The 119,455-nt window shown below is 33.2% G+C and overlaps 6 protein-coding genes across 11 annotated transcripts; 1 reads left to right on the top strand and 5 right to left on the bottom strand.

Annotated features, from left to right (window-relative positions):
• Window positions 1-1,023: 1,023 nt before the first annotated feature.
• On the bottom strand, window positions 1,024-15,148 carry LOC108456700 (paired amphipathic helix protein Sin3-like 2). Of its 4 annotated transcripts, none has more exons than XR_008270894.1 (24): window positions 14,786-15,143; window positions 14,611-14,686; window positions 13,867-14,091; window positions 13,595-13,775; window positions 13,411-13,509; window positions 13,131-13,304; window positions 12,754-13,027; window positions 12,372-12,508; window positions 12,213-12,288; window positions 12,100-12,129; window positions 11,562-11,725; window positions 11,323-11,477; window positions 10,546-10,673; window positions 10,181-10,435; window positions 9,446-10,072; window positions 9,212-9,303; window positions 7,456-8,079; window positions 7,263-7,363; window positions 7,036-7,174; window positions 6,810-6,962; window positions 2,643-2,806; window positions 1,984-2,095; window positions 1,675-1,785; window positions 1,024-1,567 (listed from the first exon to the last, which is right to left on the bottom strand). XR_008270894.1 is itself a non-coding variant. In XM_017755302.2 (24 exons), exons 2-23 carry the CDS (start codon window positions 14,682-14,684, stop codon window positions 1,704-1,706), a joined length of 4,107 nt encoding a protein of 1,368 aa, XP_017610791.2. In that variant the 5' UTR covers window positions 14,685-14,686; window positions 14,786-15,134; the 3' UTR covers window positions 1,024-1,567; window positions 1,675-1,703. The 4 variants fall into 4 exon arrangements, 2 of the variants coding, with proteins under 2 accessions (XP_017610791.2, XP_052875083.1); XM_017755302.2 differs by having other exon boundaries at window positions 1,675-1,826; window positions 14,786-15,134; XR_008270895.1 differs by lacking the exons at window positions 1,024-1,567; window positions 1,675-1,785 and adding exons at window positions 1,806-1,826; window positions 2,264-2,321 and having other exon boundaries at window positions 14,786-15,148.
• Window positions 15,149-31,614: 16,466 nt separating this feature from the next.
• Window positions 31,615-33,213, bottom strand: LOC108456517 (paired amphipathic helix protein Sin3-like 2). The gene is made up of 5 exons (XM_017755075.2): window positions 32,980-33,213; window positions 32,484-32,648; window positions 32,053-32,236; window positions 31,910-31,975; window positions 31,615-31,820 (listed from the first exon to the last, which is right to left on the bottom strand). Exons 1-5 carry the CDS (start codon window positions 33,066-33,068, stop codon window positions 31,764-31,766), a joined length of 561 nt encoding a protein of 186 aa, XP_017610564.1. The 5' UTR covers window positions 33,069-33,213; the 3' UTR covers window positions 31,615-31,763.
• Window positions 33,214-41,435: 8,222 nt separating this feature from the next.
• LOC108456526 (paired amphipathic helix protein Sin3-like 2) lies at window positions 41,436-43,020 on the top strand. Of its 2 annotated transcripts, XM_017755082.2 has the most exons (6): window positions 41,436-41,650; window positions 41,761-41,776; window positions 42,013-42,204; window positions 42,284-42,443; window positions 42,519-42,608; window positions 42,847-43,020. In XM_017755082.2, the coding sequence occupies exons 2-6, from the start codon at window positions 41,763-41,765 to the stop codon at window positions 42,916-42,918; spliced, it is 528 nt and encodes a 175-aa protein (XP_017610571.1). In that variant the 5' UTR covers window positions 41,436-41,650; window positions 41,761-41,762; the 3' UTR covers window positions 42,919-43,020. The 2 variants fall into 2 exon arrangements, with proteins under 2 accessions (XP_017610571.1, XP_052875084.1); XM_053019124.1 differs by lacking the exon at window positions 41,436-41,650 and having other exon boundaries at window positions 41,653-41,776.
• Window positions 43,021-58,233: 15,213 nt separating this feature from the next.
• Window positions 58,234-59,965, bottom strand: LOC108456560 (paired amphipathic helix protein Sin3-like 2). Its single transcript, XM_017755105.2, has 6 exons — window positions 59,757-59,965; window positions 59,629-59,653; window positions 59,111-59,269; window positions 58,765-58,945; window positions 58,605-58,694; window positions 58,234-58,497 (listed from the first exon to the last, which is right to left on the bottom strand). Coding segments are annotated over exons 1-6 (522 nt in total). The 5' UTR covers window positions 59,758-59,965; the 3' UTR covers window positions 58,234-58,431.
• Window positions 59,966-81,100: 21,135 nt separating this feature from the next.
• On the bottom strand, window positions 81,101-82,444 carry LOC128280532 (paired amphipathic helix protein Sin3-like 2). 2 transcript variants are annotated; one of them, XM_053018706.1, is made up of 4 exons: window positions 82,079-82,444; window positions 81,820-82,000; window positions 81,684-81,730; window positions 81,101-81,397 (listed from the first exon to the last, which is right to left on the bottom strand). In XM_053018706.1, the coding sequence occupies exons 1-4, from the start codon at window positions 82,252-82,254 to the stop codon at window positions 81,346-81,348; spliced, it is 456 nt and encodes a 151-aa protein (XP_052874666.1). In that variant the 5' UTR covers window positions 82,255-82,444; the 3' UTR covers window positions 81,101-81,345. The 2 variants fall into 2 exon arrangements, with proteins under 2 accessions (XP_052874666.1, XP_052874665.1); XM_053018705.1 differs by lacking the exon at window positions 81,101-81,397 and having other exon boundaries at window positions 81,550-81,730.
• A 2,310-nt stretch (window positions 82,445-84,754) lies between these two features.
• Window positions 84,755-89,187, bottom strand: LOC108455625 (ABC transporter B family member 15-like). Its single transcript, XM_017754165.2, has 7 exons — window positions 88,948-89,187; window positions 88,721-88,775; window positions 88,457-88,635; window positions 87,916-88,373; window positions 87,274-87,814; window positions 86,287-87,180; window positions 84,755-86,194 (listed from the first exon to the last, which is right to left on the bottom strand). The coding sequence occupies exons 1-7, from the start codon at window positions 89,185-89,187 to the stop codon at window positions 84,827-84,829; spliced, it is 3,735 nt and encodes a 1,244-aa protein (XP_017609654.1). The 3' UTR covers window positions 84,755-84,826.
• Window positions 89,188-119,455: the final 30,268 nt, after the last annotated feature.

The following is a 119,455-nucleotide window of genomic DNA, read 5'->3' as shown; positions in this document are numbered from 1 at the left end:
TTTCCCTCGCAGTGTTAAATAATATGACTTTAATTTATTATAATAATTTATTTTAAATCCTATATTTACTTTTTATTATATACTTTTATTATTATTATTTTAGTAAGTTAAGAGAAATTGGCAAAGGCTGTAAGGCCTTGTATCAATGTCATTTTTTAAGATTTTATTTGTCTTCACTTATATTATGGTGTGTAAATGAATTATTAACAAAAGAACTTAAAAGGATACAATAGAGTCTAATATTATTTACGTTTTGTATTGTCAAAAATAGTTTACTGGTGGAATATAGTAAGAATATTGATTTTTATTAAAAAATTTACAGTAATTTTTATAGAATAATATAGGAATAAAAAAATGGTGGGAGAACAAAAGAAAGATTTGATGTGTTTATTTTGTGTTAGACAAATGAAAGTTTGCTTTTATTTGTAAAAGTTTTCATGTTTCTTTGTAGAAATACAACTATCTAAATGGATAGTAATATTTTTAACAATGAATCATGATTATTCAATAAATTCATTGTTAATAATAAAATAATATAATTTTTAAATTTAAAAGACATAATTCATCACTATGAAAAGTAATAATTCAAGTAAATTTTCATTTGCAACTATTACAATATATAGAAAATATTTCAACATAATCTTTACATTAACCTCAATGATTAAAATAAGAAATTGTAATTTCTAAGTGATGGGTAAGAGGAGAAAAGATATTAAAGAAAAGTAGTGTTAGTGAATCTTGTCAAATTAGGTTTTTGTTCTTTTAACTTTTGCCATTAATTAACACTAGCGTTTCTTTTGGCCAAATATCACAAATTTCTATATATAAAATATAATTTTATTTTATTTTTATATTTTATAAATCAATAAAAATTACGACTATACATATGAAACATTGTTTTTGAGAATATACATATTAAACATTTCGCCCTCACCTTTCAAATAAAATATATGATGTAAAGTTGATAATAATTCTACGTAAAACAAATGAAATATAATTACATGCATAACTGACAACATTGCATTATAAAATTTAAAATAACTAAAATTTTATTAAAATATTCAAAAGAATCGATAGTAGTAATACAAAAGCAATATAAGCATCAGTATCTATTTTTGGATTTCTTATTGCTTCGCCATGTCAAACAAAATCTTATTCCGAATTGAGAATTAAACCCAATTAATTGATACAATCACTCACAAGGATAATATTTGGTTCTCAACATTTCCTCTTATGTCCTTTGCATGCATTGTAATTACTCAGGTAGCTTCACTATGAACTAGATATGCAAATTGGAAGGAGCTAGTAAGCCTGTGGGTAAAAGCATTTAACACGTTTGGAACAATGATACTTTTTTTTCTTTTTTTTTTTTAACCTTTTTCCTTTTCTTTACAAATTATCATGCAAATTGCAAATCCTATTTACAGGATAATTGGTCAGATCCTGCTCATATCATCTTACAAATATGCTACATTTCCTAATAGTTCGTCCTTTCTTCAGTCCGAGCATCGACCATGTTTGAACATACACGAAACATGTCGTTTTCGAAAGCCTTTTGGGTTGGGTTCTGCCAGAAAGCCATGAAGTGGATAAATTAAGTTATCCTTGAAAATTGTCATAAACAAGTAATTTTAAGGGGTTGTGAAGATGGAAAGATCACAATGTTGTATGTACCTTTCGTGCCGCTGAGAGAGAATGCTAAATTATTGTGAAGTGGATAAAAATCTAAGGAACCGTTGTATTCTTGCCTGATTATTGTGTGATCTGCGCCGTGATGAATTTCTTCTACGAAAGAAGAAATCTTCAGTGTCCAATACATAAGATATCTGACAAACAATTACACAGATCATGAATGAAAAAAACCCAAGGTACTCGGTACATGCAAAGGCATTTTCTTAGTGATAAAGCATGAACCGTGCTTCCGTAGTCCGATGAAAGAAGGGAAGACAAAAGATTAAACCCAATGTTATAACAGCATGATACCTTGTATGAGTTGCAATCTATCTTGTTCTCTAAACCGTTAACCAGTTCAACACCTTCCATGGCCATGCAAGTAGCATCAAATTCATCTAGATTTGCGTAGTTCTTCTTGTTTCTGCAAACATCAATAAAGAAAACCCGATTAGCACTAGTCCATGTTGCTCCAATGTTCCATAATTCTTTGATAGACTCATGTCCAACACCTATATCCTCTAAGGATCATCCAATTAGATAGAAAAACAAAGAAAAAAGAAAATGCTATACACCCGTGTCAGACACATACTCGTATCTAACACTCACACCCAAGTCCAAGTAACATAGGATTTGAATACTTCTTGTTTCTGCAATATCAGTAAAGAAAAAAAAGCTTATTAGCACTAGTATATGTTGCTCTAACACTTCATTTTTCTTGAATACTCATGAGCAGATAAGGAGATGGGATATGATCCACTAAAGATCCTCCAATTAGAAGGTTTTTTTTTTTTTTTAAGATTCAATATATCAGCGTAGGGCACATTCTCATATCTGATACTCATCAGAATTTGAGCAACATAGGAAGGAGTAACATATTCCAAATCTTTCTTTGCAACAATCATCTATAATACCACATAAGAGGCTAGTAGAACCTAGCATCTACATGCTACATTTTTATCCGTTATTACCTCTTTAGTATGATGCCATGTGGTTCCTCCTTTCCGGGAAAGACTGACAGAAAGTCATTGTGCAAAATGGCTGAAAAATTAGGTTCCATGGAAACAGCAAATGCTTCGGGCTTTTCAATAACATTGTCCATCAGCTGAATAGACAAACGAGATGGCGAAGATGACTGCAAAAAAGGAAGCCAAAGTGTACATATGTTGAAATATGTGAAACCCATAAATTTTGGGATATATTTTAAAGTTATTTAGGTAGATAAATCTTAGAATAAATCATTTCAGATATTCTAGGAATCCCAATTAGAATAAGAGAATTATTTTCCTTATCTTTTAGTAGTTTATTAGAATCCCAATTAGGTTATGACTCTTTTTTCTATTTAAATTCAGTTGTTTAGTTAATAGAAGACAGAACAGTTTTATTAAATGCTCTCTTAAAAACTTTCATGGCATCTGAGCTAGGTTATCTCTAGCAGCATTATGGTTAAAACAGCCTTTATTGGAGATAAGAAATCCAGCAATTAAACAGAGGAAGAAAGTTTTACCGTTGAAACAACTAATAAAAATTATAAGGGCCAAAGTTCTCTAGAAGGGTCTCCATTTACTAAGGAACAACTAGAGTATCTACACAAGCTTTTTCAATCACCACAATTTTGGATGAATTCTTATCTTCCTAACTCATCCAAGAATCCTTCTTCCTCCTTCGCCTAATCAAGTACTGATTTTTCTGTTTTTTTCAATGCCAAGCCTTGTAAAACAAACACGTGGATCATTGATTCTGGAGCTAGTAATCACATTACTAGTAGTCATTTTCTTTTTTCAACTTACACACCTTGTGCAGGAAACAAAAAAATCAAAGTAGCAGATGGGTCGTTCTCGGCAATAGCCAGGAAAGGCACTGTTAAAATTTCGCCTTCCTTGGTTTTACATGTGCCAAATCTAGCTTGTAATCTAATATCAGTCAGTAAATTATCACAGTCCTCAAGTTGTCATGTTATATTTGACTCTTCTATGTGTAAATTTCAAGACAATCTCAGGAGGATGATTGGCAATGCTGAAGAAACTAGTGGAATTTATTTTTTTTTATGACGACCATCTAAGTCAACCAACAACTACTTTATGTTTAAATTTTGCTTCTAGTTTTGATATGGTTATGATTTGGCATTATAGACTTGGATATTCTAATTTTTACTATTTAAGATATTTGTTTACCTGATCTATTTAAAAATAAAAGTCCTTCATATCACTGTGAATTTTGTGAATTGGCTAAACATCACCGGTCATTCTTCCCACCTCAAAAATATAAAGCTTCTAAACCTTTTTCGTTAATTCATAGTGATATTTGGGAACCTTTGAGAATCTCAATTTCTTCAAGAAAACGTTGGTTTGTGACATTTATTGATGATCATACTTGCATTTGTTGGGTGTTTTTATTAAAAAATAAGTCTGAAGTTAAAAATGTGTTTTAGTCTATTTATGCTATGGTGAAAACACAATTTGGTGTGAGAATAGAAGTACTTCGGAGTGACAATGGTGGGGAATTTTTTAGTCACCAATTAGGTGTTTTATTAACCAAATGTTGATTTGTGACATTTATTGATGATCATACTCACATTTGCTGGGTGTTTTTATTAAAAAATAAGTCTGAAGTTAAAAATGTGTTTTAGTCTATTTATGCTATGGTGAAAACACAATTTGGTGTGAGAATAGAAGTACTTCGGAGTGACAACGGTGGGGAATTTTTTAGTAACCAATTAGGTGCTTCTAATAAAAAAGGGTTACAAATGTTACGATCCAATTGCTAGGAAGATTATTGTTACCATGGATGTCACATTTGTTGAAACACAATCTTACTTTGATTCTAGTCTTCAAGGAGGGAATTTTAGTAAGAAAGATTCTATAATTGATCAAGAAAACACTAGGAATATACAAAATAGGGATTCTAATAATGGAGAAGGAGAATTTATGATTAACACAGAAATTAATGATGTTAATGTTGTTAATGAAAAGGAGTACGAAGGTGTAGAGTCTGATCACGAGAATAAAGAACAAACAAATGAGTTAATTGTTTACTCAAGAAGAAATCGAAATCAAGAAAGTAGAATCCACCAGATTCATCACCATAAATCCGACTCGCAAGATCTTGTCAAAAATCTAGGTAAAGCTCATAATTCAACTAATGAATTTTCTGATTTAGATATTCCAATTGCTAAAAAAAAATGTGTTAGAAATATTGTCAAATATCTCATCTCTTTGTGTCCTATAAAGCCTTGTCTTCGACATTCTCAACCTTTGTTCATGTGTTGATCTGTGAAAATACCCAAAAATGTGAAAGATGCTCTACAAGTTCCTGAGTGGAAAGAGGCTATTTTAGAGGAGATGCGCGCTTTTGAAAAAATAGGTACATGAGAAACAGTGGAATTACCTGTAGGGAAAAAAACTGTGGGCTGTAAATGGGTGTTCACAACCAAATTCAAACTGGATCTTTAGATAGATACAAAGCCCAACTGGTGGCTAAAGGGTACACTCAAACATACGGGATAGATTATCTTGAAACATTTGCTCCAGTAGCCAAATTAAATTCTGTTAAGAGTTCTTTTATCAATTGTTGTTAATCTTGATTGGGAATGCTTTCCTAAATGGGAAACTTGAAGAAGTTTACATAGATCCTCCTCCAGGTTTTGAAGAAAAATTTGGAACTCGAGTATATAAGCTCAGGAAATCTTTGTATGGTCTAAAACAATCTCCTCGAGCTTGGTTTGAACGATTCCCTCAAGTTGTTAAAAAAATGGGTTATTTACAAGGGCAAGCTGATCACGCAATGTTCTATCGACACTCACAAAGAGGTAGAATAACAGTTATTATAGTTTATGTCGATGATATCATTCTTACAAGAGATGATATGGATGAACTAAAGCGTCTCAAGTAGCATCTAGCATTGGAGTTTGAGATCAAAGACTTTTGTCCTTTGAAATACTTTTTTGGAATGGAAGTTGCTCGATCAAAGAAGAGTCTTGTGGCCTCTTAGAAAAAATATGTGATTGATCTTTTAATGGGATAAGTGGTTGCCGCCCAACTGACACAACAATTGATCCAAATGTAAAATTCAGAAATAAAGGTCGATTAGTTGATAAATGGCAGCACCAAAGATTAGTCAATAAATTAATTTACTAATCACATACAAGGCCAAACAGCTTTTGCAGTGAGCTTAGTGAGTCAATTTATACACTCCCCAATGGAAGAACATGAAGAAGCAGTGTTTCGGATTCCGAGATACTTGAAGAGTTCACTTGGAAAGGACTTATTCTTCAAGAAATCCGAACAAAGGGGAATCGAACCTTATATAGATACAGACTGGGCAAGCTCAACAACAGATAGAAGATCTACATTAAGATACAGTACATTTGTTTGGGAAAACCTTGTGACTTGGCGAAGCAAAAAAAAAATGTTGTAGGAAGAAATAGTGCAGAGGCTAAGTTTAAATCAATGGCTTAAGGAATTTGTGAAAAAATGTGGTTAAAAAGAATTATGGAAGAGCTGAGGAAACCAATAACTTCACCAGTGAAGTTGTACTCTGATAGCAAAGCTGCCATTAATATTGCTCACAACCCAGTCCAGCATGACAGAACTAAACATGTTGATATTGATACATTTTATCAAGGAGAAGATTGACGAAGGCCAAGTATGCATGCCGTTTGTTCTTTCAAAATAACAAATTGCTGACATACTCACCAAAGGACTCTCTAAGACAAGCTTTGATTTTCTTGTAAGCAAGTTGGGCATGATTAATATATATGCACCAACTTGAGGGAAGGTGTTGAAATATGTGAAACTCATATATTTTGGGATATATTTTAAAGTTATTTAAGTAGATAAATCTGAATAAATCATTTGAAATATTCTAAGAATATTTTATTTTATCTTTTAGTAGTTTATTAGAATAAGGAATTATTTTCCTTATCTTTTAGTAGTTTATTAGAATTAAAGAATTATTTTCCCAATTAGATTATAACTCTTTTCTCTATTTAAATCCAGTTGTTTAGTTAATAAAAGACAGAACAGTTTTATTAAATGCTCTCTTGAAAACTTTAAACATACGTAGGGCATTCATGTTCCTTATTCAATTCATTTCTTTTTCCGAAAAAGGGGTGTAAGAGAGGAACATGTAAAACTTACGCATTTCAGTCTATATATATTCTCCTCATGGAGAAGGACACGTGCATTCTCGTAATAAACTGAATCCATTGTCTTCCAATGTTTCCGGGATTTTTCATATTCATACAATTGAAGAAGCTTATTATCCATCTCATCCGCTGCAACAACTTGAAGCTGCAATGAAAATATCTTGAATGATTGAATGAAAAACAAGGAAGAATGTTGGAAGACCGTTGAAGAAGCAAACCTGTTTAACCAATTTATATATCAACTTGTCCAATGTGAATAACACATATGACTGGTTTCCTATTATAGCTCGGCATTCATCCTCAAACTTTGTATTATCGGTTGATCCATTGAGCAGACTGTACAATGCACTCATAAATCTGGGTACCAAAGAGATGAAATTTTCTGAATTAGAATGCATTAAACCCTTCAAATTGTTCAGCAGAGTTATATAGATAAGTAAATCACCTGGCATATAAATCTGAAGAACTAGTGTCTTTCAAATGTTTCCATTTTATTTCACCACCGGCTAAATTTGTTTTTGCAGAAAGTATTCTTTGGTATAGGATCTAATGAAAATCAAAGAATAAAGAATACTTACTAAAATGTAGAAAGAACAAAAAAGAAGAAATAACTAAAAAGATTTAGAAATCTAACGTACTTGATGAAGTCTGAAAAGAACATAGAAATCGTCATTTGCATAAAAAACCCAAGAATTGTATTTCTCATCTTCAGGTAAAGCTGGTGGTACGTGCTTTGAAAGAGGCTTCACTGTAAAAAGAAAACGTTCCGGGAATGACAAGGAGGTCCCATCTCCTCCCACATGTGCATCAGCAATTCCTTCGGCTTCACCTTCACTCTCAGCCTTACCATCAACTTCATCACGTTCGACCTCTTCCTCCTCTTCATGTTCTTCATGGGAGCATTCATCACCAGCAGACTCACTGCCCGATGCATCATCACCAGCCTCCGAGGCATTTTCACTATCCTCATCATCAGCATCCGCATCATTTTCTCCACCAGCATCCACGGAATGCAAATCTTTCCCATTTCCAGATCGGTGTTGTCTGCTTTCAACACCATGCTTTGCCTTCAGCACTACCTTTGGACCAGCATCACCGTAGGCAACAAAATTATCCTCCTCAAAATCACCATTAGGTGATAATTCACCTTCTTCTTTTTCGACTTTGGAGGGACCAGCAGATTCTTCGTGATATCTGCTAGCATTAGAGCCATCTGTAGGCGTTCCATTTACTATTAAAGCATGTTTTGCTACAGTGACACCCTGAATCACCAAGCAAATTTGAATAATAAGCATATTTATTATGACTAAAAATTAAAGAGAGAACCCACTTGGGTATAAGGACATGCAGTTGGTCGATTCGATTGGTTTGGTTAAAAAACCTAAAAGCTGAGTTCAACTTACCTCCCATAAATAATAACCAAAAACCAAACTTGACTTAAGAAAAAAATGAAATAATCAAACAGACTTAAGTTGATTGATTAACTGAAAATAAATAGGCTAATCTACCATTTTTATTTCCAATTTATTTAAAACGATTATTTATATTTCCTTAAAAAATATCCTAACCATTGGAGAAATGTAATCAATTAAGTATTTTTCCATATATATATACTACTATTAATATATAAAAGATACAAATATAAATATAATACATTAAGTCATTTAGTTTGCTGGTTCAATTATCAGTTATGTAAACCAACAATCACTTGAATTAACACATTTACTCTGCATTTGGTAAGAGTATCAGTTTTTACACATGTTTTAGTATATGAGTAAGCAATAAACTAATTCAATTGATAAAATTTAGCCACTCCCATGACTTTTTTTTTTTTAGCAAAGAGAACGAAAAATTTTCGCTTATTTTGAAGAGGTATTATTTTTTAGAAGAGTTTTTACTCATCTTTCTAATTTTAAGTTTAAATTTGTACTAACTATTCTTTATTTTATGTGTAACTATTGTAATACATATGTAATAAATAAGCTTTTTCCTCATGTTATTACACTAGTAACCAAACGAGGGATTAAACCTGTAATTGACTAACATTAAAACCAAACTAACCAAACCAAATTAACCAAATTGCATAGGTTAATCGGTTTTAACAGAGTTTTGAACAAACCTACTTAGGTGTAAGCATAGGATAAAATTATGTGTCTGACACAGGTATGTTTTTTCTTTTATTTTCGAGGATCCTTGGAAGTTCATATCTTCACATCCATGTCTAAATATGTTTAGAACATAGATGCCAAACAGAAATACTTCAAGCAAAATAAAGAATCAAAGCAACATTCACAGGAGATGCCAAACATTGCTATATTTTACCAAAACCATTTAGTAATAACAGCTTCAGTGATGCTAAGTAGAATATAGTAGTTGATATACACAAAATCATACCTCCGATGAATGTACAAGATCAACATTAGCTTCAGATTCATGAGCCTCACTAGCAGCAATGCTAGTAGGTCTAGATGCAGCTGCACTGGGACCTTGAAATTCAAACTAATCTCAGTATTGCAACATGATCTCAGAAAAGAAGGAATAACAAGAACGAAAGTAATAACAAAAATGAGATCAATGAACAACAAAATCACGGAAGTGATTTTCATGAAACTTTTGCAGACTACACACCTGATGTCCCTTCAACATTGCTTCTGCCCTGATTATTTTCTGCTTTGATTCCAATAGCAACCATGTTAATTCCAGGCCTTTTATCAGCTGTAAATTTAATCTCTTTCTCTGGCTTCGAATCAACTCTGGAGACATGACCTGAGTGTTCATCTTTTGCTAAAATTTCCCTGTTTGTCAACCCATTTCTGCAAGAATTTGTTAGTTCGGATGAACTGTTCCCATCTCCATTACTAGTAGCCTTTGGTTGCCCTGAATTTACAGTAGCATCAACTCCAGGGCTCCCATCACTTTCAGCAATGCTTGATGCAGTGCCATTTACAGCAGAACTCTGAGCTTTACCGGCACCTTCAGTGCCCTCTCTGCCATTACGTTGAGGAGGCACACCCAACATTGGTTCCAAGAAAGTGGTCCAGAGCCTCATGGCTCGATTTAACTGTTCTTTCGTTGAGCACATCTCTTCACATGAATATTCTATAAGTTTATATAGATCCTCATGAATGTTGACATCCACATATTCATATTCAAGGTGTGGAGAGGGGGGTTGTCGGTGACCAGCAACGCTAGCCATAAGAACATCGTCCTCTTTCTGGTTTTTCTCTTTCAACTCCTTGATTTCAGCCACTAAAGCTGCAATTAGAAAAAAAAAGGGATCAATTTTAGTAATAAGAACATTGTAGACCGCAAAGTACACCCTATACCAAAAATAAGTTGTTAAGAATCATCACTCCCACTTACATTTCACACTCAAGTTCTTTGAATCCTGCTGCTTGAAATAGAAGCTGCGGTGATCAAGCGATTTGTAATGGTTTTTTGAATAAATTTCAGCCCAAACCTTGTTGAAGTCTAAGCGGCACTTTGTCCACTCTTCTTGCTTTTGCTTCAGGCGAGTTAAAATGACAGGTAATGCAAGAGCAGGATTTTTACGTAATATTTCCATCACATCAAGACCATGGTCACCATATAAACGCTCAATGCACCTTAAATTTAGAACTGCAGTAAGTGATCAAGAAGAGTCCGAAAGTTAAAATGATGAAAAAGGTTTCACATAGCAAGGAGACATAAAATGATGGAAAAGGTTTCACATAGCAAGAAAACATAACCAGTGAAGTGTTCTTCAACATGGAACGGAGAATCCAAATTGATTTTATTTTCATTAATGCTATTTAGCAAGTCCTCGGCACGCTTGGCTGTTGAGCTCACGGATTCTAACAACATATCCAGCTCAAACCTAAGACCATCAAATAAGAACTGTCATGTCCAGGAAGTATATAATATCTAGATTTCGGTTAAAGCAACTGGTGGGTCCCTGTACCAAAGGCTAAAGGGCAAACTAGTCCCTCTACTAGAAAAAAAGAGCAAGTTAATCCTTGTATTTTTTTTTTTTAAACAGTGGTAAATTTGAAGGATAAGAAAAGCTGACTTGTGTATTAAAGTGACAAACGAAAAATAAATTCAAAACATTTTCAAAACACAAGAAATATTAAATTGCTCAGTTTTTTTCTTACCACTTCAAAACATGGCAAGTCAATATGTTTTACATTCAACCTTACCACCGTTTACAAATTTACCTTTTTGCTTTAAAATTAAATCTACAAAGATTAAATTGCTCACTTTTATAGGACTAATTTGCTCATAAGCCTATAGTACATTGACCAGTCAGATAGTTTAACACCGGAATACAAAAGGGCATAAATGAACTGAATAATTAATCAGTGCGTATAGATATTTCTTATGGAAGTTCATTCTCACCTTCACATGCAGTATATAAAATTACAATGGGAATGCCGCATAATTAAATTACAAAAAGAGATAAATAATCACTAAGGTGAATGCATACATAGCACTGGAATAAATTGAGGAAGGCCCGGAAAATTTACCTATCATCCTCACATCTGAACAAGCTCTCTTCATATTGATTTCGGCGCATGTGCTTAAAAGAATAATCCTCACTTCCTGAAGTCACAGATACCCAATTATCATTCAGCACTTGAGCGCCGAGCTCGGATCTCTGACTTGCGATAGGTATTGGGTACTGCGCGAGAAACACCAAAGAGCATTAAAAACTGGTGCCAAATCATGAATAATTTGCATGGGAGAAAAAAACAACAGCTTATACATCATCAGGCAGAAGCCGATAGCTTGGAGTACAATTTTGGCAGTTAGAAAGGTCAAGCTCCTGTATTGATTTTCCCATATACTTATATCTCTCCTTTTCCTTAGCTGCCTCAATTTCGCGTTTTTCCTCTGACTTGGGTGCATGTCCAACAACTGTAAGAGATTCTGTAATCAAGAAGTAAACGTCATTGCAATTTACAGATAAATAAGTGTTGAGAATCTTTTGATTATTTGATAGCATTGATTAGTATCTTTAGAGATTACAACTGATTTTTAGAAATTCTAATTAAGAGATATTCTTTCCTTAAGTTGATTCGATCTTCATGTATATATAGTTGTATTTCTAAGAAATACATACTTTTGAGTGAGTTTTTCCTCAACATTAGAGTATTCATCTCTAATTTCATCATGGTATCAGTTTTTTCATCCTATTTTTGGGAATTTTTTTTGTGATACAATGGTATCGATAAATGAGAAAGGGGCAAAGATAGATAAGAAAATGTGTAACAAAATCAGAAAGAAAAGGAGGCTATGCGTACTTTTATTAATAACACCAGCAAGAAGCCCATCTGCAGGAGATATTTAGATTAAAAACAGCCGTAAGAATGAATAATCGAAACAAAACAACTTAAAATGATGCTTAAGTTGTTACCCGTATTCTCGCAACGCTCCAAGAACTGATTGAATTCATTCATAAGATCTGGATACTTGCCAAGTAAATCAGTCACCTAGGGACCAATATAACATATAAGAGAAGTGACTGAATGATTCTAAAATCAAAGATAACTGTTAGAGATGGTGTAAAACATACCAAATTTTGCAAATCATTTCTTTTGATTATTCCGTTGCTATAAATATTAAGGCACTTTAAGAACGCCTGGTAATCATCTGAGTTGCATAGCCTCTCCTTAACTTTCTCGCAGAATACAAACCCTTGGTTGCACATGCCTGAGATTCGAATAGAAAAACCTTTAAAAGTTTGATATAAGAAGAACAAGAAAATGTGCATTAACCTGGATCCCACTACACAAGCAAGGCTACTTTATTAGCAATGCATTGCAAAAGAACAGCAAAATAGTCACCCTAAACACCCTAAACTGTATAATTATGATATGTTCAAAAAGCAAGTAAAACAAAGGAGATACTTTGTATATTATACGCATATAATAGTTATAAAAAGTAGAGAGACTTACTTTTGAAAGTATCCCTGTCATCATAAGAAGCAAATCCTTCAACCTTTCTTCCGGATCTCTTTTTGTCAGGAAAACGCTGCAAGTTAAAATCCCTATTGTTGTCATGCTCAGGATCATCGTGATCACGAATTCTCTGATCCCTACTGTCCTTTTCCACACGCTTTCTCTGCTCCTTTTGCATTTTGATAACAGCTTTGTCATCGTCCAGTTCAGGACGGTCAACACTGAGATCCCTATCAGCATTGGAAGTAATACTCCTATCCCTCCGACGTTGCTGGAAAAATAAATTAAAAGAATCATTGTTCATATCACAAGCATATCAATGCATGGCAAGTAGAAAGAAAATAAATATTAAAAATAAGAGAGAGAACAGCTACCTTATCAATTTGTATTTGCCGCAAGGTGGGTGTAGCAGAGCTTCGCTCATTATAATGCTGAGTTGAGTTTCGACCATAAGGAACTTGTTGGGTCATAGGTGCTGCTTGAGAATCTGGCAAAAATCTTGTGAACTCATCAAGAAGATCTGGATGGTCCTCAAAAAGAGAAGCAACCTGAAAGCAATGAAACAAAGAACACATGATATTTTCTGAAGAAAACAAAATCAAGAGATTAAGCTTCAGTAAATGCCAAAGAGCGTTAACAAGAAGAAGACATTACCTCAGTATAGACCTCATTTATGTCCTTGTGCTCCTTCCGGTACATATTCAAAATATCCAGAAATGATTTATAAACATGCTCATCATTTTGGAAACGTTTCTGCATAGTAAAATGGATAAATTAGATGGCTAAACATGGGCATCAATAAGCGGAAGATTATGGCACAACAATTTCAGTATTTCACCTTTATTTTGTTTACAAAACTGATTGCTTCATCAAATTCAACAGTCTTTTTTGGAGGAGCCTCATCCTCGTCAAGGGTAATTCCATATCCCTTTGGCAAAAAGGTATTAAATCCATAAATCAAGTTGTTATGCCCTTTGAATAACTCTTTCACTCGGGCAATGACACCAGCAGTGTCAGTCCTGCAGAAGACAAAAGATGTATGGACATTTAGTAGTTTAAACAACAATTCACTGTCCATCAAGAAAACTTGGCATTTTGAAAATGGGATACCTTTGAGCCTTGAAATCCTTCATGACTTCAAGGAACATGTCGTACTTCTCTTTTTGATCCTGAAACATCTCCTTGACTTCCTTTAAATATGTTAAGGCATCGTTTGTAGTCAGTTTCTGCGACATACTTCCCCCTCCTCCAGCTCCTCCACCTCCCCCTCCTCCTCCTCCCCCTTCCCCTCCACCTGTGCCGCCACCTCCACCAGGCATTTGGTTTTGCCCATAGCTTAATAGGTAGAAATAATGAAAGAAAATTCAGAACTAAATCCATCTCCACAATACTGAATAAAAAACTCTACAAATTGGGCTAAACCTAATTTACTTTCAACAGATTATTAATCTTAAAAAGAGCTAAAGATCCCTTTAGTTAAAAAGTGTTATTTACCAAATATTACAAAACCAAGTAGCAAATCTTGCTTTATGTACTGATCCAAGAATCATAGAATCCAATATGATTCAACCAAAACATGATAAATCAAAAACATAAACGAATCACTCAATTCAAAGTGATAAACAATACAATCCCACATGCAAATCCAACAAAATTCTCAGTCAAATCTCACCAAAAAAGACCATTAAAGCTGAGAACAATAACTAACCAGCAACAAAAATTAGGAAAAAAAAACCAAGTTATCAAAAAAGCCAAACTCTATCATATTAAAACAAAACCAACCAAAATAACCCTAAAAGAGAAAGCAAACAGATTATAAAAACAGAGGAACCAACAAAAGAAAAGACAACTTACGATTCAGCCCTTGAAGAAGTAAACGGACGTTTAAATTGAGAACCAGAATATATATCATCTCTTATTCGCTTCATCCCTATAAACCCCAAAAAAAGAGTGAATTCTTTTCATATAGGAGTTATCTTTGAAGAAATAGAAACAAACCCATTTCAAGAATTGGATTACAGAAACTTACTTTCCAGATCTTACACGAAGAAAAGACGAAGAAACCAAACCAGTTAAAACCTTTTTGTTTTTTTCTAATTTCTGATCCTTTGGGTTCTATAATTATTTTCTTTTTGGTCGGGTCATGTAAGAAAGAATTGAAGGGGCAGAACAATGAAAGAGAGAAACTTGGGTACGTGAGGAAGAGTCAAAATCAAAATGAGAAAATTACAAAAAAGAAGAAGAAGAAGATGGTTTTCGAAAACTGGTGAAGAACAGAGAGATATGTTTTAATGTTCGTTTGTGTTGTGCGTGCTGTTACTTTGGTTTTGTGGTTTCTTCCTTATTGGGCTTTTCTCAGTTCCATATTCAACTATAGGCCCCAATTACCTTTAGTTAATTTAATCATCATTTTAAAGAGACCAATTAAAAGGATCAATTCATCTTAATCAACTTGAATTAAAAAAAAATTATCACTCTAAATTTTTTTAAAGAAAGAAATTAAAGAGTATAACTAAACTATGCGAGGCCACCCTCTTCTAGAGTAATTATCATGTATCAGTTGAAAGATTTTATTCGATGATTGCATATAGATATATCTAATCAGAGGCTTCGAAAATGTCAATCTGCTAAACTATTAGTGACATGTGTAACCTGTACTATTCAAGAAAGTTGGATTATATCTTTAATTGCTCTTAACACAATTCAAGAATTCTGATAAATTGACTTTGCTTGAATCAATTAATTAACAGCAATACTATCCATCTCCAATTCCACCAATTTAGAACTAATAACATGTTTGGTTGACTATAATGGTAATAAATTACAGCCCAATCACTAAACCATTGTTTGGTTGACTGTAATAGTTATTAAAGCCATATTTGTTACGAGATTATTTAGTGTGAAAATGTATCAAACCATTCCGTGCTCCCCTTCTAAATGGTGATTCAAGGAATGGTGGAACAACAAATTAGAGAAAGGTTTCAATTTTACCCTCACCATTCTCCTCTTTTTCTCACAGTCTGAAATCCCCAATCCCCAACTAATTTTTTTTTCATTCTTCTTCTCTCCACCATTGTAAACTTCATTTTTTCTTCACATAATTTAAAATTTTCTTTTTAATCTCATTTCCTCCTAACTCTGATAGCTTAATCCATTGAAAAAAGAAGAAAAAGTGAAGCGTTTTTTGAGTCGTCTCGTTGAATCCAAGATCTGGTAAATTTTAATTTGAACTATTTGTTTTTCAATGTTTCTATACTTGTTTTTCAATGTTTCTTTTTTTATTGTAAAAGCAAGTGTAAAATTTACCCTTGTTCAAGTAATTTGGCTTTTGAGAAAAAGCCCTGAGATTCCATTCTATTTATATTAGATTGAAAAAACTTACCCTTCTTCGATATTTGGGCTCTTTATCTCGTTGTTTTCTTTAACACTTCCAGTAAAACTTTCTGTCTCTATTTTCTTCATTTTCTTAAATATTTCCTTTTTAATGCTTGGTTTTCTGTGAATTTAATGATGCATTTTAGGAAAAGATCACTAACTCCGACAATAACAAATCTTTTTAATTTTTAAACAAAAGGAAGAAATTTTATTTTTATAAGCCATGGAGAGACAATTTGTTGTTCTTGTGTGCATGCCTAGTGTTTGTTTGTCTGTTTAAGGTAGATAAAGGTAGCTTCAAATACCCAAATTAGAAATTATGGAAAAAAAAGTGTAATTTTGGGATCCCAATGTTTAGAGATTTTGATGATTCTTATAGGGAAAATGGGAAAAAATTTTAGTTAATGTGCCAATTTGGTATTTAGCTTAAATTAATGGAATATGTTTGCTTCTTTGAATCTATTATCTAAGATTTTCTAGTTCTTTCTTCTAGAGGTTATTGGATTTGTTGTTTTTTTATTCGATTTATCGTTTTATTTACATTGAATTTGAGATTCTTGCTTGATAGTCCAATGCTAATTATGGATCTTACTTGAAATTTGTCTTGGTTGATGAGAAGGAATGAGGGTCAAGGAGAGTGCAAGATTTAGGAGTGTTCAATCGGTTAACCAACCCGAACTACTATTAACCGAATTAACCAACCCTTTTAAACCCTTAACCATTAACCGAATCAAACTTTTTCGGTTAATTTGATCGGTTAACTGAATTAACAGAAATTTATATGTATATATATTTATTTTTGGTTAAAACAAGTATAAAACATATAAAACATTAACTGACTTAACTGACCGATTAATTTATATTTTCAAAAATTAACCGAACCTACCGAATACTTATATATTATAATATTATTTATTAAATACGGTTAATTCAGTTAACAGACGAATTTTGAACCGAATTAACCTTTAACCGAATTTCTAAAAAATTATTAACCGACCCCAACAGAATTAATTCAGTTAACCAACTGATTAACCAAATTCGATTAGTTAACCAAATTAATTCAGTTTTACCCAAAATTTACACACCCCTATAGTCAAAGTAGCAAAACCAAGAATGCTATGGATTTGAAATGTATTAGTTCATAAAAATGTGGACAACTCTAGAAATGCTATTGTCAAATCTTAGCTCAAATCAATTCTTTATGCTCTCTTTCTTTCTTAGCTCAAATCATTTTCCCTCATCTCCATTTCACTTAAAAAAGTTTATCTACTACTAATGTTTCAATCTACCTCATTTATTAGTATTATGGATGAATTTACTATTTTATCTTAATTGCCTGAAATAGTTGTCTCATGTTCAAATATATATCATATATTCTTGTCTTGCTCTATATGGTCCCTAATATATTTATATTCTTCATATATATATATATATATATATATATATAATTAGTTTCCTTTTTAATTGATTTGCTGGCCGGTGGTGGGAGAAATAGGCAGGAAAAATTCAGTTCTGAAAACAATTCTAAGTGCAAGTGAGCCTTAATGTGAGCCAATATATTAGCTTGGATTAATTTTTTTATGAATAAATTATAAAAATAGTCCATTATATTTATTTAAATTTATATTTTGATCATTAATGTGATTAATAATTTCTAAATTAACAATTTAGTAGGCCTAAAGAAAATCACATGTGACAATGTGTCAACAGTTAAACGCCAACTTAAAAGCCATGTCAGCACCACATAATTTTAACCCTATTTTAAAAAAAATTAACCTTTTTTTCTTTATTTCAACATTTCCCCTACTTTTTTTCCTTTTTTGTTCTTTTCCTTCCTTCTCATCTCCCTTGGCGAAACCCTAATTTCTACATATAGCTGTCGTCATCGCCCACTCAGATGTTGTCCTCGGCACCGACCTAAGCCCCACCATCAAATGGCTCTTCTCTCTCTTCTCTTCACCCTCCTCAACCTCCCTACTCCCTCAACTCTCAGCCCTATACCCAGAACCTCCAACCACCATCAAGCTCACCATTGGCCACCGCCTCCCCCATCACCACTGAATCATCGCACCTTCACCATCTCTTCTCTCTTAGCTTCCACACTTCTACAACTCACCTCCCCAAATAGAACCTAACCCTCACCTTTACCTCACCCAAAGTCCCCACTCACCATCCCTCTCTCATCCCTATTCCCCCGTCATCGTCGACACTACCTAGCCTCTCTACCAAATCCCAAATAGAAAATCACCAATAAGCCATGCAGTAAAGAGAATTAAATATCAAAACCAAAAAGAGAAGGAAAAGAACAAGTCGCAGATCCGGCCAAGCTCGGTTAACGAGTTTAGAGGTGATGTATTCGAAATCTAAACGGTGGAATGAGAGGTTACATGGGAGAGAAGAACATACTTCCCTATTGGGTCGATTGGACAACAGATTTAGGAGATTTAAGAGGTTTCTCATTCAAACTTCGGATTTAAATTTGTGGAATTCGGGGCCGTTTCATGGAGAACTAAGCTAAGGAAGAGAAAGAGATGGGGACATGCTTCATTTTAGTCCTTCTTTCCGGTCAGAAAGGCCATTGGAGTAGGGCGGCGGCGGCTGCGGTGGCGGTTGGTAGGTAGGCTAATGAAGATGAAGATGGAAAGGTAGAAAAAAACGAAAGAAAGTGAAAAGAAAAAAAGGAAAAAATATAAAGAAATAAATGAGTAGGACGTGAGATTGAGGGTAAAAGGAAAATAAATAAATACATAAGTGGTGAGGCCTACAATAAAAAGTTAAAGCATATAATAGGTCACTTAAAATAATTAAATTAAAATAAAATAGTTAAATTATTATAAATCAATAATGTTAGTGGTCGAATAATAATAATTAAAATATTAATATCAAAATATAAATTTAAACAAATAAAATGATTATTTTATAATTTACTTTTATTTTAATATTAAAAATATTTCTTAATGGAAATAAATATGTAAGTTGTAGGTGCAAAATTAATAAATATGAAACTATTGCATAATACAAAAATAATTAAAATAGGAAGTGTAAAAATATTATTGTGATAATATATATTTATGCTTAATTTAATATGACTTCTTAAAAGTGTTTTTAGAAGGAAAAAATAATTTTGGAGAGAAACTAAAATTTTTAACTTTTAAAAAAAGTGCTTTTGAACTATTTTTTTCTTAAGAAAAGTAATTTTTTCTCTCGAAAAGTAATTTGTTTAGGATGCTTTTGCCTCAAAAGTATTTTTTGTTCCAAAAATACTTTTTACAAGTAATATTAAATACACTCTTAGTGTAATTTTAATATGACGATTCATATATGTATGTGCCATTTTTATTTTTGGGTAAATTATTTAGTTGGTCACTTAATTTTTTGAGCGCTTTCATCTTAGTTACTCAAATAGAAACACTTGCAATTTAATCATCGTTATTAGTGAAAATTTTCATTTCAGTCACTTACACGTTGAATTCCTAACGGCGATTGGTTGTACATGCCATGTCATCATTTTTGTAACACCCCTATCCCGTAACCGTCGCCAGAATAGGTAAGGGGTATTACCGGACTTGTAACTCATGTCAGAACAGTAAAATTTTGAACTTTTTCTTGAAATAAAGATCGTTCATTTAAATAAGTACTAAGCACAGCCAAAGGTAAAATTTAAACTTCACTAAGTAAACATTCAAAAGATGCCATTTTCGCATGGCTTATATACATTAACCAAAAATATTCTTCTGCCACTAGTCTATTCTATACATGCTATAAAATAATTCTAAACATAACAAGAACAAGCGGTGGATAGTGATAGTGTGACTAGTTCTTGACGATCCCCGAGCCTCAGTAGCTTCGCAATGAGATCTATAAAACAGAGAAACAGAGTAAGCGGAGTAAGCATTACAATGCTTAGTAAGTTTTAAGCAGTGTCGACAGCTAACAATCAAATTATAACATAGTTGTTCGTATTTTTATTTCACTCTTCCTTCGGGCATACCATCCCTTTACCGAATATGCACATCTCATCATATACAATAGGCAGATAAACTTTCACATAAAAGTGAGCTCATGTGACATAGATATATTGTATGATTTCACATAACCTCTCACACTGATCCGATGTCACATAATCATAGGAATAGTCTCATAGATTGCTCTCGTATGCATCACATAACTACCTTATGATTTAGTTCAAATCAAGCTCACATATAAACTTGGAGTACATACCTGTTTAACCTTTCGCATTGAATATATTTATAACTGGAGCTACAAAACTCCAAATCACTTGCCGTTAATTTTCCTTGAATATAGACTCGTATATCTTCCATCCATAAAATTTCCAGAATTTTAGGTTTGGCCAATCAATACCAGATTTTTCTTAAAGTTTCCCCTGTTTCACTGTTTGACTAATCTGACCACTCCTCACTACGAATCAAATTTTTCATTGTACAGAATTCATAATGTGTTCTATTTGATTTCATTTGAAACTAGACTCATTAAGGAGTCTAAGCATATAAATCTTATCTTATAACCATTTTGTACAATTTATAATGATTTTCCAAAAACAGAACAGGGATTTGAGTCATTCGACACTGTCCTACACAACTTTAAATATCTCTTTATAGGAAATTTCTTTGCTTCCACGGTCTATTTTATAAGAAACTAGACTAACTAAGCTTTGATTACATATTTTATTCAGCCTATAATTCCACACCAACAATTTATAGTGATTTTCTAAAATCACGTTACTGCTGCTGTCCAAAGCAAATTATTACAATTTGCTCTTAAATTTCTAAGTCCAAACACTTATGAACTTACCATTTGAGTTTAAGACATATCATGGCCACATCATATCTTATTAAATCAACTCATTATGTCCTATTATGATTGAATTTACTCAACGTTTAATCACTTAAAACTTACCTCGAAGTGGTCGACGATTAGATGTCCACGGCTATTCGTTTACTTTCTCTTTTCCCCTATCCGACTTTGATCCTCTTTGCTCTTAAGCTTAAGTAAAACAATAGATTTGCTTAAGTACTTAACTAATATTATTCACTTAACAATCACATTTGGCAATCACATATCATTTAATCTTTGATTAACCAATTTAACACATACCAAAATCCAATCATACATCTAACCTTTATCTCAATACCAAACCGAGTTATAAGATCATACATTATACTAAGCATATCATTAAACATACCTATTCAATTTAGCTAATTTCATAGCCGATTAATCACCTTACCCCACATTACTCAATGCGAATATTAACCCAACATCACAAGCATAATCACTATGAAACTTACCTTAATACACATTTTATCCCATTGCGAATACATATATATATATATATCATCAAACAAATATTTATTCACATAACAACAATTCATTCACATCTCTATAACTAAATTCATATTCGCAATGGCCTCCAATATAGTGACCGATTCTTCTCAACTAGCACCAAGGAGGACTTAACAACGAGGACTTTACATTCCCTTCAATTTTAAAATCTCGTGGTTTACCATTACAAGAAGATACATCCTTCATTCAATCACACTCACCAACTATTATGTAATTACTCAAAATGCAACCAAAAAGGGGTTGCCCTAACATAAATCATACACCACACCATCAATTGAAGGTTAATTCATGGTAACATTAGTATTGAAAGGTTGCGTTGTGGGCAGCCTAAGAGGACTCGCAACACTTGGCTTAATTGTCGTAACATATCACATTCGGAGGTGATTCGATAAAGATCAATAATACAATATTTAGACAAGATAAACAGGCAAGAATTAACAATACCAACAAGGTAAAATTCGGACAGCAATTTAACAGTTTCAACAATTATCAAACACAAGAAAATAAAAGTTCAAGGAAAACTCACCAAGGTTCCCAACACCGATTCTACCTATTCAATTTGCTTCTCCCCTTTTCCGCTACAGCCTTCTCCCACCTTTTTAGCCTTCTACTTGAAAATTTCAACTTATAAGCAAACAAATTTCATGGTTTTCCACTACATGCAGCCGGCCTCTCCTCTCTAGCTTCATTTGAAAGAGACAAGGAAGCAAGATAGAAATATAAAAGTTGAAGTCTTTCTTTCTTCCATTCACGGCAATGGAGGGGGGGCATGGATAAGACAACTTTATTTTCATCACCCCTCTCTTTTCATTACTTTATTACTAACCTCTTATTTTATTCTTTCTAACATAACACACTAACACAACATGTTTCCAACATGTTTCACCCCATAGCATGGCCGGCCACTAGCTCTAATTTTGGGTAATTTGACATGCAAACCCATCATTTTCATAACATGCATTAATATGCCACTTTACATTTCCCTAGCACATTTCTAAATTTTCTCACATAAGTCCTATTTAATAAAATTCACTTACAATTAACAAAATTCAAACATGAAATTTTCACACATGCATATATACATATAATAAGCATCAACTATGACGGTTAATTATTTTTATGACTCGATTTTGTGGTCCCGAAACCACTTTTCGACTAGGGTCAAATTAGGGGTGTCACAATTTTTGTCTTTTTTTTTTACTCTTACTACTTTTCATCATCTACCTAGTTTTCCTCTTTATTTTCACTTGGAACCAAAGCAAAGGTTCTTTATGTTCAATTGATTCTTAGTCACCATCTCATACCCTATTTCACCTTTCATCTTTTTTCATTTCTCTATGCTTCTCTATCCTTCTATAAATCTACTTTCAGGTTTGTTGTAAATTTCTTCATTTTAAAGGTTCTATCCTTAAATACCCACATGATTTTTCAATTTTTGTTGCTTTTTTGGGGGGGTGAATTCTATGTAAAAGTTAAAATTTTTTTTGTTAATTTCGAAAGTTGCTTTCCGAAAGTTGCTTCGCAATCTGAAGATGAGTTTTTTTTTTAATTATAACACTCTAACCCGTCTTCATCGTCGGATCAGGGTTACGGAGCATTACCGTACAATCAAAAACATTTAAACATCATAACATTTTATAATTCAAATATATCATAAACCATTCAATCTCATACATTTCGTCCCTAAATCGGGCCCTCGAGGCCCTAAAAATTTCTTAGAAACATTTTGGGACTGATTTGAAATAGTTTGACAAGTTTAAAAGAAAAGTTACAAAAATTAGGAAACAGAAATCACACGGCCGTGTGGAATCACCCTAGGCTGTGTAACTTTCGAACAAGGGACACATTACCGTGTCTCAGCCCGTGCCCTCACCCGTGTCCTCATCCGTGTAACTCTATGAGTAGTGTCACACGGCCATGTAGAATCACCCCAAGCCATGTAAATTTCGAATAGGGGACACACAGCCATGTCCCAGCCCGTGTCTTCACCTGTGTAACTCTTTGAGTAGTGTCACGCACTCGTGTGCCAGGCTGTGTAACTCACTAACTTGAATACTAAGGAACTCTCAAATGACACATGGACGTGTCGCCAGGCCGTGTGCCTCACAAGGCTGGGTCACATGACCGTGTCTCCAGGCCGTATGCGTCACATGGCTAGGTCATATGCTTATGTACCAAGCCATGTAAACCCAAAATTAACCTAAAATCAAGCCATTTCATACCCTGACCATGCATAAGCATTCAATTCAATTGTGCACACTTCCAAATGACTCAAACACCATTCAACACACATAAAGTTACCATTTCAAATGCCCTAATTCAATTAACCATTATGCCAATCAAAGGCACCACAAGTCTGTCTAAACAACACCAACCAAATCAAACAATATTGCCACCTCTCAAGCATAAACTTAGTTCTTTCAACTTCCAAATGACAATCAACTTAACTATTCACATTTCTCTTCAAATATACCATAAGAAACATATATTCAAAGTATCTAAAGGTGACCAAAAACTCAAAATTTTCAAGGAATTTTAAGAAAATCCATCAATCAAGACTTAAGCCCAAAGCATATTTGTACCAAAATGGTCATAAACACACACAAGAACAATTGCACTCTAAAGTCCTATACATGCCATATAACCAAAATATCTAAAATCTACCAAATTAGTTCTTGAGATAGTGTGTTTCTTCGAGCTTGATTCGATCTCCCAACCAGAATAACGAAATCTACAAAACAAAGAACAAATAAAGGTAAGCTTACTTGAAGCTTAATAAGTTCGTAAAAATAACGATAGAGCTTACCACAAGTTATCTTAACAACACAATTGAACAGCAACTAAGATAAATCTTTGACGTTCACAGTCCACCACAGATAAGAGCTACTCGTTTCATTAAATCAGTTTGATCAGATATCACAGCTCGTCATTTTTAGAAATGTAGAGTACCACTCATTCGGGCTAGATCTTAGATTATTGACGTTTCATAATACTGCTCACACAAGCTAAAGAGGATCTGCAACGTATGTAGGACCTCAACTATTGCTACGGTTCATTCATTAGAACAGAGCATTTAGTTGTTTCACTAAAACTCGATACTGCTCACACAAGCTGTTGAGAATCTGTAACTTATGCAGGATTCTCAGTCATCGGAATAGTCCATATCATCAGAACAGGATACGTAATCATTTCGTCACTTCACGTCCCGGCCCATAGCCTAATCACCGTAATTATTCGTTTTACCATCTCTCAATTTGATCCAATAAGCTTAGCAGTTCTACAACTTGGGTATTCATAATGTTATGGAGAGGACACCAATTATAAAAATAAAAAATACAAATTTACCGGTTGATTCATAGTAATAGCCAAAGTATAGGGATTACTTCGCTACCTTGTCTTTTCCTTGGTTCTCAACACGTTCGTGATCTAAAACAATAGTTCCATTCAATTAACTAAATCAACAAAAAAATTAATCATTTTATACAATTTAGTCCTCTTTTGACATTTAACAAAATGCCCTCAATTTTTTACTTTTATTCAATTTAATACCTAATCCCCAAACAAGAAATTTTCCCATTTCCTCTTAAACCCGTTTCAGCCAAACCTTCCATGATTATCCAACAGCCCCTATTTGCAAATATTTCACATCAAGTACAAGCACTTTTATCATTTTAGCAATTTAGTCCTTAAACATTAAAATCATCAAAAATTACTTTACTAAACAGTCCAATCTAACATCTAAGCTTAGAAATCTTTCAAAAGCTTCAAGAGAACAACTCAATTCATCAATGACACAACCCAAAATGTTTGATAGTTTTACAAATTAGTGCTTAGGTTAGCTAGATTAGGCTAATATGAACTCAAAAATATAAAAATTATTAAAAACAAGTATGAAAACACTTACCAATTGAAGCTCTAAAAATAAAAAGATGAAACCCTACTTTTCTCTCCTTGTGCTATGGAGAGGATGAAAAAAAAAGCTCAATGTTCTTCTTTTTCTTTCCTTTAATTTAATATATATACCTAGGTTATTTTGTAAATATTTCAAAGTTCTTAATCAATCATTAATTAAATACAATTTACCTTAATTAAGCTTATCCATTTACATAAATAACAATGTTGATCCACCCATTAAATATTTATTGGCTAATTTATTCATTTAGCCTCTAAATTTTCTAGATTCTACTTTTATAGCTTTTATGATTCAATCTTTTTTACTAATTAACTATCTTAATAATATAATCTCATAACCAAAATTTAAATTTACACTAATGACCTCATAAATATTTAACTAATTAATTTTACGAATCGACATGTCGGATTTGTGATCCCGAAACCATTGAAAAACAGATTGTTACATTAATGGTCTTAATTTGGTGGGTTAAGAGCTAGCTATCTAGATATACAAGCTTTTCAATGCAACAGTTTGGCCTACTCGTTAAGCCTTCCTAGTATTTGTGTTACTAACTACTTTAATATAATATATTATTTGTAATAATCCAATTTTCAATGGAATCGAAAAATGCGACTTCAAAATCTCATTTTTGTAAATCAAGCCCGTAAATATAAAATGAGAATATTCATGGAGTTAATGTAAAAATATATTGAAGAATGGTCGAGAAATTTAGCCAAAAAAATAGTTAATTAATGCTCAGGGACTAAATTGTAAAAGTCTAATCACTATAGAGTTTTAGTTAACAAAAGGCTTGAGGACCTAAATAGAAAATAACCAAAGGTACAAAATGGCTATTAAACCATTTTCCATAGGGAGCTAGTAGAGGATGATGACATTTTCCATTATATAGTATTAAATGATAGTTATGTTAATTAAACTAGGCTAATTAGAAACTAATTAAGGTATAAAAGCATAAGTTAATGGAATTTATCATCATCTTCATTAGCTCACTGTCCTCCTTCACCAAAAATTGAAAAAAATTCCAAAGTTTGCTCTTTTACATTTGACCATTTCCTAGGTATGAAAATTAAGTCTTTTTTCTTATAGTTTTTATAGATTTTTTTTTTATCATGGGAGCTTAATTTAGCTAGCCCATGTATGAATTTGATCTATTGTAAAAATTTTAACAAGTTTCCATTGTTCATAAATTGATGAATTAGACTTAGAGTTGATAGAGAATGAGCTTCGATTATGAAAATGACTAAATTGTAAAGTTAGTCAAGCTTGTTTGTTAACTTTGTTACATTAGGGACCAAATAAAATAAATGTAAAACCCATCACGAGGTTATGTTAGAAATAGAAAGTATAAGGTCACTAATGAGAATATGTGAAATCAAATTTTAATTTGAAATTAGGAATCAAAAGTTATGCATATCCCAAGTTTGGGGACTAAATTGAATAAAATGTAAAATATTTTAAAAATAAAAATGGATTTATTTAGGATCATGCATTTCATGATAATGTGTGATAATTTTTGGTATTGATTGATATATAAAATATTTATATAGATAAAAGATTGGATCAAAATAGAGATAATAGCGTAAAAGCAAAAATTATGGATTACTCATTGAAGAATTAACTCATTTTGTGTTTTGAATAGGTAAGTTCATATGGAACTTACTATCTTATATTGTGTTATATGTATGCTTGTGTTTACTTTAATATATATATGTTTACGTATAATTTGAAATATGAATGAATTTGACATACAAGTCTAGTAATGAGATTGAATTGAAATGAAATGTGATAATTGATTGTTATGAGACAGTACATGGTATACATGTGAAAACATGAATGATTACAAGGTATGGACATGTAAATTTAATTATTTATGCAAATATGAATAATACAGGGTATGAAAATGTAATATGTATGATTGATGCCCATGTGAACTTAGTAAAAGGTTAGGATACGATTGACATGCCAATAAGGTTATATGTGTGCTCATACGGGACTGTAATGACATAGAGATTATTATAGGTTATATCGAGATCTAACATTTATTGCGGACCATCGAGTATTATTCGTCTCTACGAAGACTTTGGTGTGGTGGATGGATATAATTGAAAATGTTTATACATTTGATGCTTATGGGCTTTGCACATTGGTGCCTTGGTGTGGTGTCATTTAAACTTCTATAAGCTATCTGGTGTGGTGTAGTTCACCCATATATCTGAGTCCATTTAATTAGTGTTCTATTAGGTGAAATATTGAAAATGGATTTTGAAACCAGAAAAGGGGAAACAAACTAATTTGATATGCTATTATGATATGTGGTTCACAATGAAATGGTTTGAACTTGTAAATTGATAATATATCATGAAATGGTGATGATCTTAATGAGAATATGTGAATTGTTGATGAATCAATGTGAAAAGGTACAAAATTGATGTATCGAGTTATGCTTAATATGGTTTAATGCTCACCTTATTGTCATTTTAAGTGCCATGTCTTAGCCAAATGTATGCCAAAGCTATGATAGTTAATATGCTCACCTTAGAGCAAGGTAAGTATGTAATTTCCATTTAAACTTACTAAGCATTTAAATGCTTACTTTACTTGTTTTTCCTACTTGTAGATCATCAACTTGCAGAACTTTCAAAGCCGAATCTTTGCGAACATCACACTATCATTGAAATGGTAGAAATATGTTTATTTTGGTTCTTTATATTGTGGCATGTATATAGGATCATTGCATTGTGAAAATGATCAACCTAATTAATATACCAAAGTTGTAACTGTAGCTAAGGTTTTGTTTGCATTTTAAGATTAATATATGGCCAAATTGATGCTTAGTTTTTTTTTTTTATCATGCTAGATTCCTTTTGAACTCATGATTTCAAGGTTTTTTAAGCCTAATATGTCATAACTTACTGAATGAGGTATTTTGGCATGTTAATGTTGGAGCATGACTTGGAATAACTAAGTTTGAGCATGTGTTTGTGCTATGTAATCAATGAGTGTAAAAGTGTTACAAATTTGATTTTGTTTTAGCATGGTTTGGCATGATGTATGCATTGGTAAATTTGGTTTAGGTTGATGTTTGATTGAATTGGAAAAGTTCACATGGATGATTAAACATGTTCTATAGAGAGCATGAAATAAGTACCAATGCGATTTTTGCCAAAACAAGGGCAATGTCTCGACTACAAATCTCTAACATCTTGACATAGATCAACAGTGAGTGGTGTCGCGACATAACTCACTTAATAACGATGTCACGATATTAAAGTCATGATGTGGTGACATCGATCCGTAAGTTTAAAAACTTCACAATTAAGTCCTTAACTGACCTCGGTTTAAGAAGTAAGCTTTTGTAAGCTAGTATCAAACCCAAAAATATTTTTATATCGTATTGAAATTATGTTTTAACTAATGAGCATGTTGGAATGATTGAATTGTATTAAATTTTTTTGTAGTTGTTCTGATAATGAATATGGCATCCTGTAGCTCAAACTTAGAGATCGGGTTGGGCAAGGGGTGTTACATTTATAATCATCAATTTCATGAGATTTGTGCTAAAGAATTGCAGCTACATGTTAGTACCACACAAATCTGATTGAGAATTTGCAAATGTTATTTTAGAAATCAAGTGTGATATATTGGTGGTATATTTGTTCATTAGTTTTGAGAGTTGGAAATTAGGAACTATAAATACTAAATACTTTTTCAATCAGATTCACTGTGTAATTCAAGCATTGGAATTCCATTTTCATCAAATCCTCATGGAGTGGAAGATAGAATACGTGGAATAGGCTTTTTCGTGCCCTAACTTTCTTTGATCTCGATAAAAATAGTGATGAGGATATCTAGAGCAAGGTGGTTAATTTTTCATTACCAAAATGGATCAAAGACTGATCTTGGGTCCTCTTATCATTGATTCCAATCTTATTGTTATCCACGGTTTCATAACAAAAATTTGAGGTTTAAATTATTGAATTAGGTGTCGATGAGAAGAATAGGGGAAATAGGGGTGGTATGGAAGGGAAGATTATGAAAAATAGTACGTAAAAAAATGGAAGAGAAACAGAGTGTGAGAGTGAAATGATTTTATCTACTCATTTTCTCCAGTTTCGTACAAGATGAATCATTACCTCTTTTACTGACAAAACATGTGCGTATTACCTTAGCAACTATTATCATTGTAGACTAATGGTATGATAGATTGATTTTAGAAAACTCATGTATGGATATTCACACGTGGTGAATTTCTTTTACACGTGGATTTACACTTAAAGTTGTGTATACGTGGACTCGAGCTTAGTGAACATTTACCTGCAGACATTACTTATGAACCTTTATAAGTGGAATCATAATCGCAGATTCATACATACAGTTTCTTACTTGTGAACTTCATCTTGAATAATAGTTGCTGCCAGACTCTTGCTTGGCGGATAGTTACTGTGGACTCTCAATTTAAAGATAGTCCTTGGCAGACTTCTACATAAAGATGATCTCTACGATTTTAGCTTGATATAACTAGTTCATACAAACTCTCGTAAGTTGAACATAAAAATAAGCCCATGTGGTTTCTTTTACACGTGGTGAATTTTTTTTACACATGGATTTACACTTAAAGTTGTGTATACGTGGACTCGAACTTAGCGAACATTTACCTGTAGGCATTACTTACGAACCTTTATAAGTCTTAGAAAGATACAGAAAGTCTTAGAAAGATTACTAGTTTACTAAATCCTCAATCACTTAAGTTGATACTTTATTTTCTCCTTCTATGCAGATCACTTCTTAATTTTCTCTCTTACAGAACAAACTAGAGAAAAAGATGGAAGAAATAAAAAATAAATACCAGAATGAAAGAATCCTCCATTATATAATCTTTGCACTACCGTTTCCCTTAATCCCAAGTCAGTCAATATTATTAATACCCTTAATCATAATGTTTCCTACTAAAGAAAACTTGGATTATAACTATTTACCAATTAGCTCGCAAGATTCTTATAATCATATTAGATACCACTTAAATAAAAAGTTTTTCTAATTTAGTACCAATAATTGTCGTGGCACTTAAACTTGAACATTTCCTAGTGCGACAGAAAAGATAAATAAAACAAAACAAAATGAAATGGTAGTTGAAATCAAGTTATTCAACCTCCCATTTAAGCTCAATAAGTCAAGCAAGAGACATAATTTACGGAAATTTTGGCTTGTATAAATTTTGGAAGATTTTGAAAAATTTAAGGTTTTAAAAAATTGAAGACATTTTGAGTTAGAAAATGATTTTTTAAAGTTAAACTTATGTTGTTTAGGTTTAGTCATTTGTTTTTAAATTTCATTTCATTTTTTTCTTTCATTTATCTTTCATAGAATGTTATATTATTCATGTGGACTTGATGATTTAAAAAAATAATCCGCGTGTCAAATTTCCATTGATTAGTTTTGAATAGATGTGTGCATGGGCCGGGCCGGGCAGAACTCAACTAAAAATTCAAGCTCATTTGCTAGGCCCAGGCCCAGCCTGAAAAATGAGCCTAAAATTTTGCCCAAGCCCAACCTGGATAAAAATGCTAAAACTCGAGCCTGAACCGACCCGCCCATATTAATTTTTATATTATTTTATATAATTTTAAAAATATATAATACATCAAAAATACTAAAAACATCAAAATAAATATTTCCCAACAAATTTAAAATAAATTTTAAAAATATGTATAGTTAAATAACACCAAGATAGATGCAACTTAACAAGCAAATGTCTTTAAAATAATAAATTTAACAAATTTCTTTAAAATAATAACAAAATTAACAAAAATTAAGTTTTATACAATATCCAAACAATAACAACAAAATAGTAGTAAAACATAATAGTAAAATGGTAGCAAAACAGGAAGAAAACAATAAGAAAATAATATTAAAAAAAACCAAATTTTTTTACCCTTTAGTGAAGCTCGGGCCAATAATGCCTTACCCGAGACTTGACCGGTTTTTTAAATGGGCCTTATTTTTTTTGTCCAAACCTATTTTTCAAGCCTATATTTTTACCCAAGCTCACCCACAGTTTAGGCAAGCCTTCGGGCCGACCTATGAGTAGGTCTAGTTTAACATTTATTATAGGTATTAACTTTAGGTACCATCATAATACATAAATTAATAGTTTAGGTACCGTACTAAACAAAATAAGTTATTAAGCATATTTAAAAATTAAATTATTAAAAATATTAATTTTAAATACGTGGAATAAAACTCAATGGACAAAATAAAATGTAACTTTTGGTGGTGCTGTTATGGGCATGTGTATATACTTATATGATCCTTTGCAATTTGTGGGAGTGATGGGGACAAATACAATTCCGGTGTGTTAAAAAATTTTGAACTCCTCAAGCAAATCTGGATGGTCCCAAAAAATAGAAGCAACCTGAAAGAACAATGAAACAAAGAATTAAGTAAGATTAAGTCGAGTTAGATTAAATTTGTATTTAAATTCATAATATAGAACTTAATTACGTCCTGCTCCCCCCAGTGCTTATTTACAAGATCCAGAAATGATGTATAAACATGCTCATCACGTTCCTGCATAGTAAGATTGCATCAATTAGATATTGCAATTGCTATCCGAATCTTATGGGACAATGGTTTCAGTATTTCACTTTTATTAGCGTTATAAAATCAAATGCTTCATCAAATTCAGAAATCTTTTCTTCCGGAGAAGCCTTCTCCTCGTCCACGCTAATTTCATATCCCTTCGGTAGAAACAAATTAAATCCCTGAATCAAGTTGTTTTGCCCTTTCAATAACTCTTTCACTCGCCCCATCACACACACTATGTCAGCCCTGCATAACACCAAAGATATGTTGATACTTTAGATTCATGTATCATGTGTAAGAATACATTTTGTCTTTTTTTATTAAAAAATAATAAATTAATTTATATATATTATATTAAAGAGTAAATTAATTTTTTATTATTATTAAAATTCTATGTAGTGAATAAAATAATCAAATAGTTATACATCGTGTTATGTTTTTAAAAAAAAAAAAAAACTCTTATTTTGAAGATTTGAACTCCAAAAGGGGTTACCTTTGATTACTGAAATACTTCATGACTTCAAGGAACATGTCGTACTTGTATTTTTTATCCTCAAACATCTCCCTGACTTCCTTCAGATACGCTTCAGCAGATTTTTTAGTCGGTTTGCTTCCTCCTCCCCCTTCCCCTCCACCAGCCATTTCGTTTTGCTCATCGCTTAATAGGTGGAAATATAAAAGAAAAATTAGAACCACATCCATTTCAACAGAAGACCAATAGAAAAACCCTAAACAGGTGATTGGTCTTAAAAAGAACGTAGTGGGATTTCTTAATGTAACGATCCAAGATTCATAAAAGACCAACCACCAACATAAAGATTCAAGCAAACCAAGTCAAATAAAAAACATAAGCAAACCACCACTCAAATTCAAATCCCCCCAAAAAATTGCAGCCAAAAGCGCCATTAAAGCTGAAACAGTAACTAAGAAAAAAAAAGCGAAAAGATGATAAAAAGCAGAGGAATGAACAAAAGAAGAAAACAACTTACGGTTCAGCTTTCAACCCTGTAAATCCAAGAGCCAAAAAGAAAGTGAATTCTTTGAAGAAATTGAAAAAAACCCATTTCAAAAATTGCATTAATGAAACTTTCTTTCCAGATTTTGCACAAAGGAAAAGCAAAGAAACTTCTTTTCTGGTTTTCTTGGGAGGGGGTCGTGGAAGAGAGAAAGAACAATAGAAGCGAGATGCTTAGGTAGGTAAGGGAGAGTCAAAATAAAAACACGAGAACAAAAAGAAAATTGAAAAAAATTAAAAATTTAAATAAGTTTTTTGTGGGTTTTTTTAACTGTTTTTGTTTTAAATAAATTATTTCAAGTAATTATTATAGCATAATTAAAATAATAAAATAGTTTAAGATTTTGAATCATTTGAATAAAATAACCCTATTTCAATGGTCCATCCGAGATATCTAAATATACGTTTAACTCTATTTTCAATGTCTACGTGTTGGAGAAGAAATAAATTTTGCTAACAAGTTTACAGCGAAAGCTATATCAGGTCTTGTGTTGTTTGTAACATACATCAATGCCCCTATGACACTTAGATATGATACTTTAGGAGCAAGAAACTCTTCATCATTCTTATAAGGACGAAATTGATCTTAATTCACATCTAATGATCGTACAACCATTGGAGTACTCAATGTGTGTGCTTTATCCATGTAAAATTTCTTTAATATCTTTTTGGTATAAGTTAGTTGATGAATATGAATTCCATCTTTTAAATGCTCGATTTGTAAGCCAAGACAAAATTTTATTTTTCCAAAATTTTTCATCTCAAATTCTTTCTTTAAAGACATATGGAAAAATTGAATCATTTTTGTAACATTCTTTTAACAAGTATTCACTAAGACAATTGGACCACATACACCCAGATTGTTTTAATCCATATAAACTTTTATTTAATCTGATTGAGCAATTTTCACGTGAAATTTTATATCCTTCTGGGATTTTAAATCATTCAGGGATTTTCATATAAATTTCACTATCAAGTGTACCATATAAATAGGCTGTAACAACATTCATTATATGCATGTCAAGTTTTTCATGTACTGCCAAACTAATAAGATATTTAAACGTGATTACATTCACCACAAGAGAATATGTCTCTTCATAATCAATGACGGACCTTTGCAAAAATCCTTGTGCTACAAGTCGTGCTTTATATCTTACGATTTCATTTTATTTTAATTTCATTTTTGCACAAGTACCCATTTATATCCTACAAGCTTTACACCTTTAGGTGTTTGGACTATAGGTCCAAAAACTTCATGTTTAGAAAGTGAATTCAATTATGCTTGAATTGCATCTTTTCATTTTGACCAATCTTTTCTATTTTTACATTCCTCAATAGATTTAGGTTCAGGATTTTCATTTTCTTTTATTATTTCAATAGTAATATTATAAGCAAAATTGTTGTCAACAACTACATTTTATTTCGGTTCCATATTTTTTCTCGTATTGACATAACTTATCGAGGTCTCTTTATTTTCATCATTTTCATTTTCACTTTTAGGTACCTAAATCTCTTCTTAAGTTTTATAATTAGTTATGTCATGGGTCTCTCCAAGAACCCCTGCTTCCACTATATGACCATCTTAAATATTTTCTCCTTTTCTTTTATGAGGATTTTTATCTTTGGAACCGATTGGTCTTCCACGCTTCAGGCATGAATTATTTTCTTTTGCACTAACAATTTGCCCTATTAGGACATCAATTCGTATTGGAACATTTTCAGCTGGTATGTGAGATTTAATAAATCTGGCAGTTGATTTGTAAAATGAATTATCTGTTGAACTTCTGGTTCACACTGCTTTGTACGAGGATCTTAGACATTGATAATTCATTTCAAGTACTTTATTGATCCAACTTTTTACTCTCTCCCCCTAATGTTGGGAAAATTGACAACTCATGTCATAATAAATCTCAAATTAATAGTTCAAAAATATTATAAGGAGGCTCATAAATATACATTCTCAATCTCTTATGACGACCTATCTTTGTGCGTAGTGGTGGAGCAGTTGGAACATATATCGCACATCTAACTCTTGACCAAAAATCAATTGTAATGGGGAGTATTTACAATTTATTGGCTTGATGCGTGTAACATATAAATCAATGCAATTTCATGCTGAAAGAATGAAAAATAATAATAAGATATGAAACATTAAATAAAAAAAACTTCCTGTAAAAACTTTGCATCTTGCCATCAAAGATATTGAAAATCATAAAGGATAAATTTGATCATTAATAAAATGAACTATCACTTTGAGAGCAAGATTGTGCTGATAACGTGTTATAAAATAAAGAGAGATGGAGAGAATAAAGAACAAAGAAAATATGAAAGTAATCGAGAATTTAAAGGGATGATCACAATGCTTCATCAGAGTCTCTATTTATAGGTATAAGAAGTATAAAATAAGTAGAGATCTAATTCTAATAACTATTAGAATTTAAAGTACATCAAATTTTATCTTGATAATGATGGACATCTACTTAATAAGATATTCATAACAATTATAAAATAATTCAACATATTTTACTCAATCAATTTTATAAGGGTTAAATCTTAAAATTATATATGAACTTTGGTTTAATGTGCAATTGAATATATAAACGTTAATTGGTGCAATTATACACGTGAAACTCTAACAATGGTCCAAATGTATACGTCAAACTTTAAGTTTGAAATAATCATACACATTTAAAAATAAATATATCAATTTATATTTATATTGGATAAATATAATTATTTATGTATGCAATAGATGAATACAAAATGATGTTATATCAATAATTTCGTTAATAATTTAAAAGAATTGGATCAAATCAAATTTCATGTTTAAAATTGTATAAAATCAAAGTTAATGTATATAATTGCACATTAAACCATAGTTCATGTTTAGTTTTGGGATTTATCCTATAATCATATTATCAACTAATTTTTAGACTAACATAATACATATGATGATTTTATTTTAATTTTGTTGTTTAGAAATTATTTTATCAAACTAATAATTTTTATAATAATTAATATTTCTTAAAAATATAAATTATGTAACTATGTAATTACAATTTGTATTACCAAACACGACATAAGAGATTAAATGTAATTACACTCTTTTAGCCAAACACATTTAGGGAATTACAATTCTTTGTAATTACAAGAGTATAGTTACTACCCAAGTAATTACACTTTCATTCAATTACTACGTGCTGTCCAAATAGACTTTTGAAGGAAGTAATGTTAACTTTTGGCTAAATGCTCAAATTAGGGCTCAGCCTTTTAAGGGTTACTCACATATGGGTCAAATATTTTGAAATGATCATATAAGGGCCTAACCTTTAGAAAACTGCTCAAATAAGGGTTCATGCACTTTAATCTAGTTTGTACTAAAATTAGGTGAATATTGACGTATATTGAATAAAACACATAACAACTGAATTAGATATTGTTTGAAAAGAAAATAAAATAATAAAAACATAATTTGAAATTTGGTATATGATATTTGAGAATCCTTTATTTAAGCACTTCCGAAAATGTTTGACCCTTATTTAAGCATTTTAAAAAGGTTTGACTCATATTTAACCATTTTAAAGGCTTTGACCTTTATTTGAGCAAATTTGTAAAGGTTCAACCTTATATGACCATTTTGAAAATTTTGGTCCTTATAGAAACAACCTCTAAAATGTTGGGCTCAAATTTTGAAAATATTTAGCCTTAACTTTTCATGGTTTTATTTTTATGTTATTGCGTAAGTTATTTGCTAAGCATAACTTAATGTATCCAACAAATGTTTTGTTATCTCAAATTTTATGTTTGATATAAATATATATGTATATATAATAAGAGAAGGTTTCTTTTTCTTTTTTTTTTCGCATAAACTTTGTGATTGTTCATATTTCATTCATTAATCCTTATGTATATTTTGTATAAATACAAGTTTATTTGTAGGGTGAGCAAAACTCGATTCAGCTCAATTTTTTTTTTGAATCTCGAGTTAATCAAATCGAATTATTCCAATTATTCTATCTTTTTAAGTTAACTTAAATAAGTAATTTGATTTATTTTGAATTCAAGTCAAGTTGAATTTTATGATTCGACTATGTCACACCCTAAATTCAACGGATCCAATTTGAGAGAATAATATATGCACATTAACTGTTTTGGCGCATTATAGTAGCATATCCGCTACCCGGCTAATTCGTTAGCGAGATAGAGTATTGATGTATTCTAGCGTGACGGTATCTGCCCGTTGTCAGTATCTAAGAAGTTGGTCCAAGATATCTTCAAGTGAAGAAAGATTATGCCTCAGAGTTCTTGGCTGAAACTCGAAGAGTTTATTAAGTGTATGGGAAAAATTGTAGGAAGCGTTAATTGTCTTTAAGATCACACCATATGAAAGTCACCGCCAAGATGAAGTACGTCTGGTTTGTATGAGCACTATTCAGTTGGTTCTTGTAACAAGATTAGTTGGGAGTTAACCAGATTGATTTGACTCTCTTCTTGACTGGTTTACCATAACGTCAAACTAGTAGGATTTCCCTTTATTTTCCTCAGATCTTGTTGGGAAACCGGGGGACAAACTCAGTTAATATTTCCACTTGTTAAAATCCATTATAAGGGAGTGGGAGTATATACATGGTGAAAGGGGGTGCATTCAGATGGTTTTTTTCTCTTCTAATTGCATTTTGGTTATTCCTTTTCATTCTAAACCTCCTCCTATTTTTCTTTGGTAAGCTAAAGCTAAGGTTTTCTAAGTCAATGGATTATTCAACCTTCTGGTAAGTTTGATTGCTCTGCATGTTATGAAAGTAAAAAGTAGGGATGTGTAAAAGATGTACGAACAATGTGTTTTGAGTGGAAGACCCAACATGAGGGTTGTGTATAGATGAAATAATAGTAACCTATCAGTAAATAAGGTTTTAATGGGATTCTATGATCTTTTGAGTAGTGACGGCTACTGGATTAGGAAAGATGATTGAAATAGGCATTCTAAGTCGAGATAAATGTGAGTCTCTGGCTAGTCTCTAGAACTGACTTCTGTATATCATTTTATTTCGAATAAATGGTTCATACCTCTGTAGATAAGCATTTCTCCATGAGAAATATCTGAATAGATGTAAAAGAAGAGTATTGATAGTTGTATGAATATGACGTTGCATAATAAGTGCCTCTACTGTTAGAGAGTGGGTATGTCGCCTTTGGAATGTGTGGATAATAGTAATAAGAGTTGCATGTGTGTGTATGGCCAAAGTCTAAGGAAAAGACCTTTGTTATGGTACGAGTCTAGTACAGACGAGTCTACAATATGTATAAATGTGAAGAAAAAAATATACATATATATGTTCATGTAGCCTTCGATATGATAGTTGTATTGCTAACTAGACATGCAGAGCACTGCGAAGAGGAGATATATTGTGTAGCCTCTAACAAGACAGTTATACTTACTAATTGGATTGGCAGATCACGAAATATATATGTGGAAAGTCCATGGCCATTGCATTATATGATGATAAGCTAAGAGAGCGTGCAGGTGTAAGACCACGTGGGAGAGGCCCCATGGCATCCACAGAGAATAGTTCTCCAGGATAGTAAACACGGATGATTCGAAAAGCCTTTGTGGTGAAATACCTGAATAGCTTTAATGGCAAAGTAATCTAGAAAAACTGAGCGATAAATTATCTGGAAAGCTTGTTTGGTGAATTATGTAAGTTTTATACGAGGTCCTATATGGAAAGCCTTGTTGACAAGTTATTAGTTAGCCGTTTGGTGAAATTTAGGTATGCCTTCGGGGCATTTTTTGAATGAGTTCCCAAATAGTGTGATAGAATACGGAATCCACCATAGCGTACCGTAAAAGTGTTCAAATTTTGGTTAAAACCGAGTTAACCGACCGAACCAATATAATTTAGCTAATTGATCGGAGATCAGTTAATACTTTTTTTGAAAGTTCAGTTATCGGTTAGTTCGATTTGAAATCGGGTAATTAATCGAATTAACTGAACTTAATAATTAATAATACAAATTATATGTAATTTTAATTCAATTAATTCGGTCAAATGAATATTATCAATTTATTTATTTTTGATATGTTTTATACTTGTTTTAACAAAAAAAAATTCGATCAATTCGGTTAACCGACCAAATTAACCAAAATATTTCGGTTCGATTAAATTTTTTTGAAAAAATTTCTGTTCAGTTAACAATTAAAGGATTAAAAAGTTCAGTTAATTTAGTTAGTACTAGTTTGGTTCGGTTAATCGATCGATTAATCATTTGAACCCCCTAGCGACTTGCCAAGATAGAGAGCTTCGTGTATCTAGAATTAAAGGTGGTGTAAGTTGCCCGCCATACTTGAGAAGTTTTATATTATGTATGGAAGTCTTTTGGGATTCTATTGTTTGAATTAAATGTTGTATTCTTCCAATTAAGTCTATCATTAAGGTTGATTTGAAGTTTTAAGGTAATTGGTGCCCTGATAATCGCTGGAGTTTGTAAGAGAATCCACCAAGAGTAGAATCTAATGATTGGAATCGATTTTAAGCAAAGGGAACGAGTAGGAATTGAGATTTTTGCGTTTTGGCTATGTTAGTAAAAAAATTCAGTTTCAAGAGGTATTAGCTTAGGCCTGCATTTTTGGTTGCTTTAGGTGAGTCTATGGCTGAATATTAATTGTGTTTGCTTTATGATTTATTTTGGTGAAGATTCGGAACTTTTGGAGCCTTTGATGAGCAAGGCAAAAGGAAAGGAAAAGCTAGTTTAGGCTTTTGGGAACTAGGCGAAAGTGCGAACGGTGAGTGTTTGAAATCGCTGCTTGTAGACACGATTCATAGTGTTAAGTGGGAGTTAGGAGTAGCCTAAACCCCTATCCTAAGTTTCGAGTGTTATTTTTCTTATTTCCCTCATTAACTTCGTGAGTTATGTAATTATGAGATGTGGTTTAAGTATTATGATGCGTTAATGTGATATGAAATATATGTTGTGTGGCTATTGTGAAATGTGTTAATTGTGGATATGTTATACATTCCAAATGAGAGTGATGATGTTGTGCTAATAATGCAAATGTGTAGTGAATGTGTGCAGAAAACGGTAAGTAAATGTGTGTTTTAATTGTGAATATTTTGGCCTTGTGACCTTTTGAGACCGTTGGATATAGTTGGCATGCCATAAGATTATGTGAGTACTCACCTTTGAGATGTGATTTGGGCACTAAGCCAGGATAGTTTGGAGAGATAAGGGAATGTGAGCTTTGCTCCATTCATTGGGATATATAGGTGTGAGTGGTGCAAAATTCCAAGGAAGTGATCCAAGTTAGGCTTTATTGTTTGAGTAGGCGACATTTTTGCTATTCTTTGAACTGTGGGAATAGGACAATGTGGTAGAGTTTTTGGTTGATTATTATTATATCTTAAATGGTTGATGTGATTTTAGACTAATAGGACTTGATGGATGTTTGTTATTGTTTTATTAGTAATGTTTTGAATTTAACTATTGATGTTGCTTTGATATTTTAGTTTGCTCATTTTGATGTTAAATAATGAGGTTGTGGATGCATGTTGAAGGGAAAATGTTTGAATGTGTTAAATGCCTTGTTTTGCTATGATTTTGGAAAATTGTACAGAGGTATCGGTAATCGGGGCATATGTATCGATACCTCCATGTTGAAATGAATGTGCAAGAAGCCAATAGCTTAATTTGATATCAATACCCTTCTTCGAGTATCGATACTTGGGGTAAAAAATATAGATACTTTTTGATTTGTATTGATAATTTGTTTGGTTCCAATATTTTGTGAAGAAACAAAATGCTAAAAAAAAATACAATTTTTCTAATGGTATTGATACCTATCTTCATAAATATCGATACTCAATCTTAGGTATCAATACCTACATGATTTCTTTGGTAATTTTTGTTAGATGGTCCCATGCATGATTAACTTGTTATTAATGTCGATAAACATTTGATAAGTCGTTTTAAATGTTGCCAAGGTTTTAAAGACTCAATACTCCCTTAAAAATTGAAAGTGACGATGGTTGCATGTATTTGAGGTTGTGTGAATGTATATTAGTTCGATGTTTGATGTAGCGTCATGTTATTCTGACTCAATGTCTAGACCAAGTATAAGGTATTACAATTTCATGCTCACAAAATTATTTAAAATGTACAAGAACGAGTTAAAAAAAATTTAAAACAAAAATATTTGAGCGCCCATTGGATGACTAAATTCTTTTTTACTGTAAATATTTACTTCAGAATTATAAATAAACAAGGCAGGCAATGATTAAATTGAAATTAAAGGTTTAATTAATGATAAATTAGATCTGTTAGAATTTTCGCACTTATATTATATTTTATAAATTATAAAATTTAATTTAACGATTGATATATTATTAACAATGTAGCAATTTTGTAAGAGTTAATGAAATTTTTTGACCTTTAAATAAATATAAAAAATTCTTTGGGCCTAAATGTGAAATGTATGGCTCCTCTATTCTTCTCCAGTTATTTAAATAACTACTTTTCTTTTCTGATCAATTTTCATTTTCTTTCGTTTTGATTTCCTCTTTGGCCGCACCAAAAAAAGAAAAAGGAAAATAATAAACACAAAGGATCAGAAAAAGAAGGTCGATCTGGTTTAGTTTCTTCGCATTTTATTCGTAAGTTTCTTTAATGCAATTCTTGAAAAGGGTTTATTTGTATTTGTTCAAAGATAACTGCTATCCTATGTGAAAAGAATTCACTTTCTTTTTGGTTCTTGGCTTTACAGGAATGAAGGCTGAATCGTAAGTTGCTTTCTTCTTTTGTTCATTTCTCTGTTTTTATCATTTGTTAGCTTTAAGGCTGAATCTTTCCTTCTTTTTGGTTTAATGCATAGTTATCTGTTTGTTTTGTTTACTACTATGAATCGAATGATTTGTTTATGTTTTGCTTGAATCTTTGTATTGGTCGTTTATGATTCTTGGATCATTACATTAAGATAAGACTTTATTATTATTATTTTTTATTTCTACCTATTAAGTGACGGGCAAGACGAGATGGCTGGTGGTGTTGCAGCCGAAGGAGGCGGAGGCGGTGGAGAGGGAAGCACGTCAAGTGAAGCGACTATAAATGCCGCCGAAAGGTATATGAAGGAAGTGATGGAGACGTTTGGGGATCAAGAAGAGAAGTTGGTGATGTTTCGTGAAATCATGAATGATTTCAGGACTGAGAGGTATTCCACTTTAGAAATGAAACGCCGAGTTTTGTTTGAATTATCAGTTGGATTAATGTTACTTTAAACATACATACAGGACTGACATAGCTGGTGTGGTTGGGCGAGTGAAAGAGTTATTCAAAGGCCATAACAACTTAATTGAGGGATTTAATTTCTTTTTGCCAAAGGGATATGAAATTACCGTCGACAAACATCAGCCTCCTCCGGAAACATTGGATTTTATAAGGCTAGTAAAGGTGAAATTCTGAAACTTTTGTCCCATAATATTTTGGTGGTTATGGATATCTAATTTAAGCAATCTTACTATGTAGGAACGTGATGAGAGTGTTTATAGACGATTTATGGATGTGATATTTAGGTACCAGAGGGAGCACATGGACATAATTAAGCTCTGTAGGGAGGTAATGTCTCTTGTTTTGGTCACAACTACCAACTTTTAACTAGACAGAGAAAATTTTTCTCGGACCAATTTAAACTTATATTAAATTTTTAACTCGATCTAAAAATAAAAAGTTCACAAAACTTGAATTGAGTCAAAACTAATTTTGCTTGAAATGATTCGAAACCAAATTTATCTCGAAACGATCCGAAAGTTTTAAAACCCAAACTAACTCAAACTCTTGGTTCCATTGGTTTCAGGTTGGTGCTCTTTTCTCGGAGGACTATCCAGATCTGTTTGTGAAGTTCATAAGATTTCTACCACCTACTTGAGCCTTATCTTCTTTTTTTATTTTTTTAGGTTGTTAATTGCACCCTGAGTTGATCCACCATATTTGTATTTGGTGCCTGAGATAAAACTCCATTCCCACAAATTGCAAAGGATCTTATACGTATATACACTTGCCCAATTTACCTAACAAAAAGATATAGTAAATTCATATTATTTCGTACATACGAGTTTCTTTTTTTAGCTGGAAATTAGCTCTTGTGAATTGGGTGCTATTCAAAATGTCCACATCTACTTTAGTTTTAAATACATCTGGTTAAAAGCTTTTGGCCAAATGATCTGCACAACACTTACCTTCTCGGTAAATGTGGCTAACTTTTGTGAGCCTACTCTCGTTTATAAGGTTGATGCAATCTAATCGGTGTTATGAGCAAAGAAAGAAAGCAAATCAGAGATTTAGCAGTATAACGAGTCTGTTATATATATTTCATTTTCTTCAAACTTTACAATATGTACGAGTTTCTTTATAAGTAAACTCAACAAACCTCACTAATACAATCTTAGAAATTTGAAAAAAATTATTTCTTGTACACAAATTAAGCATGTCATTTATCACCTAAACACATAAAAAATCTACCAACTAAGATTGGTTTTACCTAAAACACACGATGGCGTGCACCAAAACATTTTCATTCAAAGGCACAGGCACATTCTGCGGATATACTTCCAATTTCTTCAACCCCACTATATAGATTGCAACTTAATGTGTCGGCAAATTTGTTCTCACTTGGACAGTCCGCTAAGCTTGAATCATATGGACTGTCCGCATAATAGTTTGCATGTTCACATGATGGTCTACATAGTGATAGTTTACGAGGCAATTCGTCAGATGATTGTCCACTAAGTTATTCGCATTTTGATTGTTCGCCATTTGTGCGAGCTATTGCATGGTTGACCATCTCGCAACACTCCTCCTCTGCCACCATGATGTGAAAGCCGATTTCCTTGCCTTTCCCAGAGGCTTGTTCAAAATATCCGCTAGTTGATCTTCAAAGCTATAGTAAACCAAAGTAACTTTCTTGCTCTGTTCAACTTCTTTCACAAAGTGATACTTTATTTTGAAGTGCTTTGTGTGTTAACATTAATGATTAATGGCAGACAATTTTAATGGCAAACAATCCAAGTGGTGCAAGTTTAGCACCCTAAAGTTGACTTTGAAAAAGTGGCATGGGATAATTTTTTTTTTGGTCATTGAGATAAGGGCTATTTATTGTTTGGTCCTTGAACCTCAACTATAAATAGGCCTTCTCATTTCTCATTTCAATTCATCCCAACCAATCTTTCTCTCTTAGTTTTCTCTCTTCTCCCATTTGAGAATTCTTAAGGAATTCTATTTGTTTATAATATTTTGGAGATAGTAAAGTTATCATCTGGTGTTAGTGCCCGAGGACGTAGGTATAATTTACCGAACCTCGTTAAAATTCTTGTGTTCTTTTTTGTCCTATTTTTCTTTCAATATTTGAGGGTATAATAGTAATATTTAATTGTGCTATTAAATTACTATAGAAGGGATATTCTGACTAAGGAAAGACTTGGTATTTAAGAGATCCATGTGATCCACCTCTCTTCCCTAGGAATTGAACTTTGTGTGATTTTTTAGTACAATAAATTACACGCTTTCGACCCTATTGTAGTCCGAGATACAGTTATGAGCAGAGAAAGAAGGACAAACAGAAAAACTCAATCAGAGATACAAAAGTTTTAGTAGTCCGAGGTCGTTCATACATTCGGAAGAAAACTCAGAAGGAGAGATCAAAGTCAAAGTCCAGACTTGGGAAAGATGAATGTGCCTTTTGTCATGAGAAAGGCCACTGGAAGAAAAATTGTCCAAAGCTGAAGAATAGGGGAAAAGCTGTTGTGGATGCTTGTGTTGCAAAGCATGATACTAGTGACTCTGAACTATCACTGGTTGCATCATCATCGTCGTTCCATTCAGATGAGTGGATTTTGGATTCGGGTTGTACCTATCATATGTCCCCTAACCAGGAGTGGTTCTTTGATTTAGTAGAACTAAATGGAGGAGTTGTTTATATGGGCAATGACAATGCCTGTAAAACTGTTGGGATAGGTTCAATCCAATTAAAGAATCAAGATGGATCAACCAGAGTTTTGACTGATGTTCGGTACGTGCCCAGTTTGAAGAAAAATCTCATCTCATTGGGAGCCTTAGAATCTAATGGTTTAGTTGTTACTATGAGAGATGGGGTTTTGAAAGTGACATCTGGCGCACTTGTGATATTGAAGGGCATCAGGAAAAATAACTTGTATTACTACCAAGGTAGTACAGTTATTGGAGCAGTCGCTGCAGCTTCCAGTAATAAAGAATTGGACTCAATGCAGTTGTGGTATATGAAGTTGGGATATGCCGCGAAAAATCTTTGCAAATTCTGGCAAAGCAAGGATTGTTGAAAGGTGCAAAGGCTTGCAAATTAAAATTTTGCGAGCATTGTGTTCTGGGAAAGCAAAAGAGAGTGAAATTCGACCTTGCTATCCATAATACAAAAGGTATTTTGGAATATGTTCACTCGAGATGTGTGGGGGCCTTCTAAAACACCTTCGTTTGGAGGAAAACACTATTTTGTTACTTTTGTTGATGGCTTTTCCAGAAGAGTTTGGGTGTATACTATGAGAACTAAGGATGAAGTGCTTGGAGTTTTTCTTAAATGGAAAACTATGATCGAAAACCAGACTGACAAGAAAATCAAGCGGCTTAGGACGGACAATGGAGGGGAATATAAAAGTGATCCGTTCTTCAATGTGTGCCAAGAGTATGGTATTGTTCGACACTTCACAGTTAGGGATACACCACAACAGAATGGAGTGGCAGAGCATATGAATCGAACATTACTGGAGAAAGTTCGATGTATGTTGTCCAATGCTGGGTTGGGCAAGCAATTTTGGGCTGAGGCTGTGATATACGCTGGCCATCTTGTTAATCGTTTGCCATCATCTGCATTAGAAAGAAAAACTCCTATAGAGGTATAGTCTGGAAATGTAACGCCCCAATTTTCGGGAATTCTGTGAATGTTGACAAAATTTCATGCTTTGATTTTGTCATTTGTGAGTGAAATTATGAAATAGGACTTATGTGAAAATGTTTGAAAATGCTATAGGCTAAATTGAAGTGGCCAAATAAATAGGAGTGCAAAATAGGAGGATTTGCATGACAAACCTCCCATTTTACATGAAGTGGCTAGCCATCATGTTGTTGTAGACAATATGAGTACTTGATATCCATAATTTATGGTACAAATTGATACAAATTGATAATAGGTTAGGTAAACGTTCCATGATAATGGGTTAGGTAAATGTTTCATAATAATAGGTTAGGTAAATGTTCCATGATAATGGGTTAGGTAAATGTTTCATGATAATGGATTAGGTAAATATTCCATGATAATGGGTTAGGTAAATGTTTCATGATAATGGTTTAGGTAAATGTTTCATGATAAGAAATTCATGTCTTTTGTATTAAAGAATTAAATGGATGAAATATGAAGTTTTATTAAAAGAAAAAGGGGTGAAAAGAACAATGTTTTGTCCATCTTTGTTCATCCTAGCCTAAAGTTAGAGAAGAGAAAGGAGAGGAGAAAGCTCTTAAATGTTCGGTCACTTGGGGAAGAAAATTGAAGGTAAGTTCATGGTAGTTTGCTTCTATCTTGATGTTCATGAGTTCTTCTTGATTCTATCTTAACTCTTGAAGCATATTTTGATTTTTAGTTGTGTTGTGAGCATTTAGTCATGAATTAAAATGAAGGAAATGGTTGTTGTTTGATGTTCTTTTGATGAAAAATGGAAGATAGGTGAAGTTGAGCCAAACAAATGAGCATGCATGTGCCTTAGATGCTAAAGGAAAAATCGGCTAACATGTTGTGCTTTAAAATGATGAAATGGAGATTATGCTTAAGTAAAAATCATAGATATGTGATGACTGATTGGTGATATACATGTTTAAATAACATGCATGCAAGATAGGTGTATGAAAGAGTGATTTGGTAATAAATCTGCTTGGGACAGCAGCAGTAATGTGACTTTGGAAAATCACCATAAATTGTGGGAGAAGAATTAGAAGCTGAATAAATTATGTAATTAAAGCTTATTGAGTCTAGTTTCTAATGAAATAAACAAGAACATATTTCGAATTCTGTACAATGAGAAATTTGATTCGTAATGAAGGGTGGTCAGATTAGTCAAACAGTGAAACATGGGAAACTTTGAGAAATTTCTGGTATTGATTGGCTAAACCAAAATTCTGAAAATTTTATGGATAGAAGATATATGAGTCTATTTTCAGGAAAATTAACGGAACTTGATTTGGAGTTTCGTAGCTCTAGTTATAAATGATTTAGTGACTGTTGCTCAGAAAGACAGCTTGCAGTGAAATTATGATTATGTGGTAAATATTGACAAAAATTTGTTAATGAGTTGCTTATTGATTTCTTATAAGCTTACTATGATCTGTAGGTGTGGTTGACCGAATATTGTAAGGGATTAATACGTAGTTCGTATTTGAATAGTTAGATTAACGTGTTAGTAATCCAATTGTAGGCGGTTCGTGTGTGGATCTCGTCAAGATATCGTCGCAAATGTGTGTAACTAACACCCTCTTTCTTAGTCTAGATCGGCAAAAGCGAAATGCCGAAACCGGTATTTTCTAGATTTGCGAGTGTGCGAATGCTCGTGAGGTAAATCGATTAATGTTTTTGGTAAGCTGCAATGTTTGGACTGCAAAGTGCATGATTTACGTGCCCTCGATATTTTTGGGCTTAATGGGCCAAAATTGGAATGATGGGCCAACGGCCCAATTCGTAAGAACCCTCGATGCGTGATTACATTAGTACGTGAAAAGTAAGAATATGCATGAAAAACCCTAAAATAGATAAATTACTGAAATACCTTTAAAAGTGGAAAATTTACGCTTTACCCCTAGTAGATAAATTACCAAATACCCCAGGATTAAATTGACCTAAATGCATGTTTGACTGTTGTTATTTACTGCATGTCATGTTGTTATTATCTGATGCATGGGATTGGGATATTGACGGAGGAAGTACTGAAAGTGGCTTGTCCACATACTGGAGGCTTTGCCTCAATTCTATCGTTAATCGAAAGAAAAGGTCAAATGTGGAGTGTTGGGCTGGGTGGGTTGAGCTATTCCCCACATGGAGTGTATGGCTGGTACGGGTGGAGTGTAGTGGTTGGTGGGTTGAGTAGTCTCCCCAAATGGGCTTGCATATGTTACTGATGTTGCATGTATTTTGAAATGGGCCTATGGGCCATACTTGTTATCTCTGAATAAGGGCTAAGGCCCGCTTTATTATAATCTGAAAAGGGCTCGCCCAAGCCCACTATTACTGAATGGGCTTAGGCTTAATAGGCTTGAGCTGACTTGGACTTTGAATGGGTTTTCCTTACACACTGAGTTTCCCCAAACTCACCCCTTTTATTTTCATCCACGCAGGAAATCCCCAACCATAGTGGGCTTGGAGCTGTGAGGGAATTCGGAGTGGCCACCTGTTCTGAAAGTTTGATTTTCTTCTGGTGAATTGGACATCCTTTTAATTACGTTTGAGGGTTTGGGCTTTTAAATGTAATAAGGCCGCTTATTTATTTTTGGTGGTTTTTAATATGTATTACTAAGATAGGTAATACTTATTTTAACTGTTGAAATTGGATAGCTTTAGGGCGCGTTTTCAAAAACAACGGTTGATTTCAAAATAACACGACAACAAGCAAAGCTTCCGCAATGAAAGTATTTTCCAAAATTAATCACTTTTCCTTCAAATGACTTAATCGAACCGGTTTCCTAGAAATATCTATGACGTTAAGGTGTGGCAATGGCGGTATGCATGTCTAGGATTTGATCTGAAGGGAGATTGGTACTTAAGCAGTCCGATGGACTCACCACCTCTTTTCTGGTTTCCTACCTGGTGCACAGCTTCCATTCACTTTAACCCTTAATGAATTAATATTTTGAACATCAAGTACGATTTTCTGGACTTAGAATGGAAATATTTTTTTTTTTACTTTTTTTGATGTGGCATGCCGGATCCGACCATAACTTCTGGGCCGGGTTTGGGGTGCTACAGGAAAACTGGCTACAGATTATGATTCCTTACATGTGTTTGGATCCACTGCATATTACCATGTGAATGAGCCAAAATTAGATCCGAGAGCAAAGAAAGCTCTCTTTATAGGAATCACTTCTGGAGTTAAGGGATTTCGTCTTTGGTGCTTAAACACAAAGAAAATGATCTGTAGCAGAGATATTACCTTTGATGAATTTGCCACATTGAAAAAGGTAGCAGATGAAGATATTCAGACAAGCGATACTCTACAGCAGGTGGAGTGTACTTCAAAACATGTGGAGTTTGAGTAGATGGGGATTTGCCCAGCTAATAAGTCTAATTCTCCATCCACAATGGAGGAATTAGAGGTTGAAGAGGTTCTGACCCAAGAACCATTAAGTACACCAGAACCGATTCTTGATTGCAAGGCCACGGAGAGAAATTCGTAGACCGCTCGATTCTTGATATAGTAGCCTCGCGCCTTCCGTTGTTGATGATGATATACCTGTCACTTATCAAGAAGCAATGCAAAGCTTAGAAAGTGACAAATGGAAAAACGCCATGGATGAAAAAATGCAGTTTCTTCGGAAGAACAATACTTGGGAGTTGGCACAATTACCGAAAGGTATAAGGGCAATCGGATGCAAGTGGGTATTCGCAAAGAAAGATGGATCTCCTAGTAAGAAAGATGTTCGCTACAAGGCAAGATTGGTAGCTAAAGGCTACGCTTAGAAGGAGGGAATTGACTACAATGATGTATTTTCCCCTGTTGTGAAGCATTCTTCCATTAGAATTTTGTTAGCCTTGGTAGCACAGTTGAATTTGGAGCTAGCTCAACTTGATGTTAAGACGGCTTTCTTGCATGGTGAGTTAGAAGAGGAGATCTATATGACTCAGCCCGAAGGATACACAGATGCTGGTGGTAGAAATTGGGTTTGTAAGCTGAACAAATCACTATATGGATTGAAGCAATCCCCGAGGCAGTGGTACAAGCGATTTGATAGCTTTATGAGAAGGCAGAAGTACACAAGAAGCAAATATGACAATTGTGTGTATTTGCAGAAGCTGCATGACGGATCTTTCATTTATCTACTCTTGTATGTTGATGATATGTTAATCACTTTGAAGAGCCAAAAGGAGATAGATAAGCTGAATGCTCAGTTGAATCAAGAGTTCGAGATGAAAGATCTAGATGAGGCCAAGAAGATTCTCGGTATGGAGATAAGTAGAGATAGACAGAGAGGCAAGCTTTGTTTGAATCAGAAGCAATATTTGAAAAATGTATTACAATATTTTGGTGTAAATGAAAACACAAAACATGTAAGTACCCCACTTGCTTCTCATTTGAAACTTAGTGCTCAATTATCTCCGAAGACTAAAGAAGAAAGAGAATATATGGCAAAAGTCCCATATGCTAATGCAGTTGGGAGTTTGATGTATGCGATGGTGTGTACGCGGCCTGACATTTCACAAGTTGTTAGAGTTATGAGCAAGTATATGCATGATCTAGAAAAGAACATTGGCAAGCTGTGAAATGGATTCTACGGTATCTTCGAAAAACCGTAGATGTTGGTTTAGTTTTTGAGCAGGATGAAGCACTTGGTCAGTTTGTAGTTGGATATGTTGATTCCTACTTTGCTGGTGATTTAGATAAACGTCGTTCAACTACGGGGTATCTGTTTGCTCTTGCTAAAGCCCCAGTGAGTTGGAAGTCTACCTTACGATCTCTGATGGTCGTGTCTACTATAGAGGCGAAATATATGGCGATTCTGAAGTCATTAAGGAGGCTATTTGGCTTAATGGATTGTTGAAAGACTTGGGAGTTGTTCAAAGTCACATTAGTCTATATTGTGACAATCGAGCGCTATTCATTTAGCGAAAAATCAAGTCTATCATTCAAGAACCAAGCATATCGACGTAAGATATCACTTTGTGCGGAAGTCTTTGAAAAAGAAAAAAATCTACTTCAGAAGATTCCGACAACAGATAATCCCGCAGATATGATGACCAAGGTGGTAACAACAATCAAGTTTAATCATTGTTTGAACTTGATTAACATCCTGAGAATTTGAGCACCTTCAGGTGTATGGTGCTCGAGAGCGCATTTGGAGGCACTACAAAAGATAGCTTTATCGAATTTGGGGAGTTGAATGAAGTGTGTGAAGATGTGATTATCCTAATCAAATCTTCAAGGTGGAGATTGTTAACATTAATGATTAATGGCAGACAATTTTAATGGCAAACAATCCAAGTGGTGCAAGTTTAGCACCCTAAAGTTGACTTTGAAAAAGTGGCATGGGATAATTTTTTTTTTGGTCATTGAGATAAGGGCTATTTATTGTTTGGTCCTTGAACCTCAACTATAAATAGGCCTTCTCATTTCTCATTTCAATTCATCCCAACCAATCTTTCTCTCTTAGTTTTCTTTCTTCTCCCATTTGAGAATTCTTAAGGAATTCTATTTGTTTGTAATATTTTGGAGATAGTAAAGTTATTATTTGGTGTTAGTGCCCGAGGACGTAGGTATAATTTACCGAACCCTGTTAAAACTCTTGTGTTCTTTTTTGTCCTATTTTTCTTTCAATATTTGAGGGTATAATAGTAGTATTTAATTGTGCTATTAAATTACTATAGAAGAGATATTCTGACTAAGGAAAGACTTGGTATTTAAGAGATCCATGTGATCCACCTCTCTTCCCTGGGAATTGAACTTTGTGTGATTTTTTAGTACAATAAATTACACTCTTTCGACCCTATTGGAGTAACATTGTGCTCCTATGAAAAATGGGATTCTTCGCAATTGCAATGGTGGCTTGATTATCACACAAAATTTGTATTACTTTGGTCTGCACAAGACTCAAGTCGCCAATAAGTTTTCTCAACCAAATTGCTTGGTTGACTGTTACTGCTACAACTTCATATTCCGCCTTAGTTGACAACTGAGCAATAATCTATTGCTTTTTAGAGGTCCATGAGAATACGCAAGATCCAAGTGAAAAAAGATAACCATAGGTACTTTTCATATCATCCATCAATCCTGCCCAATCATTGTTGGTGTAGCCAACAAGCTTTAATGCTTCTTCCTTCTTTAACCATATACCAAGGTTAGCGGATCTTTTGATGTATCTCAACACTCTCTTAGCAGCCTTAAAATACGGTATGTTGTACTAGTGCATAAAGCTTGGTAACATGTCCACTGCTTACATAATGTCAGGTCGTGTTGCAGTTAAATACAATAAGCAGCGAATGAGACTTCTGTAATTCTTCTCATCGACTTTCTTAAACTCTTCATTGCTACTAAGCTTTTCTCCAACTGCCACGGCGTGCTAACATATTTGTATCTCTCCATGCTAAACCTTTTCAAGATTTTCAAGGAAAAACTTTGTTGACTAATAAAAATTCCCCCTGAACACATTGCACCTCCGTCCCATGAAAATAGCTCATTTCTCCAAGATTTGACATATCAAATACTTTTTCCATTTACAACTTAAACTCCCTCATCGAGTTATCTCTACTCCCAATTGCAAATAGGCCATCAACATATAAAGAAACGATTAATGCTATAACATTTTCAACTATCTTCACATATAAAGTTGGTTCACTTAAGCTTTTCTGAAATCCCAAATTTCGTAAGTACTAGTCGATCCTTGCATACCAGGCCCTTGAAGCCTGTTTTAACCCATATAAGGCTTTCTTAAGCCTGTAAACATTCTCTTCACTTCCCTTAACTATGAAACTAAGTGATTGGTCCACATAAATATCTTCTTGCAAATAACCATTTAAAAAAATTGATTTAACATCCCGTTGATGAATTTTTCATCCCATCTGTGCCACCAAAGCTAAAAGTGGTTTGTTGTATCCTGTCTTACTATTGGTGCAAAGGTCTCCATGTAATCAACCCCATATTACTGATTGAATCCTTTATAATCAACATTGCCTTCAACCTATTGAGTGAACCATCAGCATTGAGCTCGCTTCCTTTCAGCCTTCTATTGATGCAACCTCTTCATAATTGGCGGGTTGAAGAATTGCCATATTAGCTCTTTCATAAATTTCAATGATAGGTCGAGTCCCCCTTACTGGAAAATCATAAACATTGATCTTTTCTTGCTCATATACTTTAACTTCATCAGTTATAACAATCTAACCTTCACTTTCTTGTTCTGATTTTGATTTGTCCCAATTCCATGTTGCATTTTCAACAAACACAACATATATACTTGCAAATGCTTTGATGAATGATGGAACAAAAACTCTATAGCCCTTCTTGTTGATGCAATAACCCACAAAAAATTTAGGTTGTGTCTTATTCTCCAACTTGTCCGTTTTGAAAGCTGGAATATGAGCATAACAGATGAAACGAAAAATCTTCAAATGAGCAATTGAAGGTTTAAAGACAAATTAAGATTCAAATGGAGTCTTCTCCTTCACAGCCTTGGTTGGAAACATACTTTAAAGATAAACAGTTGTATTTATAGTTTCATCCTAGAAACTCTTAGGCAATTTTTTGTCAAACATGAGGAGACACCTGGCCATATCCATCACGGTTCTGTTTTTCCTCTCACTTACACCATTTTTCTGAGGTGTATAAGTGTTAGTGAGCTAGTGTTCAATCTCTGAATCTTCATAAAACTTCTCAAACAACCCTGAGATGTATTCAATTCCATTATCAGTCCTCACGACTTTGACCTTGCACTCAAATTGTGTTTCAATTACAGACTTGAATTTCCAGAATACATGAGCAACCTCAGACTTCATTTTCAAGAAATAAACCCAGAAAAGCCTTGTACAATCATTAATAAACAAAAAAAAAAAACCTACTTCCATTTAATGGTTGAGTTCTCATGGGTCTACACACGTCGTGTGAACTAAGTGAAGCTTTTCAAAGGCTCTCCAAGCTTTGCTCACAGGAAACTACAGCCTACTTTGTTTTCCCAACAGAAATACTTCACTAACATTTTCATGCTCAGCCATTTTTGATAGGTTTTCAACCAAATCATCCTTAGACAACTGAGATAACAACCTGTAATTAACATGGCCCATTCTCTTATGCCACAATTCAAATTTATCTATTGAAGTTGTATAGGCTTTAGATGTTGCTAAGTTCTAATCCACAAAAAGATTCTATTAGACATAACAACCGATATAAGCTCACATCTAAATAGATCAACAATCAAGAATTATCCATTCTTAAACAAAACAAAATAGCTTCTTTCAAACAAGACCTACACTTAGAAGATTCTGTTCGATTTTGGGTACAAAATAACATTTGAAATAAGTTTTGTACCTAATGGAGTGTTGATTAAAACATCTCATTTCCCTTCTACCTTGATGTACTAACCATTTCCAACTTTGATCTTGAAGTTGAAACTTGTGTCAATACTCTTGAAGATGCTTGCATCTAAGGTCATGTGAATTGTACAGTCATTATTAATGGGCCAACATTTTCCAATGCTGCTACTGGTGGCAAGACACAAGGCAGTGGACATCAGCTCCTATTGAGCTTGGTTTCAATCAGTTGCCTGTGCTTGAGCATTTTGCTACTGTGGTTTCCTGTTATTCTTATGCACCCTTTCTATATGGCCAAGCTATTTACAGGCTCTACACGAAACATCATGTTAGAAAAAATCCGATTTGCAAATAATTTTCTTGCATAGCGAAAAATTAAAATTTTGAAAACCAACCCGATTTGTGATATTTATAGCAATAAACTTTAAATTAAAATCGTACTTGTGTTTTCAAATAAGCGAATACTTGATGTTTTTCAGCTTTTAACCAAATGATTTTCTCTATTATTCTTGTACCGCAAAGTCCTTCGAGTGTGGTCTCAAACCAATTAAATCAAAACACAAAACTAGAATTTTTTTTTAAGGATGAAAATGAAAATTCTCTCTTCTTTAATAGAAACCAGTAGAATTTTTATTTTGAAAAAATATACTTAATACTTGAGAATAAATCCTTTCTATTTTTCGGTAGAGTAACAATCTCTCAAAGTTGTGTTAATAGCTCTACTAGTGCCATTTATTTATGGGAAGAGAAAGTAGAACCCTTGTTGGGTTGTAATGGTTTATTTCAAATAGAAAAATAACTTTTTACTTGGAGTGGGAGTAGGGTGGACAACACACCCTAGTATTAGTATTAGGGTTGTTGCCCCTTTCAAGTTATATGAGGGCAGTAAATGGATCGATTTATTGTTGTTGAAAATCTTTATTATTCAAGTTTGAAAATTAAAGAAACAAACAATTAGAAAGAATGAAAATATAATAGGTTTGAAAAGAAAGAGATTTGAAGCAAGAATAGATAGATTTAGCCAATACTATAGATTTAGCCAATACGTGATGGATTTTTTATGGAGAAAAGTCAAATCTTGTTCTCTAAAAATGAGGTCAAATCTCAAATTAAAATATAAATAAGTTAGGAATAATTAAAGAATAATATAAAAAGAATAAATAAAAATAGATGGAAGATGATAAAAATTATAATGGTGTGATGAGGAAGAAAGATATCCAATAGACTTTTTGAAGAACAAACTTTAATAAACTCTACTAATAGCTTTAATCAACCCTTCAAGCTAGATAACTTGACAAACTGAAGGGTGAAAAACTCCTATCAACAATCTCGAAGAAAATTGAGTTGAAAACTCTTCTTAAAGAAACAAGGAAAGATTTCTTGCAAAGGAGAAGAATTCAAATAGTACTTTTATTCAAATAAAAGTTGGGTGTCTTCTATGGTGGGTGGCTACCCCTTTTTATACAAGGAGGGAGCTAAAAATAAAAGTGAAACAAGTCCCTATAAACTAGCCTAGAAAATGTAGATGTCTAAGATAAAAAAATCCCTGAAATGTAGCCTAAAGATATGGACAATTATAAAATGCAACTCTTTTTTCCTAAGAAACTTAAAAGGAGGAAAGAAAAGATCAAATAAATTTGGCCAGCTTTATGAGAGTTGTGCAAAGGCTAAATTTACAAGAAAATAAATTAACTTAGGATTAAAAAAATAAACTTCTTAATTGGGTCATTGATAGATTAGACCACAAAATAAAACAAGTAAGTCTTCAAGTGATCTAAATGAGCTTTAACTAGACTTGATCTTCAATTGATGTGTGTTTGGGCTACCCTTTTCACAACTTCAGCTCTTGCAAACTTATTAACACCTTCCAATCATGTTCACTTCCTAGATCTCATCCAAAAACTCATCGTAAGTTGACTAATTTTCTAAACTTGAAAAACAACTTCGATAACTTTAAGTTAATAAATTTTACCCTATCCATGCATGTATCAATTAGGCTAGAATGTCAACTATCAAATGCTAATGTATTATATAAATTGGTTTCCATCGAACAATTAATGAACATGTTTTGTAATATGTGAATAGATATGAAAATGAGTATGTAGAGGAATGTGTGCACGTTTCCTTGTGTTAGAGTGTTGTAAATAAATGATTAATTGTGAAATGTATAACTAATACAAATAACTTGTTGATATGTCAGCGCGGGGAATTTTTTTGGATAAATATGTCATTATAGGCCTTTTTGTTTAATGAGAAAAATTAGTGTGTTATAATATGTGCATGAGGCTATAAATGAAGTTTTGGCTTTAAGTATACATTTGAGGTCATAATGACTCCCTTTTGAATTTGGTAGTTGTATGATGTTAATAAGTAAATGAACATATCACAATGTCTAAATTTGAATATGGATTTGAACATGTATGTGGAAGTATTTAAAGTGTTTTTTTTATGAAAATTGTGAATATATGAGAGGTGTTCAAAGTACCTATATATGTATTTAGACCATGGGTCGTCTTAATGATCTCTGACGCTGAACATGTCTCTAAGTAATTATATTAAATTTGCTAATGGCTTTGAACGACAAGTTATAAGTGACTTTCAAATGCCCTAGTAAGCTTAGTGAAATAGTCAGGATATAATTGACATGCCAATAGGGATTTATGTATACCTTAAGTTTTGTTGCCTTCGGGCTTTGTACATATTATGTGCACTCTTTTTTTCCTTTAGGCTATGTTGTCACATGCATATTCTGATACCTTTGGGCTTAGCTTAGCACTTTGGTGCTCTCTTTGGTATGCTCGGTGGCTTGGTACTTTGGTGCCCTTGGTGTGTTTAGGAGGGATATGGAATGATACCTAGTACTATGTGCTCCTTGAAATGTTTTGAAGGGAGTCCTTTGCATCCGAGTCATTTCCCTAGTATTTACTATGGGCTAATTGAACTAAAATCTTGATAATAAAATTTTCTCATGGCTATAAATTGAAAAATGTATTCTAAAGTGGAATGTCTTAAAAGCTTAGCAAATTAAAGGACTACATGTTTCATAACAAGGTTAAATTATGAGACATAAGACATAAAAATTGAGGGTAAACTTTTGAGTTCATGCAACCCAACAGAAAAATAAACAAAGTTGTGTATGATATGTATAACGAATAAATGAACATAAATGAATTTGGTTAAAAATATGAACATATGTATGGTTTAATACTCATTAGAGCCACATGTTGAATATTCATAATGGGAATAACTAATATACCATTAATATGTAAATTGAGCCTGAATCAATAATTAGAAAAGAATCCATTAGAAAGGCTAAACATGGCATTAATGAATTCCCAAAAATATTTTCTCAAGGGCTCAACATTAATAACGAAATAGGATAAGTTTGATTATCCTTGTATACTTATTGATCTTTTTAAGCTCACATGTTAGTTGTTTAAACATGTAGGTTTGGTACTTGCTAAGAAGTCATGGTGTCAACGTGGGAGCATCGCATCACCCATTAAACTTTTAAAGTTGTATTTCACGTGTTAAATACCATTAGTATTATATTATTGTCATGTATACAAAGACTTAGATTAATTGTGTAATTGTGAAGGTAAATGATAAATTTGAAACTCTTTTGAATTTGTCTTAAACAAGATTTGTTTATTTTCAATTTGGATGTGTTTTTGCTATGTATTTGAACTTGAATGAGTTTAAAATTTATTCTATGATACTTTGAAACATATTGGAATGATATGGACTTATTAGACATGTTTTGGTTGAACTTTGAAGTTAAAAATTTAAATTAATTGTGCTTAATAATAAAATCTAACATTTAGAGATGATATTGTTGGAAAAAACAGTTACTGAACTTTAAATAACCTTAAAATGAATATAAAAATAAAAGAAAAAAATCTTAAAAAAGTCTGAAAGTAAAATAAATATTTACAGAGAAAAAGAATTGTCATCTCATCGAAGCGGCTCAAATATTTTTTTATTCAAATATTTTTTTAAAATTGCGCCTAATCTGGCGGCCTAAATAAAAAAAAGATATACCAATCTGATGGCTCCCATCAGTCAACTATTAAAGCTTAGAAAAGACAGAATATGTAGTTATTATAAGGCTTTGGTTGGAGCTTGTTGTGTTCCTAAACCCTACCCTGGTAAAAAACTTATGAACTCCTCAAGCAGATCTGGATGGTCCTCAAAAAGAGAAGCAACCTGAATGAAACCAATGAACAAGTCATGTTTCTGAACGAAATAAAAACTAAAACTAATCGAATTAGTTCGAGTTCAAGCATGGTTACGACTGAAACAAGACACATTACCTTGGTAAGGACATTAATTATGTCCGTGTGCCCCGTCCGGTACTTATTCAATACATCCAGAAATGATGTATAAACATTCTTATCACGTTTCTGCATAGTGAAATGGATAAATTAGACAGCTAAACATGGATATCGATAAGCCAAAGTTTCAGTATTTCACATGTATTTTGTTTACAAAATAGATTGCTTCACTATGTGCAGCAATCATTCTCGGAGAAGGCCTGTCCTCGTCGACTGTAATTTTATATCTCTTTGGCAGAAAAATATTAAATCCTTGAATCAAGTTGTTATGGCCTTTGAATATCTCTTTCACTCGCTCAACCACACCAATTACGTCAGTCCTGTATGTATAAGACAAATACATATATCATACGTTTTTAGTAGTTTATAAAGCAATCTCAAACCGAATGAACTAAATCCAAAACGACTGTAAACTCGAAATCCATATTTGACCCCAAGTACATAGACTCCATCAAAATCCAACAAAAAACTAAAACATGGGATACCTTTGAATACTGAAATCTCTCATGACATGAAGGAGCATGTTGTACTTGTCTTTTTGATCCTTAAACATCTCCTTGACTTGTTTCAGATATGTTTCGGCATCCTTTTTAGTCACTTTACGTGACATTTCTCCACTACCAGGCATTTGGTTTTGCCCATTGCTTTAACAGGTAGAAATAATAAAAGAAAATTTAGAACCACGGCCATTCCAACAATACCAGATCAAAAACTCCTTAAAGGAACCCTTTACTTTGAAGTGAATTTCCCAAATATTACAAACCCAAGTGACAAATCTTACTTAATGTAATGATCCAAGAATCATAAAAGACCAATACAAAGATTCAAGCAAAACATAAACGAATTATTCAATTCATAGTGGTAAGAAAACAATCTCACATATAAACACCATTAAAGCTGACAACAATAACCAAGCAGCAAAAGAAAAAAAGCCAAACATTCATATAAATACAAAACCAATCATACAAACCCTAAAAACAAAATAAAAAGAAGAACAACTTACGATTGAGCCGTTTTCCAGTTCATCACTGTAAAGCCAAAACCCAAAGAGAGTGAATTCTTTTCGCATAGGAGTTATCTTTAAAGAAATAAAAATAAACCCATTTCAAAAATTGGATTAAAGAAACTTACTTTCTAGATCTTACACGAAGAATAGGCAAATGATCTAAACCAGTTTAACTTTTCTCTGATCCTTTGTGTGTCCTTTTTTTTTTTTTTCTGTTTGGCCCTGTCGTGTAAAACAGAAAAAACTGAAGAGGCAAAATAATAAGAGAGAAACTTGGGCACGTGAGGGAGAGTCAAAATCAAAACAAGAAAAGAAAAAGGAAATTGAAAAAAAAAAAAAACCAAAATTTACAGATGTCTTTTGAAAACGGGTGAAAAGATCTGGGTATATTTTATTTTGTGATTCAGCTTTGATTTTTACTTTCTTTTGCTTTTGGAATTGGTTTTTAGCCATTTTCTTATATTTGAATTTGTTTTGATGAAAAAATTAAGTTTTGAATAACTGTTTAAGCTTGAAAATATCTACTTTAGGTAGATATTTATTTATTTATTATTTTATATTTTATAGTAAAATAAAATAGGAATTTACTGGTTTCTATTTGGTTATTTAGTCATAAATTAATTATTTTTATTATCAGTCACTGTTTTAAGCTTGAAAATCTACTTGTTTGTATAGATTCCCCAATAAAATGGGAGTTTACTTTTTTTTTTTTTCCTTCAGTTTGTTTCTTTGATGACAAATTAAAAAAGCTTGTTTCTTTTCTAAATTGCTTCTACGCTTGTTTTTCTATTAATTTTTATGGGCATTTCTATTTATTATAAGGGATTTCTTGTCTCAATAGTTTTGGATTTCAATTTCAGGTTGGGATTTATTGGATTTTGGCTCAAATTGGCTCTTGGGTAAGAATTCGTGGCTTTGTTTCACAGTTTGACTACTTATTTCTCTTCTCCTAAATATTTTTTTCATTTGAATCTTCGTCATTATCGTTTTTAAACAACTTTTCATTTGGAATTATGGGTCAATCATAGGCCGGTTGATTGAACTGATTTCTGAATTGGGTTTTTATTTTGTATTGTAAGCAATTGATGCTTTTGGTATGTACATTATTGGATACATCTGTAAAGGGAAGTTAGGGAACTACTAGAATATATAATGATGATCGTTCACACACATGCATGTATAGAAACATAAGGAGTTAGGGTTCTTTTATTGATTGTCCTCCAAAATTTGTTGAAACTTGGTAATTTGCTCATTAAGCATTACAAGTAGTACAGGGACCAAGTCTTAATCATTTCAGCATCAAGCTTAAGCTGTTACCAAGGTATTCTAATTGTTTGGCTAATATATATTGTATTATTTGCTTATTAATTGAATGGATCTGTTACTTAGGAAACGATTCTGTGTAGAGTTTGCTTGAGGAACAAATCAGTGTAGTCCTGCTTCCTTGTAGACATCATGTTTTCTGTAGGTATTTGCGTTTACCCTTGTAATACTGATAATGATATTTTCCATTCTAGTTGTTTTCTCAGTATTGAACTATTAGTTAATGCAAAGATGTCTATGAAAACTTTTGGCTTAGGCATCATATATACTCAGAAATATATATTATTATGGTATTTACATGACTTGTAGTGGCATACCATATTTTTGATATATGGTGTGTAATATTTTTATTTCTTATCAAAGGATGTGGAACTTATTTTCTTTAATTATTAATAATGTTTTTTTCTTTCTCAGCACTTGCTGTAAGAAGTGCAAAAAGTGTCCAATATGTCATATTTCTATTGAAGAGCGATTACCAGTCTATGATGTCTATTCTCAACTTACTTGTAGAAAAGTTGGTGTAATTCTTTCTTTTTCAAACCATTACGAATTTGCTTGTGATTTTAGATGAAGTAAGCATTGAGAAGTTGGCTATTCTGGTTTCTCCAAACATGATATAGTTGTGTTTTGCCACTCATGAGTTATAAATGACTAGTTGCAATTTGAAATGAAATGAAATTATAGTGATTCTGACATGTTCTGTGATAAGTTATAGGTTATTTTTCTTTTTTCACTTATGAAATATAAATAAGGATGGTGAAGCGCTCTCTTGAGCACATGTATAGTTAGTCTTGGATTTCCAAGAATTATATGTTGCTTGGGTTGTATTGTTCTTCTCTCTAGATATGCATGAATGAGGATAAAGAGAGATTGGTGGGTTAAATCTTTCGGTTTGTGATAGGGAGGAGAAAATGTTGGGACAATGTGATTTGGTTAGGGTCAAATGGAGAAATAAGCAGACTTGTTGAGTAGAAGCAACCAAATGAATGCATATATAGTGATGCAATTGATGCTTTTTGTATTGTAAAATGTTGGAAAGGAAGATGAAGATGAATTTGGGGGGAGAGAGGGAACCAACGAAGATGAAGAAGATGAAGAAAATAAAAAAATTAATATAATTTAATATAAAATATTATTTCCAAATTTCCAAAAATATATAAATAAAATGTTTTAAAAATTTTAATATAATTTAATATAAAAATAAAAATCTTTTAATGTAATTTAATATAAAAATATTATTCTTTATATATTAAATTGATGTGAAAAATACATTAAAATGATAAAGGGTATATTCGTCACTCAAATAATTTTTTTTTTTGCTATTACATATATTTTCCTCTCAACCAAATGTATGAACCAAATGTATGAACGCTGTTAGAATACTCATCCCATTCCATCCTACCAAACCACTGTTATTCCTATACAATTCCATTATAACTTTTATTCCCACAGTCCAATTAATCAAATGTGTTGTTATTGAAATACAAATTTGATTGATAGGAAAAACTATTAATTAAAATCTTAAAAAATTATAAAAATATACTTGTTACATTTAATACTTTCTTAGTAATGTAATGGTATTGAAAGAAATTTGTTTTCAATTATTTATTCAAAGTCTTACTTTTTTTTTTATAATTTTAGGTTCTTTTAAAAGATTCTTGCTAATGGTTGTGAGTGAAGAAAGAGGTGGTGAAGGTATTTCTTTTGAAGACCGTAACACTAAGAAGGTGCAATTCAAGGAGGGGAATGGAGGTGTAGTTATAGATATAGCGATCAACACCAGCCCAGTCTTGGAGGGATAAGTTATTAGATAAAGGTGTCGTTGGATCTGGTGCGACAGCTAGTGGTGCTAGATTGGGAGATAATGAGGAGTTTGATTTTTTGGAAGGAGATGTTATGAAATCAACAATCAATGGGGTTTTGTTAATAGGTTTGACTAGATCCAACAAATCTTGATCAAGGACATGGCGACAATCGTGGTAATCAAACTATTAGGATGGAACATAGGGTATACTTCTCTCCACAATTGGGTTTGCAGTTTATGGGGACCCTCCAGGTCATTTCAACTCATGGATATTGAAAATGACTACTTCTTTTTCAAAATTCTAGTGCATCGAGGATTTTGAGAAGGTTTTATCATATGGGCCCTAGATCATCTACGACCAATATCTCATGGTTCAACCTTGGACTGAAGAATTTAGTCCATTACAACCTTTCTCGAATGTAGTGTTGGCATGGATAAAATTGCCTAGACTCCCCTGGCATATGTATAAAAGGAAGATTCTTGGAGAAATAGGTAGCATGGTTGGAAGGTTCACAAAGCTCGACTTCGACACCGACAGTAGAACAAGGGGTCATGTCGCTAGGATGGTCGTCTATGTTAATCTAGATAAGCCTTTAGTGTCTCAAGTTCAAATCAAAGGCAAGACCCAACGGGTTGAATATGAATCACTTCCAATGATATGTTTTTCATGTGGTTGGTAAGGTCATGTGAAGGAGTTGTGTTCTACACTGATTGAGAATTTGGACTAGGCGGAAGGAAATGAGATGGTGGCTGATTCCATGGTCACAAATATTGAGAAGGTAGAAACTCTGGTAATGTTTGGACCATAGATGCAAGACGAGAGGAAATCGCGGCGAAGTCTGAGGGACTCCAGAAACCAAAAGCCTAAGAATTTGGGGAATGTGACACCAGGTTCTAGATTCTTGACGTTGACAACACTAGATGAAATAGAGGGAGGAAACGACACAAAATTAGAAGATCAACTAAAGGGTAATGACGTGAAAAAGGGATCTTCGATGAAGAAGAATTCAGGTAATCTATTTGGGAAAAAAGGTCGGAAGGTTAGATCAGCTAAACAAGGAACAAGCCAAATTCTTGGGGTGAACCAAGTGCATAATTTTAGGCTTGAAGGTCAAATTGAAAAAAGTGGCTATCGTAGGGCTTGGGCCAATTCAACATGTTAGTGAGATTTCTGATAAAATTTTAGAGAAGAAACCTATCTAGGTAGATGGATCGGGCGCTTCTGGTCCAGTAAATTTCGTAACATTCAAGTCCAATTTCAATGCCCATTATGTTGCTGTGGGTCGGGTTCTGCAGGATCGTTGGGGTCTCTTCTGTCGAATAGTGTGTTCAGATTCAACTAGTGTTCCATCTCACCATTTGAAATTATCTAACTCAGCTGCAGGCAACGCTAGTAGCTTTTCTCTTACAGGAGAAAGACTCGCGGGAACCACTTCCCATTTTAATCCCATCTTTGAAGACCTGGTTGAAGGGGTTGTGACACTAAGTGCCAACGCTCTGGACCTTGGAAAACATTCAGTGGTTTCATTTAAATAAAATGTCAATACTAACGACGTTAATTCCACAGGCAGAAATTTTGGCAAATTGAGCTTTATAGGGTGAAGCTCAGGTGCAAAATCAGATGCCGGTCGAAATGGAAAGAAGCTTAATAAAATCATCCATGAATATGGGGGTCGGTTTAAATTAGCTGAATCCCCTCAAGCACCTTTGACAGATACGATGAACTCCGTGGTTTAGTTAATTAATGCCTAGATCGAAAAGGAAGTGGGTAAAAGTTTCCGATGAAAAATGGGAAACAGGTTGAGAAGTCAGAGATATCCATATAGTTAAGGTTGGTTTTCTTCTATCTGTTGTGGATATGAACTTGTCAATCTTATCTTGGAAATGTTGGGGGTGTGCTAGTATCAAGTTTCCTTGCATCTTTCATGGGTATAATTCAAAATACAAGCCCGATATTGTAAGTTTGTTAGAGACAAGAGTTAATAAAGAAAAAACAAACAGAATCATTGCTAAATTAGGATTCCAGTATTCCCATCGGGTAGAGGCAATTAGTTTTTCTGGAGGCATTTGGGTGGGTTAAAAAGAATTGATTCATGTAGAGGTGGTTCTGTAACATCCCATGCTCGACCTGTCCTCTAGATCCGGGTATGGAGCGTCACAAATGAACTTATACTTAATTTGGCTAACTTAGATGTTATAAAACAAATTTAAAAATAAAACTATCTATTGATGAATATTTTAAAATAATAATTCTTACAACTAAGGCCTTAAGCCATTGAATGTTTAATATCGTAAATTTTTACTTCTAATCCGACTGTTTATTTCCAAGGAAATTCTTACGACTTTTCCCAGAGGTTAACTGACCCTTTTTCCCAAAACCTAAGGGTGTTATCCGGATATAACAATTCTTGAGGCGAAGCCTCCGTTAGTACCTTTTTCCTATGTGCATGACTTGGACTAATAACGATCCTCGATCTCTACTCCATCAGCTCAGTTCCTCCTCTAAGTCCTTGATTCGGCCTCGAAATCACTACAAACATCAGCCACACTATTATAAGTTCAAAAAAACTTAGTGAGTTCCTTAGCTACAGTATAATGAAGCCCTATTGCACTAGGGTAACAATGTAAAATAAAAACAAACATAAATTAACTCCCTAAATGCTCTAGGCGAGCTTCATTGTTAAGGTGGCGGACTCCACCCGATCCTCTGAGTTACTTGGCTCACTTTATGACCATCCTCTAGTCGGACTCCTTACTCGATCGTATCTTAGATACTTCGTTCTATCAGCAAAACATATCCGTTCTTCTTCTCTTCCTTCCTTTAAAATTTCCCTTCACACAGGGTGTTTGTTGACCTCAGAATTTTGTAGCTATTCGCCTAATTTCCTCATCATATACCTTTTGGTCACTTTCTCGTGTTATTTCACCTAAGGGTTCTTAGGACATATCTCTATTGGCAGACTTCCATGGTTGGACTAGTCCCTTGGAGGACTTTCCACTTTTCTTACATTAGCTCTGAAGGACTTGTTGACATTTTCGTACTATGCTGGCTTCTAGTACGCCTTGCTGCTCTAGCGATCCTATTCTCATTCTACTTTATTGTTTGTAATGGATGATTATTTTCGGTAATCCGCCTTATGCACTTGACTAACTAGGGACTCACTTATCCTATGTGGTGAACAGCTGACTTATCGTCTTGCCAGACTATTGCTCAAACAACTATATGAGCTTGTCATCTCACTTACTCGCCTCCTCCCTACGGATCTATCCCTCTTGGTGTTTCATCCCTGCAAACTATCACTTCATCGGTGTACTCGTATTAGACTTTCCTCCAGAGGAATAGTCTAGTCAGCCATTCTATCCCTTGGACAGAATACTTATCCTCAGAAGGAACTTCTACATCCTCCTACGAGGTTTGCTTCTCACGAACTAGTTTCATAGAACACTTACTGGTTGTCCTTGATTTTGGATTCTTGCTTATGATCCTAGGACAATTTCCCTTTTCTTCCATAATTAGGTTAGCTCTTGCTTGAACTAATTTCCTCTAATTCTCATTGGGACTTCATCTATGCCTTGTTGACTTTCCCATATTTCCTTACCTCTTTCATCACTGTTGGCAGATACTAATGATCCGCTTGTCTTACTTATGCTTACCTTTACTCTTCTCCCAGTTGTTTGGTTTTTCGTACTTAGCGCACTTGGTCGTGTACCTCTTACTTGAGGTCTTGACTTACTTTCCATAATTTTCCCATGGTAGACTCTATGGGTTTTCATAGCCAAGCTGTAGTCTCATGCCCTTCTTACTGTTGGAAAAAACCCAATTTAAAAACGGTTTTCTTGCACAGCGAAAATTTAAAATTTTGAAAACCAACCCGGTTTGTGATATTTATAATAATAAACCTTAATCGAATTTGTACCTGTGCATTCAAATAAGTGGATCCTTAATGTTTTGCAGCTTTCAACCAAACAATCTTCTCCATTATTATCGTACCACGAACTATTTCGAGTGTGGGCTCGAACCAATTAAATTGAAACATAGAATAAAGTTTTCTCTCCTTTTGGGGTGAAAACGAAAATTCTCTCTTCTTTAATAGAAATTGGTAGAATTATTCTAGAAAAATTATATGTAATATTTGAGAATCAATTCTCTTTTTCGGTAGAATAACAATATCTCAAAGTTGTGTAAATAGCTCTACTGGTGCTATCTATTTATAAGAAGAAAATGTAGAACCTTTGTTGAGTTGTAGTGGTTTATTTCAAATAGAAAAAAAACTTCCTACTTAGAGAGGGGTGGATGGCACACCCTAGGGTTATCACCCCCTTCATGTTACATAAGGGGTTTTAGGCCTCTCTCACAACGGGTCCAATTACAAGTACTTCTTCGGTCTTTTTGACCAGAACTCTGTAATCCCGATTAAAGTTTTCTATTTCCAAAAATAAACTTTAATATTTATATATAAAAAAAATTCTCATCCTTATTTTACCCCTAAAAATTTTTTTGATGATTCTACCCTGGTAAAATTTCGAGGAAATATGTTCAATATTTCATAACTTAACATGTTTACTATGACTGAATAGTTTATTTTTATTTTTGAGCTTCAAAACAATCCAACCATATAAACTTATTCTTCCGATCATTTTTTAAGTAATCCATATAGGATTGCTGATTTTCATTTTCGTTTTCATTTCCATTTTTGGAAACCTACATTCATTTCCAAATGATTCCATTTCTCCATTTCGGAGAAAACCATAATCATTCCTAAATGTTTCCTATTTCTCTTTTTCTATTCATTCTGTTCATTTCTATTCAAAACACGAACTTTATTTTTGGTTTCAAAGAGCTAGCGGAGGAACCGATTGGACATATGTAGTTGAGGCTTAAATGATTTATAATTAAACTCTAGCTTTTCAACTATTAATTATAATCTTATTTATTCACGAAGTCATTCCACTATAATATAATGATTGAGCTCTCCCTGTAACACTCCTAACCCGTATCTGCTGCCAGAACAGGGTTTCAGAGCATTACTACCATTTGCAGATCACTTAAAAAAATTAAAATACTTACCGATTCAATGCATCATATAAAATAAATATATTACCATTCAATCAATAGTTTGGCACTTGTATAAGCATCAAACAACAACATTGTTAGTATACTTGCACATATCTCATATAAATTCAACATTGATATATCTATTTTCTCGACATGTTGCACTTGAGTTTAATAATAGTCTCAATTACATAATTTCCTTGTATCAACATATCAAAGATAATCATATATGTACATGTCATGAAACATATCATGCTCTTATCGTTTCTTCGTAAGCATATATCATTCATTTCATTATATCAATATTTTATGCTTCATCATTTCCATATATTTTATGTATATTTATTCGGTAATAGCTTATATCAAACTTAACATAAATTATATTCCATGTACTTATACTTATTTCGTTTATCCATTTTCATAATTATTTCATACAACGCTTTTGTACATATATTTCCATATGACCAGTTCTTGTAAACATTTCACACAACCATTTCATATAACCATTCATCATCTGATACATTTTACCTGAATATCAATTGTTCAACAGATGTTATAGCGTCTCCCATCCACGGTCTTATTTATCTTAGACGTGATGCCATAGTGTCTTTCAACTATGGTCTTACTCATTTTCTGTCATGTTGCCATGGTAACTTTCAACCATGGTCTTATTCTTTTCATGTCACGTTGCCATGGTATCTTTCAACCATGATCTTACACATCTCATATCAGGTTGCCATGGTATCTTTCAACCATGGTCTTACACACAGGTTGCCATGGTATCTTTCAACCATGGTCTTACACATTTCATATCAGGTTGCCATGGTATCTTTCAACCATGGTCTTACACACAGGTTGCCATGGTATCTTTCAACCATGGTCTTACACATTTCATATCAGGTTGCCATGGTATCTTTCAACCATGGTCTTACACACAAGTTGCCATGGTATCTTTCAACCATGGTCTTACACATTTCATATTAGAGAGCACACTCCCACGAACCTCATCCTTACAGTGGGATTACTAGTCCAGGCTAAATCCCCTATAATATAAACTCATAGAGTATTGTCGGGATTACCAGTCCAGGCTAAATCCCCTGCAACGACAATTACTCTAATGAGCTTAGATCCGAATTACCACTCCAGGCTAAATTCAGACCCTAATTCGGATTACCCGTCCGGGCTAAATCTGTTTTACACATATTCTTTGGGAGGGCTATATCAGGATAGGATCACCCGTCCGGGCTAGATCCTTTTTACCGTCAATTCCTTTTCAGAGATCCATCGAATTTTCCTTTCATTCAACCGGGATTTCTTCTCCTTTTATCAAATTTATCAATGTTTCATAAATTTTCATACAATGAACATTCAAATCATATTCACATAAATAACATACAATCTCAAGCATTTAAGAATATAATTCAAGTTACACGAACTTACCTCATTGCTTGTTTGTGTTTATAATTTCATTAATCTGATATCTTTTCTTTTCCACGATCAAGTCTCATATTTGAGTCGTTCGGATCTTTATAAATAAATTTGATCATCATTTTCATTCATTTCATATTCTAATGCATTTAATTAATGCTCTATGCAAAATTACCATTTTGCCCTAAACTTTAATTAATGACGATTTCATCCTTAGGGTCGGAAAATAAAATTCTTGCAATTTAATCCTTATTTCCAGCTATTATTCTCATATATATTGATAACAATCCATGAATTCTATAAAATATCGAATTTTTATAATTTCAACACTTTTCAATTTAATCCCTAAAACATGTTTTCCCTCGATCTTGAACTAAATTAATAATTTCATTCAATTTTGTAATTTAAATAATAAAATAATCCATTTCATGCAATTTGGTCATTTTTGACATGTTTACAAAATTGCCCATAAAGTTTTACTTTTATTCAATTTAGTCCCTAAGCCTAAAATATGCAAATTAGCCATACTAGATGAATATTCATACATATTTTGCCTCCTCCTCCTCTCCATTCCACATCCTTAATGTAGATAACACACTTGTAAGTAACATTATCTATAATTTTTATTATTTACTTTTATGAATATTCAAGCTGTCTATCTGCATCATAGTCACTAAATTATTTATATCTGGATCTATAGAGCTAAAAATTAATATCCGATAATTTTCCATAAATCTAGACTCATATAAATTCTTACCATAAAAATTTAAGAATTTTTGGTTTAGCCAATAAGTACAGTTTATTCTTTAAAGTTACCCCTGTTCTGCTGTCTGACAGTTCTGACCTATCTTCACCAAAAATTAATTATCTCCTCATACAGGATTCAAATGATGTTCTTGTTTGTTTATATTAAAAATAGACTCATTCAGGATTTTATAAATATAAATTTAAGCCCCTAATTATTTTTATTCAATTTTTTATGATTTTTCAAAGTCAAAACAGGGGAACCCGAATTCATTCTGACCTTGTCTCACAAAATTCATTATATATCAAAATTTACAAATCCATTGGTTACACTATTTCTTTAATGAGAAACTATAATCAATAATATTTAATTCCATATTTTTTTCATATTCTAATTTGATTTCTACAATTTATGGTGATTTTTCAAATTTAGTCTACTGCTGCTGTCCAAACTGTTTTTGTGCAAGCTATTAATTACCATGTTGTAACACCCTTATTTTCTTTTTCTACACCATTTCTCATCACTTTCTCTTATTTTCTCTTCACTAACATATCAAAAACATAGGACCTTATGTAAGAAAACTCTACTATAACATTATTTCCATGCTTTGTCAATAACAACAAACTTAAAAACATATTGAAATCTTGATATACTTACCTTGTTCTATTGATACTAATCTTTAACTTGATTTTCTCTCCTCCAGCTTCTATTTCTTGAATCCAACTTGATATTCTAACTCCCCATGCTCTCTTTAACATTTTTGTCTCTTGGTAGCTATGGAAATTCATTTGATTTTTGGGTGAAAATGGTGAATTTTTGGTAAAAGGACCAAATTGTAAAGAAAGCAAAACTTTCTTTCTTCCTCTCTTTCTCTCACGTTAGAGCATGGGAAAATATGGATGAGAATTTCTCATCTTTCTTTCTTTATATACTAATAAAATAATAATAAAATATCTTATTAAAGTATTAATAAAATAATATTTATCTAATTAAATAATTATAAAATATCAAAATATCTCTAGCATCATTATTACTTTCTAGATTTCTCTCTCTTTCAATTGACCATTTTGCCCTTCATTATCTTTTAAAATTCCATCCTTGAGTCATTATTTAATTTGGTAAAATTGCAATTTAGTCCCTCATAGTTCTTCATCTATTCAATTTGGTCCTAATTCATCCATTTTTCTTAGTTTCTAGATCATTCCACTCTTTAATTATTTACACTATTGGCCCTTCAAATTTTTTATATTTACACTTTAACCCCTCAAATTATGAATATTTACTCTTGTGCAACAAAACTTTTCTCACTTTTACAATTTAGTCCTTTCTTGAATTAATATATCATAATATACTTCTCAATATTGACATAACTCAAAATTTCCCTTTTTGTCACTTTATTTCCTTATTTTAGTATATCAAGGATAATATCTTACTGTAAAAATTTTCAGGGTATTACACTCCCAAACGACATGCCATTACGAAAGAAATTATTTAGTGCTATTCCAATTAAGGAATGATATTTGTTCTCCCAATATGATTCTATTTTATCTCATGGTAACCATTACATATTCCTTTATGAAAAGTCAATCACTATCAAATAGAGACCAAGTCATCCATCACAAAGACGGATGACTTGTGGCCACATTTACTTTGCATCAATCTTGTAATGCCAATGAGAGGATATCATTTACCTATGTTTTGGGCTATGAATTCTACTATTGTGAATGACACTACAAACTACAGAATTTGTACACCCAATGCACCAGCTTTTGATTCTTTATTTATTTGAATTTAGGCTTTTACTTACATCAAAGTGTACGAGTCACACATAGTCTACCATCCACTTAGGATTTAGGTATGCCACACTACGAACATCACAAGTGAATAAATCCATAAACAGATTCAGGATCTATTCTATTGGGGTCCTGCCCGATGTACTGTTAGTCCAGTTAGTCACATCTATGTCTCTATCTTCTAAGAGTGATCCGCTTCGATGTCTAAGACAAGACATCTCCCTAATTGGACTTGATAGATGGCATATTAGTCTTTTAATAGGTTTGCTCATTTCTGATTATACTAAGGACATGTTTAGGTTCGTATACTAATACAAGCTATCTTTCTGTACTACGATCTGACTATGTAATACCGCTTAGTATTAGTTAAACATTTAGACAATAAACGAGCAACATTTTCTTCCATTGTGCTTTGCGTGCAAAAACCATGTGAGGACAATTATACAAAGTATATTAATGTAATCAATGAATTTGTTTTATTAATCAATGAGTTCAAAAAAATTACAAGTGTATATTGTCGAAAATAATACACTTAGGTCACCAAATCCAATAGTCTCCCACTTGTGCTAGTAAAGTAGATGAGTCATTTTTTGTATTCTTATGCCTTCCATAGGTTTCCCAAAGAGCTCTTTAGCTATAAGAGTCTTGGCTAAACAATTCCTCAGGGTTTGTCCTCAGATGCATTCTTTGACTACATCTACCATTTTGTCAAACACTACCATCTCCCTTAATGTGTTTTGTCTTTATATGGTTTCTTTAGGTTTAGCTATATCCGCAGTGTTATAATGCCATAGCTTTTCCATATTTCATATTCAACCCTCCATAGTGAAGTTAGCAGTGTAACCCTGCTTGATACTTATTTACACTATGGACCCACCCTTTAGGATAATAGCACAGCCCGATGTCGATTTCCTCAAATCTTGACATGTTTGGAATGTAACACCCCTAACCTGTCTCTGTCGCCGAATTAAGGTTACGGAGCATTATTGTACGATCGAAAAACAATTAACATCATAACATTTAAATAAAGTAAACATAGAATAAATCATTCAATGACATGCATTTTGTCCCTAAATCGAGCCTTCGAGACCCTAAAAATAGCTTTTAAGAAATTCGGGACTAATTTGAAACAAAACAGGAAGTTTAAAAAAATCAAAAAAATTGGAAAACAGGGGTCACACAGTCGTGTGATATCACTCTAGGTGGTGTAACATTCGAACAAGGGACACACAATCGTGTCTCAGCCCGTGTCTTCACCCTTGTAACTCATTGAGATACCCCACACACCTATGTGCCAGATCGTGTGCTAGGCCGTGTAACTCTCTGAGTTGTCACACGCGCCCATGTGCCAGGCCATGTGCTAGGCCTTGTAACTCATTGAATTGGAACACTAAGAAATCTTAAATGACAAATGGTCGTGTCACTAGGCCGTGTGTGTCACACGGTCGTGTCACTAGGCCGTGTGTGTCACACGGTCGTGTGATAGCCCGTTTCCTAGGCTGTGTGAACCCAAAATGTACCTAAAATCAAGCCATTTCATAACCAATTCATGCGTAACAAACCAATCCATTTGTGCACACTTTCAAGGGACTTAATTGACCTAACCAATATGTTATTCAATTGCACCAAAATTGCATCCATACATCATTTACCTAAACATGTTAATATTTATATTTTCCAAACATAAAAACCTAGTTCAAATATATACTAAAACTTATCACAAGTGACCATTTTCAAGACATCATCTTCATGCCAAAAGAACCTTATATACATGCCATTAAAAGTGACCAAAATGACATAATTTGGTAAGCCTTTGTAGATCATCAAATCAAACATAAACGTCAAAGCATAAACATACCAAGTCACAATTCACATTCTCAAAATACCATTACAAAACAACCTATACATGCCATTATTAACATTGGCCAAAATACACATAAGCTACCAAATTAGTTGCTGGATAGTGTGATAGGTTTCCGACGAGCTTCCAACTGATCGAGCTTCTGATAATGTATAAAACAAAGGAAAATAACTACGTAAGCAATGAGTGCTTAGTAAGCTTGTATAAACTTTAAATATAACTTACCATTTTCAGTAATGCAATTCATAGATTAAGAATAAACCATTACCAATGCCATAAGCTTAGTAAAAGCCTATACAACATCATCAAATTCACAAGTTAGTATACTTGTTCATGATACATATGAAATCAACCATAAGATATGTAATTTATCATATACATACATAACATTTAATTCATCAATGTTGCCATAAGATCATGATTCATTCCATTTGCATACTTACCATTTCATTTTCCTTTTGTTACCCGTTGAACCATCTCGAATTACATCGGATACTCAGGAAAGCTCACACATAGTGTGCCTTTACATATAACTGTAAACTTTCTTTTATATCAATGTTCACATGAGCTGTGGGTCGGAATGTAAGCTACACGATGCTGCTCACATGAGCTGTGGAGAATTCATAACAAATGTAAGACCTCAGCCATTGGTAGGACATTTAAGACCATCACCCGAAACCTGGAATCCCTAATGACATGTCATTTCTATCCTAAGAATTTCTAAGGTTCAACCGAGACTCATATCCGTCAATTCTAATAGCATTTATACATTTTTTTTTCAAATTCAATTATATTAAAACAACATAGTAAATAGTTAATTTTTCTAACATTAAAATGATTGTAGTTCATACGAACTTACCTCGATAACTAAGAGTGTAGAAATAAAGTCAAACTAATCCAAAGCTTTAGCCTTTCCTCGATTTAAGACCAAATATGGTTTATCTTGATCCAAATAGATAATTTCAATCAATCAAGTACTTCTAGTATTCAATTTAATCCATAGTTCATATTAAAGTAAAATTATAAAATTACCCCTAACATTTTAACTTTTTACAATTTAGTCCTTAAGCTCATAACTTGAAATTTGACCATTCTAATCCTCCATACTAAATAACTAATTTTCATAGGGGCTTATACGAACTCAATTAAAACACCATTTTGTAATTTTAACATGAAATTTTAATATTTTCAAAAAAAAAAACCCTAAATGCAATTTCCACCAAAATCACTTAACAAAACTTGTTTATTTCACAATCAAGATTAATAATCTATCAAATAACTACAAAATCTATTCAAAAAATCCATGGAAATTCCTTCAACCTTTAATGGTTTTGCAAATTAACCGCCGGGCTAGTTAGATTAAGCTAAAATGAGCTCGAAAACGTAAAAATAATTAAAAACATGGCTTAAATTCACTTAGCAAGGTGAATTGTTTGGTCGAACCTTTCTCTTCTCCAATGTCTAATTTAGGGTTTCAAAATGACAAAAAGATGAAGATAATAATGGTTCATTTTTTCTTACTTAATTTTCTTTTTAATTACTAAATTACCAAATTAACCTTTTAAAATCATTAAAATTTCATTAAAACCTTGTCCATAACTATCCATTAACTCATTAAATGGTATATTTACCATTAAATTCCATCAACTTTACATTACAGAGCCATTTGACCCTTTTAACTAATAGAACTCAACTTTTACACATTTTACGATTTAGTCCTTTTCTTCTAATTAACCACTTTAACATAAAAATTTCTTAACGAAATTTTAATACAACCTAAATATAATTCTATAAACTTTAAATAAATAATAAAGTAATAATTCACTCGTCAGGATCGTGGTCCAAAAATCTCTATTTTATACACCACTAAAAATGGGCTGTTACGTGGAAGTCATAATCAGTATATCTAATAAGAGTGAGATCTCCTCTAGAATACATAAGCATATAATCCCTCGTTCTCTACAAATACTTGAGTATACGCTTAACTACTTGCTAGTGCCTTGGTCTTAGAATCACCGAATATCGACTTGCCAACCCCATTACAAAACATATATTTGGGTGTGTGCATAGCATAGCATACATGAGACTTCCTACTGCCGAGGCATAAGGTACCATTCTCATGTTCTCTTTTTCTTACGCTGTCTTAGGATAGTCCTCTAAAGAGAGATGATATCCTAATATGGAGGGTTGATTGCCCTTATTCGAATTGGTCATTGCATAACACTCCAATATCTTGTCTCTGTATAAAGCCTGAGACAGTGCTATCACTTTGTTCTTTCGATCGCTTAGGATTCGAATACCTAGAACAATATTAGCTTCCCCCAGGTCCTTCATGCTAAACTGCTAGTTTAACCAATCACAATGTCTCTACATCATTTCCAATTAGTAGAATGTCATCATGATATAGAACGGGAAAGACCACATTTCCATCCCTTAAACGTTTGTAAACACAAGGTTCATCTACGTTTTTCTCAAATCCAACAAGTCTTGATCTTTTGATCAAATCTTTGATTCCATGAGTGGGATGCTTGCTTAAGTCCATATATGGGTCTAAGCAGTTTGCAAACTTTATGCTCATTTCCTTTTAGCTATATATCTATTGAATTGTATCATGTAAATGTTTACTTCAAGATAACCATTCAAAAACGCTGTCTTGACATCCATTTGTCAGATCTTGTAATCAAAATCTGCCACAATGGATAATAATATGAGGTACCCCAAGAACTCATCAAATAAATATTCCCCGCCTCGATTAGACCGAAGTTCCTTTATGGGTGAACCTAGTTGTTTCTCTACTTTCGCATGAAACTCTTTGAATTTATCAAAGGTTTCACTTTTTTGGTGCATTAATCCCCTTACCTATCCACTTCCAAAACTACTTTAATTAATCACTTTAACTATGCACATATATATATGATCACATACATAAATTAAATTCAAATCATTATCAAACATAATAAACTTAATATGAACTTACCAAAACACAGTAGCTAACGACACCTCGACTAGAACTACTCAACAACTTTTCCTTTCCCGTAATTATCAAACAATTGATCTGTTTCTTGATCTCAATATAATAATTAAACTCAATTAATCAATTCAAATACCTTAAAATATTTAACTTCATGTATTTGACCCTTTATAAACATTTTACACTTTTATCCTGAACTTTTACTTTTTATTCAAGTTAGTCTCTAAACCCGAAACTTTCACATTTATCACAATTGAATCCAACCAATACTAGCCGAATCTTTATGGCCTTCATACAACCCATAATTTATGAATTTTTAAAAGAATTTTATGTCAAGTTTATTATTTTATCAAATTAGTCATTAAACTAACAAATGAACTAAAATCACTTTACAAAATAATCTTATTTAACTAACAAGCTTATAAATCTATCATTAAACTTCAAGAACATAAAAAATTCATCAATAGCGCATATCAAAACATTTAATAGTTCAAAAAAATAGTCTTTGAGTTAGCTAGATTAAGCTACAACAATCTCTGATGTGTGTCACATGATAAACTAAAAATACGACAAAGGCAGGCGTACTTATCAAACAATAGTATAACTATGGTGAGTAGAGATATCGTATTCACAAGGACTAAAAATATTATTAATTACCATTTTCCTGTTATTTAGCTGACAAATTGGAGTGATGGGTTTTAAGCTAAAATTACTAAACTAATTTAACTAAGAACTCAACAGAGAATGAATCAGGAAAATAACAGAAAGAAACTAATGAGAGGACAATACGCAGGAAAGAATCCACCTAAATTTCTTCTATTATTATGAATCTGATTTAAACGATTTATTCATTTGAGAGTTAATGAACATTACTAATTGATTAATTTCTATTGAAAAATAATAAATGATTTTGAATTTAAAGTAGACCAAAACATTGGTTGGAAAGTGAATGTTTGAATTCTCATTGAGTTTGAATAGTTCAATATATATATAAATTAATATGTTTTATAATTGTTTAAGTGTTTAGATTATAGAAATACCACTGAGTGTATACTCAGCGTACAGTTTGTTTCCGTGCGCAGGTTAAGTTAAGGCTAGACTATTGAATCAACATCCCAGGCCGATCTCGAATTCAATGAGGAAAAGTATGTTGAGTATTGGTAATGGCATGTACCTAGGATGTTTTATGGGAGGCATTTAGGTTGTAGAAGTATTAATGAAATGAGTAAATTATGGTTGTCAACGGTATGTAGTATGAATTTTGAAATTTACTAAAAACTCGTAGTGATTCTAAATTAGTCCCGAATTGAATTCACTGTTCATATTGGATCGCGAGGGCCCATTAAAGGGACGACATCTTAAAACTAGGATGTGTGTGAATATTTATTTTAATTAATGATCGAAATTGGACTGTACTGACTGGTAATGTCTCGTAACCATATTTCGGAGACGGTATAGGGTTAGGGGACATTACAAGACCACTTACCAATATAGGGTTGATTACATGTAGACATTTGCACTAGTAGCAAGACAAGATACAATTAGACCACTTTTAGCTTTAGCGCCACAAATGGGATGAAAAATTCATCAACTGGATGCTAAATAAGCTTTTTTAAATGGTTACTCGCAAGAAGAGATTTATGTGGAACAATAACCTGGTTTCACAGTTAAGGGAAGTGGAGAAAAGGTTTATAGGCTTAGTAAAGCCTTGTATGGACTAAAACAGGCTTTAAGGGCCTGGCATGCAAGGATCGATGAGTACCTGTAAAATTTGGGATTTTAAAAAAGCCTACATGAACCAACTCTATATGTGAAAATAGTTGAAAAGGTCATAGCATTAATTGTTTCTTCATATGTTGATGACCTGTTGGTAATTAGGAGCAGGGATAACTCGGTGAAGGAGTTTAAGCTACAAATGGAGAAAGTATTTGAGATGTCAAATCTTGTAGAAATGAGGTATTTTTTTGGATAGAAACGCAACATGTTCAGGGGAAATTTTTATCAATCAGCAAAGCTTTGCCTTGAAAATCTTGAAAAGGTTTTGCATGGAGATATGCAAACCTGTCAACACACTAGTGGCACTTGAAGAAAAGCTTAGTAGTAATGAGAAGAATTACAGAAGTCTCATTGGTTGCTTATTGTATTTAACTATAACACAACCTGACATTATATGTGCAATGGGTGTGTTATCAAAATTTATGCACTACTGCAACATATCGTATTTTAAGGCTGCTAAAAGAGTGCTAAGATACATCAAAGGATCCGCTAACCTTGGCGTATGGTTTAAGAAGGAAGAAGAATTGAAGCTGGTTGGCTACACTGTTATCTCTTTTCACTTGGATCTCGCGTTTTCTCATGGTTCTCTAAGAATTAACAGATTGTTGCTCAGTCATCAGCTGAGACAGAGTATGTAGATGCAGTAGCACCGATCAACCAGCAATTTGGTTGAGAAAACTTCTTGGCGACTTGAATCTTTTGTAGATAGAAGCAACACAAATTTTGTGTGACAATCAAGTCACTATTGCAATTGTGAAGAATCTCGTTTTTCATGAAAGCACAAAGCACTTCAAGATAAAGTATCACTTTGTGAGAGAAGTTAAACAGAGTAAGGAAGTGACTTTCGTTTATTGCAGCTTAGAAGATCAACTAGCGGATATTCTGACCAAGCCTTTGGGAAAGGTGATAAGCTATAAAAGTAACATATTTTAATCCCATTCTTAATGTATTTTTGGATGATTAATTATGAAAATTAGTGAATTTGATGCTCCTAATCCTTTAAATTCATGTTTCTATACTTAGGAGAGCATTTGGGAGCGAAAGGAGTGAAAAATGAGCCAAAATCAGGCAAAAAGAGCTATTTTTAGGATCCACATAGGCTGTCCACACACTCACGTGCCAGCCCGTGTCAACTTCGTACCCTGCTTCCCAAATACACAGAAAAACCCAATTTTTAGGCTTTTTGAGCATTCTAAAGTTTATAAATACCTATTAGAAGACGACCTAAGGGGGCATAGAGAGAATATTGAAGAAAACACTTGAAGAACGCCATCGGAATCAACTCCAAAGTGAATCTCCATCAAGATTGAAGATCTCCTTTTAATATCTGTCAAAATTTTATTGAATGTGGTTATCCTAACTTTGAGATGTTTCTATTCAGGATTATGAACTAAATTCTCTAGATACCTAAAGAGGATGAAATCTATGATGAATCTTATTATTTGATTTCTGATTTACATGATAAATATTTTATTCTTGTTCTCAATTATGTATGTTTATTTCTTGTTTTAATATTTCCAGGATATTAATTCATGTTTAATGTGCTTATTTCAGTGGAGCAAAAGTCCCTGTTTAAGAGTAGATCTAGCATAATTGAGTGGAGTTGCATGCAATCCCAGAAATAAGACGACATAAATCTACCGGATTAGAGTCTAATCTAATAGGGGAATCCATAGATCGAGTTAATGCGACGATAGGGTTTTAATTAGAAAAAGATTTCAATTAATCAACCTAGAGTCAGTTGTTCTTACTCTCGAAAGAGATATTAACATAATTTAGGGATTTCTACAGATCAAGACGCATGTGAATTAATCGTTTAATTCAGATTCATAATAATAGGTGAAGCCTAGGTGGATTCTTTCTTGGGTATTGTCTATCTCATTGGTTATCCTCGATTATTTTCCTATTTCATTCTCTGTTACGTTCTTAGTTAGATTAGTTTAGTAATTTAAGATTAAAAACAATCACTCCAATTTGTCGGGTAAATAATAGAAAAATGGTAATTACTAGTACTTTTAGTCCTCGTGGATACGATATTCCCTACTCACCATAGCTATACTATTGTTCGATAGGTGCGCTTGCCTTAGTCATATTTATAGTTAGTTTAGTGACCATCAAAAGGCGAGGTTCGAAAAACTCAGAAAGTCCATATTCTGACTATCATTATGAGGACCATCATGTGAACATGCAAACTATTATGTGGACATTCCATATGATTCAGGCCTGGCGGACCGTCCAAGTGAGAACAAAGTTGCGGACACATGAAGCTGTAATCTATATAGTGGGGCTGAAGAAATGTGAAGTATATCCGTAAAATGCGCATGCGCTTGTATCCTCCGATTGAATGAAAATGTTTTGGTGCACATCATCAGTGACAAGTGCATGTTTGTTCTTAGTGTGTTTTAGGTAAAACCAATCTTAGTTGATAGATTTTTTATGTGTTTAGGCGATGAATGACATATTTAGTTTGTTACAAAAAATGGTTTTTTTTTTCAAATCTCAATATTGTATTAGTTGGGTATGTTGGGTTCTCTTATAAAAAAAAAAACTCGTATATATTGTAAAATTTGAAGAAAATGAAATATATAGAGCAGACTCGCACAAAAGTTAGCCACATTTACCGAGAAGGTAAGTGTTGTACAGATCATTTGGCAAAAAGCTTTTAACCAGATGCATTTAAAACTAAAGTAGATTTGGAAATATTGAATAACACCCAATTCACAAAAGCTACTTTCCACCTAAAAGAAGAAACTCATATATACAAAATAATATGAATTTACTGTATTTTTTTGTTAGCTAAACTGGGCATGTGTTTATACGTCTAAGATCCTTTGCAATTTGTGGGAATGATGGAGTTATATCTCAGGCAGAAAATACAAATATGGTGGATCAACTCAGTGTACAATTAACAACCTAAAAGAATCAAAAAGAATATAAGGCTCAAGTAGGTGGTAGATATCTTATGAACTCCACAAACAGATCTGGATAATCCTTCGATAAAAGAGCGTCAACCTGAAATCAATGAAATCAAGAGTTGAGTCAATTTGGGTTTTAAACTTTCGAATCATTTTGAGATAATTTGGTTTCGAGTCATTTAAAATCAAATTGGTTTTGACTCAATTCAAGTTCAGGACGTCGACTTTTTATTTTTAAATCTTAATTCAATTTAAGTTTAAATTGATCAAAAGAAAATTCCAAGTATAGTTCAAACTTGGCAGTTGTAAACTAAGTAATAAGCAAAACAAGAGAGATTGCCTCCCTACGGAGCTTAATTACGTCCATGTGCTCCCTCCAGTACCTAAATATTACATCCATAAATGGTCTGTAAAGACGCTCATCACGTTCCTACATAGTAAGATTGCTTAAATTAGATAGCTAAACATGGATATCCATAACCACCAAAATATTATGGGACAATGGTTTCAGCATTTCACCTTTACTACCCTTATAAAATCCAATGTTTCAGGAAATCCAGCCATCGCTTCCGGAGGAGGCTCGTCTTTGTCGACGGTAATTTCATATCCCATTGGCAAAAAGAAATTAAATCCCTTAAGCAAGTTGTTATGGCCTTTGAATAACTCTTTCACTCGCTCAACCACACCAGCTACGTCCGTCCTGTATGTATGTTTAAAGCAACATTAATCCAACTGATAATTCAAACAAAACAGGCGTTTCATTTCTAAAGTGGAATACCTCTCAGTCCCAAAATCATTCATGACTTCACGGAACATCACCAATTTCTCTTGTTGATCCGCAAACGTCTCCGTCACTTCCTTCAGATACCTTTTGGCAGCATTTCTAGTCTCTTCACTTGACGTGCTTCCCTCTCCACCGCCTCCGCCATCTTCAGCTGCAACACCACCAGCCATCTCGTACTTGCCTGTCACTTAATAGGTAGAAATAAAAAAAGAAATCTTAAAAAGAACCTTCTACGAAACCGAGTGACAAATCTTACTTGATGTAATGATCCAAGAATCATAAACGGCCAATACAAAGATTCAAGCAAAACATAAACAAATCACTCAGTTCGTAGTAGTAAACAAAACAAACAGATAACTATGCATTAAACCAAAAAGAAGGAAAGATTCAGCCTTAAAGCTAGCAAATGATATAAACAGAGAAATGAACAAAAGAAGAAAGCAACTTACGATTCAGCCTTCATCTAGTATGACGAGGTTAAAATTTTAATTCGACAAATGCTGTAATTTTAGATGATTTCGTGAGTTTAAATTTGTCTAAGTTAGTTTTATTTTCGAAATATAAGAATTTTCGCAAAAATTCTCTTAGTCATCGAAGCAAATCAAATTCAAACTCAAAAAACTAAAAAATATGTATCGAACGAATAAATCAAAAGAAAATAATAGCACACAAGTGTTTGAGGTAAATTTACTCTTTTTTCTAATTGAATTGGGTATATGTATATTTACATATGACCCTCTGCAATTCGAGAGAGTGATGAAGATAGATCTCAGGCACCAAATACAAATATGGTAGCTCAACTCAGTGAACAAATTAACAATCTAGAGAAAAGTAGATGGTAAATATCTTTTGAAGTCGTCAAATAGATCTGGATAGTCCTTCGAAAAAAGAGCTTCAACCTGAAACCAACAACAATTAATATTTTCTGGAATATCAAAACTAAAACAACAAAACACAGAGTCAATTTGGGTTTTAAAACTTTGGAATCATTTCAATTTCAAGACAAATTGGTTTCCAATTATTTCGAGTGAATTTAATTTTAAAATTTTAAATTTAGATGTCAACTTTTTAGGTTGAAATTAATTGAGTCTAGTTCAAGTGTAGTTAAAAATGGGTAGTTATAAACGAAAGTAATAACCAAATCAAGAGAGGCTACCTCCATATAGAGCTTAATTATGTCCCTCTGCTCCCTTTGGTACCTAAGTAATACATCCACAAATGACCAATAAACATGCTTATCACGTTCCTGCATGGTAAGACTGCTTAAATTAGATACCTAAACATGCAACTATTATGGGAAAATGGTTTCAGCATTTCACCTTTATTAGCCTCATAAAATCCTTTGGTTCAAGAAATCCAATCATCTTTTTCGGAGGAGGCTGGTGTTTGTCGACGGTAATTTCATATCCCATTGGCAAAAAGAAATTAAATCCCTTAAGCAAGTTGTTATGGCCTTCGAATAACTCTTTCACTCGCTCAACCACACCAGCGACGTCCGTCCTGTATGTATGTTTAAAGCAACATTAATCCAACTGATAATTCAAACAAAACTCGGCGTTTCATTTCTAAAGTGGAACACCTATTAGTCTTGAAATCCTTCATGACTTCACGGAACTTCACCAACTTCTCTTTTCGATCCTCAAACGTCTCCGTTATTTCCTTCAGATACCTTTTGGCGGCAGCGACATTTTTAGCCGCTTCACGTGATGTGCTTCCCTCTCCACCGCCTTCGCCACCTTCAGCTGCACCATCACCACCTCCACCAGCCATCTCGTTTTGCTCTTCACTTAATAGGTAGAAATGATAAAAGAACCTTAAAAACAACTCTTAAAAAGAACCTTCTACGAGCCTACGTAGAAGTCAATTCACCAAATACTACAAAAACCAAGTCACAAATCTTACTTAATTTAATGATGCAAGAATGACCAATACAAAGATTCAAGCAAAACATAAACAAATCACTCATTTCATGGTGCTAAACAAAACAATCCCACATATAAGACACTATTAAAGCAACTTACCATTCAGCCTTCATCCCTGTAAAGCCAAGAACCAAAAAGAAAGTGTATTCTTTTCACATAGGATAATAGTTATCTTTGAAGAAATAGAATTAAACCCATTTCAAGAATTGCATTAAAGAAATTTACTTTCCAGCTCTTTCACAAATAAAATGCAAAGAAACTGAACCAGACCGACCTTTTTTTTTTTTTTTTTTGTGGTCCTCTGTGTTTATTATTTTTCTTTTTCTTTTTATGGTTCGGTCGAGTAACAGAGAAAGAATGAAGAGGGGAAATATTAACAGAGAGAAAATTTGGTGCGTGAGGGAGAGTCAAAATCAAAACCAAAGAAAATGAAAACTGAGAAAAGAAAATTTGTGTGTTGTTTTTTGATCCAATTTCAATTTAGGCCCAACGATTTTTTTTTAATTAATCTAAATTTGAAAGTGATTTTTTTTATTTAGTTTAAATTAGTTTTTCAAGTTTGAAGTTTAGTTTAGAGGAAAGACATTTTATTGGAAATGCATTGAATTTTAATTTTGATAGTTTTGGATTTTGGTAGGAAAGTAACCAGTTTTTGGCTGGTGAAGAAAAAGAAGTAGAAGCCACCAAGAGGAAAATTATATTACTGTTTTTTTATTTAGAAGAAAGCTTTTACACTAATGATTTTCATGGTACCAACAGTGATTGAGTCGATTTTTTTCTATCTAAAATACCCAAAGTTTATTTAAATGACTGAGTAGAATTATGGGTTTTTTCTTTGAAGATTAACCAAAGAGTAGTAAGCTCCCGTTGACCCCTTGGCTAACAGAGATGAATGGTTACCTTTCTCCACCACTTTCCCTTGCTCTAACACTGCAATAAGATTACAGTTTTGAATGGTGCTTAGCCTATGTGCCACAACAACACTGGTTCTCCCCACCATTAACCTCTCTAATGCCTCTTGTACCACTTTCTCAGATTTACTGTCAAGTGCGCTGGTTGCTTCATCTAGTAGTAAGATTGTAGGCTTTTTTAGTACTGCTCGGGCGATTGCGAGCCGTTGCTTTTGGCCACCGGATAATTGCACTCCTCTATCTCCGCAACATGTTTCGTAACCGTTTGCAAGGCCTGCAATGAAATCGTGGGCATTGGCTGCTTTAGCAGCTTCAATGACTTCAGATTCACCAGTTTCATCGGCTGCTCCGTATAAGATGTTCTCTCTTATTGTGCCAACAAACAATGTTGGCTCCTGGCTAACAAGTGCTATGTGTTTCCTCAATGTCCTTAGGTTGTACGACTTTATATCTCGACCATCGATCTTCACAACTCCTTTGAGAGGATCGTAAAACCTCTCGATTAAACTAATGATTGTTGATTTTCCAGAACCGCTTTGTCCTACCAATGCTGTTGATCTTCCAGCTTCAAAAGTGAATGAGAAGTTCTTTAGGATGATCACATTAGGCCTAGCGGGATATGCAAAATCGACATCATGGATTTCTACATGGCCTGTAATTTCTTCGGCAACGTAACCATTAGAGTCATCGGGTCCGATTCTTGTACCATGGTCTAAGATAGCAAACAAAGATGCAACAACCTCGGAACTCTTGACCAAGTCCGATGTCATGCTTGCAGCTTCAGCCACGACAAGTCCAGTGCTAACCAAAATGAGGAATGTTTGGATAAGAGCTTCCGAACTGATATATCCCTGAGAGATGAGTTTGCCACCATACCAAAAATTGAAAGCCACAATGCATGCTGTAAGAAATTGAGCTGATCCAAATCCAAGACCTGTAAACCAAGATTGCCTAACACTCTCCTTTCTTGGACCTTCATAAGCCTTTTCCATCATTTTCAAAATTCGGTCTTGAGATGAGAAGGCGGTGATGGTTCGATGGTTCGACACCGCATCAGCAGCAAGCTTGCTACTATCTTGTTGTGCTTTGATGGCTTTCTTAGACATGCTTTTGAGTAAAACCATTCGGGTGTACAAGCTAAAGATAATGAGTGGCTGGAGCACTATCATCACAAGGGCAAGTCGCCACGAAAGAAATAACCCCATGACGCAAGCTAGAGTTACACCGGAGATGGTTTGCATGAGAAGAGACATCCGATCGCCCACCAAAGATCTCACCTGCAAACATCTCAGACAATATAGCAAGGCAAAGTCTATGACTAAGAATGCTGACAAGTTCACTCTTACTAATATATAAGAAAGAATATTACCACACTGGCATCTTTCGCTAGCCTAGAGCAAACAGTGCCACTAGAATTCTCATCTTGGTCAAACCACCCAACTTCAAAAGTCAATATCTTTGAAAGCATCCCCTCTCTAATCCTCTTTGTCAAGTGCTCCCCCATGTAAGCAAAATTATAATGCTGAATAACATTAATTATCAGTGAAAACAAACCAATCCCAAGAAAACTCAAAGCATAAACCTTTGCTTTTTCTTTAATTTCACCATGATCTGAGAGAAAAAACATTGATATCATTAATCCCATGGTGAAAGCTGAAAGTGGTTGCACTGCACCATATAAGACTGCACCTAAGCATCCCAGTGTTGCTTCTTTCCACTCTGGTAAATTCAGGGCCAACAATCTCTTAAAAGATGGTGCAGGCAACTTTTTATCCTCAACATTCATTTCTTCACATGGTGAAGAATGATTTGTTGCTACTGAATTGGCTGAACTTGTTCGGCTTGCTAAAGAAAGTCGATGACTGCTAGCATTATTTATGTCGATCGCATTGGTAGACAAATCTTTATCACCTTTCCCCTTGACTTGTTCTTGTTCTGTATGTTGAAGTTGCACTAGCATGGGATAAAGGCCCATTTCATTTCCCATTAACTCATCATGTGAACCAGTTTCCGTGACTTGGCCATCTTGGACAACTGCAATTAAATCTGCATGTCTAATGGTAGAAAGGCGGTGTGCAATGATTATTGTTGTATGCCCGACCGAGGCCTTATCAAGAGCTTCTTGCACAATACATTCGGATTCGGAGTCTAATGCACTTGTTGCCTCATCAAGGAGAAGGATTTTGGGTGCTTTTATTATTGCTCTTGCTATGGCAATTCTCTGTTTTTGGCCACCAGACAATTGAATCCCTCTCTCCCCAACCTGTTCACACATAAAAAGTTATCTTTAGACTCTATTAGATTCTTATTCTTGATCAAAATAAGCATATAAAATGCAAGAGATAAGCAGACTAACCTGTGTGTCATATCCTTGAGGCAACTCTGATATGAAATTATGGGCATTGGAAGCTTTAGCAGCTTCAATAATCTCGTCCATTTCAGCATCTTCCTTGCCAAAAAGTATGTTCTCTTTAATGGTGGTTGCAAATAGTGTAGGCTCTTGACTGACCAATCCCATTTGTGACCTAAACCACTTGAGCTGCAATTTATTAATAGGAACCCCGTCAAGAGCTATGTCTCCTCCAATTGGGTCATAAAACCTTTGCAACAAGGAAATCACTGTGGATTTTCCTGATCCACTACTGCCTACCAAGGCTACAGCCTTGCCTGCTGGAATTTTGAGACTAAAATCCTTGAAAATTATGTTCTCAAGCCTTGACGGATATGCAAACTCAACTTGTTTGAATTCAATTTCTCCTATAACATTATCCAAAATTTCCCCTTCCATATTGCCTAAATCAATCTTTGGGATTCTTTTAATCACTTCATTTATACGCTTTGCAGCTGAACATGCTTCAAATAAAGGCTTCAAGGTAGATAAACTAGCAACAAGGTAGCTGTTCAATAAGAAGAAAAAGAGAAAATATGATTAAAAATCTCAATGAAAAACTATGCAGAAAGAGATGAAATTAGTAGCATTCAAGGTTAAAACTCTTACTGTCCACCAAAAGTAATACAGGTGCCCACTATGTAAATAGTTCCTCCCTTGGCTCCATGATACATGATCAATCTGCTACCATAGTAAGTAACGAAAGCCCAAATAAGGTGAGTAATACCACTGCTTCCAAGGGCCAAACCTTTTGCCCACCCTTGCTTCAACCCCAATTTCACACATCCTTGTAGAGCTTCAGAGAACTTAATGGAGGTTTTGTTTTCACCAACAAAGGCATAAACAGTTCTTATTGAAGATATTGCCTGTTCTGCTATTGTGCTTGCCAACTTATACTCCATTTGTGTCTTCCTTGCCAGACTCAGTAAAATCTTCCCATATATTAAACTAGAAATCACCAGCAACAGTACAAATGGAAAAATCACAAGAGCTAATTTCCACAGTACCAGAAAAGCTATTATGTAAGCTCCAATAAATGAAGTACCTCTGGCAATCAAGTGTGGAATCTGAAACATATAATAAATAAGTCAATCAACAAGATAAAAAGTAATCAGAATATCTGAAAAGCATTGATAAAAATGATGACAACCTTTTCACTGATAACTTCTTGAATTATGAGACTATCGTTGGAAACGCTTGTGACTACTTCAGCTATGCTAGTTACGTTCAAATCAAAGTAACCTACATCTTGCCTTAGAATAGCTTTCAAATATCTACTTCTCATTCTTGTGGCTTGTCTTTCACTTGTTCTTGTCCAGCAAAATCCTTCTGAAAGTTAGAGAGGAAAAGGATGGCTTAGCATATGGCTAGTTTTTAATACTTTCAATACCATATTCACTTCGAACTCACTTACCTATGAAACACCCAACCCATCCCCAGCAAGCCGTCAAAATCAGTAACAATGCAACCTATCAGCCACGAAATCAAACCAAAAGAATCTTAACAAAAAATACTACTTAATTTCTAAGTAGTAAGCTATGTCAGATATCAGTACGTATTATGTTCTAAGTTTATTAAGCTTTTCATGAAAGTCTGAGGAACGTATGAGGGTAACTAGTGAAAAATAAAATAATAACGTACGTGGTGAACGTTGCGGGTGAGCATATCAGCAGCTGCATCATCAAGATTATTAAACAAACGGCCATTCAAATATATCATCAAGGGTGCAACAGTGCCATCGACAACTCCTCCGATGAAACCAGCAGCCATCAAAAACCTATCCACGTTATCTGCATGCATGAATATGGATCGTATGCATCTGTTTTTCTTCTTCAGAGGACTACTTTCGACCTCTTTAATGGTCTTTCTCTCATCTGCCATGGCCGGTGGTTCCTTTGTTTTTCTTCAATTATCTGAGCTAATCAGTATATATTCAAAAGCAGCTGATGAATACGTTAATTTATACATATATGACGAAAAAGAAACATGAGAAAGTAGGCTTAAAATTTTAAAATTGTATAATTTGTATTACATCTTAAATCTACACTTATTTATAATATACCAAATCTATTAAGTTGGTTTCTTTGTATCATATCATGTTGTGAGTTTAAAATTTACAATTATTTCAATTACTTTTTCATTCATGTTTTTCTTTCATCGACTTCTTAGGTAAATAATTTTGACAAAGTAAAGAATTGATCAGAAGCTTCCCAACTCGAAAAGAGCTTATGAGGGAGGCGGCCACATGCTTTCATCAAGGACAAGTGAGAATTCAGATTTCCAATATGCGTAGGTCATGCAATCTATACGTTTCGAGGCACATGCAGCAATTGCATGTGTGCATGAATAACGAAGTGCTTGAAATCTCCTACAGCCGCATGTCATTTGTATGAGGTCTACGAGATTTGCTCCACTAATTACTCCACGGTTGGGTCTAACGGGCTGCTTAACCCGGAATACTAGATTTGGTTGCGAGTGACACACTGAAGTCATTGAGTTCGTGATTTCTGCATTTTCCCCAATATCTTTTAACACCAACTTGCACCAAACATGACTGCCCTTTAGCTGTCCCGCATATGTCTCAACCCGTTTTAGAAACAAGCCTGCTAATTAGAAATATGTTTCCTTGACCACCAAGGTTACCACAAAATGATGTGTCCCCTTCAATATAGAATTAATGCATTCTGCTAGGTTTGAGGTCATGTGCCCGTATCTTAGTCCTCCATCATATGACCACGTCCATTTCTCTAGAGGTATCCCATCAAGGTACCGTGCTTCCAGTGTTTGCAGCCCGCAACCTCTCCAACATTTCATGGAAACAATGTTGGACAAGCTCGTACCCTGTTGATGACAATCAACAACACATTCAAGAAAAGCGACCCAAAATGCATATGCCAAACTATTTTATAGGAAATCAATTCTATGCACAACGTACCCATGTTAATGACATGTCGCTGCTCCACATCCTTATGGCATCAACCCATAGTGTTAGACCCTATGTGACACAAACAATACCTATTGTGTGCACGATTCCAACGCTTGAACGTCGTTCGAAAGTGGCCTGTATTTTGGTGCCCCTATCAGAAATGATGCACACATCTAGCTACGACACAACATGCCTTCTCAAGTTAGTTAAGAAGAAATCTCATTCATCACTGGATTCTTTTGGAGTTATTGCAAAAGTTATTGGCAAGATTTTTCGATTACCATCATGTGCAAAAGTTATTAACAACTTATGCTCATATCTCCTGTACAGGAATGTGCCGTCAATTTGGACAAGTGACTTACAACACCAGAATGTAGTTACACATTGCTTGATAATCCAGAAAAAGTGGTAGAAAACTCTTTTTCTAGGGACCAAACAGTCGTCGTAATACACAGGTTCCATTTGCAGCTTGGTTACGGAACCTAGCCTCTTTTTACCCTGCCCCATCCTCTATATAAACGTAAATTCTTATCCCCTTAATTCAGTAAACAAAATTGTTTTTTTTTCTCTTTGCTTGTGTGTTGAATTTTTTGGGCTTTAAAAATTTATTTCTCTCTCGCTTTAAGGGAGACATAGTCATAGTTTTAAGTTGTGTTTGGGTTCATTGTGATGTCATGAAACTTGGTGACCTACAAATTTCATCTATCGTGTGAATATGAAACCATCACTTGAGAAACTAGGATTGTTGTGCAACTCGAGGTCCAAGTTGACAGTTATTATACTGTCTCGGGTTGAAGTGTAACTAGGGCTTCAAGGTTACAAAGGTTATGCTATCAAAGGATGGAGAATAACTGGGGCCCTAGTTGATGGTGGTTATACGAGCATGACAACCAGTTTTTCCTTGTCAAAAGAGAATTCTTTATAAAACCCACACGCAAGTGCAAAGAAGAAAAACAAAGGGGTGTTCCAGTATAATCAAGTAACCCGTGTTGTCTATGTCCACCAAAGGCAATGACCTTGTTAGTAAAACTTGTTACACCCCAAATATGTCATAGGTTATAATAATGGGGTCACCACTTTTGGTGGACATGGATAAAACAAAATACTTGATTATACTAAAAGGCCATTGTGTTTTTCTTTCCCGTACTTTTGTTTGGGTTTTATAAACCATCCTCCTTTAATGAAGAAAAACTATAGTTGTCATGCCCATATAACCACTGCCAACTGGGGCTCCATTTATACTCCATTCTTTGACAGCATAGCCTTTGTAAACTTGAAGCCCTAGTTACACTTCAACCCTAGACCGTATAATCACCGCCAACTAGGACCTTGAGTTGCAACGTGATTCGGCTTCCCTAGTGATGGCTCCATACTCACATGGCAAATAGAATTCGTAGGTCACCCGACTCCACGGCACCACCATAAATTTAAACATTCTTTAAAACTATGACCATTTCTATCCCAAACACGAATAAAAATAAATTTACAAACTTCTAATTTTCAACTGTAAGAAAAAAAAAATTTCTGGGAAGGGCATGTTTTCACTACCACATCAATGAAAAGGCGCTATGTAAGATACATTTTCAGGAGAGAGACTAAAAATACCGTCCTACATCGTACGTTTTAACTGATGTGACAATGAAAATGCATCCTGTAAGAGGTATTTTCCTTTCTCTCTTCAAAAATGGCGAAAATCAATATATTTATAGAATTTCAACATAATTTCTAAAAAGAAAATCTAACATATTCGTATAAATTAACTCTGATAAATAACACCTTCAACGAAATAAGCAAAAAATAATAAACATCCCCAAAATTTAAGGAATAAATGATGAAAATTCAAGTAGAAAACTAAGACAAAAACATCGTAAATACAAAATTAAAAGAATGTGCCCAGTCTAATTTATATTTAAGCCTTTAATAAGTGATAATTTTTCTCTTCATTTAGAAAAGGAAATAAATTAATATGTGGTCCAAAGACCCTTTTTGTTAACACGTAGGTTAAAGAAGAATAGTTTTAGTTTATGTACAAATTTGGTATTTTAGTTTTATATTTTAATTTTAATATAATCTGGTATTTATATTTTTGTAATGTTATTATTAGTTTATATAGTAATATTTTTAATTTTTGATTAAAATATTACATAATTTTATACATAATTTGAATACGGTTAAAAATTTTAAAAATTGACACGTGACTTTTTATTCTTTTTATGTTTTTTTATTACTTTATAAGATATTAGTCAAATTTTAATTTTGGCCCTTAAAGAATGTCGAAATTTTAGATTTCATTCATATGCTTTTAACTTTTTTCATAACAAGGTTCCTCTACTCTTATAATTAATTAGCTTATGTAATTAATATTATTAATTATTTTAATTAAAATGTTTACAACATGTTCTTTTAGGAGCAATATTCAAACAAAAAAATATACTTTTATTGTTATGAATTTGAATGAGTTTTTCAATCTAATCGATATTTTCAAATTTATTTTTATCCTTACATAATTAATAATAAATGAATATGGATCGTATCCACTTTATCTGCATGCATGAATATGGATCGTATCCATCTGTTTTTCTTCTTCAAAGGACTGCTTTCGATCTCTTCAATGGTCTTTCTCTCATCTGACATGGCCGGTGGTTCCTTTGTTTTTCTTCAATTATCTGAGCTAATCAATATAAATTCAAAAGCAGCTGATGAATACTACCTTCAACTCCAGGAAATAAGCAAAATGAAGGACTATGGATATGGATTTTCGACGGCGTGATTTAAACAAGATGCAAGCTGAAGGGAAGAGCTAAGCAAGATGTTTGACTTCCATTGATTTTATTGATAAAAGAGCTGTCACCTCACCAGACTCACAGCTGAGCAGATTTGTAAACGAAATCAGGCAATCGGCTCTTTTACTAAAATAATCCATCAAATTTAATTAAGTATCAAAATAATCCACCTTTTTAATTAAACACCAAAATGATCTGAAATCTATAGTAAAAGTTAGTAGAGCCAAATTATATGGCGTCACCAACTTACCACATCAGCAGGGAGCATAAAAAATTAATTTTTTTAAGGAACCATGTAGAATGACGCTACTTATATAAATACTAAAAAATTATTGAAATTTTTAAAAATATAAGAGGACTTCAAAAAAATTAACCATTTTTCTGGTGGAGCCAATTAATACGGCGCCACCAGTCCCCTACCATGTCAGTTTCTTTTTTTGACTTTTGTACTTTTTTATTTTTCTTTCTTTCTTTATTATTATTAACTTTAAAAATTTAAAATATATATTTAAAATATTTTATTAATATATATTTTAAAATTTTAAATATTATTTTTAAAATTTTAAATATTATTTTTAAATATTAAATATTAAATATTTTTTAATATTATAAAATATTTAAATATTTTAAACTTTCAAATTTGTTATTAGTTTTATAATAATTTAAATATTATTTAATTTGTTTTATAATATTTTAAATTATGAATTTTAAATTATTTTAAAGATATTCAAATTATTTTTAAATTCTATTTAAAATTTAAAAATAATATTTTATTCTAAAAGTGAAATTTGAATTAATAAAAAATAGTAAAAATTTGTTCAAAAAGATTTATTTGTTAAAAATAAATTTAATTAAAATATATATTAAAAATAAAAATAAAATTTAAATTAAAAATTAAAATATATATTATAACTAGTCACATCATATTTTTTAACAAATAAATTTTTTTAACAAATCTTTTTTATTTTTTATTAATTCAAATTTTACTTCTTCTTTTTTACTTTTTATTAACTTTTATCTTTTCTTTAAATTTTTTTCTTTTTTAAGTTTTATATTTTTATTATTTTATTCTGTTTATTTATTTTATTTATTTTTTGTTATTAATTTAAAAATTTAAAATGTATATTTGAAATGTTTTATAATATATATTTTAAAATTTTTAAATATTATTTTTAAATTATTTTTAAATTTTGAGTATTATATTTTTAAATTATGTCTTATAAATTTTAAAATATATTTTTAAATTTATTTTTCTAAATTTTAAATATATTTTTAAAATATATTTTTAAACAAAATAAAATAATTTCAAAAATATATATTTAATTTAAATATATATTTTGAAATTATTTCTTATAAATTTTAAAATAAAATTTTGAAATTATTTTTAATTTTAAATAATAAATATATTTTTATTAATATTTAAAATTTAAAATTTTAAAATAAAATTTTATAAAAATTATTTTAAGAAGATTTAAATATCTTTAAAAATAATTAAAATTATAATTTAAAAATTCTAAAAAATGAGGGACTTTAAAAAATTCTAATTTCTGGTGGAGCCAATTTAAATGGTGCCACAAGAACATCCTGCTTCTATTTTTTTAACAAATATTTTTAATTTTTTATTAATTCAAATTTCACTTTTAAAATAAAATATTATTTTAAATAGAATTTAAAAATAGTTTGAATATTTTTAAAATAATTTAAAATTCATAATTTAAAATATTATAAAACAAATTAAATAATATTTAAATTATTATAAAACTAATAACAAATTTGAAAGTTTAAAATATTTAAATATTTTATAATATTAAAAATATTTAATATTTAATATTTAAAAATAATATTTAAAATTTAAAAAGTAATTTCAAAGTATATATTTAAAATTTTAAAAATATATTAATAAAATATTTTAAATATATATTTCAAAATTTTTAAAGTTAATAATAATAAATAAATAAAATTAAATGAATAAAATAAATAAATAAATAAAGAAAATTTAAAAAGTACAAAAGTCAAAAAAGTAAAAAAGTAAAAAAAAAAAGAGAAACTGACATGGTAGGGGACTGGTGGCTCTATATTAATTGGCTCCACCAAAAAAATGGTTAATTTTTTTGAAGTCCTCCTATATTATCAAAAATTTTAATATTTTCCTAGTATTTATACATGTGGCTCCATTTTACATGGCTCTATCAAAAAATTAATTTTTTATGCTCCCTACTGACGTTGCAAGTTACTGGCGCCATATAATTTGGCTCCACCAACTTTTATTGTAGATTTCAAATCATTTTGGTATTTAATTAAATTTGATGGATTATTTTAATAAAAAAGCCCAGGTAATCAGATAATATTAAAGATTCTTCTTGAGAAAAGTAAATTTAAAATTGTACGTCTAGGCTTCAACTATAATAATAGTTAATTCATATGTTCCATGTTGTATAATTGTGACTTATTTTGACCCATTATAAAAATATAAACTATTAAAATAATAAAATTATAATTTTATTATTATAAAATTATAATTTAATTTTACACAACTTCAATTATTAAAAATAAATTAAGAAAACAAACCAAAAATACAAAATTTAAAAAAATGTGCCAAATTTAAGATCTATTTTATATTTAAGCCTTTAATTAATAAAGGAAATAAATTAATATCTAGGAAGGTCCAAAGATCCTTCTTTGTTTACACGTGGGTCAAATAAAATGGTTAAATTTTAATTTTAATCCTTCTATTATGTTTAAATTTAATTTTTAGTTATATATTTTAAATTTTAATATAATTCGGTATTTATATTTTTATAAAGTTATTATTAGTCTATATAGGTAATATTGTTAAATTTTTATTAAAATATTATAGGGTTATATATAATTTGAATGCTTTAAAGAGTTTTAAAATTGACATTTGACTTTTTATTTCTTTTAGGTTTGCATTACTTTTTTTTAACATTATAAGACAATAGTGAAATTTTAATTTTGGCCCCTAAACTCTGCTGAAACTTTAGATTTCATCCATATGCTTTTAATTTTTACAAAACGTGGTTCTTCTACTTTTAAAATATCATTAGTTAGCCTAAATAATTAATATTATTAATTATTTCAATTAAAAGAGCACTATTCAAACAAAATTTTAAATTATAATTTAATACAAACAAGTAAACAATCTAATGAGGTGAGCGGACCATACCTGGACTATACCAATTACCTGTAATATGTATGTGCTAAAGTTTTTGCTTAAGTTCTAACTTTGGTGTGGCTAGATATAGCCCATTTATTATTTAAAACACACTTAAAGCTTTATATTAGTATGTATATATCTTGTAATCTAGCTAGGAAGAGCTCATAAACCATCCTTGTCAAGGATGAAAACTAAGAAGGATGGTGGTTGGTGTAACTAAGTTAAGTCACAGATCCCTTTTTTAGCATGATTAGCTACCCAATCCGCAATCAAATCTGCAATCACCTTATACCAGTATGAGGCCACACCAACCTACCTTCCTCCTCTACATTAACAACCGGGATACTTAGGATAGCATTCCAAACTTCTTTCTCAATCCATGGATCAATTGCTGCTAAATCCTACATTCCTTGCTCTTTACACAAAATCTTAGCATACTCTCATGTACCCATTTGTCATACCAAATATTCACCTTATCCCTCTTAAAAACCTACTACATGCTCTCGTTCTTAATTAACTCCTTAGCTTCAACCAAGCTACTCCAAGCCCACGATTCCCTTGGACCTTTCCTTGCTTCAAGAAAAACCTTGTTATGAAAATAGAAGCCCTTTAAAATCCTAGACTATAAAGCATCAGGTTCGCGTATCAACCTCTAGTATTGTTTCGCCAACAAAGCCAAGTTAAGCATTTTAAGTTCTTTAAACCCAAGCCCTCATTCCCTTTTAGATTTTGTGAGACAATCCCATGATCACTAATGACTCTTCCTTTGATTCGCCTTCTGACTGCTACAAAAATTCGTAAAGCTTGAAGTGAATTCAGAATACATTTTCCTTGGGAACTTAAAGCAACATAGTATAAGTTGGAATTACACAAGCAACGAACTTTATCATAACTTCTTTTCCTCCTGGTGGAAATGTCTGTTGTTGTTGAAATTTGGCCTGCAATGCAACAGTAGTCCAGCATTGAAGCTGAACCAAGTGTAACAGTAGCATTTTGTTTATTTTGTTCATTTGTAACTTGCTTTAGTTGTTTTGTAATTAGACTTTAAAGTTAGTAAGATTTTTTGATGATTTGAATTTAATGTAAAGGCTGATATGTCAGCTTCTTTTGTGTGTAATTTAAGTTAAGTTTTAGTCAAGTATTAGTGGGAGTAGTTACATATTAGGTGATTGTCTTGTAATATATATATTTTCTTAATGAAAATTTATAAGATCAATTTTTCATATTTCTTTATGTTCATTTTTCTTTGCATCGGTTTTTGCTTCAATTCTCTTTTGTTTTCTGTTAAAAACACCAAAAAATGGTAACCAGAGCCTGTCATTTTTGAAGGCCTCTGTTGTTGGTAGTTTTCTTTGTGAAGAAACCTTGAAGAGAAAGAAACTGAAGTTGTTGTTTTTTGTTGCTGCAATATAAGCTTTACACCACCACCACCACCACATGTCTTTGCTGGTGAGAACTACCACATTTGGATAGTAAAGATGAAAACTTACCTGCAAGTACATGACTTGTGGAATGTGGTCGAGAATGACACAAAACTAGCTCCATTGAGGGCTAATCCCACTATTGCACAAATCAGACAGCATAGTGAAGAGTGCCAAAAGGCACAAAGCAATGGCATGCTTGAAAAATAGTATGTCTGATGTGATCTTAACTTGAATAATGGCTTGTTACACTTCAAAGCAAGCCTAGGAGAAGTTGAAGGAAGAGTTTTTGGGGTCAGACAAGACAAGGCAGCAGTAGCTGATCAACCTAAGAAAGGACTTTGAGAATTTGAAGATGAGAGAGTCTAAAACAATCAAGTAGTACTATGATAGGATAATAGCCATAGTCAACAACATTAGGCTCGTTGGAGATGATTTCAGTGAGAACAGAGTTTTTAGAACGTCATCACAACTCTCCCTAAAAAATTTGAGTAAAAAATCTCCTCATTGGAGGACTCGAGAGACTTATCAACCATCTCATTGTCTGAGTTGATAAATTCTCTATATGCACTCGAGCAAAGAAGGGCCAATAGGCTGGAGGAGCATCCTGAAGGAGCTTTCCAAGCAAAAGCTAAAGAAAGCTTAAGTTTAAGCTACAAATGAAAGAAACCATGGCTTGACAAAAGGGAGAAACCAAAGAAGGATGTTGAAAAGAAAAGGTTCCCACCATACCTTCACTGCAAAAAGTCTACACATTTGGAGAGGTACTGCTGATACAGGCCTGATATTCAATGCAGGAGTTGCAAACAGTTTGGCCATATTGAAAAGGTTTGCAAGAAAAAAAGAAAGGTACAAAATCAGCAGTAAAATCAAGCTTAAGCTGCTGAGTACTTTCAAGCTCAAGAGGAGCATGTTTTCACTACATCCTGTTATGTAACCTCAACCAAAGTTAGAAAGAACTGATTAGTAGACAGTGGCTGCACTCACCATATGGTATCTGATGGAGAGTTATTCAAGGATCTTGATAGAAGCTTTGCTTCCAAAGCCAAGATTGGAAATGGAAACCTCATTGAGGCCAGAAGCAGAGGCAATGTAGTGATCCACACCCATTCAGGTAAAAATGTATTTACAGATGTTCTTTTTGTACTTGACATAAACCAAAATTTGCTTAGTTTTGTCCAGCTAATTAAGAAGGGTTATTCGCTTCTTTTCAAGAATAACTCTTATGTTATTGAGGACTCATTTGGTCAAGAATTAGTCACAGTGGCTATGACTGATAGATGTTTTAAGCTCGATGTGAATCAGCTGGAAAAGGCCTATACTAGTCTTCCTGATAAAGCTAGTTTATGGTACAAAAGGCTAGGCCATGTTAATTATAAATCACTTGGTTTGCTGCACAAATTGAACTTGGTTGAAGACATGTCCAAGGTTGAAGTCAAAGACAGTGTTTGTGAAATTTGTCAGCTAGGAAAGCAAGTGAGATTGCCTTTTCCAGTTAACAAGGAATAGAGAGCTCGAGATAAGCTTGAATTGGTCCATACTGACATTTGTGGACCAATGAAGACATCTTCTTGAATGAAAGTAAGTACTTTGTACTGTTCATTAATGATCTAACTAGGTTCTACTTGGTCTATTTTTTGAAACAAAATTCTGAAGTGTTTGAAGCATTCAACAAGTTTAAAGCCCTAGTTGAAAATCAATCAGGCTACAAGATTAAGAGCTTAAGATCAAACAATGGAACTGAATATTTGTCAGAGAAGTTTCAGAAGCTGTGTGAGCAGGCTGGAATTCATCATCAACTGACAACCATCTATACTCCTCAGAAAAATAGAGTTTGTGAAAGAAAGAATCGAACAGTTCTTGATATGGCTAGATGCTTATTGTTTGAGAGTAAGTTACTAAGCAAATTTTGGGTTGAGGCTGTGAACACCTCAGTGCATCTGCTTAACAGATTGCCATCTAATGCTGTCAAAGAAAAGACTTTTTTTTTAAGCTTGGTTTAGGCTTAAGCCAACAGTTTCTCACCAAAAAGTGTTTGGCTGTGTCCGCTACACTCTCATTCCAGCTAAAAAGAGAACTAAATTGGAGAAAAAGTCTGTGCCAGGGATCTTTGTTGGTTACAGCAGCACAAAGAAAGGCTACAAGATTTTTGATCTCTCTACAAAGAAGATCATAGTGAGCAAGATGTGAAATTTGATGAGGAAAATGTTTGGAATTGGAATGGTACAAATACAAGCTTGAATGAGGAAGTTCAGTAAAATAGCAATCTGCAACAGCTAAAGAATAGCCAATTGATGATGATTTTGATAATGCACTTATGAGAGGTACAAGAAGCATCACTGACATCTATCAAAGATGTGATGTTGCAATAATTGAGCCTACAAATTTTGATGAAGCTGCCAGAGAAAAGTGTTGGAAAAAGGGTTATGGAAGCTGAAATGGAGATGATACATAAGAATGACACTTGAGAATTGGTTAACAAACCAGACTAGAAGAGGGTTATTAGTATGAAGTAAGTGTTTAGAGTCAAGTACAATGATGATGACTCTCTAAACAAAGACAAGGCAAGACTTGTGGTGAAGGGATACAACCAACAGTATGGGATCAACTTCATTGAGAAATTTTCTCCTGTTGCAAGGTTAAACACGATAAGGCTCTTGTTTGCCTTAACAACTCAAAAGGGTTGAAGAGTGCATCAACTGGATGTCAAGTCTACTTTTCTGAATGGCTTCCTTAAGGAAGAATTTTTTATTGAACAACCAGAAGGGTTCAGGTTCCTAGTGAAGAGGACAAGGTCTACAAGCTGAAAAAGGCCTTATATGGTCTAAAACAGACACCATGGGCCTGGTATAACAGGGTTGATACATACCTGTCTAAGCTTGGGTTCGAGAAGAGTATCAGTAAGCCTACTCTTTATATGAAGAAATAAGAGAATAAAACCCTGTTGATTGTGTCACTTTATGTGGATGACTTGTTAGTAACAGGAAGCAAGGGTGAGCTGATTGATAAGTTTAAAGTGCAAATGCAGGATGTCTTTGAGATGACTGACTTAGGGAAAATGACTTATTTTCTTAGTATGAAAGTAATTCAGATTGATAAAGCTATCTTCATAAGCCAGCAGACTTTTGCTGTGAAGATTCTAATCAAATTTTGCATGTCAAACTGCAAAATTGTAGCACACCTATGGCTCAAGGTGAAAAACTAACCAACAATGGAAACCATGAAAGAGTTGATGAGAAGGAATATAGCAGCCTGGTAGGTTGTTTGTTCTTCTTGACAGCTACAAGGCCTGATATTATGTTTGCTGTTAGGCTCCTGTCCAGATTCATGCATGGTTGCGATGTTGTTCACTTTAAAGCAGCTAAAAGAGTTCTCAGATATGTAAAAGGGACTTTGAATTATGGAGTGAAGTTTAAGAAGGCAAAAGAGCTCAAGTTGATAGGATATTCTGATAGTGATTGGGCAGGATCCATTGATGATATGAAGAGCACTTCTGGTTACTTCTTCACTCTTGGCTTAGAGTTGTTTTGTTAGAGTTCAAAGAAGCAACAAACTGTTGCTCAATCTATAGCAGAAGCAGAGTACATTGCAGCTGTTGTAGTTGTTAATCAAGCAATTTGACTTAGAAAGGTCTGATGTGATTTGAATGAAAACCAAGTAGGCAGCATGCGAACCTTGTATGTTAATATGCAACCCTATATGTGATAGTGCGAGCCTTACCTTTGTGCAAACCAAACCATTATGCGAACCTTACCATTGTGAGTGCCATACCTTTATGCGAGACATACCATTGTATGAGCCATACAATAGTGCGAACCTTACCATTATGTGGGCCATACCTTTATGCGAGCCAAGCCATTGTGTGAACCCATCATTTGTACAAACCCTTTATTTGTGCAAACCCTCTATATGTGTGAACCCTCCATATGTGCGAACCCACCATTTGTGTGAACCCTCCATATGTGTGAACTCGTTATATGTGCGAACCCTCCATATGTGCAAACCTTCCATTTGTGCGAACCCTTTATATGTGTAAACCTCTACTATATATGCGAACCCTATTATCATATGACCTATATTCTACACGTTCTATGTGCGAACCCATGTTATTATGCGAACCATGGTACTAGAGCCTTGTATGGCGAATTGTATTAATATAGTGAATTGTATTAATTTACTAAACTATGTACTGTGAGATTTTGAGATTTATTGTATGTCAGGTAAGCTATTGCGCGTAGGTTATAAAAGAAATAAGTTGTGCAAACTATGATTTATGTGAGCTATGAAATGAATGACATGTGAACCATGATTATGAGTGTAAGCTATGTTGTGTGCATGTTATATTACCTATGAACCATGCTTTATTGTGAACTGTGTTATAATGTGTGAGCTCTGCTTAACTATGAGCCCTATTATACTAAGTATTATGAATGTGTTAAAATGATATGTTAGCATTGTGATCTCTTGGAACCATTGGATATAGTTGGAATGCCATAAGATTGTGAGTACTCACCCTTATTATTACAATAGGGCGTTGTACCTTGGAGACATTGTTGGAGAGGCAAGGGAATATAGAGCATAGCTCCATTCACCAGAGACAACGTAAGGCTCTTGGGTGGTGGAGTGTTTGGACAGTGTGAGCATTTGTGCTACACTTATATCAAAGACAACGTAGGGCTCTTTGAGTCAATAGTGAGGTGTTATAAGGAGATACGTTTATCCAATATGTGGTGATAAAGTCCACTTATATGTTTCATCACAAGATACCAATTTATCACTATTTAAAATATATAAGTTATGATGTGGTATGAACTATTGTTTAATGAGAACAGATATTTTATGTGAACAACTAATTTTATGAGAATTGTTATGTCATGTGAGTCACTATTTTGTGCGAGCTGCAAGAATATGTGAACCATTATAGTATGCCTACTTTTAACCTAACTGATGTGTTTACTTATAGTATATTTGAGAACTTACTGAGCTTCAATAAGCTTACACTCTCTTTTATAACATTGTAGAGACTTAGCTTTGAAGAGGTGGAGAAGTGGGTCACTTAAGTGATCTAAAACAAGGTTACACCTGGGTATGTTGATGTGTTCGAAATCCAAATGAGGAAGGCAATATGAGACAAAACTATGGTATTTAGAATTAGACTTAGTTATCATTGTTGGGTTGTAATTGGACATTATGGACACTTTAATTGGTTGGTTTGAAACTTTTATTACGGTTTTAGTTATATGATATAATGGTGGATTATGAATGTTTGATGAATGTTTTGACTAATTGTTCGACTAACTTGTAAGTGCAGGTGGAAGAGCCGTTTGTCATCACTGTAAGACCAAAATTTTTTATGTATGTTTTGGAAAATAATCATGTGCTTAGTATGCATGAAATGTAAAATTGGACAAACTACATAAATTGTTAGTAGCTTGTGAACTAATTAAATGATGTTTTTATGAAGTTTTGCATGATATTTTAATGAATCTTCCAAAACAAAAATTACACGTATACTTCTACAATACTATTTTCAAACCTTGTGAAATGGAGTTTTTCCAACATTTTACTATATTACGATTGAAATCTAATCATATGTTCTTAAATAAAATGGTTTCCAAAACCCTTTCAAGAATAGCCTTTAAAGAAATACCTTATGGCATGCGTGCTTGTTTAACTGAAGTTTATGGAGTTAGTGCCTGTTAAATATTTAATTATGAATTAGTCTTGTTGTTGATTTAATGATCAGAGTAGCGTAACGAAAGCATTATTTTAGGTTTTTAAATATTCCTTGAATAGATTGTGAGGTGTGATTGGTTGGTTGGCTTGTTTTGTGGTCTTTTAAATGTAAAGTCACTTCGGTGGCTAATGAGACGTTTGAAACTTAGATCGGGCTGTCCCGACTGGGTACGTTTGAAACTCAGATCGGGCTGTCCCGACTGGGTTTGGGGCACCACAGAATTGGTTATTTTGTAAAATGATACTAGTCGAAAGATAAACGAGCTAGATATTGTGCAAAATTTTATTATTTTAACTTTTTGTTATTTTTTAATTGTCTGGTGAACTATTTAATCTAATCATGCATGAATTTGTTGAAAATGAATACAAGTGGTATAATGAGTCTAGTGATGAATGTAGTGGGAGTGATAATTGGTAAATTGACGAGAGATCGAGTTGCTCGAACAGAGCTTTGACGAACCAGTGGAGTTATGACCAAGAAAATGATATGCTCAAATATCCAAATAAGCTCTCTTGTAATTCGCATGAGATATCTTCGTGTGAATCAATTATGCAATCCATATCTACTCGATTAGAGATTATGTCAGATCAAATATTGATAATGATAGAACAACTCTGACAGAGATGCAAAGTAAATACTCCAATGGAAGAGGTCATGCATGATGTTCCTATCTCTGATGATGAGAACCTTTATATAATCATCGACCATGATGAATTAGAAGATAAAGTTCAGCAAGAGTTTGAAATCGATGACTATAAGAATGAATTGAATATGACCGAAGGTGTTTCTGAGCCAATTAACATAGAAGTAGACGTAACAGTAGACGTAGACGTAGAGGTAGAATTAACAACTAACTTAGAGCTTCAACCGGTTGTAAGTGAAAGTGTAGGTGAGTCGGTACACTTTCTCGTCTCATTCTCATTTGATTATGGAGGCAAATCTTGAGTTAATAGATCATCATGTGACATTGAGATGAAGAAGCTTGAGGTAATAATACATCAAAACACATTTTAGAGTTAGCTCAGATTTGGTGTCAAATGGCTCGTAATGTGGATGCCGTATCAGTCGAAGATAAGGCACATCAATGGAATCAATTGAGGGTGGTAGTTTATAAATCTCGATGGAAGAACAAATGATGAATCAAAGTTCCGAAGACGAGCTGGAAGTTCTTCTAGGTAGCGATATGGATTATTCTGACTCTAAAAGAGGCTTCTCGTTTAAATTTGTGTTGATTTTAATGTTTTCTTATTTATTAATTTTTATTTCTTTACGTTATTTTAAGTATTAAATTAGGAACATATGAGAATTAAAATTTCCAAACATTATATATGCGTAGGTCATGCAATCTATACGTTCTGAGGCACATGCAGCAATTGCATGTGTGCATGAATAACGAAGTGCTTGAAATCTCCCACAGTTGCATGCCATTTGTACGAGGTCTGCACGGTACGCTCCACTGATAACTCCACGGTTGGGTCTAAAAGGCTGCTTAACCCTGAATACAAGATTTGGTTGCGAGTGGTAAACTAAAGTCGTTGAGTTTGTAATTTTTACATTTTCCCTAATATCTTTTAGCACCAACTCACACCAAACATGGTCGCCTTTTAGCTATCCCGTGTATGTCTCAACCTGCTTTGGAAACAAGGTTGCTAATCAGAAATATGTTTCCTTGACCACCTAGGTTATCAAAAAATGACACGTCCTTTTTAGTACAGAATTAATGCATTCTGCTAGTTTGAGGTCATGTGCCCGTATCTTGCCTTCCGTCATATGACTATGTCCATTTCTCTAGAGGTATCCCATCGAGGTACTGCACTTCCAGTTGGTTTACAACCCATAATCTCTCTAACATTTCATGGAATCAATGTTAGACGAGCTCGTACCCTATCAATGACAATCAACAACGCATTCAAGAAAAGCGATCCAAAATGTATGTCAAACTTTTTTATAGGAAACCAATTCTATAGACAATGTACCCATGTTAGTGACATGTCGCCGCTCCACACCTTTATGGTATCGACCCACAGTCTAAGACCTCATGTGACACAAATAATACCTACGGTGTGTACGATTCCAAAGGCTTGAACATTGTTCAAAAGTGGCCTGTATTCTGGTGCCCTTACTAGAAATGATGCACACATTGGGCTACGACACAACATGCCTTCTCCAGTTAGTTAAGAAGAAAACTCAGTCATCAATGGATTCCTCCGAAGTTATTGTAAAAGCTATTGGTAAGATTCTTCGATTATCATCTTGTGCAACAACTATTAACAACTTAAGCTTGTATCTTCTGTACAAGAATGTATCGTTAATTTGGACAAGTAGCTTACAGTACAGCAATGCAGTTACACATTGCTTGAAAATCCAAAAAAAAAGGTAGAAAACTAGTTTTTGAGGGACTAAACGGTCGTCGTAATACACAGGCTTTGTTTGCAGCTCGATTATGGAACCTAGTACGTACTGCTCCAATACCTGACACCATTGCCTAATTCGTTGTAGGATTGCTCCCACCTACTATGCATCTTCTCCAACGCCTTTTGTTTTGCCAACCATGCCTTTTGGTAGAAAATTATGTAATCAGACTCACTGCGGATGTGTGCAATCAAAACAAGGATCGGAATCCTAGAACTGGCTTTGGTCATTGGTAATATAAAGTTAGATTTCATATCTGTATCTAATTTCGAATGATCATTCGACATGCCTAAAAAATAATAAATTGGGTTACCATACGTAGTAGAATCTCGGGAAAAAATGTTAGAATTCGAGTTGAAGTTGGTCACGATGGTCCATACCAGCTACAACACATGTATATGGCATGGTAAACTTTCGGATCATACAAAACGATGACTTTTTCCTGCCATGATGTTGCATGGAAACCCTGTTTTAGACATTGTGAACTTTGCCTTAGATTTCTTAACCGAAACTATGTAACGGTGAAGTTGATGCCAAGTTGTATGCTATATTGCTTGATAGAACTACAAAAGCATCTTTAGAGTCAAACTCTATCCTAACCTCCTACAAGGCGTGTTTTCTCTTTGAACATTTCAACCATGACGAACTCCATTGCTTCTGCCTTTGAGCCCTTGCAACCCTAGATTCCCATGATAAAAAATATCCCTTTTTACACTGGCCCATCCTCTATATAAATGCATATTCCCATCCCTTTAATACAATAAATGAATTTTTTTCTATTTTCTTGCGTGTTGAATTTTTCAGGGTTTAAATATTTATTTTTCTCTCATTTTGAGGGAGACATAGTATAGTTTTTAAGTTGTGTTTAGGATCATGGTGATGTCATGAAACTTGGTGACCTACAAATTTCACCTGTAGTGTGAGTATGACACCATCACCTGAGATACCAGGATTGCTGTGCAACTCAAGGTCCAAGTTGACGATGATTATACCATCTCGGGTTGAAGTGTAACTAGGGCTTCAAGTTTACAAAGGTTATGCTATCAAAAGATGGAGCATAACTAGGGCCCTGATTGACGATGGTTATACCGGCACGACAACCAGTTTCTCTTCGTCAAAAGAGTATTCTTTATAAAATCCACATGCAAGTGCGAAGAAGAAAAATGGAGGGGCCTTCCAGCATAATCAAGTAATTAGTGTTTTCTATGTCCACCAAAGGCAGTGACCTTGTTAGCAAAACTTGTTACACCCCAAATATATCACAGGTTATAACAATAGGGATGGGAATATGCAACAAATAGCATTGGATCCTACATGAACACCGGGGTTTGCATTTGCTTCATCATAGGTGGAGTCATGCCTATAGTAACACCGATAAGCTAGAAGTCTGATTTTTCCCTAAATCTAACACTGAGACCGAGAACAACCACGACCCTATTCGTGAAAAAAATAGAGCCTCGAGTCGACCAAAATGATTGTGGCGGCAGGTGACCAGCATGCCTAGAAAGATTCGAGAAAGTGAAAGACGCCTTATCTGCTTTAATAAAATTAGCTGAGAAACTAACCTGAGAAAGATGAGTATGTTGTCTTACTTCGGCATCAAGTAGAGATGTCACAATTCCTTGCAGATCAAAAGGAACCCGACTTGTGGTGATGATGGAGACCACATGATCAAACTTGAGAGGAAGACCATTGAGAAGGGCTGACTATTACTCTTCAATTAACAAAAGTTGACCACATCCAGCTAAGGAATCGCAAAGATGTTTTATTTCATCCAGATACGCTGAAATGGAAATATCATTCTTTTTGAAATTATGGACAAGAGACCGATATCGCATAGCCTTGGTTGTCGATTAGGTGCCAAATATTCTTGTCAAAGTTTCCCATAGAACATATGAAGATGAAGAACATCCAATTAACTGATTGAGGAGTAAGGCACTTACTGTGGAGAGATGTCACGCCGAGAGAGCAAAGCCCTGTTGTTCATATTGAACATATACTAGATTTTCAAGCAAAACACCATCACTATCAACGATTATGTGCTATGGCACAATAATCGTTCCATCAATAAAAGACTGAAGTTGATGAGTCTTGATACCAAGAAGAACTTGCTACTTCCAGGCCAAAAAACTACTATCATCAACTAGAATGGCTACTTTCTAAGACGCGAGAGCAAAAACATTTAGAAACTTTAATACCATACTAGAAATCTAAAGAACATCAGAACATTTAAAGATATATTTCATGTCTAAAATTGATATACAAGCTACAAGTATTTATACAAACTCTAACAGATCTGATAACTGATTATGAAAGCAGTTGTATTCTAACTGTTTTTAGTTGCTTCTCCTAATACCCTCATGTACCTATTTGTCATACCAAATATTCACCTTATCCCTCTTAAAAACCTACCAGATACTCTCATTTTTAATTGACTCATTATCTTCAACCAAGCTACTTTAAGCCCACATTCCCTTAGACCTTTCCTTGCTTCAAGAAAAACCATGTTATGAAAATAAAAGCCCTGTAAAATCCAAGATCATAAATCATCAGGTTTGCATATCAACCTCCAGTATTGTTTCTCCAACAAATCCAAGTTAAGCATTTCAAGTTCTTTAAACCCAAGCCCTCCTTCCATTTTAGATTTTGTGAGATAATCCCATGATCACCAATGAATCTTTATTTCATTCAACTTCTCACCACACCAAAAATTCGCAAGGCTTCAAGTGATTTCAGAACACGTTTTCCTTGGGAACTTAAAAGCAACATAGTATAAGTTGGAATTACACAAGCAATGAACTTTATCATAACTTCTTTTCCTCCTGGTGAAAGAGTATGTTGTTTCCAAACTTTCAATCTGCTTACCACCCTATCTTAAATATGACTCTGTAACACCCTCTAACCCCAAACCGTTACCGGAACGAGGTTATGAGGCATTACTGGACATATCAGACAACTTACGAATAATTTGTAATTTATATAACTTTCATAGTATAATATAATAATTAAGTCCCTATCTTGAACTCTCGAAGTTCAAACACGTATTAAAAGCAGAACGGGACTTGTTCGAGTATTCCAATTTTATTTTTTTTATAAAAATTTCAGCAGCATTTCTGCTTATTTTTACCTAAACCTCCTGTAAATTCAAACCAAAACAACCAACACCAATATTTCACATTCATATAACTATTATTTATATCATTAACAAAATTTTAACTTAATAACTATCATAGCATCATTCAAAATTGATTAAAAACTTCATTCATTTAACAACTTAATGTTCATGTATCAAAATATCATGTACTTTCCTTACTATTTCATTTAACCATCTAAATTTTATAAATCATCCTTCACTACCCAAAGTAATATACATATTCAAGTGACTAAACAACACCTATGTACATGCCACTTTTACCCAAAAGAAAAATATACATCACCAAATTTGTGTTGGAGTCGATTGTTCGATGTTTGGCGGGACACTTGACTTCTACTAACTCATGCACGGAAACAACCGTCTGCTGAGTATGGATATACTCAAGTGGTATTACTATAAATCAAATTATATCAACAATAGTAAAAACATAAATATTAAAATACCTAACAATTAATGTCATATGTACTAATTCATAAATCAATGTATTTTCTCAAACTTAAATTTATATCACTTATGAATATACATTTCATACTTTTCTCTTATTATCACAATTCCAATTTCAATTTGTAATTCTTCTCATTTCAATGCCTCAAATTCACATTTCAATTTTTCACCCTATTAACGTAACTCGGACTTTGGCGGATACACGGCTCCAACCAAACACACCAATATGGCACCCAGTCCCTCATCGGATAGTTCGAAGTAATAGTTGACACCCAGTGTCTCATCGGCCTAGCCGAAGTAAAGTTGGTACCCAGTACCTCATCGAATCTATCCGAAGAAATATAGTGACACCCAGTGTCTCATCGACTCGAGGTCGAAATATCCCTGAACACTTCCAATCCTATGGCATGCCAACTATATCCGACTCAGCCCGACTAGTTAATAGGGTATTCAATTCACTTTCTCAATCCTATATCACTTTCAATTCACAATTCAAATCACCAATCATTTTTCAATCAATACACTTTTCAAATAATTACATATTCCATAATTCACTTATTCAATTCAATTTGATTCAATTTGCATCACTTTCATTTTCACTCAATATTCATATCAATTTCACATACTTACCTCAAGTCTTACTTACCATACATAACAATAAAAAAAAAATTCAGCAATCAATAATAATTAAAATTCGAATTATAGTAATACACACCGTAATTCTCCCGTTTTAGTCCTTGATGACTTTCTCCTTTCCTTTCGATGTTGATGCTTCAGGTTCTTTGTTGGCTACGAAAATAATAATTTATAATCATTAATACAACATGATTCAATTTAATTCATGAGCCTAAACATGCAAATTTAACCATTTTTAATGTATATATATAATTTCACCATTAAGCTGTCTACTTAAGTCATTGTTACTAAATTATTTATATCTTGAGCTACGAAACTCCAAATTAATATCAGTAAATTTTTCTTAAAACTAGACTCATATATCTTCTAACCATAAAATTTCCAGAATTTTTGGTCTAGCCATTTAATACAGTTTATTCGTTAAATACTCCCCTGTTATTTTATTTGACAGTTCTGACCTCTCTCTACTAAAAATAAATTATCTCATTGTACAGAACTCGAATAAGGTTCTTGTTTATTTATTTTGAAACTAGATTCATTAAAGAGTTCACATATATAAATTACACTCCATAATAATTTTTGTACAATTTTTAATGATTTTCCAAAGTTAAAACAGGGCATCTCGAAATCACCCCAAACCAGTATTACAAAATTTCAAATATCTCTTGATTCATCAATTAATTGCTTATACTGTTTCTACTATAAGAAACTAGACTCAATAAGCTTTAATTCCATATTTTTTTTATCCTCTAGTTCAATTTATAAAATTTTTAGTAAATTTTCAAAGTCAGACTATTGCTACTTCCCAAAACTGTTTTGATGTAAAATGTTAATAACCAAATTTATAACACCAATTCACACCTTATTCCTATTCAAATTTCATTTAAACTCAAATTTAACTATTAAATTTTCAAAATATTTTCTTAATTCTGAATTTTCCTCAAATTAGTCCCTAAAACACAAAACTTATAGCTTACTTTGCAATTCAATCCTTATATCTATTCTAACTTGAATTTCATTCAATTAAACCCCTATTTCATCATTTTATTCATCATGAACTTTGTTTAAAAACCTAAGAACTTCCAAACTAACAACTTAATTTCATCAAAACTTTGTTCTAAAGCTTTTAAAACATCAAAATTAAGTAAAAAGGGCTAAATTGACTTACCTATTAAACTTCCAAGCTTTAAAATCCCTATTTCCCCTATTTCCTTTCTTTCCTTTCTTTTCTCCTTCTTTCTCCCCTGTTTCTTTTGTTATGTTTCTTTAATTCTTTTATGTTATATTTTATATTTAATTAATTTAATAAATATCTATTTTAATAACAAACACTAATATTACAATTGGATACATATTTAATTTTACATTTGTACCAATAATTTTATTACAATTGTCATTATTTAATTTGTTTCTTAAACAAAAATCTCATAATTTAATAATTTAATTATTTAATTAACAAATATCTTTTACTTAAATTATAAGTAATTTAGTATTTAAATTACAAATGTACCAATACAATTCTTACACATGTATATTTTATTACCATACAATTGTCTTCTATTTAATTTATTTATAATATATTATCAATTAAGTAATCATAATAATTTAATATAAAACTATAATAATAATCATTATATATATATATATATATATATATATATATATATATATATATATAAAACCTAAATAAAATCTTTGATTTTATTTCAATATCTGATCTCAATTTATGTAAATGACTTAATTGCCATTTTGATCCTTTTTATTTTCTATTACTTTAGAATTAAACTTTTACCCCTTTTTCAATTTAGTTCTTTTTGCTAATTATTCTAAATTAAGCTAATTTCACCTAATTAAATCCTAATTAGACACACCACTAGGCTCATAAATATTTTTAATAATTATTTTTGAACTTATTTCACTAAGACGGAGGCCCTATAACTCACTTTTCCGGTGCCCGTGAATTTCAGGTCATTACATTTCTCCCCCCTTAATAAATTTCGTCCTCGAAATTTACCTGAGAAGAGATGAGGATATTGTACTCTCATAGTTTCCTCTGGTTCCGAAGTTGCTTCTTCAACATTATGATTTCTCCATAGGACTTTCACTAAAGGAACCTTTTTATTTCTTAATTCTTTCACTTCTCGTGCTAAAATTTGAACTGGCTCTTCTTCGTATGATAGATCAGGTCGAACTTCAATATCTTCTGTAGGAATTATATGAGAAGGATCTGATCTATATTTCCGTAGCATCGAAACATGAAAAACATCATGAATCCTTTGTAATTCAGAAGGCAAAGCCAATCGATATGCAACTGGTCCAATTCTTTCCACTATTTTATACGGCCCAATAAAACGTGGGGTCAATTTACCTTTCCGACCAAATCTCAAAACTTTTTTCCAAGGAGAAACCTTAAGAAATACCTTGTCTCCGACTGAATATTCAATGTCTCGACGTTTCAAATCGGCATAAGACTTTTGTCTGTCGAAAGCAGCCTTCAATCTGTCTTTGATTTTCTTAACTGTTTCCTCCGTTTCTTGAATCAATTCCGGCCCAATTACTTTCCTTTCATTCAACTCCGTCCAACATACTGGTGATCTACATTTTCGACCATATAACGCTTCATACGGAGCCATCTGAATACTAGATTGGAAACTATTATTATAGACAAACTCAGCTAGTGGCAAATATCGCTCCCAACCTGCTTCAAACTCAATAATATAAGCTCGAAGCATATCTTCTAGTACCTGAATTACCCGTTCGGACTGTCCGTCAGTTTGGGGATGAAAAGCTGTATTGAAACTAAGTTTAGTACCCAACGACTCAAGTAACTGTCTCCAAAATCTCGATGTGAACCGAGGATCTCGATCTGAAATTATTGATATCGGAATGCCATGGAGTCTAACAATTTCTCGAATATACACGTCGCAAGCTTCGCAGCGACCAATCGATCTGATCGCTATAAAATGTGCTGACTTGGTAAGTCTATCAACTATCACCCAAATAGCATTCTTTTTTCTTGCTGACAACGGTAATCCCGTAATAAAATCCATCGTAATGCGATCCCATTTCCATTCAGAATATTAATAGGTCAAGCAATCCAAGAGGAACCCGATGTTCGCCTTTACTCGTTAAGCAAGTCAAACATTTACTTACAAATTCTACTATGTCTCTTTTCATCCTCGCCACCAAGATAATTCTCTTAAATCTCGATACATTTTCGTGCCTCCGGGGTGCATAGCAAATGAACTATCATGAGCTTCCCGTAGAATCAACTCTTTAAGCTCAGAAGTATTTGGAATACAAATCCGATTTCGAAACCTCAAGCATCCACAATCATCAATACTAAAATTTTCTGCTGTGCCATTCTGTACCATCTCTCTTTTCTTCAATAATTTGTCATCTTCCAACTGAGCTGATCTAATCTGATCAAACATTACCGGTTTTACTCTTAATTCGGCCAAAAGACTCCCATCATCAGTGATACTAAGCCGTGCAAACATTACTCTTAATTCAATTACAGCTTTTCTGCTTAATGCATCAGCTACAACATTAGCTTTTCCCGGATGATAGTCTATAACACAATCATAATCTTTCAGAAGCTCGATCCAACGCCTTTGTCTCAAATTCAATTCCTTCTGAGAAAGAAGATACTTCAAACTCTTATGATCAGTATAGATGTAGCATTTTCACCATAAAGATAATGTCTCCAAATCTTCAATGCAAAAATCACAATCGCTAACTCAAGATCATGAGTGGGATAATTCCTTTCATGTGGTTTCAATTGACGAGATGCATAGGCTATTACCTTCCCATCCCGCATCAATACACAACCCAAACCACTCAAAGAAGCATCATTATACACTACAAAATCTTTACCCGATTCGGCAATGTCAAAATTGGTGCCTCGATTAACATTCGCTTCAATGTTTGAAAACTTTTCGACATCGATCATCCCAAATAAAAGAACATTCTTCTGCGATGGTTTAGTCATTTGTAATGCTATCTTCGAGAATCCATTTACAAACCTCCTGTAATACCCAGCTAAACTAAGAAAACTTCGTACCTCCGATACATTCTTTGGCGTCTTCCATTGAATAATTGCTTGATCTTTTAGGATCAACTCGGATTCCATCTGCAGATACTACATGTCCCGAAATACCACTTTTGATAACCGAACTCGCATTCTTGAGCTTTCCATATAGTTTGTTTCTCTCGTAAAATTTGTAGAACTATTCAAGATGCTGATCATGTTCGCCTCGTCTTGAATATACCAATATATCATCAATGAAAACCACTACAAACCGATCTAAATACGGCTGGAAAATGCGGTTCATCGGATCCATGAAAGCGGTGGGGCATTGGTCAATCCAAATGGCATTACCAAAAATTCATAATGGCCATAACGAGTACGGAAAGCGCTTTTAGACACATCACTTTCCTTCACCTTCACCGATAATACCGGATCTCGAATCAATTTTTGAAAATCTGAAGCTCCTTAAGCTGATCAAACAAATCATCTATACGAGGCAACGGATACGGTTCTTGATCGTCACTTTATTCAACTGTCGATAATCAATGCATAACCGCATAGAACCATCTTTCTTTTAACAAACAATCTTGGAGCTCCCGGGTGAAACGCTTGGTCTAATAAATCCACGATCTAGTAAATCTTGTAACTGCACCTTCAACTCTTTCAACTCAGTGGGCGACATTCGATATGAAGGTATAGAAATTGGTGTTGTACCTGGATACACCTCAATAGCAAATTCAACCTCTCTATCTGGCGGTAAACCCGGTAATTCTTCGGGAAATACATCTGGAAACTCACGTACAGTCCTAATTTGACTGCATTGACTCGCAACTGAATCAGGATTAATAACATATGCCAAGTATGCTGGACAACCCTGCTGCAGTAATTTATTAGCCTTCATTGCTGAAATGATACGTGTCAGCCCACTAGTACGAATACCGTCTACTTCAATCCGATCCCCACTGTCTGTTTGAATACTAAATTTCTTTTTATAACAGTCCAAAATTACTCCATATTCGGATAGCCAATCCATTCCCAATATTATATCAAAATCTCCAAATGGCATGATCAACAAGTCAACAGGAAAAGTTTTATTCTGTATAATTAACGGGCATCTCGGACAAACCTGATTCACTAACACAGTTTGGCCTAGCGGACTTGACACCTCTATAGACACTTTAGACATTTCAGATTTTAGTTTTCCCGATTTGACTAATTTTGAATTAATATAAGAATGTGAAGATCAGGGATCAATCAAAGCATAAACAGGTTCAGAATACAGTAAAAATATACCTGTCACCACATCGTGAGCATCACCTTCTTCTCATTTTCTGTTCACATAAGCTTTAGCTGGTACTCTGGCTTCAGACTGCTGAGTAGCAATATCACTGCTCCTTCTACCAGCACCTCCTCTGGAAGCCGAATTACCTCTACCTGACCCTCTGCCTCTAGCAGTAGATACTGATCTTTGTGACGATACAGGTGCAGCACTATCGGTATTCAGCAGTCTCGATAAAATGGTCTCAGAGAACCACATCCGAAGCAACCTCTAGTTACTTTCCAACATTCTCCTCTGTGTTTCTTTCCGCAGTGCTCACAGTCTGGAATTTCTACACCTCGAGATGGACCTCTCACACTGCTAGTAGTTACTGTCATCTGTTTACCTCTGCTTCTACCACCTCTGTCTGAACTAAAATTAGATTTCCAGTCACTTCTTGATTCTTTGAATCTCTTCGGTAATGGATTAGAACTAGTAGTTCCCATACGTTTCCCAGCTGATTTACCAATTTCTGATTTTTTTATCCAAGCCCAGTACTTGTTCTATCATTTTTGCTCGTTCGACCAGATCAACAAGTTCAGTAATTCTGAGACTTACCAATTGAATCTTGATTTCATCTCGTAGTCCCGGTAGAAATCGTTTACAACTATTAGCCTCGGTTGGAACATATTCTAAAGCATACCTGCTCAATCTAGAGAACTCTCGCTCATAATCCAATACTGACATATTCCCCTATTTCAACACTAAAAACTCTTGCTTTTTCTCTTCGATGTACAGTTCCCCAATATACTTCTTCTGAAATTCTTTTTGAAACAAGTCCCAGGTTACCTGATCATCTGGCAAATGTCTAACCACAGATTCCCACCAGAGATATGCTTCTCCTTGTAACAGTGATACGACTCTCTCGGGGGGTGCAGTCTAATTGTTGCAAAACTCTTTTTGTTGTTTCTATCCAATTTTCAGCAACAGATGGATCAGCTCCTTTTAATCCCTGAAATTACGTGGCACCATATTTTCGTAGATCTTTAATCGGGCCTGTCGTGACAAGAATCTGAGATGTAGTAGCGGTATAGCTCTCACTATATGTCAGAACGCATCAGCTATATCTCTTAACACTTGTGAGGTATTTCTTTCTCTCCCTACGTTAGGAGATTGATTATTTAACGGATTCACACTAGGTGTAGTAGATTCAGTTTCTTCTAATTCTCGACTTCCAGTATACATTTCCTGTTCAACATTATCCATTCTTTCATCCGACATTTTATCTATAAAACAAAATCAAATAAATACATTAGCATCCAAAAATCCCGACTCAATTTCGACTCGACAGTGGCATGTACTTCTAAACTCACTTCTGAGCCCAATTTAGCCCGAGAATCGGCTAAACCTGATAGCTCTGATACCAACAATTGTAACACCCCCTAACCCCAAACCGTTACCGAAACGAGGTTATGAGGCATTACTGGACATATCAGACAACTTACGAATAATTTGCAATTAATATAACTTTCATAGTATAATATAATAATTAAGTCCCTATCTTGAACTCTCAAGTTCAAACACGTATTAAAAGTAGAACGGGACTTGTTCGAGTATTCCAATTTTTTTTATAAAAATTTGGCAGATTTTTCGCTTATTTTTACCTAAACCTCCTGTAAATTCAAACCAAAACAACCAACACCAATATTTCACATTCATATAACTATTATTTATATCATTAACAAAATTTTAACTTAATAACTATCATAGCTTCATTCAAAATTGATTAAAACTTCATTCATTTAACAACTTAATGTTCATGTATCAAAATATCATGTACTTTCCTTACTATTTCATTTAACCATCTAAATTTTATAAATCATCCTTCACTACCCAAAGTAATATACATATTCAAGTGACTAAACAACACCTATGTACATGCCACTTTTACCCAAAAGAAAATATACATCACCAAATTTGTGTTGAGTCGAATTGTTCGATCTTGGCGGGACACTTGACTTCTACTAACTGCATGCGGAAACAACCGTACTGAGTATGGATATACTCAGTGGTATTACTATAAATCAAATTATATCAACAATAGTAAAAACATAAATATTAAAATACCTAACAATTAATGTCATATGTACTAATTCATAAATCAATGTATTTTCTCAAACTTAAATTTATATCACTTATGAATATACATTTCATACTTTTCTCTTATTATCACAATTCCAGTTTCAATTGTAATTCTTCTCATTTCAATGCCTCAAATTCACATTTCAATTTTTCACCCTATTAACGTAACTTTCGGACTTTGGCGGATACACGGATCCAACCAAACACACCAATATGGCACCCAGTCCCTCATCGGATAGTTCGAAGTAATAGTTGACACCCAGTGTCTCATCGGCCTAGCCGAAGTAAAGTTGGTACCCAGTACCTCATCGAATCTATCCGAAGAAATATAGTGACACCCAGTGTCTCATCGACTCGAGGTCAAGTATCCTGAACACTTCCAATCCTATGGCATGCCAACTATATCGACTCAAACCGACTAGTTAATAGGGTATTCAATTCACTTTCTCAATCCTATATCACTTTCAATTCACAATTCAAATCACCAATCATTTTTCAATCAATACACTTTTCAAATAATTACATATTCCATAATTCACTTATTCAATTCAATTTGATTCAATTTGCATCACTTTCATTTTCACTCAATATTCATATCAATTTCACATACTTACCTCAAGTCTTACTTACCATACATAACAATAAAAAAAAAATTCAGCAATCAATAATAATTAAAATTCGAATTATAGTAATACACACCGTAATTCTCCCGTTTTAGTCCTTGATGACTTTCTCCTTTCCTTTCGATGTTGATGCTTCAGGTTCTTTGTTGGATACGAAAATAATAATTTATAATCATTAATACAACATGATTCAATTTAATTCATGAGCCTAAACATGCAAATTTAACCATTTTTAATGTATATATATAATTTCACCATTAAGCTGTCTACTTAAGTCATTGTTACTAAATTATTTATATCTTGAGCTACGAAACTCCAAATTAATATCAGTAAATTTTTCTTAAAACTAGACTCATATATCTTCTAACCATAAAATTTCCAGAATTTTGGTCTAGCCATTTAATACAGTTTATTCGTTAAATACTCCCTGTTATTTTATTTGACAGTTCTGACCTCTCTCTACTAAAAATAAATTATCTCATTGTACAGAACTCGAATAAGGTTCTTGTTTATTTATTTTGAAACTAGATTCATTAAAGAGTTCACATATATAAATTACACTCCATAATAATTTTTGTACAATTTTAATGATTTTCCAAAGTTAAAATAGGGCATCTCGAAATCACCCCGAACCAGTATTACAAAATTTCAAATATCTCTTGATTCATCAATTAATTGCTTATACTGTTTCTACTATAAGAAACTAGACTCAATAAGCTTTAATTCCATATTTTTTTTATCCTCTAGTTCAATTTATAAAATTTTTAGTAAATTTTCAAAGTCAGACCATTGCTACTTCCCAAAACTGTTTTGATGTAAAATGTTAATAACCAAATTTATAACACCAATTCACACCTTATTCCTATTCAAATTTCATTTAAACTCAAATTTAACTATTAAATTTTCAAAATATTTTCTTAATTCCGAATTTTCCTCAATTTAGTCCCTAAAACACAAAACTTATAGCTTACTTTGCAATTCAATCCTTATATCTATTCTAACTTGAATTTCATTCAATTAAACCCCTATTTCATCATTTTATTCATCATGAACTTTGTTTAAAAACCTAAGAACTTCCAAACTAACAACTTAATTTCATCAAAACTTTGTTCTAAAGCTTTTAAAACATCAAAATTAAGTAAAAAGGGCTAAATTGACTTACCTATTAAACTTCCAAGCTTTAAAATCCCTATTTCCCCTATTTCCTTTCTTTCCTTTCTTTTCTCCTTCTTTCTCCCCTGTTTCTTTTGTTATGTTCCTTTAATTCTTTTATGTTATATTTTATATTTAATTAATTTAATAAATATCTATTTTAATAACAAACACTAATATTACAATTGGATACATATTTAATTTTACATTTGTACCAATAATTTTATTACAATTGTCATTATTTAATTTGTTTCTT

The sequence above is a fragment of the Gossypium arboreum genome, chromosome 9, assembly GCF_025698485.1.
Source record: "Gossypium arboreum isolate Shixiya-1 chromosome 9, ASM2569848v2, whole genome shotgun sequence".
NCBI classification, from domain to species: domain Eukaryota; kingdom Viridiplantae; phylum Streptophyta; class Magnoliopsida; order Malvales; family Malvaceae; genus Gossypium; species Gossypium arboreum.
The sequence above is the reverse complement of the archived record's forward strand: the minus strand, read 5'-3'. Positions and strand labels throughout refer to the sequence as shown.

Bases quoted from the DNA above. Each gene is read 5' to 3' on its own strand.
- LOC108456700 (XM_017755302.2), bottom strand. From the start codon at position 14,684: ATGAAGCGAATAAGAGATGATATATATTCTGGTTCTCAATTTAAACGT. The intron at 13,776-13,866 runs GTATCCCATTTT...TGTCTTCTGCAG, and splicing joins AAGGATTTCAAGGCTCAAAG to GACTGACACTGCTGGTGTCA. The intron at 13,028-13,130 runs GTAGCTGTTCTC...TTATTTTTCCAG, and splicing joins GGCAAATACAAATTGATAAG to CAACGTCGGAGGGATAGGAG.
- LOC108456517 (XM_017755075.2), bottom strand. From the start codon at position 33,068: ATGCAATTTTTGAAATGGGTTTTTTTCAATTTCTTCAAAGAATTCACT. The intron at 32,649-32,979 runs GTAAGTTGTTTT...CCACCTATTAAG, and splicing joins ACAGGGTTGAAAGCTGAACC to CGATGAGCAAAACGAAATGG. The intron at 31,821-31,909 runs GTAATTAAGTTC...TTGTTCTTTCAG, and splicing joins AGCACTGGGGGGAGCAGGAC to GTTGCTTCTATTTTTTGGGA.
- LOC108456526 (XM_017755082.2), top strand. The intron at 42,205-42,283 runs GTATTCCACTTT...ACATACATACAG, and splicing joins AATGATTTCAGGACTGAGAG to GACTGACATAGCTGGTGTGG. The intron at 42,444-42,518 runs GTGAAATTCTGA...CTTACTATGTAG, and splicing joins ATTTTATAAGGCTAGTAAAG to GAACGTGATGAGAGTGTTTA.
- LOC108456560 (XM_017755105.2), bottom strand. The intron at 58,695-58,764 runs GTGAAATACTGA...TTCACTATGCAG, and splicing joins ATTTTGTAAACAAAATACAT to AAACGTGATAAGAATGTTTA. The intron at 58,498-58,604 runs GTAATGTGTCTT...GGTTTCATTCAG, and splicing joins TAATTAATGTCCTTACCAAG to GTTGCTTCTCTTTTTGAGGA.
- LOC128280532 (XM_053018705.1), bottom strand. From the start codon at position 82,254: ATGGCTGGTGGTGTTGCAGCTGAAGATGGCGGAGGCGGTGGAGAGGGA. The intron at 82,001-82,078 runs GTATTCCACTTT...ACATACATACAG, and splicing joins AATGATTTTGGGACTGAGAG to GACGGACGTAGCTGGTGTGG. The intron at 81,731-81,819 runs GTGAAATGCTGA...CTTACTATGTAG, and splicing joins ATTTTATAAGGGTAGTAAAG to GAACGTGATGAGCGTCTTTA.
- LOC108455625 (XM_017754165.2), bottom strand. From the start codon at position 89,187: ATGGCAGATGAGAGAAAGACCATTAAAGAGGTCGAAAGTAGTCCTCTG. The intron at 88,776-88,947 runs GTACGTTATTAT...CGTGGCTGATAG, and splicing joins TCACCCGCAACGTTCACCAC to GTTGCATTGTTACTGATTTT. The intron at 88,636-88,720 runs GTAAGTGAGTTC...TCTAACTTTCAG, and splicing joins ATGGGTTGGGTGTTTCATAG to AAGGATTTTGCTGGACAAGA.